The 115,383-nt window shown below is 35.1% G+C and overlaps 1 protein-coding gene across 1 annotated transcript; it reads left to right on the forward strand.

The window, feature by feature from the left end:
* Positions 1-4,988: 4,988 nt before the first annotated feature.
* Positions 4,989-102,380, forward strand: SCN2A (sodium voltage-gated channel alpha subunit 2). The gene is made up of 27 exons (XM_077154038.1): positions 4,989-5,082; positions 6,687-7,004; positions 7,909-8,027; positions 25,142-25,231; positions 25,933-26,061; positions 26,630-26,721; positions 27,607-27,879; positions 30,469-30,532; positions 32,173-32,314; positions 32,458-32,664; positions 34,121-34,408; positions 39,862-40,209; positions 43,499-43,631; positions 48,072-48,310; positions 63,414-63,587; positions 65,469-65,825; positions 67,477-67,956; positions 78,200-78,320; positions 83,845-83,999; positions 85,529-85,702; positions 88,968-89,090; positions 91,373-91,654; positions 93,464-93,517; positions 96,441-96,578; positions 96,926-97,030; positions 98,841-99,111; positions 100,647-102,380. Exons 2-27 carry the CDS (start codon positions 6,738-6,740, stop codon positions 101,834-101,836), a joined length of 6,015 nt encoding a protein of 2,004 aa, XP_077010153.1. The 5' UTR covers positions 4,989-5,082; positions 6,687-6,737; the 3' UTR covers positions 101,837-102,380.
* The last annotated feature ends 13,003 nt before the right edge of the window (positions 102,381-115,383 follow it).

Here is a 115,383-nt window from a genome sequence, read left to right on the forward strand (position 1 = left end):
AAATGTTTCCTCTTTTATAGGACTCCAGAAACTAATCAAGACCCACCCAAATGGATGAAGACACGCCTCTCCCTAATCCATTTTAACAACCACTCTTGATTAAATCACATCTTCAGGGAGATGATCTAATTACATTTTCAAATATGCAGTACTGAATAGGGATTAGAAGAAACGGCTGCCTTTACAAAATAGGATTAGGATTAAAACATGACTTTTCTAGGGTACATACATCATTTCAACTCAGCACAGAGAGGAAAGCAAATTAATATGTGATAAATTAGAGGTGGCCTTCCAGCTGATAAGCCACTTACAGAGAGTTTAATCCAAGTATGTATACTAACATCTATTTAATAATATGGAGATTAAGAAAGATTAAAATGATATTTTTAGTTAAGGTGTGTTCCAAATGAATTAGGTGGCCTTCATTGGTATTACCGGAGTCCTTTGTAAGCAGAAATTCAGACACAGAAGTCAAAGAAGGCTACAAAGGAAGAAGTTGGACGTTGGTGGAAACTAGAAGAGCAGATACAAGGAGAAAAACATCATCATGTGTCAGGAGGCAGAGATGAAAGCCAAGGAACACCAAGGATTGCAGCAAGCAATTACCAGAATGCTAAATTTGGGGGAGAAAGCATAGTCGTGCCAATGCCTTGATTCTGGACTTCTGGCCTCCAAAACCTTCAAACAATAAATTCCCATTGTGTGAGCCAAACCATTGTGTGGTATTTTTCATAATAGGCTGACAGACTAAGACAGTGATTATCTATAAATTGAATATTCCCCAGGAATTATCATGATAAAATTGGTATTTCTGCTTTAAACAACCTCAAAATTGATCCTAAAACATAGTCATTTAAAGGAATGCCTCTATTTTTATAAAGAATATTGCTCAAGTAATATAACATGAATATAAAGTACTGAAAATAAGTGTTTCATATTAGAACTAAGCCTAGCATTTAAGGAAAAATGACAATTTATCTGAACAGTACATACTGAACTGAAGTCTTTTATTTTCTACTATGCTTTATTCTTAATCTATAGCAAAAAAATCACATAAGAGTGGTTTTTCAGAACCTTCTTCCCCTTATGGAAATTGTTAGTTATAAAGATGAGTTAATAAGTCCAGACTGAAGAGGGAAGAATATACAAAAACATCAAGTAACAATAAAAAAGTCCATGAGAAAAGAGACAAACCTATGGATTAAGAGAACTAGAAAATCAGAAAAATAAATCTTAATATAGCATTGAACACATCTCTTCTCAGTTTATTGTTTCTGTTACTCTAATTTACTGTCATAAACTAAAAAATAACAATGTAAAGTGGGAGTAGAAGATCATTTGCGCAAAAAGATGTTTCTCAGTCTTTCTTAGCATCCTTAACTCTTGGTTAAAAATTCTCAAACTTTTTAAAGCACTTATCCACAACCACTAATTATAATATAAACTATTGAATTATTATTTCCTTATATATGATATTTAATAGGCTAATCATTTCCTTTGTATAAAGTATATTTATCTTTAGAGTACTTGTTATTATAAATGTGGATCCTCTGTAGAGCAATAATAGACTTGTATAATATTTGTACCTACATATCCTTGCTTTATTATTGTCCTATCTTTCATATAACTACCGTATTTTGAAAATGTTATCATGTGAAATAATATGGCATAATTTTTTTTACATATTCAGAAAATATATGAAGAAAGTTGATAATCCTATTTTATAAATGAGAAAATGAAAAGAAATAAGACATCGAAAGGGAAACATGATAGAACAGTGACCAGAACTAAGAAAACTAATGCCTACATTTTTCCTTTTTGGATACTTAAAATAATAGTTTGCCTTTCCTATTTATTCAATGTTCTTCAAAAAATAGTATCTGGCTTTAAAAGTTATCGTATAAACACTTCTATCTGAAAAGTAAGGCAACTCATTGAAATTTAGGAATCTTGAGGTAATTTATATCATATAGCATTCTCATGGAATGTCAGTGCAGTGTTCACAAGGGTCAGAGCAAATGGAAAAAAACTAATGTGCATAAACACAAAATCACAATGAGATACCATTTCACACTCACTAGAATGGTTACTGTTAAAACAAAATGGAAAATTACAAATGTGGAGAGGATGTGGAGTAGTAAGAACACTCATTCATTGCAGGTGTGAACGTAAAATGACGCAGCTGCTGTGGAAAGCAGATCGACAGTTCCTCAGAAAGTCAATTATGGAACTACCATATGATCTGGCAATCCCTCTTCTAGGAATATACCCCCAAATAATTGAAAGCAGTGCTCAAACAGATATTTGTGCACATGATGTTCACAGTGGTGTAATTCACAAGTGCCAAAAGATGGAAGCAACCCAAGTTTCCATCAATGGATTATGTATAAATAAAATGTAGTGTATTTATACAATGGATTATCATTAGGCTGTAACAAGGAATGAAGTTCTGATACATGTGACAACAAGGATGAACCCTGGAAACATCATGTTGAGTGAAATAAGCTAGACACAAAAGGACAAATATTGCTTGAACTCACTGATATGAAATTCATAGGGTCAGAAACTAGACTAGGCTACTAGGGGCTGGGATGGGGTTAGGGATTGGAGTGTTAATGCTTAAATTATATCAAGTTTCCACTTGGGGTGATGGAAAATTTTGGTAATGGGTGGTGGTTATGGTAACACGACATCGTGAACAAAATCAACAGCAGTGAATAATATATTTAAAAGTGGTTAAAAGAGGAAATTATAGTTTGTATGTATGTTACTAAAATAAAAAAACATGAAACTATATAACACAGTGTATCTTAATGTAAACCATGGACTACAGTTAATAGTACAATTATAAATATGTTCTTTCATTAATTGTAACAAACATATCATATGAATACTAGGTGTTAATAATAGTGTGGTATATGGAAATCTTGTATTTTATGCATGCTGTTTCTGCAAACCTACAACTTCTCTAATTAAAAGAAAACAAATTAAAGAAAACTAATGTGCATTATTTCTGAAAAATGCATATTGGAAAATTAGAAAAAAAGAGTGCAATTCTTATTTCAAATCTATAGTACACAAAACTCTCTTTGAGATTGAAAAAATATTCAGGTGTTTCTCATTATAAGGCTTAGATGTTTTGGTAAAACATTTTGTGTTCATCCTTTTAAATAGTCTAAGACAATAGTGGTTAGCATTTCACCATGCTCACTTGTTAGGATCAATGGGAAAGAAAGGGGTGACACTGCAACTAATATTAAAAAAAAAAAAAGCACATATTTTGCTGTGTGCCTAATGGTGAATAACTGGCAATAAGATTTGAGAAGCACTGCTTCATAATCAAGAACCTGTATGCTGTAGCAGATGAATTGGTAGTGGTGGTACAGAGACTATCTTCAAAAGCAAAGTTGTAGCAGGTGAGTTTGCCATCTGCTTCCAAGGGTCAAGTAAGTGACTTAGGAGAGGCCAATCAGAACATGATATTTTCCTGGACAGAGTGGTTACTTCAGGCATGAGCTGTGGCCTAACTAGAATCGGTGGGATGGAATAAAATTTTTTTCTGGGTGTTTGTTTCTTTTGAACTTATGTCTGGGAAACTGGGAGGCTGAGGCTGGAGTTACTATAGTATCCTACTGCAACAAATCAAGAATTCCTAGAAAAGCTATCACTGTGCAAATCAGACCCAAAGAATGAATGTAACTAGTGCTGGTAATATCAATTGAGTTCCTGAATCATCCTATCCCCAGAGCTGGCCCTAGACAAAATATTCAGTTACATGAAACAGTAAATCCTTCCCCAACCCCTCAACCCTATCCCACCCCACCCCCTCTTTTTTTGGCTTAAGTTAGTTTGACTCAATCTTTAGTCTATTATAGAACAAAAGAAACCTGCTAGAATGACTGAACACACATTTCTGGCTATGCCTTCCCTTTGTATTTTTTCTCAAAAAATGCATCTTCTAATGAAAGTAATGAGACTAAAAAATATGCAGAAATGTATTGGTTAAATAATTAAGATGGATTATGATTATTATTGGTGTCACTGCCTGATATTTATTTAATGTTTTCTTTGGGCTTACATGAGCAGTGTTTACTTTTTATGACTGTCTGAATATTGTTCACAGATTGGTATCAGGAAGACTTTGAGTTTGAATCCTGACTGTATGATCTCAGGCTACTTTTTCTAAGCCCAATGTACTTCATTTTTTCAGTTTTCAAATAGAGATTATGAGAGCATTGTTTAATAGGGTTTGGGGGAAGATGAAATGATACAGTGCATGCAAAGAACTTATCCTAGTGACTGGCACGTGTTAAGCCTCACATGTTATCTATATTTCAGCTGAAAGACTGCCTTTGCCGTTCTTCCTTTCTGGTTGCTTTTCTGTCACTTAAGTCAGAGGCATAATAAGATTGCTGTATCATCAGGTTAATTTTTTTCCTAGGGGACAAAGGCCATCTCTATTGAATTAGCAAAGAACTTTTTTGAATTGCAGATGCTCTGGAGCTGAGGCTAACATCAAATCTTACTCTATGTGGGAATTCCATTAGTATAACTGCTTTTATTTTTAACCTTTCACTATTTACTCTCTCTTTATTTTATATTAAATTATTTATATTAATTGAATGATTTTCTGGCATAGCAAATAAAAAGCATGAACAGAAGCATTATCCATTAAAAAATTAATCATTGAAATGAACTAAGTCTTTTAAGTCTTTTTTTCTTTTCTTTTCTTTTTTTTTTGAGAAGCCCATAGATCAGTGCTCCATTCCTGAAACCTTTGTTGGGCTGCTAACTACGTTCCGTTTGTGTATACACTGTGAAGGTGTTTCTCTTTTCATTTCCCCGCCCTCTAGTGGTAGTTAAAACAATGCCACTTTGTAGTCCCTGCACAGGAAATGCCTGTTCCTACTTCAGTTACCAGAATCCTTTTACAGGAAGTTAGGTGTGGTCTTTGAAGGAGAATTAAAAAAAAAAAAAAAGAAAGAAAGAAAAAAGAAAAAAAATCATGATGGAATTTTAGCTGCAGTCTTCATGGTACCAGTTTATCAATCCCAAACTCTGGGTGTAAAAGATTCTGCAGGGGTAATGTTTTACTATTCTTATTATGCTTGTTCTCTGTGATGCTCCTCTACCTTTACTGTAGAATCCATGGGAAATATTCAGAGGGGACCACTTTCGTTTTGAAGCTGCTAGCTGCATGTTTTAGCTTGCCTCTTCTATTAGAACATCCAGGCATGGCAGTTCCCTCCCCCGAGAGTACAGGGACCATCTTCATGCCTATGTCTGTAGCTAGGTATGAGAGGTCTCTGGGGATGGGTGAGGAAAATGAGAGATGTTGTGGAGACACTGTGATACTGAGAGGGCAGTTTGCTAATATGATCATTGCAGCTCTGCTGATGTCTAAAAGATCCTGGTCTATTTCAAAAGAAAATGTTCTAGAAATGGTACTGTGGCTTATGTCTTGTAGGTTTCCCTCTGTTTTCTCTGGCATATGCTGCAGAGATTAACTGGATATTAATGAATTTTACTCTTAGAAAATGTATTTCATATATTTAAGTGGCAGCCTAATTCTTGAATGGTGCAGGCATTAAAATGGATTGAAATTTTAAAGTAGGAATAAATAGACAAATGATTTTATACAGATGACATCAGAAGCCAAGATGTTTAGTTGTATTGTTTAAAATAAAATAGAAACTTGCTACAGGTTCTGAGATAACATTTGGAATGACTGATATCATACCAGTAAAATTCAATTTACGTTATAGCAAAGACCCATATGAGTTTTTTTAAAAGATAAACTATCTTAAACTTTTTTTGCAAGTCCAAATTCTGAAATGGATACTCTTAGTTTGTTGTGTTGTATTTTTGTGAAATGGGCACTATTTGAGGAAATGAACTATCCATACAATATTTCTTAGGTACTGAAATTTTGTTAATTTGAGAAGCAATTACACTAGTTAGCAGCAGCTTGCTAAGCCAGGGGGTCCAAATTACAGGACCTCTGACGTGGGTGATTTCCTGCCAGTTTGGCAGGAGCTGGGTCCCTTCCTGTGCAGCTTCCGAGCAATTCCATAAACAATCGGGCATCCCTTGCTTCTTGTCCCATCCCCTTGCTTTCAAGCAGTATCTACATATGTTTCTCTAGCCTAGGATTTCAGAATTTCCAGAACTCTTTACCAGGTGCATTGATTTTTGAATAAGCACTTAAAAGGTGGTAACGTGAGCCAAAGGGAACATGGAAAAGATGGAGAAATACTCGCAAGATCCTCACACAGCCCATTTTCTATAATTTCATGTCATTTTTCATCTCTTATTTTAGATGTCTGTTTTTTTCTTTTTCAGAAAGGACGCTGAAAAAGATGGCTGCTAAAATATTCACAAAAGTGAAATAGCAAGCATAAGCCAGTGTCCTCCATTTCTGAGCACTGAATTGGATATTTTGCCACAAGTAGAACATTTTGGGGGTGGGAGAATATACCATTTAATAGACACCTACTAAATGTGGAAGATACATCTCTATGCAAACAAGTGAATGAATGTAGTAGAATTCTCTGAATGCCAAATGCAGCTGCCTTTTAGAAATATTATAGGTATCGTGGTTTATGGATTTTATCTCAGTTTCATGTAATTGCCACAGTCGTCTTTTATCTTAATGGACATTGCTTTTTTCCCCCCTGTTTCTCTAGCACTTTCTTATGCAAGGAGCTAAACAGTGATTAAAGGAGCAGGATGAAAAGATGGCACAGTCAGTGCTGGTACCACCAGGACCTGACAGCTTCCGCTTCTTCACCAGGGAATCCCTTGCTGCTATTGAACAACGCATTGCAGAAGAGAAAGCTAAGAGACCCAAACAAGAGCGCAAGGATGAGGATGATGAAAATGGCCCAAAGCCAAATAGTGACTTGGAAGCAGGAAAATCCCTTCCATTTATCTATGGAGACATTCCTCCAGAGATGGTGTCAGAGCCCCTGGAGGACCTGGACCCATACTATATCAATAAGAAAGTGAGTTCTTAGTCAAGTTGCCTTTACTTTCCTTACTTACTGATTACTTCAGTGCTAATCCCAGGGTGTTTGGTAAAGAATTCTGGGCCCCCTCCCCCTCTATCTAAGACATCACTGACTATGTAATGAGCACATTATCCTGGAAATCTTTTGGAAGCATCCACCCAAACCTCAATTTTTGTGACACAACAGAGAACTGAGAAGGCATCTTGCAGTGGGGTATTGAGGAAATGCAAAAAGCTGTTTGCCTTCTTGAATACCTCTTATTCTTCAATACAGTGAAAATTGACCCCAATTCTTTTACAAGATAGAGAAGCAAAAAGTGAAAACTAGGAATCATTTATGAAAATCTGGCTTTATATTTCCATGAGCAGTATCTAAATACCTCTTTATGCTCTCTAATTCTATAAAAGGTACCTTGATCTTTAGCAGGTTTATGCCTTCATACTAGACTTTGCCCTCTCTATTACTCTTACAGAAGAAGTAATAGCAGATGTCTTACAAGTGCCAAAAAGTTCTAGCAAAGAACACCCCTGTAAAACCCTGAAATTCTCATGAGAAAATTTTTATCTCGTGGCAGAAATGAAGTTTCTTTTTGGTGCTTTATGTGAATTATAAATGCAGTTGACAGAGGCTGATATTAAAATTTGGTAAAGATCTTAAGAATTCCTTTGACATTAACCAAATTTTCTTTATTTTTTTCTTTGAGTCCTCATGTCACTCATCAAATTTAGTAAAGCTCAGAAAGAAATCACACCTATCATCATGTCATATGTTAGTAATTAGTATATCACCTTATTTTTTATGGGACAATGATTTATAAATGATGGTCTCACATTTGTGTTACAGAATCCTTTATATTTATCCTAAATTCTATTTTACTTGTTGTGTTTTTCTTTTTCAGACATTTATAGTATTGAATAAAGGGAAAGCAATCTCTCGATTCAGTGCCACCTCTGCCCTGTATATTTTAACTCCCTTCAACCCTATTAGAAAATTAGCTATTAAGATTTTGGTACATTCATATCCTTTTTGCAAATAGCCACTTAATATGATTTTCCTACTTGACAGAATTTTCAGATAGAGCATTTTTCCTAACTCTATGTGACTGGCAGTGTTATGAGTTCTTTTCTCTTTTCTTACTCAAAAGTTAGCATATTGCATAATAAAGTCATACGTAAGTGCGTTAGTTTTTCTAATCTAAGTATTTCTTTTATCTGACTTACTTCTTCTCTCTTTCTTTCTTTTTTCCTCTACTCTCTAATGAGTTGCTTGCTACATCTCAGTTTTTTCCATTAATTTGACTGTAATACAAGATTTCCTTTTATAGGTCTTAAAATTTTATGTTATATAATGGAGCAAAGTCCATGAGCAAATATTCTTTGCTGTTTTTCCATTTGGAAAATATAAACATAATTTGAATTATACACTTTTATATATTTTTGTCTTATTTTTTCTACTTTTTGCTTTTCATTTCAATGTTTGAAAGTGTTGTTAGTAAATGTATACAATTGTGAGTCTACAAAAACTAACCTTTCAAATATTTATCTAAATTATTTTCCCAATAGCATTCCCATTGATTTACTTTCCTGTTTCTTCCTTTCTCTCTTTCCCTCCCTCTTTTCCCTCCTCTCTCTTTTCTCTCTCTTTTGCCAGCGTGCCTATCTTTTATTCAAGTCACAGTTTCTGAACAATTATTGCTTTCCAAAGGCTTTATGTCTGTCTACCCATATTTTCCTCATTTTACTTTTCATTCTCCTTATTTGAGATTTCTAGTTCCTAGAATTGGATTTATGACACATTTGTAGGAGAAAGGAATTCAGTTTACTCCTGGAAGCTAGATGGTATAGCTGGGAATAAAAGGTTTTATTCCAGATAAAATAAAACCTGGTGGTCTGGCTGAGAGCCAGGCCTGGAAAAAGTCAAAGATTCAAAGGTTTGGAAGACTGGGGCTGTGCCAGGTAGGAGCATTTACAGGAAGAAAAGAGAAGACTTAGCAGGATGACTGATATGCATCAAGAAACAGTTGTAAGGAAGGAGAAACTGAAATTTAAGCAAATTGTCAGATAGGGCAACTTTTAATATTCTTTCTTCTGTAGAAAGGATCATTGCTTGGGATGCCATGAGATTGTGAGCCCAGGACTTGACTCTAACAAACTAACAAAATATTTGAATTAGATTAGCTAAGGAATTAGATAAAGTAGGGAATTCAGAAGACAGGATAAGTGTGGTCCAAGCGACTCTCCATAGTTCTCCAGGAGAAGGGTGCAAAGCGTGTTCCAGGCTTGCCTGGCATATGGTAAATACTGTTTTTAGAAGTATGGCATTCTGGAATTCAGTCCCCTTTCAATTTCCAGTTTATTTCCCCCCCTCAAGTTTTGCATAGACGTCAACATATTTTCATTTGCTACTCATGTTTTATGTATTAAAATTTCATAATTTTTTGTAAATTACCTTTAACCTATAATTTATTTCTTATATCTGATTTTAAAGTTAGAGAACTCAGTTGTACAGAGAGGAAAAAACATCTTTAAGTGAGCAGTAAAGTAGGGATTTACATTTGGGTCTCCGGGATTATAAATTATGATCTATTATTATTTTATGAGTATTTATAATCTGTGCACTGAATGAATCCTTTCATAAATTATTTATTATATTTTAAGGTAATTAATACCCCATAGGTAAATATAATTTATTTATGAAATTACATGGAAAACTCAGGACTTAGCCCAATAATTTGTTTGTAGTAGGCACTGAGAGTGTACAATTGAATAAATAAATGACTAATAATCAGAAGTTGGAGAATTAGATAAAGAAAAAGTGACACAGTTTCAGTTTATATGAGTGAAAAAAATCTATTCCCTATTCCCTATTCCTTCTCCATTCCCTGGTAGACTAGAATATTCTAGATTCTGACTGTTTTGCCTTAAAATTCTATATGGGCATTATGCATTTCTTTGAAAATCTCATGAAAGCTATACTTCCCCACCCTAAAATCCTGAAGTTCCAATTTATGACTCTCCAGGAAAAGAGAATGGAAAAGGCAAGAAAATGTCTGAGAGTGGAGGTCAGAGGCTGAAATTGTAAGTCATGGTAAGGGCACAGAATTTACTCTGAATGAGAAGGGGGAGATGACTGGAGAGTTTTCAGCAGAAAAGTGGCATGGCCTGACTCACATTTCTAAAGAATTACACAGGCATGTAGTGTAGACTTCCTGCCGGGGGGAAGGTGTGAAACAAGGAGGTGGATTGGGGTGATCATGAAGGCAAGAAATTGTGTCTGCTTGGACCATGTTCTATACAATGAGGGTGGTAAAATATTATCAAATTTAAATGTATTTTGCAGAGGAACTGACAGGACTTGCTAGGAATTGGATGTGGGTTATGAGGGAATGAGAGGAGCTAAGAATGACTCCAAGTGTTTTGTCTGATCAAGAAAGGATAATAGAGTTGTTATTTACTGAGCTTGGGAAGATTTCTGGTGGAGCAAAATTAAGAGCTTGGTTTTGAGTATTTTATGTTTGAAATGCCTATTAGACATCCAGTGAAGGTGCTGAGGTCTTAGGTGAACATATATGCCTGGTGTTCAGGAAAGGGCAGGAACTAGAGATAAAACTTTGGAAAAATGTCAGTGTAGGGAGGGCAATAGAAATCATGAGATTTGATTAGGCCACCAAAGACCTGGGACATTGCAAATTATGCAACTAGTGCTGAACTGCCTATCATTCACAGGGGGTAGGAAATTTTGGTTTCAAAAAAACCTATATTCAAACTCCACCTCTGAGATGTACTTATATGCTACGTGACCTTGGGCCAAGTTACAACAACTGTTGTCTCCATCTATAAGATTGTAGTCATTATTTATACATCAATAATAATAAGATGTAATATAAATATCTGGTATTATGTCTAGCACGTAGTAGGTATTTAATAAATGGTAGCTATGACTGCTATTATTGTTATTGGAAGTAGTAGGTATAATTCTAACTGATTGCTACAAGGTTATCAAAAAAAAATTCTCTCATATTGCTTAAGAAATTCCACAAATAATTCTATATAATTCACCACTATCTTCTAGCTCGAATTTGGAAACAAAATGTTTATATGGCACCAGAGTTTGGAAGTATGGTGTTGTTGGTCCCAAACTTATAATATTGCCAATGAGGTAATTGAGGCTCATGGATGTTTACTGTCTTTCTAAGGCTACACTTTTTATCAGTGGCAGAGCTAAGAATTCCAACCAGGTCTCCTGAATCCCAGCCCAAGGATTTTTGCATTATCCGTCCAACAGAAGAAAACTGATTCTTATCCTCCAGGTATAACACCCTGAAGGCACTGCCAAGGTCTCCATGCATTTTTTTTTTTTTTAACATAGGCAGGCACCAGAAATCAAACCTGAGTCTACAGTATGGCAGGCAAGAACTCTGCCAGTAAGCCATCATGGCCCGCCCAGTCTCCATGCATTTTAAAAACTTTTCAGTGGGTCAGATTTAACTTATTAAGAACTTGGCTTATTAGCTAATCCCAAATTTACATAGTACCCAATGTACAAATAAAAAACATGGTTTTCCATGCAAAGAACTATAAAGGTATGTAGAAAAGAGGGAAAACAGCTTATAATTTCCATTTCTTCTGCTTTCAGTGATCAAAAGATATCATGTAATTATCTATTGGCAAGTAGGAGTTTGTTAATGCCATTTTAAAACCCAAGAGTTGAACAATATATATTTGACATTTACACAATATTTCTCCTAAACTCAGAAATATGCATTGGTTAGAAAAAGATCTACCTATTCTGTTTTGAACTCTCCATTTTTTATGTTAAAAAACCTCTAACATAAAACTATTTTCTACTGTTAGCCATATATGTGTATATATATGTGTATATACACACACATATATATGTACACACACACACACACACACACACACACACACACACAACAGGTCAAAAACTTCCCTGCACCTTCTTTAATATTAGTTCTTAGTACAAAGTCCTTAAACAGAAATGCAAACAACATCCTTCCCTTTGTGTCAGAAAATTTTCACATTTTTCTATTCAATATACAGAAATTTATTGGCAATAAAAATACTGTATCTTCTAAGAAAGGTGTTAGTATTCTTATCCCCGTTTATATAAGAAAACAGAGACTTAAAGAATTAAACACATTACCCGAGGCCACATGGTTGGTAAAATATATATTTGGTCTATGGTTCCTTGAATTAAAGTACATACTACTTCATTCTACCTACATGGATACAGGCTAGCTAGACATGCCAGAAACTTAATTATCCAGGCTCTGGGTGAAAAGCTACCATTTTTGGTATAAACTTGAAGAAGTTTTGCTCATCATATATACATAGGAAATAGTTTACATTTGGCAACTGGGGCTAGTATCAATCAATAGGTTACACGTTTTTATTAATACTTGCTGTAAAAAAACTTGATAGATTAAGAGATATTTTTCTGAAAAAATATATCAAAGTGGTTAAGAAAATATTGTTCAGAAATACATTGTTGCTTTGAGAAATGCATTATAGTTTATGTCTTGGCCTGTGTATTTAGAGAATAATGTGAAGTATATTCAGTTTGCTACTAGTTCTAGCCTCTTGAAATCTCCTAAAGTGTGGAGTTTCTATACCTTTACAATGTATGGTATCACTGATGCAAAATCCATACCTACATTCTTTTTTTTACATTTGGATATTTCTTATGATTATTTGAAACTTTGCTATTTTAGTCATTCACAAAAATTCAGAAATATGAAGAGTATGTGGCAAAATAAATTCACAGTGATTTAATAAAGTTAATGAATTTTGAAACAGAGACACCTATTAAAACAAAGGCATAAAAACTTAACTCTGTTTTAAAAGCAAAATCATTTTATTTGTTTTCCTTTTTAGTGTCGGTCATGCAGTGCATGCAATGTGGAAAATATCGTTTTTAGCATAATGCTTATTAACCGACTTACTGAATAATAATCATTATTTTTGTTAATTCATATTAAAATTATATTTTACTTTATCTGATTAAATTCTACCATTAAAAAAGCGTGAATAATTTAAAAGGCATGAAACCATGCTTCAGTCCTTTATTTGAGATAGATATTATTAGGCTAAGTGAATTTCTATCTTACATTTATTCTATGACCTCCCCTTCAAAGATAATTATAGAAATCTGTATATTTGATATATGAGGAAACAAATTTTATCCTGTATTTTTGTATGACATCACCAAATTCATCAAGAATCATTAAAAAGTAAAACAAATCACTCCATTTAGGAATAAACAAATTGCAAATCAGCATCATTTAACAGTTAGCTGACTGTGTGAAATGGCAAGAATATCCTGGTGAACAATATAGACGTAATTCCTGACCTCATGAGACTGACATTCTACAGAAAAGACCATTAGTAAATTAATCTTAGAAGAAATAGTGTAAGGTGCTTCAGGTATTGTGCTGGTTTGAAGATGTTATGTACTCCAGAAAAGCCATATTCTTTTTCCTAATCCAATCTTGTGGGGCAGAGCTATTATTTAGGGTGAAACTTCTTGATTAGGTTTTTTCTATGGTGACGTGACATGCCCAAGTGGGCGTGGCCTTTTGATTAGATTACTTCCATGGAGATATGATGCACCCAACTATGAGTGTGAACTTTTGATTAGATAGAAAAGTAACTCCACCATTCAAGGTGGGTCTTAATTAGTTTACTGGAGTCTTTAAAAGAGCCAACATAGATGCAGACACTTGGAGATACTTGGAGTGCTGACAGAGAAAGCTTAGGCTCAAATGTTTTGACATGCAGAGGAAAACACCAGAAGGACCCACAGGATCTGGAAGAGCCATTTGAAACCAGAGAAGCCCAGCAGATGTTGAGAGATGCTAAGCAAGCCAGAACCAAGAATTTTGCCCTGGCAAAGCTAAGTAAAGGGCCCACACATACTTTGAGAGGAAGTCGCAGGAAAGTACAAAGCAATGAACTGGGAGCAAGGGCCTCAGATGCTAGCCATGTGCCTTCCCAGCCAACAGAAAAATCGAGGACATCATTTTGCCTTTCTTTGAAATCAAGGTATCTTTCTCTGGATGCCTTAGTTTGGACATATTTAAGGCCTTAGAACTGTAAACTTGTAACTTAACAAATCCCCTTTATGGAAACCATTCCAACTCAGTGATGCTGTGGGGCACACTGAAAGAGAGACCACATAATTCAAATCTGAAAGTCAATTTGGAGTCTTTGTTAGCGGGCCGGCGACTGCCTCAGAAACTTCCAAGAAGGAAGATTCAGACAACAGCCTCCAGAGGTTTTCAAGGTGTGCTTGTAAAGGCTAAAATCATGTTGTGGTTTTGCAGTTGCTAGCAAGCAAGCGTATCATAGAAGCAGAAAAATGCCATTAGCTGTTGCCAAAACACATCCCATTCTCTCAGTTTCCTAACATTGGTTATTGTTTAACTCTTGGGGACATTCCACCCCAGTGTTGTGGGGACTTTCCCTGCTCAGGCCTGATTGATTGCTCCTGGCCCTCCACAGTCCCCACTGGTTTTATGAGAGAATTAAATCATTGTTTCTTTACTTTGATTATAAACTTGCAGATATTGGGTTCCAAGGACTAATAATTTAACAGTTTGTATTGTTTTTTGTACGTATGAGTTTAGACAGTTGATTACACAGGGTACAAACATTAAGCTTAATTATATGAGACTTAGGGGCCCTGCTATGGCAGACAAGAGCATGGTCAGCCATGGGGACCAGGAAAATAAGTTTTCATATCACTGGCAGGGGTCCTGTCCACTGGGCCTCCAAGGTGGCTGGCTGAAACTTCTTTATCCAGACTAGGTCTCCAGGCTGCACCTGAAGTAGATCTTTTTTAGGGGCAGGATTTGTTGGTCCCAGATGGGCTGCCTTCACCAGTTCCTGAGTTTGCTGGGTGGCAGATTGCAGGGCCTGTAACGATTTTAGAAGAGAATGGTTATTTAATTTAGCTATTTTTTCTTCTCCCAATTTAGGGATTAGTAGGGGTTGTTGCCCGAACATGATTTTATATGGAGTAATTCCCTTAACATCGGGAGTACATTTAGTTTTTAGGAGGGCAATTGGAAGGAGACCCACCCAGTTTTCGCCAGTCTCGAGCTTTAGTTTATTTAAAGTTTCCTTTCTTGTTTTATTTATTCTTTTAATTTGCCCTGAACTCTGTGGCCTATAAATGCAATGTAATTTTCATTTGATATTTAATATTTTTGCTAAAAATTGTGTAACTTGGGTGATGAATGCCAGCCCATTGTCGGACCCCGTTGCAGTTGGGAGGCCAAATTGGGGGACAATTTCAGAAACTACTTTTTTTATTATTATTATTTGTGCTGTCTTGGTTCTGATAGGAAATGCGTCAGTCCATCCGAGAAGGTGTCAATGAAGACTAACAGGTATTTGTATCCGTATGGACCTGGTAATATTTCTGTGAGGTCTATTTCCCACTGTTCCCTTGGGGCTTGTCCCCTCAGCCTAGTTCCTTGGGGTATTTCTTTCTCTCGGCTAGAATTTACCTGGGCACAGATGTGGCATCTGGATGGTACCTGCCAGGCTTGTTGTTGTAATCGGGGAATGCAGTAATCTCTCTCTAAGAGTTCAGTTAGTTTTGTACTGCCCAGGTGTGTACTTTGGTGAACTGGGTAATCAAATTTTTCCCCAGGTGCTCTAGCACTAGGATTCTCCCATCCGGGAGAATTTTCCGACCATCTGGATCTGTTTTAGTGCCCAGAGTTTCGCCCAGTCTAATTTCTTCCCCGGCATATTTTGGAGGGCTCGGCAGCACTTGCCCCGGTAAAACAGGAAGTATCTGCAGCATCCCCACTGGTTTTTGGGCAACTCTTTTGCCGTTTTATCAGCCAAGGCATTTCCTTTGGCAATTTGAGTTTCGACAGTCTGATGTCCTTTGCAATGTATAACAGCTGCCCTTTTTGGCAACCACATAGCCTCTAGCAAGGCAAGTATTTTGAGTATATTTTTTATTTCCTTTCCTCCCAGTGTTAAAAGTCCCTGCTCCAGATATAGTGCCCCATGGATGTGTGCAGTTGCAAAGGCATATTTGCTGTCTGTACAGATGTTGACAACCTTCCCTTTTTCCCACCTTAGAGCCTGGGTCAGAGCTATTAGTTCGGCCCTTTTGGCTGAGACCCAATAGCCCAACTGGGTCTAGTTTTTGTAATAAGTTTTTGGTTGCCTTTTTGCAGTTTGACAGGTTATTAGCTGCCAGTAAGAAGTCATCCACATATTGTAGGAGGGTTATCTCTGGATGCTCTTGTCTAAAATGAGCCAGATCCTGGCTTAAGGTCTCATCAAACAGGGTAGAAGAATTTTTGAAACCCTGCGGCAACCGAGTCCAGGTTAGTTGTCCAGAGAACCCCCCTCTGGGTCAGTCCATTCAAAAGCAAAGATGGGTTGACTTACCGTGGCCAGGGAAAGCAAAAAGAAGGCATCCTTTAAGTCCAGAACAGTGTAGACCTGCTGGCTGGGAGGTAACAGGCTCAAGAGCGTATATGGGTTAGGCACAGTGGGGTGAATGGTTTCAATTCTTTTGTTTACCTTTCAGAGATCTTGTACTGGCTGGAAATTATCGGTCCCAGGTTTTCAGACAGGAGAAGTGGGGTGTTCCAGGCCAAATGGCAGGGGACTAGGATACCTGCCTCCAGGAGTCTTTTGATATGGACTGCAATGCCTTTTTTAGCCTTTAAGCTTATTGGGTATTGTCGGACTTTGATTGGGGTGGTGGTGCTAGTCAGCTGGACAACAATGGGGGGCTGGTGGGCAGCTAATCCTGGTAGGTTAGTTTCTGCCCATACGCCTGGTTTTTTTTTTTTTTTAATTCCCACAGATATGGGCCTGGGGCCAGCAACGCCACTTCTGCAGTAAGTAAATATTCTTCCGATAAGGGGCAAGTGAGGAGGATTGCCGAGGGGTTTGTATTGAAGGAGAGCTTGGCCGAATCATTTTTGAAAGAGATGGTGGCTTGTAATTTCTGGAAAAAGTCTATCCCCAAAAGGGGATACAGGCACTCTGGCATTACAAGAAATGAGTGGGTGACAGTTCCTTCCCCAAGGTTAGTGGTCCCAGTCTTAGTCCATGGGTAAGGCTTTGTCTTTCCTGTTGCTCCCTGTATGGGGATTTTTTCCTTAGATATGGGCCCTTCTGCCTGCTGGGGGATGGAGAAGGGTCCCCAGAATCCACAAGATATTTTATAGGCTTGCCCCCAATTTCTAAGGTGACCTTGGGCTCCCAGGGGCTCAATGGAATGGAGCCTTGGCCCTGTCAATTTGCCTTTTCAACTAGAATGGGGGCTGGTTTCAGTCCTTTAAGTCCTCTTTTAGGGCATTCATTTTTCCAATGTCCGTTTTCTTTGCAGTAGGTGCATTGGTTTGCACCTAGGCCCAATCTTTTTCCTTGGTTTCCTTTTCTTTTTTCAACAGTTTTCCGTTTACCTTTTTGTTTTTCCTGTTCAGCCATTGTGGATACTAAAATTTTGGTTATTTTTTGGACTGCATGGTCCTGGGGTCATCTCTGTTATTAAAAGTGTTTTGGGCAATTTCTATCAGTTCAGACAGCACTTTACCTTTAAATCCTTCTAGTTTCTGTAATTTTTTTCTTATATCTGGGGCCAACTGGGTGACAAATGCTGTATTTACAGCTCGCCTATTTTCGGGCGTCTCTAGATTTATAGGGGGGCACAAGCTGTATGCCTCAAGGAGGCGTTCAAGGAAAGCAGCCAGAGATTCATCCAGCTTTTGTATGGTTTCACTTACCTGAGACAAGTTGGTCGGCTTCTTGGCCACTGCTCGTATTCCCCGGAGTAGAGTCTAGTGATACTGTCTAGCCTCCTTACCTCTCTCAGTGTTGGGGTCCCATCCGGGATTGGTGGAGGGGAACACAGCCTCTAATAGGGTTGATTCAGAGGTCGGTTGTCCATCATGTTCAAGAATTAACTTCCTGGCCTCTCTTCTGACTCAGTCTCGTTCCTCGGAAGTGAAGAGGGCCTGGAGGAGCTGTTGGCAGTCATCCCAGATGGGCTGGTGGGTAAAAAAAGACAGTCTCCAAGAGGAAGATGAGCCCTTGGGGCTTTTCAGAGAAAGAGGGATTCTGGTTTTTCCAATTATATAGATTGCTAGAGGAAAAGGAGATATAGACCATGAAAGATGGGTGGTCATCCCCTGGGGCAGGGCCAACCTGCCTCAAGGGTAAAACTGGAGCTCCAGAAGAATTCAGTGATTGTGAACCAGAAGAAGGTTGGTAAGCAGAGCCACTTCTGGTATGGGGGGGACTGAAGGTCACCTCTTGGCTATTAGAGGGGCTGGTTGCCACCTCCTGGCCATTTCTCCCCTCTGGTCTTAGAGGGGGCGGACGGGCTGTTGGGTATGGGGGAGGGTCCATCAAGAGTGGATCCTCCAATGGTCCTGTCAATACTGGGATTCCATTAGCCCTTTCTTTTTGAGAGGTTTTTATAAAGAGGGCCGTTTTGGCTCTGGGGGATCTTTCTTTTGGGGACTCCAGGCAAGACTGTAACCACTTGGGTTTTCTGTTAAAATTTCAATCCAAATTAGTATATAGGGGATTTGGTCAGGGTGGCCTGGATTAGCAAAATTGTCCTTTGGACTTTATAAACCACAGATAGATCTGTGGTTCCCTCATGAGGCCAGCCAGAACCAAAAGTTGGCCACTCCCTTGAGCAGAATTTTTTTTAAGTTGAAAGCGTTGACAGGGGCTCTGTAGTCTCCAGCCTTCTACTGAAATTCCTGGAAATTTTTCAGAAAACATTGAAGGGGAGTACAGACAGATGAACTTGACTGACCCATGGCAATTATGACAAGAATGACACACAATGCGACAAGACCAACAGATGAGGGAAGGGACAAACTAAACCAAGACACACAAAAGCTTTGTCCTTAATTGATTCCTAACCAGAAGCCCCAGGCAATGTCTTGCTCCGGGACCTGACCTTGGAAGTAATGCTGCGTCCAGCCTTCCAGAGGTCCTCACTGGATCCAATAACAGACCCGTACTCACCGGTGAGGTTTCCAGAAACAGATGACTCCACCAGATTTTGTATAATTTCGGAAGGTCCTGTAGAACCAGCCCGGTTCCTGGTCCTTGCCTGGGGCAGAGGAATATCTCTCTGAGGACTTCCCCCAGGCTGGACCTCAGTTCCAGGGGCAATCCCCAGGACCTGTGGTCACCAGATGTCCCATTAGGGACAATCTCGCTGGGACCTCCAAATGTTGTTTGGCGCACCGAAAGAGAGACCACATAATTCAAAACTGCAAGCCAATTTGGAGTCTTTATTAGTCGGCCGGTGACTGCCTCAGAAACTTCCAAGAAGGAAGATTCAGAGAACAGCCCCCAGAGGTTTTCAAGGTATGCTTATAAAGGCTAAAATCATGTTGTGGTTTTGCAGTTGGTAGCAAGCAAGCATATCACAGAAGCAGAAAAATGCCTCTAGCTGTTGCCAAAACACATCCCATTTTCTCAGTTTCCTAACATTGGTTATTGTTTAACTCTTGGGGACCTTCTTCCCTGCTCAGGCCTGATTGATTGCTCCTGACCCTCCACAAGTGGCAGAATTTTCTTGCCTACCATGCTGGAGACCAAGGTTCAATTCCTGGTGCCTACCCATGCAAAAAAACAAAAACAGAAGCCATTCCATTTCTGGTATATTGCATTCGAGCAGCTTTAGCAAACTCAAACAGATTTGTATAACTAGTGGATGTATGCATGTCAGGAGGTGTTGTGAATGACTTTCTACTAAAAATGACTTTTAAACTAAGTACTAAAGAAAGAATACAAGTTTGCTAAGGTGAAGAAGAAAGCATTGAAGGAAGAATTAGTGGCATTTGCAGAGACCCTGATTTGGGAAAGAGAACATTACATTTGAAGACCTAACACAAATAGAATATTATTTGAATGGAGAGAGTGCAATGAAGGGTAATGAAGATGAAACTGGAAGAGAAAAAAGGTCACATTTCTTAGAATCCTGAATCAATATGAAGACATTTGATCATCATCTTAAGAGTAACTAAGGTTAAGCAAAAGCCACTGAAAGCATCATATTTACATTTGCAAAAGTCATTCAGGTGCAGTGTGTGGAATGGATTAGAGGAACCTAACACAGATTGAGAAATACCAGTTTGGAAGAAACTGCAACAATTGAGGTTAGATGTGATAATCACTTGAACCATACAGTAATGTGAGCATGGAGAAACATGGACAGAATCCAGAAAAGAGGTAAAATTGATAAGATTTGGTGCTACATCGGATGTGGAGTTTTAGGGAGAGGGAAATTCAGATTCGCTCCTAAATTCTCAATGTCATGGGCCATTCCCTAAGGTATGGAGATTTAAAATGAACAGTATTTGGGGAGAGGAAAGATGTGGGTGTAAAGGTCTTTAGTTCAGTTTTAGAACTCAAAATATTTTAAATGAGTTTGAAGTGCCAGTGAAATATGTAAATACACATGTCATATTAACAGCTGGATATATGTGGAGTGTGGAAAAGAAATCTAGCCTGGAGAGAGATATTTGAGAAAGATTCATCTTCTAAAGTTGAAGTTGTGTTTGCTGAAGAGCTCCTATGAGAAGAATATAGCAGGAGAGGAGGACACAGCCCCAGGAAAAGGCAACATTCAAAGGATTCTAAGTAATTATTGCCCATGAGGCAACAAGATAACCTGGGGATTGGGACCTCGTGAGAGCAAAAGCGACATAATTTAATGAAGGGGTAAGAATCAACCATGTCAATCCCAGGAGTATAAATCTCCCTGGCAACATGGGACAGGACTCCTGGGGATGAGCTGGGACCTGGCATTATGGGATTGAAAAAGTCTTCTTGACCAAAAGGGGAAAGAGAGAAATGAGACAAAACAAGTCAGTGGCTGAGAGATCTCACACAGGGTGGAGAGGTTATCCTGGAGGTTATTCTTATGAATTATATAGATATCCCTTTTTAGTTTATGGTGTATTGGAATGGCTAGATGAAAGTACCTGACATTATTGAACTACATTCCAGTAGCCTTGAATCTTGAAGATGATTGTATATATAACTTTTACAATGTGTCCGTGTGATTACAAAAACCTGTGGCTGACACTGCCTTTATCCAGAGTACAGACAGATTAGTAAAAAAAATAAAAATAAAAATAAAGACAAAAATAAATAAATAATGGGGGGATATGGGGTAAAAAAAAATTGGGTCCACTGAAATACTAGTGGTCAATGAGAGGGAGGTGTAAGGGGTATAGGATGTGTGAGAGTTTTCTTTTTTCTTTTTATTTCTTTTTCTGGAGTAATGCAAATGTTCTAAATATGATAATGATGATGAACTATGTGATGGTATGTTGAGCTATGGATTCTATACTTTGTACTCTTTGTGTGTGAAGATTACTTGATAAAATATATTTTTTAAAAATCCTTGGAAAGCCAAATTAACTCCCAGATTCCTTAGTAACTATGGAATTAGAGCAAAAGAAAGGGGGTAAGGTGAGGAATTCCATCCCATAGGGTCTTTGGAAAGCCTGACCAATTTCCTTACTTCACCATCTTGTATACCTATTTGGCACTCATCACAATTTGTATTTAATAATTTGAAATATTTTTATCTGATGTTAAAGTAAGTTTCATGAAAGCAGGGACTGCTTCTCTCTTGTGTATAAACATAATCCCAATGTGTATCACACTACCCTGCCTGGAGTAGATGCTCTGTATATTGAATAAATGAATTCCTATCCCACCAGAGAGGGGAGACTACTAGCTTTCCCTGGCATCCAGAGTCAGGCCTAGAGGCAAGCCCATTCTTGCAGTTTAGTTCCCTCCCTTTCTTGATTTTAAATGTATTGAAGACCATTTATGTGGAGTTGAACAAATCATATTTATGAATATGATAATACATTTTAATAAGCTGCAGCTTTTTTTCACTGTCAGTTTTGGCTAGGCTCCATATGTTCCTGTTATTAGTGAGAGCTACTATAACTTTATTATTTCTGCTAATAATATCATACATTATGCTGCATTTTACTAACACAAATAATACAAGATGATTCTATTTCTAAGTTATTGGAATGGGATAGAATAAGGTAGGAAAAATGGACTTCCTAGTTGCTTATTAATCTACATAGACCACTTTAACAATGAGAACAGGAACAGATACAAATTAGAGACACCTTCAGAAGAGATGTTTTATGGTTTCTAATCAAGATTATTTCAAAATAATTCTTAGAAAATTCAGGGTAATGGCAGATCCAATGAAGAAAACTTAATTAGTGGTATTTGTACATCTGATCTCAAGACAGGCACAAGGAATTATGCTGAACTGAAATTCTCCACCTTAATTCCTTTTATGCAAGTTACCTCCAAAGTTTATATATAGAAAGATAATATTGTACGACCTCATTTGAATTTTCAAAAAATTTTGTTGGCAATAATATAAGTGAAAAAGTTCCCATAAATTATGTGGGGCTATTTTGTCAATGTGCTTTGGCTGTGAGAAAAAGAATACAATACGCAACTATGAGTTTATCTTTAAAGGTCATGTAAGTAGAAATCCATAGTGAGATTATTTCAGGGTTGACTAATTAGGCAGTTTAACTTTCTCAGGGATCTGGGTCAACATCTCTGTTTCCCTTGCCTTTTCCTTCTTAGAGCAAGATGGCTGCTCCAGCTCCAATTATGTTGTTCTTCCTTAATGTGGCAGATTGAATTATGTACCCCACAAAGATATGTTCAACTCCTAATCCCTGGTCCTGTGGGTGGGAATTTATTTATAAATGTGTTCTTTAAAGATCCTATTTAGAAAAGTCCACCCTGAAATAGGCTGGGCCTTAATCTGGTATGACTGGAGTCACACAAGCAAAGGAAATTTGGACATAGAAGTACAAGCCGCAGGAGGAGGCAAAAAGAGATAGATAATGTGTAGGAGAAAAAGCTTGATTGCCAGCAAGCCATCAGAACACTACAGACTTTGGAGAAGGAATGGTCTGCCGATACCTTGATTTTGTACGTCTAGCCTCCATACTATGAGCCAATAAATTCTTGTTATTTATTGACTTAAGAAATCAAATCAATAAGAATTCAAATTGTCCTTTTGTTTTTAGTAACTTGGAGGTGTTTGTTGGCTTTAGAGAGAAAAGCTTCTGTGAGCTGGTAGGCTAAGAATGTGATTGATACACAAGGAAGGAAAAGATAAACAGCTCTCTTCCAAGAAATTTGACTGTTAAGTGGAGAAGAAAGATAGGGCTATAAGTAATTGAAGAGTATTATGAGTTAGTGGTGAATATCCTTTATTTTTTCCCAAGATTGCAGAACTTAAGAAAATATTGATGGGAAGAAGCTAATAGAGTGGGAGGCATTAAAGATAAGATAGAGAAGAGATGAGATTCCCGAAGGTTTCAGGAAAGGTGGAAAATATCCAAGATTGTAAAGGAAGGAGGAAAGATTAGGTGCCAATGCAGAGAGATTTGTCAGTCTGGGGCTCGGAAGTAGAGAATGGCAGTCTGATAATTTCTCCTCTCTTGAAAGTAGGGGATGAGGTCATCTGTTTGGGACTGAGAGGAAAGGAAGAATAGAGTTGGAGGTGGCAGAGGAATAAAGAATATTTAAAGTCTCTTTGCAGATAATTAGCAGCAGGAAGCAGGTGGAGAAATAAAGGATTATGTTGAGGACCATTAGGGTGGGTGGCCATGTATTTAGAATGGTGCCAATCTGCCAGGGGCATTATTTTCACCAGTAGAGGCCTAGCAGGCCGACAGCCACAGAGGATTCTGGAGTATAGCAAGTCACCTTTAACTTTACCTTGTTTTTTTCATTTGTTTTTAAAAATAAAGCAAAAATATGTGTTCTTTCTTCAAAATGGTATTTTCTGTGTTCTTCAGGTTGTAGTGCCCTCGTGTGGCTGATCCACATCATTTGTCTGTGACTGTGTACCTGGGGATGCAATTCAGCATGCTATGAGGGCTAAGCATGGGCTTTATGTGACTGCTAGTAAAAGTGAAAAATCAATTATTGCTTTGACTAAAGCTAGTTGCAGAGGCATATAAACTTTCTTTCTAGATGAATGCATCATGACTGCTTACTGTCCTGTTGTGCTGCATGTAAAATTGTGTTGACAATGGGTTATATGAAAATAATGTGATGATTTATAATAAAAACAGAATGAGAAGGATATGAATATCATTTATCCCCTCTCCAGTATTTTTATAATTGTGTCCAAATTTGCATTTATAAAACCGCTGTTTATATAATTGTAACTGAATCCTTACTTTGCTTTTTATTAAATATGAAGAAAAATTATTTCAAATCTCTGACTACTTGAATATTTTCTTGAAGAGTTGTTGCTGCTGTTGTTCAATATAGTGGAAAAGAAAGGACTTTGGCTATGTCTGAAAAGCCAAAACTGAAAAAAGTGAAACAAACTGGACATGTTATAAGCAGGAATGATTGAGGAAGTAAGGAAAGCAATTTATTGAGCATCTATTATACATGAGACACATTAAGCTGTGAATTCCTTTTTTTCTTTCTCTTTCTCTCTCACTTTTATAGCCTACTCAACTGAGGCTCAGGGAACTTGGTAAATAATTTGGCCAAAGTTACAAACCCAAGAAAAACCAGAACTAACACCAGCCACTTTCTCTTACAATTCAGAATTTTTTAGCAATAACAATAAATTATATACTCTACTTAGAAAAGGAACTTATATAAGGCAATCCTCCAGGTTGACTCTTCAAATGGATTATAATGCACTTGATTAATATTTAAATTTCCCTGATGAATTTTTGCTAGGATTTACATACATGCTGAGCTTACAGTTCAATTGTTCAGCTGAGTATGTCATTAAGAAAGCTGGAATTGATAAATTATTGACCAATGAACTGATTCCTTTGCATTTAATCATTTTCGTGATGAAAGTGCCTAAATAGCCTTAAAATATTTGATAGTTTGGTCTGAAGCCAGGGCCTATTAATGAGGTTGTTGAATAACAGAAATGGAAAAAGAATACAATGATAACAAAAATAAGCCCATAAAAGTTCTAAACGTGGTGTTGAATGGGATGATTGTGAGTGAAAATGAAATTTTCCTTTGACTGTTGTTTCCTTAACAATATTCTTCTACTCTATTCAATGTGCTCATTATGTGCACCATTCTGACCAACTGTGTATTTATGACTATGAGTAACCCTCCAGACTGGACAAAGAATGTGGAGTAAGTAAAAAATAGAAAAATATCCTTCCATATTGCTATCCCTATATATTTTAATGTCTTGAGACCTCTTTAGTTTCTCTAGTAAATCATACTAGCTACTCTAAGCCAGATGTTGATACAGGTTTTTCAAAACCACAAATTTACTCTAGAACAAAACCTGCAGTGGCTCATTTAGTTGCTTAAATTACTGTACTGTTTTGACTACCAGTATTTGTAGCTCTTTATCTTCCTTGCAAATCTCACACTATTTTGATGATTGTCAATAATTACTAATATCCACTAATAAAAATTATCCCTAGTTTGTATGTTCCATTTCTCATGGTTATCATAGTTCTTTATTTTACAAGTATGCATTTCATGGCTATTGGTGGTGCATATTTTAGGAAACACAATACTTCATTTTTGAATGATTATTTATTTGCTTAAATCAGAACTAAAAGCCACGTATTTCAGATAATACCATTATATAGAATCATATTATGAAGGTCTTTTAAATTAATGTGAATAACATAATATTCATTTGATTAAATCAATAAGACTATCTTTCAGAGCTTAATGTTTCCTTGCCCTAAGCCTTACTTAAGCTCAGTATCATAGAGAGACCCATATAGGAGACTCTTATTTTTTTAAGTCTCCTTTAAGATAGGTACATGTAAATTACCTACTAGATTTTTAATGCTGCCTTGGCTACTTTTTCTCAGGTATACATTTACAGGAATTTATACTTTTGAATCACTTATAAAAATACTTGCAAGGGGCTTTTGTTTGGAAGATTTTACATTTCTTCGGGATCCATGGAATTGGTTGGATTTCACAGTCATTACCTTTGCGTAAGTATCTCCACTTTCTCCATCCCAGAAAAGTAAATCCTTGACGGGAGCCTACAGTATATTTCTCCTTGGTGGCTTCCTTTGACAGAGCAAGCATTTTACTTAGTTGCCATGTGAATTTAGAATATTTTTCTTACAATCAAATCATTCCACTGGAGAAATTAGGAACTAGCATGGCAAATTATGTGGTTATGGCTTAATTTTAAAGTAATGGATTAAAGTTCCCAGATTAACAGAGTTTATAATTGATTACAATGTCATTTTTCTCTTAAATGGAAAATCTGATGGCAACACTCATTGAAGTTGAAAAGGTCTTCGCGAAAGACCAACATAGACTTAGATTTCCCTAAATTCTGAATAACTCTGATTTAATTCTACAGGTATGTAACAGAATTTGTAAACCTAGGCAATGTTTCAGCTCTTCGAACTTTCAGAGTACTGAGAGCTTTGAAAACTATTTCTGTAATTCCAGGTAAGAAGAAACTGGTATAAGGTGGTAGGCCCCTTATATCTCCAACTGTTTCTTGTGTTCTGTCATTGTGTTTGTGTGTGAACTCCCCTACTACAGATATGTGACAGAGTTTGTGGACCTGGGCAATGTCTCAGCGTTGAGAACATTCAGAGTTCTCCGAGCACTGAAAACAATTTCAGTCATTCCAGGTGAGAGCTAGGTTAAACACCAAGGCTGACTTTAGCTGCATTGGTGCTAAAATCACAGCTTTGGTGCATAAGCCTTGTTGCTTGTCACATATTGCAAATAATTATGTAAAAAAGCAAGAATCAGTACATCAGATTTGGGATGGATTTGATTCTTTGCTTTTTACTAATTGCTTTCTTTAAAACTGTCCTAAATCAGCCTTTGGGTTTAACAAGATCGTGCATGAGGCATTTGCAGTAACAGGCTACATGGTTTGCATCTTATAACATCAAGCTTTCTGCATAGAAGCTAAACTATGAGGCAAACAGATATAAATTTGGCCATTTAGGTCTAAAATTGGTAATTTATTTAACTGCAGATAAATAAAAAAAACAAGGGATAGCATGAGTGCTGCATGGGGCTTAGTTTTCAGATGTCTTCCTTCTTTAACTCATGCTGAGTTTGCAGAATTCACAGACATATGACCACATAATTCAGTGACTTTAAGTTTTTTTACTATGCTATTCATATAGACTTTTCTAAAATTAATAAGGGGTTAAGGTGTAAGACATCTGCAAAAAAAAAAAAAAAAAGCCAAATATTTATACAGGGTTGATGTTTAAGCATGAATAACAGAACCATTTCTTTTGCTATCAGGAGTGTTTGGAAATACACGTTTCGTTTATTTCCATTCATGGTTTTCTAATGAACATACAAATTTGCTCTTCATTCATTTTCACCAGCTAGCAGGCTTTTCATGAAAATGTAATTCAATCACAAACATTAAACTAATATTCTTGGCATTCTGCATGACATCTTTATTTTCCAGGACAACCTCATGATGTTTTTTTCCATAAACTAGCTGTTGATGAGTATATTTACATTTCTTTCTCTGATTTTATTTGTAGGCCTGAAGACCATCGTGGGGGCCCTGATCCAGTCGGTGAAGAAGCTGTCTGACGTCATGATCCTGACCGTGTTCTGCCTGAGCGTGTTTGCGCTAATCGGGCTGCAGCTGTTCATGGGCAACCTGAGGAATAAGTGTCTGCAGTGGCCCCCAGATAATTCTTCCTTTGAAATAAACATTACTTCCTTCTTTAATAATTCATCGGATGTGAACGGTACAGCTTTCAATAGGACAGTGAGCATGTTTAACTGGGATGAATATATTGAGGATAAAAGTAAGATATATTCTTTTAACCATTAAGTTGTTTAGTCCTTTAGATTTTTTTTAATGTGTATATTTCAGAAGGTATCTTAACTTTGATGTGAACCAGATGACTTAGACCAATTTAAGATAACTTAATGCATGTGATAGATAAATATTTTACTACTTTTTCCTTATCTGTCAATCAATATGATAAAAGTTACCATGTGAGAATGTGTGATGTTTTCCTAAACCACTGTTGAGAGCAATATCATAAAATGCCATATAGAAAAATTTATGTAGTAGGGAAGGATCAAGAGCTTCTAGTTATCTTAATAAATAGTATGAACTATTCAACATATTGTGCTGAAAATTGTTTTTAAGAAGACTGGGGGGAAATAATTTGGCTCATTTGGTTGACTCCATATCTGTATGGAGTGCATATGGTATCTGGAAATAGAGAAACCACTCACCAAGATGAATCTCACTTGGCATAGATCACAGAGAGTTAAGCAACCCTGATTCAACCATTGACTTATGATGATGCGAAAGTGTAAATTAAAAACCACGTCTACATTATTCCTGTTCTAATGTATCTCCTTAGTAATGGCCGTTGTTTTGCAGTTGTTTATCAGTATCATTTGATTTTATTTAGTGATGGGCATCAGAGTAAGTTAATGATGCCCTATATTTCAGTATACTTTCTTATCACTGAGGCCAACTCCTCTGTCTTATTGATAGCTATGCCCCTCCTCTCATGTTCAATTTGTTGGCCAATTTCCACTGGTCTCTTGATAATCACTTCTCCATGGCGTTACTTATTCTGAGGTATCCTTCATGATCTACATGTTTTTTACAACCATATGAAATTATATCACTTCTCATATTATATTATTTTTTTAAGAATTAGCATATTTTCTGGATATTTATACTGGGGAAATAAGATTCATTGAATGACTAAATAGTTAAATTATATTTATGGAATTTCTTATTTATTACAATTATAACAGTATGGCATTCTTTGTACATAAATATTTTCCCTATTTCTGAGTGTGTCCTCAAGTCGGATTCCTAATAGTAGTGTTTTTAGGGTCAAAGGGTATGAACAAATTAAGGCTATGGAGATACATTGCCAAATTGCTCTTCAGAGAGATTGTACCAATTATACACACACTACAACACTGGTTGTCATTCTGAACTCTCATTGACATTGACTATGACTATATTATTTTTAAATCTTTGCATAGAAGGAAGAGTGTATCCTATTGTTCTTTTCATTTGTTCCTTAATCATTAATGCCATAGAATTTTTAAGTTTCTTTATTAGTATCACTAGTATGTTATTTATTTCCTATAATGTGAAATATCTGTTGATATTTTTACCCATTCTTCTGTCAGGTATTAGTGTGTTTTGGGAAATTCATATGAACTTTAAAATTTATTCAGTATATTAACATTTGCCTTTCTAGTTTGTTGTTTTTCGTTTTATTTGTTTGTTTTGATGTGTAAATGAATTTCATTTTTATTGTCATTTCTTCTTTTATGTTTAGAAAATGTTTCATAATTCTGAGATAATAATACTTGTCACATAGCTTTCTTGTATATAAAACTAGTCACCTATATAATCGAGAAATAAAGAGTGCTATCTATATGCTCTATATATCAGTTTCATAGGTTTGTATTTTATCTTCACTCTAAAAACCTAATATTATTTTTTGATGTATTTGGTGAGGTGAAAATCTAATTTTTTTACAAAGTAATAGAGCATATATCTCTACATAATATATGAAGGCAATCCTTGGAATATAGGCTTTAAGTAACCTAATAAATTCTATAATTTGGGGGGGGTGGTATGTGCGTATTTGTTTATGTGTGTATTTGTGTATTTTTGTAAGTACAAAATACCTATATGTGTGTGTTTGTGTATGCATTGTCCCTTAAGCAGTGTTTTCACCTTATTAAATTTATGTATAAAGTATTGCCCCCAAATAGAAACTAGATGTACTTAGAAAATATATATTTCAAAAGAAGCAAGTTTATCTTGTGCATTTTAAAAAGAGTAATCAAACAAAAACCCCTAACAAAACACTTATTTACTGCATCATAAGAAAAGAAGGGACAGACATCTAAGCCCACTTCTCATAGGAAATTAAGTTAAATTGCCAGGGGAAAAATTAGTCAGAATCTATTCTGAGACCAAGCAAAAAGTATTTGTAAAGAAATATTTTACTTGTATAGATGAATTTAAAAGGAACAAGTCTTCCTTCTCTCTTACTTTTTGAGCCAATGAAACAGCCTCAAGTCAGGAGCTCTTTCTTGAAGTATCCCAAACAATTTGAATTTATATGTGCAAGAAGTCTATTATGAGACTAATTCTTCCCTCTGAAAAAAAATTCTTTTTAGAGCAGATTTTTCCAATATTTGATTAATCAAAAATCGTGTTTTTATAATTGTTTAGTATTTGATTATTATTAAAATGAATTACCTTTTCATTTAGTCATATATGTATTTTATCCATTTTGCTCTGATTGAAATAAATCTGTAAGCTTTATTACCTAGCTACTATGGCTGATGTGTTTTGAGAGCTTTTTAATGATTCTTTTTATCTCTTGCTCTTTAAATAGATCATTTTTACTTTTTGGAAGGGCAAAATGATGCTCTGCTTTGTGGCAACAGCTCAGATGCAGGGTAAGTGATGCTTGGTATGGCGTCTCAGTCTACACTGCTCCATCAGCCTAGAAAACCTGCCACCTCCCACCCACCCAGCCCCCACTTGCTCCTCATTCAAAGTCCTCCATAAATTCTACTTCATGCTGACACTCCCAGAATAGCAGGGATAAGTGTGGATTCTCACCTCCTTCACACACTCATATGCAGCAACTATTTTTTCATACTAGGTCACAGTTAATCTTCCAAGTAAATTCAATGGAAAATAGATAAAGAAGTAGTACATATACATAAGAAGTTTAAGTTAATGAAATTCATAAGTATGTACCCTTATAAATGTGATATTTGTATTTGCTAATGTGGTCCTTGTGGGCTTAAAATGTAAGATCTCTGGAGCTACTGTCATTATCTGAGGCATGGTGAGTGTAGTCTAGCATGTTTAGCAAATTGGAAAAGTGCAAACTGGAGAATCTGACTGAGCAGGTTCAAATTCTAACTCCACCCTACAAAATCAATTCCCCTTGCCTTGGTTCTCTCATTTGATAAATCTGTACAATAATTGGGTTGCCATGAGAGTTAAGTGAATTAATGAATGTATTGCTCCTAGAGTGCTCAATAAGTGCTTTTAATTTTTTATTGATATCATGTGAATCCTTATTATTGCGAAGCATTGGACCTGGAATTAAGCTTAGTAGAATTCAAAGAAATAGATTCCTTTCCTATTTGACAAGATTATAGCATTATAAACAGACGTCTAATACTCTTTCTAAGGAACATGACATTATGGACATTAGTAGCTAAATAATACCTGAAGCAAAATTCCCAATGCTAACAGGATTTGCATTTGATTAGTATGATAAAGTTTGTGCTGCCTTTTTTGCCAGATTCTAGTGATGAGAAAATCCATCTAGTTTTGTTTCCTTTATTTCACGTTACATACAATATCTTTCAATGCCTGCAAATGTGTGAGTCACATACGGTTATTTGCCCTTTCCTATATATGAGGTGCCCCAAGATTAATAAAGTTAGGATACTTGCCCGAGATCATGCACCCCAGAAGAGGCAGACAGAATGTAGAAAACAGATCTCCTTGACCTTTAAAGTCATGCTATCAACTCCCAATTGTGCAGAGCCATTTACTCCTCTCACCTTCCCTTTGCCCTCCCACTTCACCTCTCTGCCCTGACCTCACACTTACAACACTAATGCATCTAGATATCTTCACAGAAGAACAATTTTCCCTATAGACTTATTTATTTATTCAGGTTCATAAGTCCCAGAACGTATTAATCATGTTATCATTGCTTTTATGTACAGGCATGATAAATATGACAATTATAATCACAGAAAAATACAATATTAAACTCAATAGGTTCTATTGTTATATAAACCAGTTCACATAGTGTTGGGTTAAGTGGCAGGAAAGGTAAAAGAAATCTGTTTTCCCTAGTGTCATATAGAACAGACATTGGTATCTATGAAAACAGCAAAGCCAGGTGGGCCATGGTATCTTAGCAGGCAGAGTTCTTGCCTGCCATGCTGGAGACCCGGGTTCATTTCCCAGTGCTTTCCCACGTGAACAAAAGAAAAAAAAAAACAGCAAAGCCAATAAGCAGACTTGCAGTTACTGAGTTCCTCTCTTTTCTCTAACCTAATTACAGCCAGTGTCCAGAAGGATACATCTGTGTGAAGGCTGGTAGAAATCCCAACTATGGCTACACGAGTTTTGACACCTTTAGCTGGGCCTTCTTGTCCTTATTTCGACTCATGACTCAAGACTTCTGGGAAAACCTTTATCAACTGGTGAGGACAGAGGAAGGAATTCTTCTAGGAAGCATGAAATACTGAGATCAAAAGAATTGCTGTGAAATCCTTTATTACTGTAGATAGTGTGAACTTATAACATCCTATATCAAATTTAATAAAATATCTCTTCAACTTTGCAGACATTACGTGCTGCTGGGAAAACATACATGATATTTTTTGTGCTAGTCATTTTCTTGGGCTCATTCTACCTTATAAATTTAATCCTGGCTGTGGTGGCCATGGCCTACGAGGAACAGAACCAGGCCACCTTGGAAGAGGCAGAACAGAAAGAAGCTGAATTTCAGCAGATGCTTGAACAGTTAAAGAAGCAACAAGAAGAAGCTCAGGTATGGTTGACAAAGGTGACACATTTTTGTTTTTGTTGATCTCAAGTCTCTGATTTAAATATTAAGGCCAGTAGTCTTTAATAAGCAAAATCGGCAGTAGTTGGTGTTTGAAACCCCAGATATGTTTTGTAAGTGCTACAATACTTTTAGGTTATTAAAGAATATTGCTTTATTTTGATTATTACTGCCAATGTTAATGACACCATAGCAGAAGAATTGTTATTGTTTTATTGACATTTTTTCTTTCTTTTGACCTCTTGAGGAAATTAACTATTAACATCCTCATTTAATCAAAGTTACAAAGTAGTTTGACATATGTGCCTCAACTGAAATGCTTTCTGAATGATCTAGGGAAGAGGAATTTGGTTATAGTTGCTTCTTCATTACAGTGTCCCTAGTGATGGGAAAGGTCAGAAACCCAGAGTGAAACTGACACTGTTTCATAAAGTTTGGAAAGACAAAGATCTGTTCTATATTTATTATTTTCTATTTGAAGGGTACATGAGTGCAAGTTTGTGGGGTTGTATAAGAAAAATGCTAGTATGTAAACACACAAGATCACTACATTCTCTGCATTCTACCTTATAAGCCCTTTAATTTGGACTTTTGATGAGGATTCAAATTAAGGCAAGAGTTTCTCTAATTATATTTACTCAACAATGGCATAATTAGCACAGTTGCCTATTGGGCTTTTCTTAGCTATTGAGTACAGTTTCTGTTTAGCACTGAGTATTAAATATTTAGTAAAGGCTTGAGAAATAAATCATACTCTGGCAAATGACATTGAATCTATATTTTTGCAAAAAACATACTCTTATTTGGGATGGGGAGGGCATGCATAGTCTGGGACTCGAACTTGGGTCTCCCACATGGAAGGCAAGTATTCTACCACTGAGCTACAAAATTGTACTCTTTTAATTGACAAATTCATGCAGAGCCAAGGGTCTGGCATTCCGTAATAAATGATCAGTAAAATGCCTTTATTGTTCTCTCTTAGTGAAATACTCAATTTAAATCAGAGAAAAATTATTCATAAAAACAAAATTCATGACTGAATTAAATTCGATAATTAGGCTAGCACCAAAAGTAATTGTAAAGTGAATGTGATAAAAAGCAAGCTCCTGTCCAGTTCAAATAGGAAATAGTCCTTAAATTCTTAAGATATTGCTTAAATCATGGCAAAAATTGTTCTGATGATTGACTGTTTTCTTAGAAATAATTGGAAAGCATTGTGTGAGGCCAGAGCTTGAAGGTTTTCATCAGTGCCACACATCCACATTCCATTTTATTCTTTAATTGATCTGACTACATACAAGATACTATTTTCCAAGTATGGCACAGAATGGAGAATCATTTTTAATATCATATTTATGATACTAAGAATAAATTAAGCAATAACATGGATACTTTTTTTGAAGTGTATATGCAACTTACCATTTATTCTATGCCATTCTAGGCAGCAGCTGCAGCAGCATCCGCTGAATCAAGAGACTTCAGTGGTGCTGGAGGGATAGGAGTCTTCTCAGAGAGCTCTTCAGTAGCATCAAAGTTGAGCTCCAAGAGTGAGAAAGAGATGAAAAACAGAAGGAAGAAAAAGAAACAGAAAGAACAGTCTGGAGAAGAAGAGAAGGAAGAGGGATTCCGCAAATCAGAATCTGAAGACAGCATAAGAAGAAAAGGCTTCCGTTTTTCCTTAGAAGGAAGTAGGCTGACATATGAAAAAAGGTTTTCTTCTCCACACCAGGTAAAAATATTAGATTATATAAATTGCATTTTCATAACAAACAATGATTTTCTTTAGATTACGCCAGCTTTTGGTAGGGATAAAACTGCCTTCCCGCAGTATAGCACAACGCTTTCAGACTCGTGATGAGTAGCACAATGTTTAGTTATCACTCAGAGGATTTGTGAGTTTTACAACTTTCTGGAATCCCTGGAAAGAAATTTTAGAACATAGAGCCTACTGGCCTTGGGAAAGTTTGTGGTTTTGAGGTTTCATTCAATGCTAAAGCATCACGGAGCAATTTTCTACATGAAGATTATCAGCAAATGGTTTCCATCCCTTCAGTTAGTGCGCCTGGACCCAGTGAACTGTGAAGTTTCTGAGTGACAGGTTACCAGAAGTGAATTGTGGACTCTTAAAGACCATCTGTGAGTTGTTCCCATTCACTTGCAAATGTCACATGTAGAATGCATTCCTCATACCCTCGTTTGAAAGGGATTCAAAGTAAGCGTTTTCTAAAAGTATAGCCAAAATTTTGGGATATACATGCAGTTAGGAAGATTTATGACACTAAATAAGCTTTGGCATTTAATTATTTCATTATTTGTGTCTTAGGTCTAATGTGAGACTTGCCTTCAGTGTATATCCTGATTTATATAACACAACACAGAGAATGATTACCTGATGCCTCTGGCTTATTTACTCACACAAGCTATTGTAACTTTTAAATTTAATTTCCTTGGTTGTTTTTGAAATTACCAAGAGAATACTGGGAATGCACAGTTCCTCTCAAGACAGTTTTACCAAAAGTGAAACCTCAATGTCCATGTAATAATAAGAAGAAATACAACAACAACATTGTTCGCATTATGATGGCTTACCATTATACAGTGGATTGTTACTTGCAATGTAAACTAATTCAACCCTTCATTACTATCCTAGATAGGGACTATAATTATTCTTATCTACAGATATAAAGAGAAGAAGATGGTTATCCCCTTTGTCAAGTGTCTACTTAAAGTGTCCTTTTATGTATCATATTTAATGCTAACAAAAGCCTTGCATGTTATGATTTCTGCTATTACTTAAGTTCAGTAAAATTAAATAAATTGCCCAATGTCATATAGTTAATAAGGGCTGAGATGATGTTCAGAGCTAGCTTGACTCTGAAATCCTTCAACTTTCCTTGAATTTTTTTATCAGGACTGCTATAAAGAATATCTTTACAACTTGACAAGGATCTTGACATTGGATTTCAGCTAAAGATGCATATATTTAGGTTATACTTGCTCTTAGTATCCATTCTGGCATAGACAGTATCACATATCTTTATGTTAAATAAGTGTAAATTTTTTATAAGTCAGCCTGATTCACTTTAAATCCAAATAACATTGTTAGAGTAAGTTAAAGGATTAGTGGGTGTATTAGTTAAGCTGCTGGAATGTAATATAACAGAAATGGAACGGCTTTTATAAAGAAGATTTAATACGTTACACATTTACAGTTCTGAGGCCATGAAAATGTCCAAATTAAGGTACCAACAAGAGGTTACCTTCACTCCAGAAAGGTGGTTGCTGTCTAGAACACCTTTGTCAGTTGGGAAGGCACATAACTCAGATCTGCTGGTCCCTTGCTCCTGGGCTTCATTGCTTTCAGCCTCTGTTTCCTGTGTTTTTCTTCTAAGCATTGGTGGGCCTTCACTGAGCTTCTCCAGGACACAACTCTGCATTCTGGCTTATCATCTCATAGGAAGGCACATGGCAACATCTGCTGCGGCCTGCCTGTGTTTAGGCATCTGCTCTTTCTGTCAGCATGCCAAGCATCTCCAAGCATCCCTGTCTCTGTCAGCTCTGAAGCAAATGTTCTTCAAGTGTCTGCATTTGTTTCTTAAAAATGCCACCCCTTTTAAAGGACCCCAATAAACTAATCATGACCCACCTTGAATGCATGAAGTAACATCACTATCTAATCAAAAGGCCACATCAACAATTAGACAAACCACATCATCCTGGAGATAATCTTATCAAAAAGTCATGCCCACGACTGAGAGCATCAATCTCCAGTTGATAATTTAAATGAAAATTTCCACCTTATAATATTGAATCAGGATTAAAAGAAATAGTTGTCCCCACAAGATTGGATCTGAATTAAAACATGGCTTTTCTGGAGTAGATAATAGTTTCAAACTGCACAGTGGGTTTGAGTTCAAATTTAAAATAGAATAAGTTTTTAGCTGAATATCAGTATTTTTAGATTCTCATTCGTTTGTTGTTGCAATCATTATGATTCTTTTAGTAGAAACATTAGCTTAATAAATGTGAATCCCATAGAAATCAAACCCCCTTTATATAGCATTGATCATTTTGAGAAAAAAGGGAGGAAGGAAGAAGGCCAGGCATGGTTCATGAGACAAAACTGCCTAATCGTGAAACTACATATAACAAGGACCACAGAGACTTACTTCCATTTGTTTTCATTCATTTCAAATTCAGTAGTGTTATTTCTAGGCAAAAGAGTAAAGCCTGAAAAGGTTACATTGTCTCCTGCCTCTTTCTGCAAGTTATGCTCATAGATACAATATTTTCCCTTTATCTTTTTTATACTTCTATTTCCTAGTAAATCAGAGATTATAAGCAATCACCGACTTTATGCAACGTGGAATGTTTGGCCTAAAACTGATTTTGTTTCTTAAGAGGTGTCTGTATAAAAATAGAGATGAAGTCTTTTTTTTCTTTTTCTTTTCACTGTTAAAGAGTCAAAATAGGTAGGAAAATAGAGAAGGAGAGGGAAAGAGAGAGAGAGAATGAGAAAGAAAGTGAAAAGAGAGCCCTGAAATCACGCTAACTCCCTTTGCATGTCCTGGAAGTAATATTGGTAATACCAGACCAGACAGAGTTTCTTAACCTGGGTACAGTGGAAGGTCCATAGCTTTTGTCAGAATTTTCAAGAGTCTTTTACACAAAAGTATTAGGGACTACTGTTTGTAATGTCATGATGGAAAGGAAATTGTGTGAGTAACCATTCCTATCTTCATATTGAAAAAACATAATATAAGCTTTTGCTGTCAAGACTATAATTTTTTCAGAAGTGTAAGTGGATTGTATGTAATATTTCTTAGACTCCAATTTGACTTGTTAGTGGGATAGAGAGGAGAGAAGGATATCAAGAGTAAAATCTAATCAAATCTCAAGACAATCTGGATATTTTATTTTGAAACCTTTGTAAAATACTATTGACTTTCTTAAGTTGTTTCCCCATTATTTGTGATAAACCATGAGTTTGCTTTTTAGAAATTCCTGTGGTATGGTGAATTTTCCTTATTTGTGGCATTTAATTGCTATGGATTTTAAATTAATGTAAACAATAGAAGTTGATGCTAACAGATGGGAAAGTGATCATGTTTTATACCGTTGCCACATGTAAACTTTATTCTTATGTGGCATATAATTCACCTTTATACCCTAAGAATCATTGCAATTTTATAACTTATTTCCTTCCAACCCAACTGAGTCTAAGTACCTACAGTTAAAATATAAGCTCTTTAACCAAGAGTGACACATGCAAATAATTTCTACTTGATTTCATATTGCCAAGAACATGTTGTCTTCCTTTCTTTTTTAGCTAATGACAATCAGAAGGTCACAAATCCTACAATTATTATTCTTCATGGCTATTTCAATATCCTTTGTACAATGAGAGAAAGGAAGCATGAAAGAAATTGAGAATTTGTAGTCTAGGAAAAGCTTAAATAATAAACCAATTATCTGGAAAAGAAAAATAATGAATCTTACTGATGAAGTTGTTCTTAGGTTGAAAAAACATGGGAATAGAAAATAGAGAAATAGATTTCATTGGGAGAGAGGGAAGTCTTAGATGTGATATTTTCTGCAAATAATGCATAGGATCATATAACATAAGATAGTGCCTAACAGCCGTAGACATCTTGTTGAGAAAAAAATTCTTTAGCTAGATTGAAAATTAGAGGTATACTTATATATCAGGGGTATAAAAATAAATAGGCACAAAAATCATTATTTTAGTTCACTTTAAATCCATTGGAGAGAAAAATGTCATATCAATAATATTAACATGATAGCATTAGTATTTTTTCCATTAAAAATAATTGAAATCCAGTTCAAATCAGCTTAAGCAAAAAAAAACATTCATTAGCTCATGCAAATAATGTCCATGAGTAGCTTCAGGCATAGGTAGATCCAGAGGCTCAAAACACATTATAACAAACAAATTTTTGTCATATCTCAGTCCAAGTTCCTCCAATATGGTGGTAAGATGACCACTGCAGCATCAAGCTTACATCCAATATATTCATCCATCCCAACTGAATAAATACCTCTTTCCCAACAGTTGTATAAGAAGGGGTGTTTCTCAATGGACCATGCAGGTCTCATTCCCATCTCTAAACCATTTTCCAGGGCCAGAGGTATGGTACATACTGATTTGCTAAGCCACACTGCTGGAATTGAGGTCAAGGAATTGAGGTCAGTACTTCTCAAGATACCTGGTCTGAGAGTTGAGGAACCTTTCTCAAGGACAGTCAGGGTACTATCAACAGAAGAAGGAGAGATAGATATTAGACAAGAAAAAAATATATGTTCATTAATGCGAGGTTATAAAATAGGTGAATAACATTTTGGAAGTGACTCGTACACAATGCTGCTGTGGGAAAGAAATAAGGTAAATTGCATGAGGGCAATGACCATTGACCATTTAGAAAATTGTGAAATGAATGTGGCCAGATTCTTAATAAAAAACAGGTTTTTATAAATATGGTGCTCAGCATATTTCTTAAGACAGACAGAAGAATGAAAATCAGGGAATGAGTCATACTGTTATTTCAGTATGATTTTTTTAATTTATTCATGAAGAGCATTATAAAATATGCAAAGGGTAGGGGAGAAGCTGCTCGTTGTACTGTAATTAAACAAACTTACTAGCAAGACTGATTTTATTTTCCTTTGCGGTAAGATTGGCATCAGGGTGTGGTCACTTGCATCCTCTTAAAAGGAGTATTTTTGGCATCACAAAATCTAAATGTAGATGTGTTTTAATTGCTTTCTACTAGATTGTTAAGTGAGAGTCACTTTAAGAGAAGTAAACAGCAAAATTTTAATTCTAAGCACCAGGAAAGAGACAAAACATTGTACAGGGGTACTTTGCCTAACTTAAGACACGGGTAAAGTAAAAGAAAATGACAGAAAATGAGCGAGTGGAATATGAAAAATGAAGAGAGAAAAAGGGAAGAAAGGAAAAGCAACCTGAAAGAGGTGAGCCCAGTAGAGAGTGCCAGAACACCCCGGCATTATCAACAAAGCCCTCGATTCCATCTGTCCAAAGATGTAGCCTTAGGGGCACAACCATGAAACAAGTCAAGTTTCACATTTTTCAGGATCTCAGCTCTTAATTCTGTTCATCTGTTTTTGTTTGTTTTGTATTTGTTTTCTTATTATTCATAGTCTTTGTTGAGCATCCGTGGATCCCTTTTCTCTCCAAGACGCAACAGTAGGGCAAGCCTTTTCAGCTTCAGAGGCCGAGCAAAGGATATCGGCTCTGAGAATGACTTTGCCGATGATGAGCACAGCACCTTTGAAGACAACGACAGCCGAAGAGACTCTCTCTTTGTGCCGCACAGACATGGCGAACGGCGCCACAGTAACGTCAGCCAGGTCAGCCGCGCCTCCAGGGGGCTCCCCATTCTGCCCATGAACGGCAAGATGCACAGTGCTGTGGACTGCAACGGTGTAGTCTCCTTGGTCGGGGGCCCTTCTGCCCTCACGTCTCCTGCTGGGCAGCTGCTGCCAGAGGTGAGGAAGATCAATCCTGCCGCTCCTAGGGAAGGAACTCTAACTGGAGTAGGCATGAGGGTTTTTCTTAGATTGCTTCATCTAAGGATTTTGCTGAATGAATGGTTCAAAGACCAGGGGTCGTTTCAACCAAACTATGAAGTTGTCCTTAAACTGTTCTATTCAGACTTTTCTACAAATTAATTAAAAACATGGGTTGGGTCTCATAGATTGTAAAAAGAACTATTCCTTCATCATTATTACCACTGGTGTGGAGTTTACCAATAAGCAACAATTTGTCAAGCATAATATTTAATATACTCGAATTAAATGCAACAAAATTAATGTTCACAAATAAGATTAATATTCATCTTCACCATGTTGCTATTGCTGTTTCTTTAAAATGGGAATTTGTTACTCCCATTTGAAGTAGCTATTATTATAAAATCCTATAGTGCAACATTCTCTCTCTTTGCAGATCAGACAGAGTGTTGTAATGTTTTCAGCAGTCACTTGAATGACCTAGCTATTGTACATTTAGGAGTAAAAGAAGCTACTCTAAGTACCTAGTGTAGAGCCATGTGTTATCATTTTTAGAGCAGATATCAATTTCTTTAATTACTGTTATGAATTATTTTTATAAACAAAGTGACCACGAAGCAAGCATATGCAAGGGGTTTCAAGTAAATACAAAATATTTCTAGGGAAATAGTACTAATCTTATAACACCTTAAAACACCTTAAAATTCTTAGAACATCTTAAAATTCTTTTAGCATTTGGTATTAAATAAAGCTTCACTTGCCAGTATAAACATCATCCAGCAATGTCATTTGGTTGTACTTGATAGTTGTCTGAATCATATTAATTTCCTTTGCATGAATTTAAAAAGACATAATTCCACTTGTTAGAAAAATTCTTTAAGATGCATCAAAATCAGATAGAGTTAGCTTTTACTCACCTAATAGAGGAGCATCTTACGTGGATTATAGAAATAAGCATTGATCTTTCCTTTTTTCGTGTGGTCTTTCTCTGCCCTTTGCTCCCAGACAAGTGTCCAGGTATCTGAGAATTAGATGAAAGCATGAGAAAAGTAGAACTTTGAGGTTTATGAACCAGGAAGAAAGTAATGGAATATCAACTTCTCTTAAACAATAATATTAGCTATGTGCTAAATGCTGTCCAGAACACTTTACTTGTGTTGATTCATTTAATCCTTACAGTAATCCTTTGAGATACTTATGTTGTTCCATTTTACAGAAGAAAAACTGAGGCCTGTGCACAGTACAACTGTGACCCCAGGTTTGCTGCCTACTGAATCCATATCCTATTCACTTTCCAATATTGCCACCATTGAATTTTTTTATCTTTCTCAAATGGGAAAGAAAAAATGGCTAAGGAAACAAACACTTTGTTTTGACCTATGTTTCTCAAGATGTGCTTTGCCTCTAGACGTCTGAATCCCTGGGATGTTTATTTTAAAATGGAGATTCTCAGGGCCCACTTAGACCTACTCAGAAACGATGAGAACAAAGTCTGGGAATCTTCCTTCTTGAAAATCATCCTACATGATTCTTATACATAATTTAAAAATCAACATCATTGATCTCAATAAATGTTAATTGAGCAAACCAAGCAAATCTAAAACTTCTTTACATAAGTGTAATAAGGAATATGTCAGATCTAGAAAGTACTTAGCATTTATCAATAGTTACTCTGAATCTCATGTCTTATCAGAGAAGATGAGATGAAACTTTGAAGGCAAAATTGGGAACAGTTTAAAACAAAACCTCAGAGTGATCCCTTAAATTCCTCATCTGCATTTTTCAACCTTGCAGTCAGGTACACTGAGGCAAGATGCTTCAGTTCGGAATGAGGTAGGCTTTAAGAGACTGCAAAGGTGAAATAAGAATAGAAAATACACAGGTGTGGGCAAAGACACCCTCTAAGTATACAAGTTTCTGTACTTTACATGTAAATGTAATTGAGGTGATTAAACTCAAGAATTTCCTTAGAGTAAAAAGGACCCTATTTTTTTTTTTTTTCTTAAAACTTGTGCCTTGGATGGGCCACGGTAGCTCAACAGGCATGCCTGTCATGCCAGAGATCCGGGTTTGATTCCTGGTGCCTGCCCATGTAAAAAAAAAAAAAAAATTATGCCTCTGTGCGACCAGTCAAAATATTCTAAAATCTGAAAGGCACCATTTTAAAGAGTTTTAATTTCAGAGAGAGAGTATTTCTTTGTTCTTTAATCTTAATTCTGTTTTACCTTAAAATTAGTTTCAGGTGACCTATATGGATGTTTACCAGCATTAGTTGTATTCATATTAAATAAGCAGACACTGCCTTTGAAGTGTGTACGTTGGAGATATGCAGTTTAATTAAGATAAACATAATGTTAATTATTCTCATTCTAATAAGATCAAAATAATAACGGGACACATGTTGCTGCTTTAAAAATAGTGAAAATCTTCAGAGAACTGAAAATGACATATATTATTAACACTCAAATATCCCTTTAAAATACTTGAGTTTTGACCCTTTTTCCTGCGATAATTCATTTCATTAGTTGATCACTTGCTGTAGAAATAGAATTCAGTTGATGAAATTTGTTTTGTTTCCACTACCAAAAGTTTATTTGGTAATAGAAAAATATTAAATCATTATATCATTGTTAAAAATCAAAGCCCCCCAAATTGGTGTCATTTCCTTAAATTAGAGTTTTTAAGACCAAGGATAGGTAATTTCGTGGAGTTGTTTTGTAGGTACAAGACAGTTATACATTAGCTCTAAAATTTAGTTTAATTGCTATGAATGTTTGAAAAGTTATCTACCGCTAATGAATGAACACATTTTACAAGTGGCATTCACATTTTAGGAGGGCTATTACTAATGCATTTTAGGGGGGAAACTTTTAAAATTCCCCTTCATACATTAGAACACATGAATATATTTCTATAAAGATCTAATAACTCAATCTGACAGCAAATCAAGGAGCACTATGTCCCTGTAGGAAGTCCTAGGTCGGATTTTAGAAAAAGGTTATCTATCCAATAGTAGGCATGGTCCCTCCAGTCCGGAGCTCTGGGATGGAGGACTAAAAAATGTCCATCTTGGTGGCAAAGCCAGACATCCCAGAAGCCAAGAATGTGATGGCTTGCAAAAAGTTCCAAGAATAATTCCAGCAGCATTTTAATGAGCTATTTAAACCTAAGAAAGCATGGTGAACACTTAGTAATGTCAATTATAGGAAAGCTTTGGGTTTTGCTACCATCAAGAATAATGATTCTTTCATCTGGAATTTTATTTTAGGGCACTACTACTGAAACAGAAATAAGAAAGAGACGATCCAGTTCTTATCATGTTTCCATGGATTTGTTGGAAGACCCTACAATAAAGCAAAGAGCAATGAGTATGGCCAGTATTTTAACCAACACCATGGAAGGTATGTCAAATGTGTTATACCATAGCTACTTGGTGGTGCTCTGGAAATGATAAAAAAAATAAAAAAAAGATTCTATAAATTTCAAGAAAATACTTCCTAACTTGTACCACAATATCATTTATGTATTTTACTAAGTAACAGTAAAATCCATATACTGCACATGGATTCTACTATGCATTATAGATTTTTATATTTAGCTTCCCAGAAGCAGAAGCAAATTTGAATTACTACTTTTGTAAATGAAACCTCAAATTGATGAAGCTTGTTGCATGCTATTGAAAGGAGTATAATGATGTGCTTATTATTACTTTTATTATTATTATGCTAATCCATTTGAATTGTATGAAGTTCTTGAGACGCAAGTTATGGAATCCCTTGATTTAACCAGAAATATAAATGAAAAATGTGAGTTAGGGTTTCATATTAATCTCTTTGAAGCAAAGTTTTCAAGATTTGGTAGTTGTACTTTTGCCTCTCTGACCAGAGTGTTACAATATATGTTTCCTCTTTAGGTGCAGATTATGTTTGAGTAGTTAAGCTATTGTTTAGAATGCTGGATCATAGAATGGCAACTATAAAGACTTTGGGGACACCTTGAACTGCGATCAATTCCTGGCTCTGCCACATGTTAAATGCGCTAATTTATGACTCTGAACTTCAATTTGCTCATCAGTAAAATGTGGATACTAATGTTTAGACATAAGGTTTTTGTAAGGATTAAATGTGGTATCATATATAAAGCACCTATGTACCTGGCATTTAGAAGGCACTCAATAAATATTGTCATCATTAGTTGTTTTATTGTTTTTTGTTAATTCACATCCATGTGCCTTTCCATACTGCAAGTGAATTCAAACATCAGCTTCAACTACTTGGAAAATACTTTTGTGTAAAATGTATTCTACCCTCCCCCTTTTCCTATACTCCCTTCTCCTGCCTTTCTCTTTTGTCTTACCCTTCCCTTGCCCCTCCACCTAGATGTGTGTGTGGATGTATGGATATGTTAAATGAGAAGGGAGAAAAGAAGGAGGAAGAATGAGAGGTAAGAGAGAGATAGAGAAAGCATAGCTTTCTTGTTAATTATCATTTATCTTAGGATTGGATAGATTCTTTGAATAATTCTTTTCCAGGCTGAATGCAAAGGCCCCATGACATGAATACCAGCAGCCTAGAGTCATAGCCAGAAAAAACTCCCAGTGTAGATGACCGTATATCACAGTCATATCAGTGTACAAGACCCAATTTTCATAATGTCCTAACACAGTATCAGAAATCTTTTCACTGATTTCTTTGGAATATTAAACTCTAGTACGTTCTTCCCCAACCTCGCCTGCGTTAGCTTGCACTCCCTCTTCCCCCCCAGCTGCCAGTAGCTTGCTCCTCCCTGTCCCTCCAGGTAAATCTTTTGAAGATTCTCTGGTCTGCTCCTTGCCATAGCAAAACCACTGAGAGGAAGCTGCCAGTGGTTCTGCTACCGATGTCAGCAGCATGTCTGCTCCCTAAAGCAGGAAGTAGAGAAGGAGACAGGGTAAGTCTAAATCAACAGTCATACTTTGCACTTCTGGGAGTATTAAGTGTGAGCTAACATAAGAAATTACTTAAAAAAAAAAAAAAACCCAAAACCCCATCACCACTACAAGAGTAGACTTATCCAATAATTAAGATAGAATATTCAAAATGAATGTACCCACATCTCCCACTAAGGAAATACGTCTCATGGAGTTGCATTAGAATGAAAAGATGTACCAGAAATAAGTGTAATTAAGGAAGCAGGAGACCAACAGTTTGGGTTTTAATACCTGTTTTCCAGTTATGTAGAATGGAAAGCTGATTTTTCTCTATTCAATAATATCTAAACATTTAGAATGTGTCATCGAACAAGGTGGGTTGTAAGCAGTTCTTAGCACACTCATGCATATTAGGGCTAACTTTAATATGGTCTTTTTTTGTTCCTGATATTGGAAAGGTTTCTTAGGTTACATAATCTGTTTATTTCGGGACCCTTTCTTCTAATTGTGGTTTTGTTCACCTTTCCTTTTTGTAAATCAGTCTTGTTAATCTGACTGGCAACTTTTGTTTTCCTTCTTTTTAGCTACAATCAAGTCTCTCCATTGTCCAGGGTAGTGAATCATCTCGGGCTTAACAAAGCTTGATTTTCAGATATATTTCACGCAATTGCTTGATTTTCAGGTGTATTTCATGCAAAAACATATATAAATGTTTCCTGGTCATATACTTATGAAGGCTGGTGGGAGGGTGAATTAAATACCTGAGGAATCAAGGTGAGCCAGAACAATATGTAATCTTAGCTATAAATAATGCTTAGTATGGATAATCCGTGCAGGAATTATGGAGAGGTGGCTGTAGTTCTCTCCTCAGTGTGCTTTGTTTCAAAATGCAAATTCTTTTTTTTGGCCTGGGTGATTGAGCAATTTTATTTTAGAATTTAAACAACTTTGCTGCATTGTTCTTGGTGTCAGGATAAACTACACCTACTGATTTTCCCCATTTTAAACTTTGCTTGGTTTATTTTTTCAACACAATTTCTGTTTGTGTCTCTTTATCTACTAAGTAACAGGTAACATTTATATATGTTTTTAATGTGTATATATATTCTGATGGTACACAAAGAGATTTTGTACTTTCTCTGGTATTCTGTAAATTATAATATCCTCTTTTATCTTCAGTGTAATTGTGAAGTTATTTGGGGAGTCTTAAAGACATCTACAAAATTTTATTTATATTATTCTCTAATTTACAACTCAAAAATCTTTATTGTTTACAAAATTACATAGTAGGGGAAATGGAAATAAGCTGTGCACTTTAAGAATTTCAGTATCTAAGGAGACATTTAAAGAATCTGCCTAGAATGAAATTATTTTAAAAATAAGCAGGGAATGGTGGGCAATGGCAGCTCAGTGGCAGAGTTCTCGCCTGCCATGCCAGAGACCTGGGTTCAATTACCGGTGCCTGCCTATGAAAAAAGGGAAAAAAGGAAAGAAAGAAAGAAAGCAGGAATTAATTTACTTCAGGGAAATTGTAAACTTTATAACATTAGCTATTGGAGTTTTATTGTAGAGCAAAAATAAGTATTTATCATTAGAGCATAAATACCCATGGTCTTGTTTATCTCTTTCATATGCTCATTCCTCCCTTACAAAATTTAGATTAATACCAGTTTTGGAGGATATTTCAGTTGTTACATTAATAGTACTAAGATGACTGATGCAGAGTCAATTATGCATTGCATGAAAAAAAGAGTCCTTCCATCTTTTTGAGTTCTGAGAAATCATGGTCCCATGTTTTACAAAGAAGTAATAGAGTGTGCAGCAGTAATATTGGTGGAAAACAATAACTTGTACAACTTTTGCCTGATGAAAAGTTGATTAAGGAGTGGGCCATGGTGGCTCAGCAAGCAAAGTTCTCACCTTCCATGCCAGGGACCAGGGATTGGTTCCCGGTGCCTGCCCATGTAAAAAAAAAAAAAAAAGAATTGATTAAGAAAGGATCTTGCCAAAGGAAAGTGGATAATTTTCCATTCCTGATTCTCAAAACTTCTTTGCCAATATTTACCAAGTTTCAGTACTTCAGTTATCACCTTCAAGATATGTGCATTTCTGTATTCTCTCTCTTCTTATTTAGTTGAAATTTTCCTTTAAGTCATTGCACATTTTGTTAATTAAAAGTATTTTTTAATATTTATATCATAGGTTTGGTGTGATATTTATATATTTTAATACAGTAAATATCCTATGAAAAGTTAAAACTTCCGCACATATAGTACCTAAAATCCCCTTGTATTTTACTAGTAATACATAAGTCCCTCTCTGTGAAACACTGATTTATGCTGACGATGAGGACCCTAGTTTCTTTAGGTGGGAATTTTCTCTTCTTTTGTGCCATCTAGTTGAGTTGAGAAGGAAAGTTGCTGAATTTAATATACAAGGGTATATTAAAAGGGGCTTAATTTGAGCCTTTTTTATTTAGACTGGCAACACTGACAAAACTCTCTCATTAAAACAACCAAAAGGTTTCTCTCATCCATGAAACTAAGATTCAGCATGAATGATGGAGGTTTATAAGACATCTCCTGAGAGAAGTCCTTGATAATATCTATACTCCTTGTCCTATGTGATATATGAATGAGCTTTACTTACACTAGAGGCCATTCCTATTCATCAATTTCTGACAGCCTTGAATATAAATAGTTTAACATCACAAATGTAATCTTGGAAACTACCTTGAGCCGAGTTAACATTAGAAAGTTTATCAGTCTTTCTGTATCTACCCTCTCTATGTCAGCAAATCTACTATGAACCTTAACTTGCTCCCCCATCAGATTAATGCAACAACGTCAGATTTTTTTATTTCTTTTTACTTAAACTGAAGGTTGCTGAATAGAGAGTGAGCAGTTTTCATGAATATTCTTTTTTCTTCCAGAACTTGAAGAATCCAGACAGAAATGCCCACCCTGCTGGTACAAATTTGCTAACATGTGTTTGATCTGGGACTGCTGTAAACCATGGTTAAAGGTGAAACACATTGTCAATCTGGTCGTGATGGACCCATTTGTTGACCTGGCCATCACCATCTGCATTGTTTTAAATACGCTGTTCATGGCCATGGAACACTATCCCATGACGGAGCAGTTCAGCAGTGTGCTGTCTGTTGGGAACCTGGTAAGGCTCACTCAGGACTTCTCTTGCCATTGAAAGAGTTCATGATTACCTTAAACAACTTTGCATATTACTCTCAAATTAAGTGTGAATAGTTGTCCATGTTACACCCAGACAGCAAAAGTTTAGCATCCTATTTCTTTATAACAAAATATATTGTCAGGTGGGCAATGGTGGTGCAGTGACAGAGTTCTTGCCTGCCATGCCGGAGACCCAGGTTTTATTCCCAGTGCCTGCCTATGCCCAAAAACATATGTACATATATATTGCCATAGTTAAACACAGTGCAGAAGATTCAAAGTTTTTATGTAGAATTTGATTTAGAATTTAAATTTAATTAAATGGAAAAAATTTTGATTTATAGAGGAAATAGGTATATGATAACAAAATGATGAATATTATTTAGATAGTTAGAACATAACCACATATACCAAGCAAATTATAAAATATTCCTAATCAGATAACTTTGAAATATCATTTGTAATTACCTGAGAATGGATTCTTTGGAGAAGAAACATCTTATACAGAGTTATTAGTTCTGTTTGAATTTCTCCTATAATTTTAGAATTTATAAATAATAAACTTTGAATATATTTTAATAAGATTTTGTATTAACATTCATTTGATACATAGTAGAGTTATAGAAGTTAAAGTAAAATGATCTAATAGAAAGAAACAAGATGAATAAAATCATATAACAAAATATATTGATACAAAAAACTATATATATTGATAATGACATAAAATGCTTATGAATTCTCATTCACCTACCAACTTGATAAATGAACATATAAACAAGTTGTATGTAAACTGTAAATAATATATTCTAAAATATAGTACACAATATTTTTAGGCACTGATGTGATGATTATGTTTTTTATTATAGTGCAGTATGTACCAAGCACAGCAGTTCTAAAGTAGATATTATGATTATTTATATTTTATAATTGGGAAAACTGAACCCATGAGAAATTGATAGAGCAACAAAAGATCTGAAAGCCATGAAACTGTTGTTAGCTGTGGTCAAAAATCATAGGAGCTTAGAATAGAAGAGGACTATAATGGTTACTCAGTCCAAATTTTTACCTATACATGGATGCCATCAACATTATCACTAAAAAAATGGACAAGGAATTCAAGAAAGCTTTATAAAGGTAGATGTGAGAACACAACTTGAATGAGCTAAAATAAAAGTGAAGAAACTTGTTGCCTCATATAATTAAAGTCCACGGATATTTTGAACTAGCTCCAGATTCTGACCCGACTAGATGCAGGTTCTCAATCAATGTTAATGGGAGTCCATTTCTTGGCATATTGCTTCCTGATGCATTTTCTTCATTCTTTGGCTAAGTATTCTATTGATCTCAGTTACTCTACCAACTATTATTATACCAACTTAGCTTCCTGTGCAAAGAGATTATACTTCCTATCTAGTAGCTTCATTAAAGCATAAGAACTTATTCTCAATGACTTGACTGAAGTTACATAACCATTCCTAAGCTGGTTAGCCAACACTGGTTTTTTAGGGTTGGAATGTTCTGTTTGATCAAACAAAAGAATCATATTTTATTGTTACAGATGGAGAAAATAAGGGAAATTTTGATCAAATATGTTATGGTGCCATTATTAGAAAAAGGAGAGTTGATGTTGGGAAAACAAACAACACATGGAAAATTCAAGATGAGATTTGTATTATGTATTAAGGAAGATAAAATTTGTATTTGAGGTAAAGCATTGAATAGTAGAAAATGTGTAGGCAGAATGCACATTCTTCTCAAGAGCAAATATCTTCAGAATAGACCATATGTTACACCACAAAATAAGCCTCAATAAATTTTAAAATATTGAAATCATGCAAAGTATGTTCTCTTCACCATAAAGCTAGAAATCAACAGCAGAAAAATGGTGGTGAAATCCAAAAAATGTATAAATTAAATACACTTCTAAATAACCAATGAGTCAAGGAAGAAATCAAAACAGAAATTAGAAAATACTTTGAGATGAAATGGAAAGAAAAACATACCATACTAAACTTTTGGGACAGTAACTAAAACAGTGCCTAGGGTAATTCTTTAGCTATAAATGCCTATATTTAAAAAGAAGAACTATCTAGAATCAATAACCTGAACTTAAGAAACTAGAAAAATAAGAGCAAACTAAACCCCAAACAAGCAGAAAGGAGTACATAATAATGAAGTAAGGAAAACAAAATCAGTAAAATCAACAAACCAAAAATTGATTTTTTGAAAATATCAACAAAATTGACAAACCTTTAGCTGGACAAATCAAGAAAAAAAGAGAAAATACTCAATACTAAAAGCAGAGTGAAAGAGGGAATATCACTATCAATCTTACAGAAATAAAAAGGAGTATAAGGAAATATTATGGATTCTTATATGTCAACATATTAGATAACTTAGATGAAATGGACAAATTCCTAATAAAAGAAACAAACTACTGAAACTGATTAAAAAAGAAATAGACGAAAAAGGAAATAAACAATCTAAATAGACTATAACAAGTACAAATTGAACTAATAATAAAAAATCTTCCCACAATGGAAAGCCCAGGGCCAGATAACTTCACTGATGAATTCTGCCAAATGTTTAAAGAGTTAATACCAATCCTTGAGAACTCTTTCAAAAAGGGAAGAGCGAACACTTCCCAACTCATTGCCAAAATTACCTTGATATCAAAACCAGACAAAGACTTTGCGAGAAAAGAAAACTACAGACCGATATCCTATATAGCAATTTTCATAGTTTTCCTGGACTTCTACAACAGAGTATCATACACCAGTTGGCCTAAACAACAAGAATTCATTGTCTCACACTTTTGGAAGTAAGAAGTCCAAAATCAATGTGTTGGCAGTATCAAGCTTTCTCCCAACCTGTAGCATTCTGGCAGTACATAACTCAATCTCTGCCTCCATCATACAGTCATGCTTCTTCCTATCTGTGTCCTCCTCCACTGCTCAAATTTCCTCTGATTATACAGACACCAGTCATACCGAATTAAGACAAACTGATTCATTTATTTATTCATTCATTTATTCATTCATATTATTATCTTGCTAATAATATCTTCAAAAATCCTATTTACAAATGGGTTCACATCCACACAACTGCGGTTTAGGACTTGAACACGACTTTGTGAGGGACATAAAATTCAATCTATAACAAAAATGGATGCAAAAATTCTCAACAATATACTACCAAACCAAAGCAAACAACATGGAAAAAGATTATATGCAGGACCAAGTGGAATTTATCCCAGGAATGCGTGGTTCGATTAAGTTGTGAACATCAGTAATGCAATACAGTCCACTAAGCTGATGGAATAAAGGATGACAAAAGGAATGATGATCTGATACATGTGACCATATGGAGGCAACTTGAAGACATCATGTTGAGTGAAATAAGCCAGAAACAAAAAGACAAATATTTATTATCGCAACTGATTTGAAATAATTAGAATAAGGAAACGTGTAGAATCTAGAATATAGGTTGCCAGGGAATAGGGTGGGGACTGGTAAAGGGACGTTAAGGCTTAAAATGTACAGGGTTCCTATTTGGAGTGACAGAAGTGATGGTAGCACAACATTACAGACACAATTAATAACACTGAAATATATATATCTGAATGTGATTAAAAGAAGAAATGTTTATGTGATAACATAATAATTTTTTTTTTAATCCATGGAACTACACTTCACAAAGAGTGAGCCCTAAGTTAAACCATGGACTATCATTAATAATACGACTATAAAATTGTACTATCATCAGTTTTAACACATGTTCCACATCAGTGCAAGATGTTAATAATAGGAGGGTATATGGGACTCCTAAATTTTATGCATGATTGTTCTGTAAACCCACAACTTCTCTAATAAAGGAAAAAAATTTGAAACACGTGATCATCTCAATAGAAGCAGAAATACCATTTGACAAAATTGGACACAGAGGAATAGAAGGGAACTCTGTCAAAATGATAAAAACCATTAAAAAAAAAAACACAGCTAACATCATACTGAATGGTAAAAGATTCAGTGCTTTTCCTTTATTATCAGAAACAAGATAGGGATGTTCATAACTCTTCTACTCCAATTGCACTGGAGGTTCTAGCCAGGGCAATTAGACATGAAAAAGAAATAAATGGAATCTAGATTGGAATGGAAGAAGTAAAACTATCTCTATTCAGAGATGGCATGATCTCATACATAAAAAATCCTAATAAATGCACACAGCCACGTGCAACTATTAAAATTAATGAATGAGTTCAGCAAGGTTGCAGTATAAGATCAATCTACAAGAATCAGTGATATTTCTATATATTGGCAATGAACAACCTGAAAATGAAATAAATTCCACTTACAATAGCATCAAAAGAACAAAATACTTATGAATAAATTTAACGAAAGAAGTACAAGACCTATGTTGAAAACTACAAAATATTGTGAAAAATTTTAAAAAGATCTAAATAAACTGAAAGTCATCCCATGTGTGTGGACCAGAAGACTCAGTATGGATAGGATGACAGTACCCTCCAAATTAATCTATAGATTTAACGCAATCCCTATTAAAATCCCAGCTGCCCTTTTTTACAGATATTGACAAGCTAATTCTAATATTTATGTGGAAATACAAGAGACTTAGTGTGTCCAAAACAACCCTGTAAAAGAAGGGTAAAGCTGGAGAACTCATGTTTCCTGATTTCAAAACTTATGAAAAGCTACAGTAATCAAGAGAGAGCAGAGAATTGACATAAGGATAGGCATATAGATGAATAGAATAGAAATAAGTTTCAGAATGAAGCTGTTACATTAAGGGTCAGATGCATTTTGACAAAGTTACCAAGACAACACAGTGAGTGAAAGAATAGTCTTTTCAACAAATGGTGCTGGTAAAAAGGGATATCCAAATGCAGAAGAAAGAAGTTGGGTCCCTATTGATCACCATAAAGAGCAGGAAATGGGGAGTTATTGCTAATGGATATAGAATTTTTTGAGGGGGGAGTGAAAAAAAATGCTGTGCAATTAGAAGTGGTGGTTGCACAATTTTGTGAATATTCTAAAAATTACTGAGCTATATCCTGCCCATTACTCCACTTTTCTTTTTTCACATGGGCAGGCACCAGGAATCGAGCCCAGGTCCTCTGGCATGGCAGGTAATCATTCTTGCCTGCTGAGCCACTGTGGCCCACACCCATTACTCCATATTTTGAAGGCATCACAATTGTTCATCCAGTCACGTGTTTATGGGCATTAAAGTTAGTTCTGTTTACTGCCATGAATAATGCTGTAGTAAACATCCTCATGTATATCACCTTTTATAATGCAGCTTCAATTTCTATAGGATAGGTTCTCAGTATGAGGTCATTGTGTTAAGTATATAAAAATCTTTAGTTTTGAGGAATATTGTCAGACTACTTTACCAGAAATTTTGAGGTAAGTCACATTACCACCAACAGTTATAAGGGTGGGCATGTCCCTTCATTCAGCATTAGACGTCATCACTCCTTTGACATTTTGCAAATTTATTGCGGAAGGAATATAGCATTTCTGTTTTGCATTTTCCTCATTACTAAAGAGGTTGAGTATTGTCTTTTGTGTTTAGACTGCCGAAATTTTTTCTGTATATCTTTTGCACATTTTGTCCTATTGGAATTTTTGTCTTTCTTATCAATTGCAGAAGTACTTCAAATATCAGGAATTTTAACAAATAGCCTTTAATATGTGTTGCAGATAAATTTCTCAACCATTTGTATTTGTTATGTATTGTTTGTTTTGTGTATGACTTTTAATGTAATCAAATCTATCTTCTTTTTGTAAGGCTATTGTTTGTGTATCTGTGTTGCTTAGGAAATGCTCCCCCCAAAATTTTATAAATTAAAAACATTTACATTGTTTTTCTTAATATTTAAATCTTTAAACCATTTGAAATCTATTTTTTTTGTGAATAATACAACCTAATCAATTACATTTTGTCTGATTTATGGTACATTGTATCTTCCTGATACTGTATCAGTGACTGATTCATCCTCTCAAAACATTGACATAAATCATTGCAGTCTTTGTTTAGCTGCATAAGCTCATTAAAAGGTCACAATATTGGATTCTTTTGAAAAGTTGGAAGATATTACACCACTGAACCATCAGTCTTTCCTGAATATATTTGGTTGGAATTAAGTAGACATGTTCATTTGTATTAACCAGGCTCCTGTAGGCTCTGGAGTTTGTGACTCCAAATATATACTAAAAGATGAAAGCTTGAACCCTACTGGAATTGCAATTCCAGAAATAGCCATTCAGAGTCAAGTGGTATCTAAACATTTGTAGCCTCTCTTTTTAAATGTATGTGCTTATAAATACATTCCTATGTTTCATCTTTGTTTGCATAAGTGACTTGATTATTTTTTATTAGAAGAGAGTTTGGATATCTTTTCATGTCAGCACATAGATATCATAAAGCTCATATTCCATAGTATGAGTATATCATAATTTACTTAACCAACAACCTACAGATAGAAATTTAAATAAGTTTCTCACTTCAAATAATGGTTTGATAAACATCATTTTACATATATATTTATGCACATAAACAAATTTTTGTTCAGTACATTCCTTACAATGAAATTAACGAGTCCAAGTGTGTAAGCATGGTTTTTGATGGATAGTAGCAAATTACTCCAACCAAATATGATTCAGATAGTAGGCCCTGATCAAACATATAATAGGCAGGTGATATTTCATCTTATATAGGTATTCAAATCTTATAGTTGAGAGAATATTTCCCTAATTACTGTTTATGTGTATTTCCATAATTAATAGTATGGCTTTTGACTGTTTTTTGTATTTCTTCTATGAATTACCTGTTCATCTCTTTTGTCTATCTTTTTAAATTGTGTCATTTGCCCTTATAAGATTTTTGAAATGTAGGAATTCTTTATATAGTCTGGATAATAATCCTTTTTATTTACTGCAAAATATTTGTCATAATCAGTCCATATAATTTGTATGTGGAAATAGTTAGGGATTAGACTATTTTATTTCCTCAATTACCATAGCCTTGTGTCATTTTTTTATTCTTGGTCATTCTAATTCCAATTCATTACTTTCAAAATTATTTTGCTAATTCTTTTACATTTACTGCTACAGATAAACCTCAAAATCAATTTGTTGAGTTATATGCAATTCCTATTAGAATTTTTATTGCATATCTTGCATTTTTAAAAGTTCTTGTCATATTAGAGTCTTAGTAATGGTTTAAAATAACTCAGAGACACTCATAATATATATCTATGTCAATGTATGCAATGTACAGTATATATCCCTATTCAGCAGAGTGGTTGGGATATGACTGAGAGAAGCAGATATGGGGAGAAATGGTTTCTGTTAATTGGTAATTTTTATAAAATACTTCCAAGATGATTCAGGGCACTTAGGATAGGCAAAGAATCTTTAAAAATACACAAAGAACACTAACAATACAAGGAAAAAACAAATCAGATTTGTTTAGTATTAGGAATTTCTGTTCTTCAAAAGGCATCATATCATTAAGAAAATGAAATGCAAATTCCAAAGTAGAGGAGCTATTTGAAACACATGTGATTTTTTTTAAAAGAAATCCCATTTAGAGACCCATGTTAGATTCCTGGCTCAAGCACTTCCCAAAAAAACAAACACTCAAGCACACAAAGAAACAAAACAAACAAACACAAATTTAACAAATGGTGCTGCAGTAATGGGATACTCACATGGAGAAAGAATGAAATGTGACCCTGGCCATACAGCGTACAAAAAAAAAAAGAAAGAAAGAAAGAAATCCCATTTAATATCCAGAATATGTAAAGAAATCCATCAACTTAACCACAAAAAAGGCAGACACCAAATTTAAACATAGGCAAAAGACTTGAATGGACATCTCTCCAAAGAAGATATACAAATGGCCAGAAAACATACGAAAAGATGCTCAGAATCATTAGCCATCAGGGAAATGCAAATCAAAACTACAATGAGGTTCCATTTCACACCTATTACAATGACTGATATTAAAAAAAAATAAACAACAACAGAAAATAACAAGTGCTGGAAAGTATACAGAGAAATATGAATATTCATTCATTGCTGGTGCAGTGCAAAATAATGCAGCCACTGTGGAAGAAATTTCGGCAGTTCTTCTGAAAGCTAACTATTGTACTACCATATGGCTTGGCAATCCCAAAGCTAGGTATACACCCAAAATAATGAAAGCAGGGACCCTAACAAATATTTGCACACTTTAGTTCAGAGCAGCATTATTCACCATTGCCACAAGATGGAAGCAACCCAAGTGTCACTTACCAATTGTTCTAGTTTGCTAGCTGCCGGAATGCAACACACCAGAGACGGATTGGCTTTTAATAAAAGGGGATTTTGTTGGTTCTTCAGAGGAAGGGCAGCTAACTTTCCACCGACGTTCTTTCTTACGTGGAAGGCACAAGATGGTCTCTGCTGGTCTTCTCTCCAGGCCCCTGGGTTCCAACAACTTTCCCCAGGGTGACTTCTTCCTGCACCTCCAAAGGCCTGGGCTGAGCTGCTAGTGCTGAGATGAGGAATGCTGAGCTGCTTAGGCTGTGATACATTGCATTCTCTCATTTAAGCACCAGCCAATTAAGTCAAGCGTCACTCATTGCAGCAGACACACCTCCTAGTTGACTGCAGATGTAATTAGCAACAGATGAGGTTCACGTACCATTGGCTTGTGTCCGCAGCAACAGAACTAGGTATGCTCACCTGGCCAAGTTGACAACTGAATCTAACTAACACACCAATGAATGGTTAATAAATGTGGTATATACATACAATGGAATATTATTCAGCTGTAACTAGGAATGAAGTCCTCACACATGTTACAACCTGAATGAACCTCGGCGTTAACCGATATTAAGTGAAATAAGCTAGACACAAAAAGACAAATATTGTATGATCTTACAGATATGGAATAATTAGAATGAGCAAACTCATAGAATCAAAATCTAGAATATAAGTTAGCAAGAGACAGGTTGGGTCTTGCTAAAGAGAATGGGAAGATAAGGCTTAAAATGTAGAGAGCTTTTAATTGGAATGATGGAAATGTTTTAGAAATGGATGGTTGTGATGGTAGCATAAAATTGTGAATATAATTAACAGCACTGAAATTTATATCTGATTATAATTAAAAGGGAAATATTAGAGTGTATATATGGCAACAGAATAAGTTTTTTTAAATGGAAATAGAAAAAAAAAAAAGCAGAAGCCCTATCCAGTATTTATGAAGAACTCCTACAAATTTTTTTTAAATCAATGAGTAAGTCTTGAACTAGCATTTTGTCAGGGAAAATATTCAAATGGAAAATAAGCATATAAAAAGGTGCTTAACACCAGTACAATCAAATAAAAAGTATAGTGAGATACCGCTGCACACCCACCAAAATGACTAAAATGAAAAAGCCTGACAACCAAGAGTTGTCAGAGTCGGTAAAGAATATAGGATGGGTCTCAAACCAAACAGTCTGACTCAATAAGAATGAAAGAGAACTATAACTGATGTAAAAACACTCATCTGTTTCAGTCTGGACTGTGGGTGAAATAAATATGTTTCCCTTTAGACCTTTGTATCCATAGGCCTGCCCTTCCAGAATTATTCCAGATGGGAATAAAATAGAACTTTCATGCACCGCTGATATAAATTCGTATAGCCACTTTGAATAACTATAGAATTTTTTAAAAGTTGAACATACACGTACTATGTGACCCTCCAGTTCTATTCTTATGTCTACCCCCCCAAAATGAATACGTGTTCCTCAAAAGAAATGTACAAGAATGTTATTAATAGCATCATCTGTAAAAGGAAAACATTATAAACTACTCAGATGTCCACCTATGGTTGAATAGATACATACATTATTTTATATTTATATAATGGAATACCATACCACAGTAATTTTAACAAATAAACTGTTTTGTACAATATAGATAATATCATAGACATAGCACTGAATGAAAGAAATCAGGCACAAAAGAATACATATTGTATAATTCTATTTCAAAGAAGACTAAGAACAAGCAAAACTAATCTCTGTTAATTAGGTATTATAAATTAGAAGAATACTAACTTTGAGGACAGAAATGTGGTAATGATTGGAGAGAAGCATAGGGAGTTTTCTGGGTGCTAGGAACATTCTGTTTTTTTTAACTTACGTGGTGAATATATGAATGTGTTCCATTTGGTATAATCCTTTGAACTTTATTCTTATGCTGTGTGTAGTTTTTCTATATCTGTTATTCTTCATTAAATACTTACTAAGGTAAGTACTGAACAGTCAAGTGATAGTTCCTTCCTCTCATATAATCAAAAGAAAAGAACATAATTTCGTTCACTTTTCTACACAGTCAGCACAGATTTTTCTTTGTTGACTTTAAACTTTTCAGCAATGCTCTTGATGTTTGCATAAACCTGATCTCATCTGTAGAAAATCTTAGTTGTATAAAATGTAAAATAAGGAATATGTTGAACTTAGCCCTACAACAATGTACAGATTATTTATTAAGTGGTAAAAATATAGATAAGATATAACAATAGCAGAAATTTGTTTCTAACAATGTGATGCCTCCCATGTGGAGCATTTAGAAATGCTGGATGACATATAATGTGCCTTAATAATATATAACTGAGTTTGCTAGAAAGTGGGGGAAATCCTAGAGCTCCAAAAATAAAGAGGGAAGAAAGAAGAAAAGGCAGTGATATGGAGGTACTGAAAATTTAGCTTCCATAGGAGGAAGTCTCAGAAACAAAAAGGTATGGGTTTTAGCAGTCATGTGGGATTAAGAAGAGGTCCTATGCCTCTGTGGGGCAATTTGGAACTTAAATGCCCTCAAAAAGAAACTTCAAAGGGAAGCACTGAAAATGTCAGAGTAAAAGTTACTTTCCACTGCTGTAACTTTAACTGATCTAAAGAAACTCTTCTATTTCAGTCTTGACTGTGGGTGAAATAAATACATTTCCCTCTAGACCTTCATATCCACAGGCCTGCCCTTCGAGAAATGGAATTTGATAGGTACCATCCGTTTGGTTTGGGAACACCCTGTCCATTAACTTCACATAAAACATGATCCCAATCTGGTTTTACTTTTGGTGAACCTTGCCAAAGCTTATGCTCAGAAAAACCCAAGGGTTGACCCAAGCTACACAGCTTTCCCACAGATAAAAATCTATCCAGACAGGAGTTCACCATCCAAAATTACAAAACACTTCACCATAAGAGAGTTATCAGAAAGAGCAACACTGGAATTAGATCACCCAAGAACTTCAGAAAAAATAATTATTAAAAACAGATTTTTAAAAAATATTTTCAAATTAGTAAAGATATACAATCATAAAGTATTTCAGACAAAGAAACTGTGAAAAAGACCACATTAATTTTTTAAAAGAACTAAAAAGTACTTAGAGGGTTTAAAAAGTGAATTGACAGATTAGGCACCACTGAAGAGAGGTTAAGTGAATTGGAAATGAGACTGAAAGAAAATACTCAGAATGTATTTTAAATATACCTTAAAGAATAATGCAATAAAGAAATAGAAATTACAACAGAAAAATCAATGTTGTGAAGGAAAAAATGAGAAGTTCCTATCTAAAACTAACAGAACACAGTAGTCACAATAATAAAAAAAAATCTCTAATTATTTCAATTGTGTGGAGCAAGATAGTACACTTGATTAGTAGAGTGCTAATCAGTCCAGTGCCTTAGATTGTGTGTCAGGGTTGAAGTATGTGAAAGCAAATTCTGGGGACCCAATTAAAGAAAGACAAGCATAGACTCTATGGAGGCTGAGGCTCATGGCAGGAATATAGTACCTGAAGAACAAAAACACATTTCAGTTTTAGAAATCAGAGTCACAAGACAGACATTTAAAAGAATGAAAGGGAATGCAATAAAGATTTTAAAAAAGAAAAAATAGAATGGAAAAATAAGACAACAATAATAATAAGGAATGAAAAGAGCCAACAAAGACTAGCTTAATGTTAAATCAATGAATTATGGGTCTATGTCTGCTTATATTGGACCACCTTGGAAATTTGGGAAGGGGCTTTATCTATAGATGGAGGTTAAGTTGAGCAGTGGTATATTTAATATGGACTTTTGACTTAGACTGTTTTGTTTGAGACCCTTCCCATATCCCTTACTGACTCTGTTACCTTAAGGATATTACTTACCCACCTTAGCCTGGGTTTCCTGAACACAACACAATACAATACAACACAAGACTCATGAGAAAAACTTGTGAGGATTAAATGCGATAAAATGTAAAATACAGGGGACAAGGTAAACAACAATACATGGCAGCTATTATTTTTATCAGTATTGATCTGAGAGATGGTGCTGGCATGTAAAGAACAGGAAACTCATCTTCCCATAGCATGACTTTGGATTCAACCTGGATCCAGTTGCAAGCAGCTTTTACACATCCAATGAATAGTTTTAGATTTTATGCTAAGAGGCTTTTTAAAGGGGAATGACAAAATAAGATTTTTACCTTTAAAATATGACATTCTGAAGGATTCAGTTTCAAATTATGGTAGTATCTCATAAGTAACAATTATGGACTCAGACATATGTATGTGTCTATATATGCATGTGTGTACATGTATGTGTGTGTGTGTATGTGTATACTGGCAGAAATGCAGGGAATTTGACCCTTAAAGAATTGAAAGAAGGAAACAACCATAATGAATGAGAGTCACATTTTGTTAATGTTTTTTCCCTTGAAAACATTCCTATGTCCATGTATTGCAAGCATCTTGAACTCAAATATAAATCCACTGTCCTTTGATTTAAGGTATGAGAAAATGGCATTTATGTCTTCAAAAATGCTTAGAAATTAAATTTGAAAATCTCCAGAAGGAGGAAAACTTGTGAGGAGGGAAAGAGTCCTAAATTCTATGTATAAGCCAAATTCTGTGTACAAACTCTCAAATCCTTGGCTGAACCTCAAACCATGAATGATGGAGACTCTAAAAAAGCATGGCATTTGTTTAAATAAGATATTGAATAGGCAGTTAGGCATGAAGTTCAGGAACTCAGGAGATTTGCTGGAATGAAGACATACATTTCAAAATATAAACTTATTGTAAGATAAAAATTAGGGTAAGCAGACCCACAATATATAGAACTCTGAAGAAATCCAATATTGACTGATTTGTGAGAGGAAGAAAAGCAGCTGAGAAATATCCTGGGAGGTGTAGGTCACAGAAGCCCAGGAAAGAAAGCGTTTGTAGGAACAGGGAATAAAAAGCTGTGTCAATCCCAGGGTTGTAAATCTACTTGGTAATATGGGACAGAAATTCCGGGTTGAGCCGGGACCTGGCATCAAGAGATTGAGAAAGGCTTCTTGACCCAAAGAGAGAGAAATGAGATAAAATAAAGTTTCAATGGCTGAGAGATTTCAAATAGAGTTCAGAGATTATTCTGGAGGTTATACATTATATATAGATATCCCTTTTTAAGTTTATGGTGTAGTGGAGTGGCTGGAAACTGTTGAGCTGTATTCCAATAGCCTTGGTTCTTGAAGACAATTGTATAAAGACATAATTTTACAATGTGATTGTGTGATTGTGAAAACCTTGTGTCTGATGCTCCTTTTATCCAGGATATGGACAGATGGGTAAAAAAAAATATGGATAAAAAATAAATAAATAATAGGGGGGAAAGGGTAAAGGAAATTGGGTAGCTGGAAATACTAGTGGTCAATGAGAGGTAGGAATAAGGGGTATGATATGTATGAGTTTTTCTTTTTCCTTTAAATTTCTTTTTCTGGAGGGATGCAAGTTTTCTAAAAAATGATCATGGTGATAGGCACACAACTATGTGATGATATTGTGAGCCATTGTATACCATGTATGGAATGTATTGTGTGAAGATTTATCAACAAAAATATTTTTAAAATAAACAATGTCAAAAATTTCTGAAATGGCAAGCAAGATCAGGACTAAAATTTCTATTGGATTTAGGAATGTGGACGTCATTGTTGCTATTGAATGTTGGTTAAAGTCGTTTGGGTCGGTTGGTAGGTTAACAAGTAAGTTGAGGAAATGGAGCTAGTGAATATAAATAAGTACACAATCTTTTAAAGAAAATTGACTCTAAGGAGACGATAGAATGGTGGTAGTTGAAGTGGAAGTAGAGTACACAGGTTTCTTGGATATATTGGTAATGTTTTTAAGATGGGGAAGGACTGAGTATCTATCTGTTCATTCCTGTAAAATCCCAATGGAATACAGGCAGTAACAAAAAGAGATTGAAATGTGAATTCTTTGAAAAGTCCAAAGGAGACATAGAATAGAGTTGAGAGATTAGCATAAAGCAGGGACAGAAATACCTCTTTTATTTTAACAAGAAGCAAAATCAAATAATGGGCATGGATATAATAGTTTGATCAGGAGAAACTAAGAATATGCAGGTTTGTTGACTGCCATGATCTCTGAGAAGCAGAAGTATGGAGAATATAGGATAAGGGGGAAGGATTAAAGATATGTGGATGAGAGACAAAGTTTGAAAGAGTTGTAGAGAATGGAAATGGAGAATGTTGCTTCTCTTTGGCCAGCAAAAGGAACTGTTTTTTTTAAAAAAAAAGCATTCTTCCCATCTCTAGGGCTGGTGGTGACTATGTTTACCATGACGTACCTGAAGCTTCTTAGTACCACCTTTGTCTTCAGGATCACAGGCAGGGATCAGTCCATTCTACTTGGTGGCTGAAGCCTACATTCCTAGGTGATCATCTGGTGAACTTTTTGAGGAATAGTGATGTCAAGAACAGATCCAAGAAGCTATCCATGTTGAGCCAGATGAACTTCTCATATGAAAATTAGAATATTAATTTTATTGTCACAATCCATGTACTTTTATCATATGATAAACCTTAAATATTATAAACAATTAAATATTGATTTGAATCCAAAGCAATTGTACATGCCAATTAACTGTACCTAAGCCGAGTTTTAAAACTTGTTGGGAATAAATTAAATTTCTTGGTAATTACTTATGTTTTCAAGAATATTTATGCATTTAATAAACTACATTTCTCATTTAGGTATTCACTGGGATCTTCACAGCAGAAATGTTTCTGAAGATAATTGCCATGGATCCATATTATTACTTTCAAGAAGGCTGGAATATTTTTGATGGTTTTATTGTGAGCCTTAGTTTGATGGAACTTGGTTTGGCAAACGTGGAAGGATTGTCAGTTCTGCGATCATTCCGGCTGGTAAATTAACTGGGAGTATCCATAATACTCGTTTTTATAGTTAATTTATATCTTCAATTTTACTTCATAGTACTTATATGATTACCAATAATTATAATATTCTTTGAATATACTTCTAAAACACACTAGACTGATGATAATATCTTCTTCATCATACCTTTAATAGATAGGTAAAGTTTATTCAAATGAATCAAAAGTTATTTTATTAGTAATTGAATAGCCAGGCTAATGGTGAGAGAAAGGAATCACAGGTAAAACCACCAAAACAATCCAATGCCATAATCAACTTTCAGTTATCTGATGTTTACTTAACCATGGGTAGGGCTTGCTGGGGGCCTACGATGGGCTCTCCTTTCTGTCAGGGGCTCAAGAATTATGAAGTTGCTCATTGCCCACCTTGCCTTCATTGAAACCAAGGCTTGGGATTGGAAACAGTGGGTAAAGAAAGGACAGGATAAGCAGACAGAGCTTCCCATACATCTGCTCCTTCAGCCAGAGCAACAAGTCAGTGTATATATTCTCCGAGATGATTGGCCAGTGTTATATTTTGTTAGCTTTAAAGTCTTTCATTTATTCTTTACACTTCATAAGTTCATCAATCTTTTGAAATCAAGAAACAAAATATCATTTGATACATTTCCATTTAGTTTTACATTTTTGGTGCTGTTACTTTGAGTTGGCACCAACATTTTATGACTTATTTGTAAATAGCAGAGATTGTGAATAGTTATCAAAGGCAGGTTCCTATTGGTGACTTATCTTAGTGGTGATTAGTTTCAAAACTTTGCTGTGAAATCTGTTTAGAATTTTCGTAACCACTTTCAGAGTCCAAATTTGTGATGTGACCCTTAGAGCTCTAGTCCTCAAGAATAGCTATGGATCTAATTTGGAATCAGAAGATGCAAAAAAAAAAAAAACCACACAAAAATTAGAAATGGTTATATGATAAATAATATGGGATAATACCTTTTAAAATATTTAGTAAAACTTCATGCTAATGTGATGCAGTTTGGGGAAACAGGAAGCAAAATAAATGACTTGCTTAGCATGTAAAGCTCTTTTGCATTAATTATTTTCTAGGAATAAACTAAACACTCTGGTTCTTATGTTTATTCTTTTCGGTCACTTCAGTGCCATTTAATAATCCACAACTCTAGGCCTGACATTTACTGAAACATCAGATAAAACACTGGTGTGATTTAACTGTAAATGGTACTCTAAAGGACTCTGAGTTAATACTACCTATGTGTCAAGCACAGTGACCAAGTCATTTCCATAATATATTATGAGTTGTCATCAGAGTCATAAAGATTGACAAAATGCCGTTTCTTACTTAAGTCTAAGTATTTCCTCTTTGAATGTAATAAATCTGCTTTTAAAACAGCCTAATATTACATCAAACTAAAGTTATAACCAGATTAAAATATCTAAAGATTTAAGAAAGTAGTTGTTTTTTCTTTTTTGCTTGCATAACTTGGGTTAATATGTTTGCATTTGTGGACTTTGGTGTGATATCTCATGTTGGGTTTTCACATAATGACATTCTACTCTGAAAAAGACTCTGCTAATTAGATTAAATAATCTTAGATATATTGGCTCCTTACAGAAAATTAGTGGTAGGATTCTATAAAACTTGGCATATCTTATTATTATAGTGCCAATAAAAGACTGTGTTATGTAACTGTCGTATTTACAATGTAGCCCATTTCGGAATTAAAAACAAATATCCAATGGTGTCAAATAACTTCTTCATTTTCTGGATAACAGTTTGGCACTCAAGTAATCCATCACCCTGCAATTGAGGCAGTTATGCTGTAGAATTCCCCTGTAAATAAAATTTCAGTAGGCAAGCTAGTAACAGTCTTCATGCTTTCATTCCAGCTCCGAGTTTTCAAGCTGGCAAAATCTTGGCCAACTCTGAATATGCTGATAAAGATCATCGGCAATTCCGTGGGGGCTCTGGGTAACCTCACCTTGGTGTTGGCCATCATCGTCTTCATTTTTGCCGTGGTTGGCATGCAGCTCTTTGGGAAGAGCTACAAAGAATGTGTCTGCAAAATATCCAATGATTGTGAACTCCCCCGCTGGCACATGCATGACTTCTTCCACTCCTTCCTGATTGTGTTCCGTGTGCTGTGTGGCGAGTGGATAGAGACCATGTGGGACTGTATGGAGGTTGCTGGTCAAACCATGTGCCTTACTGTCTTCATGATGGTCATGGTCATCGGAAACCTGGTGGTATGTAGTAAAAACATTTTCCTGACTTTCTATAAAACGTCATATAACCATAAGGGCGGGCCGCGGTGGCTCAGCGGGCAAAGTGTTTGCCTGCTATGCCGGAGGACCTCGGTTCGATTCCCGGCCCCAGCCCATGTAACAAAAACGGAGAAACAGAATACAATAAAACAAGAAAATGTTTAAAAATGTTTCCCTTTCTTCCTTCCTTCCTTCCTTCTATCCTTCCTTCCTTCTCTCTGTCTTTCCTTTAAAAAAAAAAAAAAAAAAAAAAAAAAAAAAAAAAAAAAAAAAAGTATGTTGTACTGATAAATGTTTTATATGATTGTTTAGTATGAAGGCCATTTCCATTTCTATTTTATTCAAGTATAGTTTAGACTATTGAAATCCATATAAACCCTTAAAATGCCTTTTAGACTAAAATCTTCCTCACTAATTTTCTTACTGTTCCATGAAGAGAGACATTTCTAGCTTTTATCTTTTAGTTCCTGTGTTAAATCATACAGTCACTCATTTTATTTATAAGTACTAACAATAGGATCGCTTGAAATTTTTCAAATGTGGGTTTCCTACAAATGGAAGTTTTTTAAAAAAGTGAATTCCTCATCATCTCAGTCTGTATTTCACTGCTAAAAGCACACGGATATTTAGTACCTAGAAACTACAAATAACATTTACTCAAAAAATGTATTTTCAATTCTATTTAAAATGAACTATTATCCAGTACCACTATATTGAGTTCTGGAGGATATTAGGCCCCCCTCACTGTTATATCCTTTTGTTCTGTATGCTTGAATAATCAAGGAATCATGGACATTGTGATTTAAATCCTAAAAAAAAAAATATATGATTCAGTTTTTTGTCCATGGGAATGCCTGATTCTTTGAAATTTACTTCTTTTTGAGTGCACAGAGTGTATTTAGAGTTACTAAACTTTTCACTCATGCCTAACTATAGAACTTATTTTTAGAGACTCAATTTACAGATTAGTTAGTGGCCTCATTTATGGCAATACTTCCACTTTGCAATCTTTCAACTCAATATTAATATCATTATTTCAGTAAAATAACCGTTTCTTTACAGTATCTTCAACCATTGTATAAATACGGTGACCATGACTTTCTAAACCAAAAATTGGGACTTTTTGATCTAGCAATAGATATATTTTTTCCTAATCACTAAGTTATCTAGATGCAGAAGTTGGTATAAAGGCATAAAAATTAAAAAAATTTAAATACTTAAAATCATCTTTGGTTTTAGTAATAAAATTACAATAAAATATCAGTGTCCCAGAAAATCCACATCACATGGTCAAAATACTTAGCATCCCAAACAACATTTTTTTTCTTTTTCACATTATCAATCTATGTAACTAAGATTTTTCTTTTAGTACTCAATTTAATATAGAAATTTTGTACAACAGCCTTCAGTAGTTTTGTAATGACTAAAAAGAAAAAATGGTGTAATATTACTTGATATTGATAAGGCATTTTTTAAATTTCATTCAACCTTTTTAGGCTAGTTTATCATCACCTAGAAGAAATACCTTTAGCAAAAAAATTATGAAGTGTAAGAACTAAGTGAGAAAACTTACAGTCAATATCAATTGCAACAACAGAATGTTTTGATCACGTATATTTCAATTGCATTTTAGGTTTTGAATCTTTTCCTGGCTTTGCTCTTGAGTTCTTTTAGTTCCGACAATCTTGCTGCCACTGATGATGATAATGAAATGAACAATCTCCAAATTGCTGTGGGGAGGATGCAGAAAGGAATTGATTATGTTAAAAGAAAAATACGTGAATTTATTCAGAAAGCCTTTGTTAGAAAGCAGAAAGCTTTAGATGAAATTAAACCTCTTGAAGATCTAAATAACAAAAAAGACAGCTGTATTTCCAACCATACCACTGCAGAAATAGTCAAAGACCTCAATTATCTCAAAGATGGAAATGGAACTACCAGCGGCATAGGCAGCAGTGTAGAAAAATATGTTGTGGATGAAAGTGATTACATGTCATTTATAAACAACCCCAGCCTCACTGTGACCGTACCAATTGCTGTGGGAGAATCTGACTTTGAAAATTTAAATACTGAAGAATTCAGCAGCGAGTCAGATATGGAGGAAAGCAAAGAGGTACGAATTTTTAAATAAGATATTTCAATATTATGTATTTCTGTTACTTTAAAACTATTGAACTATTTTTAAATTATATGTTTCCTTTCTGTGAGGAAATAGGAAATATCTATTGATACATTTTCTATGGCAGAGGATATGTTAAATAAAATATAAATATACAAATGATGTACTGATTCATTTATTTCAAATATTCATTTTTTATCTTAATATTAATATACAAATTAATCTGAACTTTTTAAAATGTATTTTTTTATTTAGATTTGTGAATATGCCTCAATTTACTCACTTTCTTCCTTATAATTCTCCCAGAATGATGGTTTTTGTATATACTAAAAAATTACTTGTTGGGAGGGTAATTCTACCTCTCAGCTTATTAAATTCTTGACTCTTATGAAATAATTCATAAAAGGTAATCTTAGTTTACAGAAGCATATTTATTCACAGAGAATCTGATTGGGATCTTGGCTTCATATTTACATATAGTTTCATGTTTTCAAGGAAAAGAAAATATTGATGAGAAATTACCTTGAAAAATATTTGCAACCCTACTGATCCCTATGCATGCTGTTTAAACAAACAAAATTGTCTTACATTATAGTATGTAAAATTCTGAATTTACCAACTACACAGTATGTCTTGATAATTTAAATTATTCTTTGATTTAACAAGAGCAGTATGTATGTAAGAGTGACTATGATTTTAGTTTATTTATAGGTTAATAAGTGCAGAGTTAGGAGTTGGAAAAGAAGGAATTTAGAACTTGATGTTTAAGTTTTTAACTGATCATAAATGAAGAGAGGAATCCCAATGATTAAAGTTTCCATAAACAAACAAAAATAACAATCAAAAACAAAGATTCACCCTTTCCCACCACTTGAATTGTTTTTCAGGAAAGAATAAGGCCCCTATTACCGTTTCATTCTAAAAAAAAAAAATAGATAATTTGGTAAGTTTGGGTAGTGAATGATAAAACTTAAGTAGCATGACAAAATAATGATTAAATGATTAAGAATCATTTGACAAAATTCTGAGGTAAGATATATTTCTAAGTAGAAAATTTTACATTTTTTTAATTCCATAAAATTAGGAAAAAACATGTTATTTTCCATTCTGCTAATTCACTTTTGATCAGGTGAAAGTAGATGTTAAGCATGATCTTCAATAAAACTTTAATTATAGATAATAATATAAATTGATATAAATAATATGGCCATAGCTACTAGTTTCACAAAATAACTGATGAGATTCAAAGGGAAAGTACTAAAACCTTATAGCCTGAAACAAAGAACTATTGAAATTAATTGAAAAATTTTTGGTAACTAGACTGTATTTTTAAATGGAATATGTCAAGAAGGGGTTACTAAATTTTGTATGGGCACAGTTGGCTTGGCTATGCTGAATTGGTGGGGCCTGATTTCTGGTATATATTTCTAGAAGCAAGTCAGCCCTTAGAAAATAAAATTGAGCCATTAGAATTTAAATATATATTCTCCTCTGATTATTTTGACATCTCTAATAGTGGTTATTTTACCTTATAGTAAGGAAAGTCAATTTTCGTTTTTGGTATGTTTAGTTTTAGAGTGTCATATAAACTAAGGGTAAATTATGAAAAATAAAGTGTCGGAACCATCGGTCAGTTTATGAGTACCTTTTGAAATGTAGTTAACTTGATAGCCAGTCTTTTTAATTTTCAGAAATATTAAAGCCCGAGTAAGAATACAGATAGATTTTAATTTGGGAGTATTTTACATGGTAGCTCTACATGAGAAAACAAAAGAGGATTGAGACAATTATCCTAGAATTTCAAACATTCCCATCTGAGATATCTTTTTAGTGTTCATTCTTCCGATCTTTTTTGTCTGATCATTTTCTTATCTGGTCAAACCGTGTAATTCTGTTAAATATCACATGCAGAGAAGTCAGAAATTATGTGAGACTTGTTGTTAGGCCTTTCTAATTTTTTTTTAATTAAAAGAAAAAAATTAGATACTTTTTCACTTTTGAAATGCCTAAATGTTTTTTTATAGGACAGTTAACTGAATGGACCCAGAGGTTGTATAATTCTTATCTATGTCTTTGCCAAAACTGTGTGATTCTTTGATAATTTTCTGTATATTCTCCAGAGTATATTATTTAAATTCATGCCCTAGTCATATATGCTTTGACTCTTAATGTTACAATTGATTATATTTAACATAATTCCTTTCATACTTTTTTGTTTTGAGTGACTGACTTTTTTTTAGAGTTTTTAATATTGTTGAAGCCATGCTTGAATGATTATTTTTCAGAGTGAAATTTAGTAGTGCAATATGGTATCCTTCACTGCTTACCATTTTACTTCTCACAGGGGTAAAATCCAGCTGGAGCCATCAAGAATGCAGCTCTGGTGTTTTTTAACCAGCCAGAGACTCGTGCCACTACTTTTGTCCAGGTTACCCAAGCAAGTTATACAAATAAAACTATAATCCATTTCTAAATAAATTTTGACTGGCCTGCATGTTACTCAGCTATGTCCTTTGCCCATCCATTGGCAGTAAAATAGAAACATGCGCAGCTGCTCTTATGCTGAGTCATATAAAGCATGGACAGGAAAGTCTGACAACCCTAACTTTTTTTTTAATTAGCTGCTAATTTTCTTATATGGATTTTAATAGAAGTTGTATTCTATGGGGAAAAAGTGCATGCCTTTATGAATTATTTAATTTCTATTCAGTGTTACAGAGTTTTAACATGCTAAGGGCCTAAAGGAAAAATAGAGGTGCTCTTTGAAAAACTAGTGAGATGCTTTATCTGCCCCGCCTTTTTTTTAAATATAGTTCCAGTGAATGGAATGTGTGGTGGTAATATTTTATTTACTGTCATTATTAAGTTTTCTAAAGGGTAATCTGCAAATTAAAGCAACCCCTTATTCATATCCAAGCTTCCTAAAGGATGTTTTAATCTGATAATAACACAAATGAATTGGAATGTTTATATTTGTGCTATCAGCATGGGTACAATTTTTATCTGCCTCATTTTAGAAAAAATAGCATAGCCTTATTTAGCAATCAACCAAACAAATTTTGCATTTAGAATATGATTCCCTTAGAGATTCTGTTGCTATTTACCCCCAAACTGCTAAGACTGAAAGAAAAAGAAACAAATGTCTTTGTGCACCCAAAAAAAAAAAAAAAAGTGAAAGATAGTCTTTTAGATGGTAGTTTCATTCTAAAAAGAAATCCAATTCCACCTTATTCATCCTTTGAGCCCCACTGCCCTTTGTGCTTTTTTTCCTCCTCTATTTTCATTTCATCCAGACCTGCTGGGAAACTTTCCCCTAAAGAATATTATTTAAATATTCCATGTACTGCAAACTCCTGTATAGGAAGGGAATCATTGTCAGCACTTGCTCCTTCAATGTTTTTAAAATGAAGGGGCCTCCCTTATTATATGACCATGACAATGAGTATAGCACTGTTCTATGGGCTTCCATCTGGTGGACCATCCTTGTCCTAATGTTGAAACCACAGTTTTGTGCACAAATATGTTAATCAAATTAGTCAATCAGAAGTAATTATTTTTAAAGAAACATTAATTAATACTTTATCATATAATACAGTTTTTTCTCCATCTTTTAATAAAAATATAAAAGAACCCTCCATATAGTCATATTTGGCTCTTTGAAAGGAGCAACAATCTTACCATCCCTGGAACATTCTTTTATACATTGAAACAAAATATTTAATCACTACTGATTCATGAAAGATAAAGTTTTATATGTTGGGGGAATGGTGTCATATAAAATGGGATCCAAGACATATAATTGCTCACACATAAATACATATGCACATTTACACAGGGGCTAGAAAGAATTATTTTTCCCTTGGGTGTATTAATTTTTCAGGAAAGCGTGAGATTTGGGGTCTTTAAGATCATGACTTTATTCTCCATCTTCTTGGAAAGAAGCAAGTTTATTTTATTCTCTGAACATCCAAGTTGTCACATAGAAATGTTTATGTGGGAGAGTGACAATCAGACATATTATCTAACAGTTTATCTAAGATATTTGACTGGAGTAAGTGTGATGGAGCACAGATGAAGCAGGAACGAGTTTAAATTGATTTTCTTAGTCTGAGTTTCCCTGACTACATCTCTGATCTGCCTCCCAAAACATTGTCCACTCCCTGAAAGAGGATACCATGTTCCAATATAGGGGGACAAGGCAGAGAAAGATGTATAGGGTCAGTTTGGGTGAGTAATGTGGGATGGGTTCAATAGAAACCCATCTATTAGGGTTCTTCAGAGAACCAGAAACAACAGGATATATTTTATTATAGGAATTTTGTGGGGATTGGCAAGTCCGAATTCCATAAGGCAGGCCACTAGTTAGAAACTCGAAAGTGTGAAAGTGACAATGAATAACCCTGGAGAAGCTGGCTTACTGTACAGATTTTAAAAATTCTTTGTGACTTTTGAAATACTTAGTTCTCCTTTTAAAACCTCCAACTGATTGGATGAGGAGACTTCTTTCATTATTGAAGGCATACTCCTGTTGATTGTAGATGTAATTAGCCATAGAAGCAATCAACTGACTAATGATTTAAATCCATCTGTAAAATACCCTCATAGTAAAAATCAGGCCAGTGCTTACTTGACCCAACAACTGGACACCATAACCAAGCCAAGTTGACACATGAGATTAACCATCCCACCACCTATGATTTTATCCTGGATAATGTGTGGTTCTCATGGGAAAGTTTTCCAGTGGAATAGTAATTAATGGAGAACAGGGCTCTAAATATCCTAATGAAAGAACAAAATGGGCCAAATATGTGTCTTTGGGGCACTAGTAATCTGCCGAGGAGTAGACGATATGACTTAAAGTTTTCTTTTATTAGCCACAGAAAGAGATTTTAAATTCCTGTGATTTAAGGTTTAGAAAATTTTAGAATTTATTCACTATAAAGACCGAAATGATTTTCTAATTGATATATTATAATTACAGTGGTACTTTTGATTTTGCCATCTTCCTTATTAAGAAGATAACACCAACAGTTCCATTTTAGTATTAATGTGTCACTTTGGTCTTAAAGCCTATTTCAAAGCAAGCAAGAACATCATTTCCATTGTCTCCATGTTAGCATTTGTGATGAAAAATGACCTAGCGCTTCTTAAGTACAGATTAGCAATAGGATCTGTGTAGAACTAATGATTGCCATTCTTGGAGACCAAAATAGTTAGATATGGAATATTTTATTCAGTTTGTTTTGAAATAATCCCTTTTTTATCCCAGTTTGTTTAATAAATCAGATTATGCTCTACCCCTTTTATCTGAGGTTATATACAGTCTTTACAAATTACATTTTCTTAAAAATGTATCTTAACTTCATAATGGGAAACAAGTGTGCCTATAAAAAGTATGGAAACTCATAACAGGGAATTATTTTTCTCTCCCTTTTTCTGTTGTGATTTTTTTAGAAATGTTTATTTTCTGAAAGGGCTATTACTTTTGTGCACTGTTGTTTAATAGCAATTTATCAATGATCTACAAACTTAAGGTTGAAAATATGGTGTATAAAAATTGTTTAAAAATCCAAAATGAAATATTGTATGCTTTGCTATTTATTTGTTAGCTTGTTGGACAAAATATGATTCTGCCTGCTTGACCCATTGACTATAATTACCCAACACTTGAGAAGAATACCAGCAGATTTCCTATGGGAAAATCTCTGTAATATGAAGTTTCCATAAAAAAAAAAATTGTTCAACTAATATTTCTACCTGAATGTAAATGATTGCCAAAGCTATTCATAGCAAATAGCAATTGGCCATTCCTGTTTGATGTTTTTAGTATCCTGACGTTGGAGCACATCCATATTTTGTTAAAGTTTAACTTGACATGGTCTGCTCTAATGATATTATTCAATCCACGTATTTCCTGGTAAATAAATGCATATAATAAGAACCTCAGCTTTCAAATTTACTAAGGGAAGTGTAGAAATTGTCAAACTGATTCTATTTCTAATAAATATTTTGGTCTCTTACTCATGTGGCATTTTGCAGTGAATGATTCCCTGATTGGAGGATTTACAAGTAACTTTTATTTGAAAATTCTTCTTTAATTGCATTAGTTTGAATACTTCCATATAATGATGTATATTTGGCAGTTCTAATTGGTGAATTTGCCCTAAGTTGGGATTGATTATAATTATTACCATATCTGAAGCTGAAGTTGTTTATATTGTTAATTTGATTCATTTGATTTTTTTATGGGCCTTCATACATTCTAACATTTTTAGTCATTATTTTTTATAGTTCTATGTTATTTGCCTCTTATGTGATTTTAAGAAAGTCAAATTGATGTTATCAGGAAAGGTTTTATAGATCAAAATTTCTTGCCTAAGTCTCAAGATTATTGTTAAAAGTAAACTTTTTTGTTCATGAAATATCACAATGTGTATTTAACCCTACCCTACATTAATATTTATAAGGATTATTAATAGAACTTGAACTAATCCTGATGCTCATGATCATGAAAGATGGAGCTCAGCAATGTCACAAGCACTATTTTGAACTCACAATATTTAATTACATATCCACTCTATTAAATGTTTTAAAAATGGTAAAGGTTGGGTTTGCTTCTGAATCATACCTGGTAGAATGTGGTACAGAAGACTTTGATTCTAGCTACTGACTCACTGACTTTTGACAAGATGCTTAAACCCACATATCCCTCTCTAAAGTAGATCTGTATCAGTAGATGTTTGAGGATTAATGTGCAGCTTGAATTCTTCATTTGTAAACCAAGACCCTGAAGTGTAATATTTAAGTAATATCTTAAACACAGGTAGATCCTGTACTTTCTACTTCATGGGAAAGAATGAAGAAAGATGAAATTGTTTCTCCTTAAAAACATCCCATTTCCACTGGGTTTATAGAATCATATAGATAGAACGGAAGGAGGGAAAACATTGTCAAAATTATTCAGTAATAATTGCCCTTCCTCCAGTGTTAAACTGTTTACTTTCTAGTCTCATCCCAGCTCAGAATAATTAGAAGCCTGGTTTTTGAAGCAAAATGCTCCTGATTTTAAGAGTTGCTGGCCATTCCTTATATAACAAGTATCTTGAAGGATTTGTGCTTCAGGATTCTTTGTGTCTGCTCCTAATAGAGAATATTTTTTTTATTCCCTTGAATGTAAAAGTAAATAGCAGATAGGAGGTATTAGAAGTAGTTAATGGTGAAATTAAGAATCCATGCATTGGTCATCCATCATTTACTCAATATGCATTTATTAAACATGAACATTGGTGATAGATGCTAGGAATACATGATCTTTCCTTCAAAAAATTAAGTCTAGTGAGATACATCTTCTAAATACACAAAAACTTTTGTGCTGCGCTTTTGAAAAGGCAATAATGTGACCTTTAAATGGATAAATATCTAGCTCCAAGAAAAAGGCAGCTATTAATTCTATGCTGTTACTAAGACACTGTACTAAATAAAAAGCAACAATGCTCTTTCTCATATTTTTAATATAATTTAAATAAGAGACAATACAAGAATACCTTTTGTAATTAGAATTTCCAAATTCTAATTATAAATTAAAAAAAAAAAACCTATATGATTCTCATTTTTAGCCAAGAATGACAAACTCTCATTACGCTAATTGACATTCTCTATTTTACCTTGGGGCAAATTATTTGGTGACTTGTTACATTTGAATAATCCATTAAAAACAGACCATTTGCATATTCATTCATTCGATATTTACTGTTACATGAAAATGTTCATGTTGAAGATTTAAATTCTGCTCCTAGTATTGATCTAGGTTTGTTGTATTACCCATGGAGCCTAGAATTCATGGTTTTTGCCTTCAAAGAATTTACAGACATATTAAGGAGATCAGAATTAATATATCTGAAACAATTTGACCATACAAACCCATATTTTATCAATTTATCAATAAAACCCATATTTTATCAAAGGTCAAAATGTATAATAAATCACAGTTAAGAATTACGTACAGCCTGAAGGAGAGAGTGCTTTATGAAAGAGAAGAAGCTCAATTTTTGCAAAAGATAAACAGTGAGGAAGGAAATGGTCATGGTGACTCAGGTGTTCTCAAATTCATTCAGTCTTAGCAACCCAACCATCTGGCACTAGGAGTAATAGACATTACAGGGATCATCTAGGACATCAAGTGTTCAGAATTAAGAGTTTCTGGAATGTATTGTCTGATGACTTCTCTCAATCACTGTCGAGGGCTGACCTTCATTCTGTTATGAAGATATTTATTCACTCATTCATTTTTTTTAAGCACTATTTATGGAGTATTTATCAGCACTGATCTACACAGTGAAACAGGCCTTCTCCTATACCAGCCTGAGCATGTGGAGCACACTGACTGTGGGAACCTCATTTGTCCCTTGGACTCACCCTCAGTTTCCCCTACTCTGTGTTTACAGTGTGATCCTTTTTCCTACAAGTTCTATTTTCCGTTTCTTCATGTGGGCTGTCTGTAGTTCATCAAATGTGGCTAAACTTCAGTTTTTCTGATTACCGATATCATTTTCAACATTCTTCAAATGACAAGATCAGTATTTTCAGGTCCCTACTATATAACAGCACCATGTGAATTAGATAGATTGAAATGATAGGAACTTTTAGTCATTTCTTAGTCAATTGGATGCATATAAATTACAGCTGTATTTATCTAAGAAAGTCTAACCCAAAGACAAAGGATAAGAAATTAGAAAATATCTGAAAAAACAATATTGTAATAAATCATCTTACTTTGCTATTTCATCCTAAAACAAAATATATTCAAACTTTGATGACAGTATTATGATTGAGTGTCTGTCTAGGATTGTAGTATACCTGATGAATAGAAAAAGAAATCAACAATCTTTAAGCACCTTATAATATATGACCCTTGATTTAACCGTTTTGGACAAATTAAGAAATAATCCTGAAACTGGTTTGAAGAAGGCAAAAGTATCTCATATTGATACTTTATCACTCATATTGTTAAATTACATAAGACACAAACATTTTCGATCTCATAGATATATTTTTATTTCATCAGCACCAGTATGCCAAGTAAACATTTTATATGAAGAAAACCATTTTCACAAAATAGACCACCTTCCTGGGGAAAGTTCATCTAATCCTTTGCTTAATTATGAGTAGAAAGTTTCCAGTTCTGACTATAGCATCCATTTTATAGTTCAACATACTTTAGTGTTCATTTTAATCATGTGCTTATCTCATCCTCTTTATAAAGTAGCTCTTGTCAGCTCAGCCATTTCCTAATGTTATGCATCAATGGTAATAACATTGTACCAGGTCTGAGAATGCTGTGGCCCAAACTACTCTGATTCCATGTGGCACTCACACCTGGCCCTGCATCACTTCTGCAGAATTTTAAGATGAGATTAAAGACTGGAATCCCTTTATTTATTCCTCTCCCAAGAACGACCTGGCCTGGCTAAAGTTTGTTACATTTCAAGATTTAAGGCAATTTTTTTCTATTATATTTTTCTTTTGGTGATACTTGATTTCACCTAAAGGAAAACAAACAACAACCAAAGATTCATTTCTACCTGTACCAACAGGGCAGGTAAGAGTGCCAGAGTAACAAGTAGTTTCCAAATGCACAATGAAACAAAGGAGTGCATTGGCCAAAGAGAATGCGAAATATCAGCTCTTGCTATAAAGCTAACAATGTGCTGCTCTTTCCAGAATTAGAAAACTTTAGATGATATTTAATAACAACCAGCAGTATGTTTTCATGTCAATGAAAAGTGGATAAATTTAGATTGTAGCTGTTTATGTGCATTTGATCAAATCTTTTCTGCATTTGACATGAAAATACACTTGTGCAGCTTTCGTTGGTTGGGTCACAATTTTAGAATAAAGCACTCTAGTTTGCAAACTAATTTATAAAAACAAGATCACAAAGGAATTGCATGATTCTGAAAGCTTATTTAAACTTTCTGCAGGATTTGATTTCAGAATCACTATTCATGGGCTTAAAAACAATTTAACACCATTTTTTAAAGGAAAAAAAATATGTGACACTGTATCTAATTTTGTGACCCCCCACCTCTACCAAAGCAGATTACCATTACGTGTAAGTTATTCTTAAATTACAGATCAAGGCAATGCATACACAGGACTTGGGAGCATGCCTTATGAATTTTTAGATTTTGTAATAAGGAAAATATTTTAAATGCTTTTCTGTGGGATTGATTTTCAGAAGCTAAATGCAACTAGTTCATCTGAAGGCAGCACGGTTGATATAGGCGCTCCTGCTGAGGGAGAACAACCTGAGGTCGAACCTGAAGAATCTCTTGAACCTGAAGCCTGCTTTACAGAAGGTGAATGAAACATTGTATATGTAACCGTTAGGCTTCTCTTTTCTTCTCTTCTCTCTTCTCCTGGCCTCTCCTCTCCTCTCATTTGTTCTCTTCACTCCTCTCTTTTCCTCTCTTCTCTCTCTTTTTCTCTCTCACCTATACCTATCGAACAACTGTTTGCTTTGTATTTGCTCTTGTATATCAAAATGAAAGCAGTTTTTAAAGAAATAGGTTTAGTTTAAGTAATTAAAATTTCTTATTTTTGCAGCTCCTATTCAGCCTGAAAAAAGTGCTAATATTTCTGTGGCCTTCTAGGATACTTAGCAGGAAAGAAAACCAAATCATACATATCTCTCTTTAACTTTACAAAGAAAACAAGTCATGGAAGTAATTTATCATTTACCATTTTGTTAAATCATAATGTGTATTAATTGATAAATGTACCTTCAAAACTGTTTAGAAATACAGTTACCTGTATCTTAAAGGTTAAATATTTTTGATTAGTTTTGAATGAGCATAATAATTAATGCAATTACAAAATATATTAGGAGTTGTGAAATATTGGAAAACATGTTATTGGATTAACCTCAAAGGATTTTCTGAAAATAAAATTATATTATTTGAGGGTTAGATCTATTGTAAGAATAATGCTGCCTATCAAACCACCCCAAACCTCTTAGTGTAATAAAAAACAGATGTTTGTTCACAAATTCATGGCCAGCTAGATGTTTTCACTGATCTTAGGGGGACTCTATTGCATGTCTGAGGCCTCAATGGGACAATTGGGCTGGTGCAGCTCCACTCAAAACTTGTCTCCTGCAAGCTAGTCCAGGCTTGTTCTCAAGGAAAGTCAGAGGAGCAAGAGCGAAAGTCTAAACACTAAGGACTTCTCAAGACTCCACTTGTGTCGTTTGCTCCTATTCTGTTTGCCAAATCAAAGTCCGCTGGCCTTTCCAGATTCAGTGTGAGAGGGTTACTGATGATACAAAGAGGCATTAAAAAAAAAACAAACAGAAATTAATTTCTTTTTAAAAATTTTTTAATGAAGAGCTATATAATAATTCATACTTCTTCTTAGCCCCAAATTCAATGCCAATAGCAATTGCTTAAATAAAAGTTTATTTTTAATAATAGTAACTGCCTCAAATTGTTGCTATTGTTATTTGATTACAAATAATTATGAAAGTGATTTATTTGGGTGATATGTGTTTACACTAAGACCATTAAGGCGATCTTAATTTAAAGCATAAGCTAGTTTCTAAAAATATAATTTTACAGATGTTAGAAAACACAATTGAGGTTCATAGATTCTTTCAAGTTTATTTAAGGAAGATTACATTGAATACACCTATTAATTTTTGACTTAATACATTGGTGAAAATAAATATTTTCATATTAATTGTCAATTATTAAATAATTTTGGAGGGAGAGTTATTTGTTCAGCAAAAGTAAAGAGGGAAGTTACTTTATATTTCCTTCAGTTATTCTGCATGCATATCAATATGGTTATAAAAAAAACTTATAACTCCACAAAACATTCAAGGAGTATATCACAAAAGTGAATTTCTGTGGTATTAGTTATTATTTCTTTCCAGAAACATATATTTAGGATCAAAATATATATGCATAATAATAATTATAGTATTATCAAATTTTGATTTGTCTTTTAAAGTTTTTAAAAAATTTATTATGCAATATCACCAACATAATATTATAGAAAATAATAACAAATAGTACACAGTTCCTCACAGACCAGCTTAACAATTTGAATATTTTTGCCATATTTGGTTCAGAATTTTTATTTAAGAATAAAACAGTGTTTTAGTTTGTTAATGCTGCCAGAATGCAATATACCAGAAATGGAACAGCTTTTATAAAGGGGATTTATTATTTTAAGTTGCAAGTTTACAGTTCTAAGGCCTTAAAAATGTCCAAACTAAGACATCCAGAGAAAAATTCCTTGACTCCAAGAAAAAGGCCAATGTTTTGTCACATGGAAAGGCGGCATATGACTGGCATCCTGGTCCTTGTTCCTGGTTCCATTGCTTCCAGCTCCTGATTCAGTGGCTTCCCCTCTAAGCATCTGTGGGCCTTTGCTTAGCTTCTCCAGAGCAAAACTTTGGGTTCTGTCTTGCTTAGCACTCTTGGGAGGGCACATGGCAACTTCTGCTGGGCTGCATCTCTAAACATCCTTGTCTAGGCATCTGCTCTCTCTGTCAGCACACTCCAAGCATTTCCAAATGTCTGTGTTTATGTCACTCTGAAGCAACTGTGCTATTCCAAAATGTTTCCCTTTTTAGAGTTATTAGTTTATTCAGTAAACTAATCAAGACCCACCTTGATAGGTAGAGAGTCACATCTTCATCTAATCAAAAGTTCGCACCCGGGTGGTGCGATGTGGCTCAGGGGCAGAATTCTTATCTGCCATGCCGGAGACCCAGGTTCATTTCCCGGTACCTGCCCAAGCAAAAAAAAAAAAAAAAAAAAGTCACACCCATGATTGATTGGGCCATTCTCCATGGAAACAATCTAATCAAGGGTTCCACCCTAAACAATAGGTCTAGCCCCACATGATTGGATCAAGATGAAAAGAACATGACTTTTCCAGGGTACATAACTGCTTCAAACTAGCACAGATATAGATTAGGTACTTTTAAATCCTGTCTTTTCTATTCCCTTCCCCTTCTTCCCAATTACTAAACCATTACCTTGAATAGGGCATTCATCATTCCCATTAGCATTTGTCTTTTTTTATGTTAAACAATATCTTATCTCATATACTCATTGGGGAAAAAAAACTAAATTCAGTTCCATTTAATTCATTACAATGAATATTTTCAGGACATGTAATTCCTCTTGATCCTTTTAGAGAACAGAAATGTGAAAAAGATCCTGTCCTCAAAGAAGCAACAAATATAATGCTAATTTTTTCTTAAATGATAAATTCATAACATTTAATAGTGTTTTGTTAAATGTTAGGAAACAAAAGGATGTGCTCTGGCTGTTTGACATTATAGAGAAGCATCTGAATAAAATATTATCCTCTTTCAGAATGAGGTTTCCATTTTTCTATACAATGAAGAACCTCTATGATGGTTAAAACTCTGAACCTCATTGACTTCTCTTTCTCCCATGCCTCTGTTCCCTCATATGCTATTGCTGCTAGGTCCTGTCAACTACCCTTCAGCAGTATCATTTAACTTCTAGCCACCGCCATTACTCTTGCTCTCACTTTCTTTAATGCTCAGTTAATTGAATCTCAGTGACTCAACTCCTTTTCCATATTCTTTTCCTGTCCATTCATTACCTTGTAGCATCACAAATATTTCTATATCAGTGTTCTTGTCAGGTATACTTTCTCCATAATTCCCAAATAAATCCTTTAATGTTTCCTCCATTAGACAGCAAATAAAACTCAAATTTCCTAACTGATTCATTCAGGTCCTTTATTTTTTATTTGTTTATTTTTCTTTCAACCCTGTTTTTTTGGTTGTTGTTGTTTTTTTTTACTTTTTATTTTGAAATCATTTCAAACTTACAGGACTATTGCAAAAAAATAATACAAACCTGATACAAAGAACATCAACATACCTGTGCCCCCCCTCCCCCAGATACCAAGATCCACCAGTTTTAACATTTTGGCATCTTTCCTTATCATTCTATCTCTCATTTATCTATCTACCTATCTATCATCTATCTATCATCATCTAACTGTTTATTTTCTGAACATCTGAGAGCAGATTGTGCATGTTACTACTCCTTGAATGCTTATGCTTCATGTACATTTCCAATGATTAAGCGTATTCACTTATGTAGTCACCTTATGTGCAATGATCATGTTCAAGAACTTTTGTATTGATATAAAGGTTATGTTCTATAATCCAACTTTTTCTTATGTCTCATAATGTTCTTTTGAGGTTTTTCTCTTCCATTTCTAAATCTCATCTGGTATTATGTACTGCATTTAATTGACATCATCTCTTAAGTTTATCTTTCTCTTCTTTTCTTCTATTTTTTTAACATGGGAAGTCACCGGGAATGGAACCCAAGTCTCCAGCATGGCAGGCAAGAACGCTGCCAGTGATCCACCGTTGCCCACCCTCTTTTCTTTTTTTAATTGTGGGAATATATATACAACATAAATCTTCCCATCCCAAATCTTCCTTAGCATAGCAGTAGGATTAGTTGCATTCACAACGTTGCTATATCCTTACCTCCCTCCATTACTAGAGCTTTCCCTTCACCCCAAAAAGAAACCCTACACTCATGTTTGCATTAACTACCCATTGACCCCGTATACCCACCCCCAGTATCCTGCACTCTACTTTCTGCCTCTATGAATTTGCATATTCACTGATATTTTCTTTGTGGTTGCTAAGGGGCTTAAATTTAACATTGTAAATCAATAATAATCTCATTTACTTTGATACCAATTTAAACTATGCTCCTACATCCCTTTGTCACCCCACCTTTAACTAGTTCTTGTCACAAATTGCATATTTATACAGATCCTTTTTTTTAGATTGGCTCCAACCTATTTTTCTAGTCTTGACTTTTAGTTCTCTCCTTCGTGCAATTTCTACCTTCCTGTCACTAAGTTTTGCTTGCATCATTGCTTCTCCATGCCTTTAAGCTCTATGTCCTAGATCTCATTCTTACATGTCCCTCAAAATCTAGCCTAACATCCACTTCCTTTGCAAGCTCAATAGCATGAACGAATCTCTATGATGAGCTCTCACAATACTTTATTTCTCTTGCGATAATTGTTGCTTTAACTATAGAATTTGTGAAGAAATCTCCCCTATTAAAATGCACACTCTTTGAGGGTGAACTCATATTTTATGCATTATAGTATTACACTTTACTTAGTACAAATCCTTGAGTGTGGCAGGTATTCAATAAATATTTGTTGAAGAACATTTGATGTAATAGTCCACAAATTATGTAAAGGTATTTATTACATTATTGACAATGGCCAAGATAAAAGCAAGCTAAATATCCAATAATAGAAGAATAGTCATATAAATTCTGGTTAATCCTAGTTAAAGAAATACTATGAAGCCTTTCAAAATTCTATTTATTTGTAATAATATGGCAAATGTTTGTATCATTAAGTGAGCTCATCAGAATTTGCATATTATATAATGTCCTTGTATGAGTGGATTCACACTCATAGAGTAAGGGCAGAATAGAAATAGCAACTTTTAGTGATAATTTTGTATTTTATTTTTCTTTCTGATTTTCTATTTTTTCTATAATATATCTTCATAGTGTAACATAAGCCATTATTCTAGTACATAAAATTCAAAATAAATATTTATTGAATGAATGATTTTGAAACATTTATGGCCTGAGACCCGGATTCGATTCCCGGTGCCTGCCCATGTTAAAAAATATAAATGTATTATTTTCATTTCCATAATCAGAAATCATCTTTAAAAATAAAACTATTTACAAGTATTTTGGGGAATAATATAGGTGACTCTCCTACCAACACAAATAATAGAGTGATTATTTTTTCTTCATTTACTCTCACATATTTTAGACTGTGTACGGAAGTTCAAGTGTTGTCAGATAAGTATAGAAGAAGGCAAAGGGAAACTCTGGTGGAACCTCAGAAAGACTTGCTATAAGATAGTGGAGCATAATTGGTTTGAAACCTTCATTGTCTTCATGATTCTTCTCAGTAGTGGGGCACTGGTAAGTGGTGTATGATCCACTTCTTTACATTTTGTCTGAAACCCTTAGCATTTTCCTTCAATGAACCCCGTGTAACTGCTTTGTAAAACGTGTTCGTGAGAATGAGAGACAATGTGCAAGACAGGTTTAGCACACTGTGAAAGGCTCAGTATATAGCAACATTTATCAATCTGTGTCAAATTGAATAAAACTCATATCTGTATGATTTCTTGTACTATTTCTGACTTCTAGTCATCAGAAACAGTTTTAATTAAGAATAATTATGTAAATGCAATGTGAGATTATCACCTAAATATCAAACTGCTTTACATAAACTCCATGCTGTAAGGAACCCATCTCTCTTGTTTATACTGATTTGCTAGTGCCACCACAGAAAATGGCAAATAGTAGGCACTTAATATGTGTCTGTTAACTTAATACCTCACTGGAAACAAACTAAAGGCATTACAGACTTCATTTATGTCTGATTTAATTCAAATGTGAATCGTCAATTCAATCAAAATATTGATTAATATAAATGAAAATAGTGTGATCCGTTTCCCCATTTGGTGATACAAATGTGGTTGCATTTCTGTTATTTTTTCAGTTAGTTGCCCTAGCATTGGTGAGTCAATTTCATTAGGAGGATTATGGAATTGTATATATATGGAGGATTCTGAGCATACTTCTGATTTGACTAAGAACCCAGCATGCTGCCATGTACTTAGTCCAAAGAGGGTCAACCAGACAAATGTTTTAATGCCAAGTAGTGAGGGAACCATGAAACCTCATCCTTGTTATCGGTTCTCAATTATATACACAGACAAAACTCACCAAAGCGCACCACCATGCTGGCATGTCTGCTGGCTCCTGAGGGGCTTCTGACTTCAGGTACAAGCTGAGCTAAACAGCCTTAGTATTGAGCTCTGATCCCAAGCCCAGATCCCCCTTTTCTCTGGAAAGAATATTTACCTTTGTCTTTTCCTAAGAGTTCTATAAAATACGGGCAGAGGGAGTTTCCAGATACACATCCAGAGAGAGAGAGGGAGAAGGGAGAAGGGAGAGAGAGAGAGAGAGAGAGAGAGAGAGAGAGAGAGAGAGAGAGAGAGAGAGAGAGAGAGAGAAGAGGAAGGGAGGGAGGAAGGAAAAACTGATAATCCTTTCCCCAGGCTAAGGGCCTTATTTACCTTATATTTGTATTACTAAGAGGGTACATTGTATTGATCCTACACTGAACCAAGAAAATTTGCTTCCAGATGACTTTCTAACTCCTGTCCTGAAGAGAAGCAACTGCAGTCTCTCAAGAATTTTTAGGCTCTTCTGGGGTACCCTGATACTACAGTTCAGAGATTATTCAGATCCACTGGTTCACTGAAATACCCAGTCAAAACTCACTTATGTACAGATAACTATAATGTAAAATGCGGCTATAAGAAATACTAAGCCTTCCAGCCTTAGGCACATAATAAGCAAATTGCATCATATTGTTTAACATAAGATGTTAAAGATTGTTTATGGCAATAACATTCCATAGAATTTTTTCATTACAGGCCTTTGAAGATATATATATTGAGCAGCGAAAAACCATTAAGACCATGTTGGAATATGCTGACAAGGTTTTCACTTACATATTCATTCTGGAAATGCTTCTAAAATGGGTTGCATATGGTTTTCAAATGTATTTTACCAATGCTTGGTGCTGGCTAGACTTCTTGATTGTTGATGTGAGTATTCTGCAGTTTCTTGTTTAACCCCAGTGGCATTCATGATGATATGTGCTAGGCCTAGCACTGTGCCTGGCAGATAGTGGGTACCCAGGAAATACTGAATGCACCCAAATATAAATGGGAAGAGTGCCCAAAACATTTTTTGCTAATTTAAGTGTATAAACTTTCATGAATGGAACAGTCAAGTGCCACCTTATCATATTTATTAATTTAGTTTCAAATTAATATTCAAAATCCTTCCCAAGTTATACAAAATGATACATTAATTTAGAAGCTTTGTTTCCTTAAACTCTCACATTTCATAAAATAACTATATATATTCCTTATAGGCATCTTTGACAGTATTTTTGCCATTCCAAGAGTCTTTTGAGAAGTGTTTGTAAATCGGATTATTAATTACAAGGATATTTCAAAATTCAAAAACCAGTTGCCTATGGACCAATTATTTAAAGGTTTCATGAAACTGCATTAGTTTTAAAAATATAGTAAGATGGAATGCCAGAATAAAAGAGCCTTTTAAAACCATCAAATAAGAGTTTACTCCCTATTTTCTGAGGGAAAATTTTTGAGGGAGATTTCCCTTTATAGTCACTATAGAAAATACTCAGTCCAAAATCTTTTTTATTTACTTTATTTCACTTTATTTTATTTACTTTATTACTTTATTTCATTACTTCTTAAATGAATTTTAAATTAATATTCCATTCAGAATGGACACTAAGGAACTTAAAAACCTTTTGTCTAGAAAAAACTTGGAGAGCCAGAGCAATGGGGGGGCGGCTCATCCCACAGAAAACACAGTGGGAGATGGGGCTCTGGAATCTGTAGGGAAGCACAACCATTAAATACTGCAGTTTAGAAATAATGTTTTATTGGTTATGTTGGTTATAGTAATTCCTTAGCAATTAATGATATTTTTAACTTGAAATATTTTGATACATGAATTTCACATATCATGCTAGCAAAAATCATAGACTGCTCTCAATGAAAAAATTATTTTTTATAGTTTCAGGTGACCAAAAAAATAGCAACTCAATTTTAAGTCAATATGACTGTCCATCTAATCACCAAATGGAGATCAGAAATCTGTAAGCAATAGAGGAGGTCCTCTACAAGCTTAATATTTAGGAGAGAAAAAAATAATTATTTTTACTGATTTAACTAAAGCAAATAGAGTGAATTACTATTAAATGTAACATATAAATTCTACATTCAGAATTGCATTAAAATTCTCTGACAATAAAATGAGAGAAATAATATTTTAGAATGCTTATGTTTAGACATTACAAACAATGAAAAAATAGACCAAAATTATAACCATTCTTTTATTTTATAATGACATCTCTTCTTTTCTCTGTTTTCTCTATGTAGTTATAAGACTTTGGTAAATTTATAATTAAAATGTCTGACATTTAATATATCTGCATCAGAATAAAGGCATTTAAGTAAACACAATATACTGAAATATAAAGAAATACTTAAGAGAAAATTAGTAACTCAACTCATATTACTTAATTGTATCATGATATTCAACTTCTTACATTTAGAGAAACTATTATGACCTGTATTAAACTTATCAATACTTTGTTTTAAAGCAAAGATATTTTACTGATAATTTTGTTAAGGAAGATACAAATATGAATAAGTCATATGTCACTCCGTAAGTGGAGTGAAGTTTGGTGGCCATATGAATGCTGAAACAGAAAGGGATTTTAGAGACCATAAGGCCAATTAGGAGACTGCTACAGAGTACTAGGAAATGAAGAGGCCTAAATGTACCTCCATTTCACACTTAGCTACCCAAACCCATGACATTGGCTATTTTACTATATCTTTTGATTAGCCGGTAAATTCTGCCCCCATTCAGAGGTTTTTCTTATGTCTAACTTCTGTCTTTCATCCTTTAAAAATGCCTATCTCTTTTTGATTCTGTCTTAGGAAAAGGTAAAGTACTATAGGCCCTTATATCTTATATACAGGAAATCTATAGAATTCATGGTTAATTCTGATTATCTGTGAAGTGGGGATTTACAATGCCTAAGAGTTTAGTTTTTAGGGAAAATATATAAACCACTTAAGACGAATGCTTATAGCGCAATATTTTTCCAAACAATTTCTTCACCAAATAAAGAAATTTACTTACTGGCTTTGAGTCATTCTTAAATTCTATGGTTGGTTTCATACACTTCTCTTATAGTTATCATCTGGATTATTTCTACATACTGGAAAACTATAAAACTACATTTAAAAAGTAATTTAGAGGTTTTAACGTCATATTGCATGTGCATTATTAGTTTGAATAAGTCAAGTATTGTTTTTAACAATTTCTATGAGCTTTACTTATTTTTCCTTAAAAAAATACAATTTTCAAAGTAGCCAATAACCCCACTCTTAAATGCTATACTATACATCTATTTTTGTCTGATTTTGAAATTTGGCTGAAGGTTAGAAGAAAATACCTTTTCTTAGCTTATATAGTTTTAATGAGTTTCCTATATATTTTCAAAGGAAATCAGACATTTCTGTGCTGTCTGTAACAATTTTTCTTTTCCTTTTTAGCTGAGACTTGAGAAGTTTTATCAACTATATTAGTCATCTGCTGAATGACTAAGGAAAACATCGTTCTGGCAATTTCTAATTAGTTATACTGTATCTCAACTTTTATTTTTATTTACTTTTTAATTTGTCCTAATTGGTGATGTTATGTCTTTTACACTGAACTTTGCACAAAGGCAAAACCTCCAGAGAGTCCTGAACCTCTCAACGTGCTCATGTTCGGGGTCACCAGTTGTTTTCATAGTTTGCCTACGTACCAAGTTCTAATTTCTCTGTCAGGTGCTAAATAATGTGAGAAATCATAAAGTTTTATAGATCTATAGCAGAAGATTGCATTTTGTCAATTTTCTTGCTTTACTTTTCATTAAAAAAATTTTTTTCCTAAATTTCTAGAATCTTGTAAAGAGAATACATATTGCTTCTTCTTTTTCATAAATTTATATGCATGGTTCTCAAAGTGTGGTCCTTGAATCAACAACATTGACTTCACCTGGGAACTTGTTAGAAATGCAGATTTTCAGTGCCAGCCCCAAACCTGTTGAATCAGATTCTGCCAGCTATTTATGGTCTTAGGAAGACCTCCAGGTGATTCCAATGTTCACTAAAGTTTGAGAACTACTACTAGTTTATTGCATGGAGCAAGGTGGAAATGTATAAACCTTTTTTGCCTGTAAATTAAGAAAATTGTATTGCTTTTTCTGTATAGGTCTCATTGGTTAGCTTAACTGCAAATGCCTTGGGTTACTCAGAACTTGGTGCCATCAAATCTCTCAGGACACTAAGAGCTCTGAGGCCGCTGAGAGCCTTATCCAGATTTGAAGGAATGCGGGTGAGACTGCATATATTAGAATTTGTTGAAACTATAGTTGAGAACAGATCTGTACTCTGACCTTTTGTACCTCAGAAATGACAAACCCATGGGAAATTTATGTCTTCTACTTTCATATTGTGGCCAATCAAGCAATAATAATGTTTATCACATGTCCGTAATTCTTGGCACTGTTAGAGAGACAGAATATAATGCTTGAGTGATTGTTTCTAATTAACTGGATTTCACTTGATGGGAAATCTCTTTCATGTTGTGTGGGCTGTGGCTCTCAGTCAAGATTAGTTATGTTCATTCCATTGATAAATAGTCAGGATATCTCACTCATTGTAATTTAAAATCTCCAAACCGTTCTTCACCATTTCTTTACTACTCCATACAGTGTGTTTTGAGGCTTTTTCAAGTCTCAGTCAAAAGAATTTCAGCTTTCAAAGTCAGGCCGACATGTCTGGAAAATATGTCAACTGTAGAAAACTAACAACCATTTTTAAAGATGGCACAAAGAAACAGGGAAGAATTTATACTGATATCTGTTAGCCTTTGGGAACAAAACCTGAGATCACGCTCTCTTACCACTAAGGAAATTATGATGTCCTGTAAGGCTTTAACTGTTCAAAAAAGGAGCTTTTAGTATATGATTTTTTGTGGTATTTGAAAATACTTATGACTTTTTCTGGATGTTGCAAAAAAACAGTGAATATGGTGTGTGTGTGTGTGTGTGTGTGTGTGTGTGTGTGTGTACATACGGTTACATAGAAAGGAATTGTTAGCTGTAAGTTCTTTTCATTTCACCAGTTTGAAACAATGATCCTTTGCTATGGTAGATTTATTAAATGAAGAAGATCAAACTTTCAGACTAGAATAATTTTCACATTTTCTGTATAGAATCTGCATATATAAGAACCTTAATCCCTAGTTCTTCCACAGATCTGACTTTGGAAAACATACGAATTCTTTCTTTATTGTCCAACATTTTTTTTTTAGAACTATACTAACCAGTAGCTCCTCACCTTTATATAGTCTAGCATTCATTTGAGGAACTTAAAAATGAAGTGTCAGATCTAGAAGTACCTCTGAATTGTCAAGGAGAGCTGAAATTCTAGTAGTTACTTAACACTGTTATAAGCCCTTTATAACTTACCTTCATTAAAATATATGGTTATTAAAGTATTCTCCTTTATTGATTAGGCTCAGTGTGTTAATTTGCGGTTAAATTTTGCCTTTGGTAAAGTACCCATTCAGTATTTTTCCTGTAAGATATCTGTACTCATAAGTTTGTATGTATGTATGTATTTTTACAGATCTTTGATCTTATAAAGGAATTGAGGAAAGTTTATGTACATATTTCTTACATTTTACATGTCTATTCCTTTATGGTTATTTCTGTTGTGGTATATGTATACTTGGGCAGAATAAGACATTTAGCTAAATATTTACTTTGGGGATAATTTAAGAAATGTGCTAAAAAGGGTTCACTAAAATGCACTGGTTAATTGAGAAAGCTGCAAATAACAAAGCCATAGGTGAAACCCTCAGACTCAGATTGCAATGTTTCATGGAAATATAGCCAATCATAACCAGTCCTTCATTCTGATTTGTGGTCTCTCATCTTGGAATACAATTTTAATCTGAAAGGGATGCCACAGATGAGGACCCTTAAAGCTGGAAGAGACAATAACTTACTCAAAGGCACATAGCTAATTTGTGACAAAAAAAATTGACTAGAAAACAGATCTTCTGATTTCCATACCCATTTACCTCACCTCGTGTTCAAGCCGGAAGCCTCTGTTGCTCCAGAGTGACTGTGTATAGGGCAACGATACTGGCTTAAGCTTGCTCTTACACTTTTTGTTTAACTTGGAAAATCATCCCCAATGTGTTCTCTTTTACTGTCAAAGTTTTGATAGTAAATTGTATGGTTTGCACAGTTAAAAAAAGTGATGTTCTCATAATGAAATTACTTCTTTGCATATATAACTAGCTCCATTCTTTGATGAAAAATTGCTACATGTACGTGCTTTTCTCTTGAGAAAACATTCCACAAGAGTAAAATTTTATTTTACATTTTTCTGAATTATAATTTAAAAATTCTTATTTAAAGCTACAAGGATTTAGCCTATACCCAATATTCAACTTAAAGAAAAACGCATATTTTATCATTTGAATGTTCTTTTTATAGTGTTTAAAAATAGGTTATGCATACATATACTGATATATATATGTAGATCTATATATGTATTTGTTATTGGCTTTTCACTTATTTTTCCTTCTCATTTCTGTACCAGGTTGTTGTAAATGCTCTGTTAGGAGCCATTCCATCCATAATGAATGTACTTCTGGTTTGTCTAATATTTTGGCTGATATTCAGTATCATGGGAGTGAATCTCTTTGCTGGCAAATTTTACCATTGCATTAACTTTACCACTGGAGAAATGTTTGATGTAAGTGTGGTCAACAACTACAGCGAATGTAAAGCCCTCATAGAGAGCAATCAAACTGCCAGATGGAAAAATGTGAAAGTCAATTTTGATAATGTGGGACTTGGATATCTTTCTTTGCTTCAAGTTGTAAGTAACCAGTTTTTTATTCTCTGTGATGTATTATTAAAATGAGTCTCAAATTCTCCTTGCTCAGTATTTAAAAAGATTTACCTTTCCTTGTCTATGACTGAACTCATCGTAGTGGGAAAACCCCATTTCTGCCCACGTACAAAAAAAATTAAATTTGCTAAATCATAATAATTCATTTACTTTGGGACTGTGCTTAAGTCTGTTTTTGGTAACTTTAGCCAAATTCAGATGACCCCTACCCAATTCTCCTTTCCTTCCCCTGAGGTGACTTATGTTCCCTGGAATATTGTCCTGAAATCAGGGGAGGCATATCTAGGCCCTGTGTGGGTTCTGCTTTTTTCAGCCACCACTGTGCAGCAGCATGTCCCACCTAGCCTTTGGATGTCTTGCAGTGGTAGCTCATGATATCCAAAGACTCTGTCAAAACCTCCAGAATTAAAGTCTACATTCTCATTGATACAACCCCAACATCTCAAATCTTCTGCTCTTCTATCCCATCCCCCTCAAGTGCTTTAAGAACTATTAGCTGTTTTCTAATGCAGGCTCAGATTCTTAGGACCCTGTGAGGTCTTCCTCAGGACCGTGTACCTAGATGTTTCCTCAGCCATTGCTCAACTATCTTTTCCCTACTACCTTGGAAACAGGACTGCACTACAAAGCTTATATTTTCACAGACTATGTATTAGGTAGCCTAGCACAACTCTCTGGTTATTGGGATTTCTATTGAGGTTCCCTTTCTTTTCCTCCATCTTTTCTCTGCACAAAATAGAGGCAATGCCCCAGGATGGGGTTGGGGAAGTGGTGGATTTCTATACACCTTCACAAGTACCAAATAGTATCTAAATCATAGTCATGACTCCACCCCCCAACCTTCACCGCCACCATTATCAAAACCCCCTACCTTCACAGCCCAACACTATTTGAATAATAGGCAGAAGAACTGAGTCTGTGGTGCTAAGGAACTGAGAAAATATACAAGACTATCATTTTCAGGATTACTATGCCTACACAACAGAAAAAAAATACTGAAAAGTGTAAATTGCAGTTGAATATTGTGTTTATTTTTGGATAAGAAAACTGTTTCTATGTATGGAATAATTGCCTCAAAATAGCATGTCCAGGAATATTGAGGAGGTTTTCAAGAACAAACCATCATGATTAGTGTTGGTGTTAACACCATTTAGTTCTAGTCTTTTAGAGAAGAGTAAATGAGATATTAAACCATTAAGAACAATGCAGCAGGAGGGTTCAAGGTGGTCCAGTGTAGAATTCTCGCCTGCCATGCAGGAGACCCGGGTTTAATTCCCAGCCGATGGACTTTCCAAACAAATAAACCAACAAAAACAAACAAAAGAATTCAACAAATGGTGCTTCAATAATGGGATACTCACATGGAAAAAGAATGAAATGTGACCCCATCATACAACATGCGAAAAAAAAATATGCACCATGATTTTCAACTTGCTTTTTGCTCATAACACATACATGAAATTACTTAATCAAATTTCATATTATATTCTTATACACACATTTGAGTCAAACGTTTATAATTGCTTTTATGATAGCATATTATTATCATAGATAATTATTTAAAGACATGTATAAAGATGTTACAAATAATGTAATGTTGAAGTCTTTTCAGTGCTCATATTATGAAATGTTACCCAAAGAATTTTAACATTTAGCCCTAGCTTTTTAATATAATTTAATTGAATGAATATCGGTGAATTAATCTGATACTTAATTTCTTTTATAAAATCATAATTTGGGGGGAAAAAGAAGTTAAATAACCTTACTTTTTTACAGGCCACTTTTAAGGGATGGATGGATATCATGTATGCAGCTGTTGACTCACGAAATGTAAGTCAACTTGGAGGGAAAATTTGTTTAATTTGATCATGTGAATATGTCCACAATATTGAAATTAAATTATATTTGCAATAAAACAAAACCATAGACACTTACAGAGCACCTGTCCATTACCAAAAATAAAATAATTCAATCTTACATTATTTCTTCCAGAATTTGATCAGAATGTTTTCTTCTACTCATTGTGCATCTTTTTACCTGTCTTTTCTGGCATCTAGCATAGTATCTGGCACTTAACCAATTTATTAAATATATTTGCAAAAGTGGCACATTTTATATTTAGCTTTCCTCATTTGGCTATTTGTGCATTTGAAGTCCCCTTAGAAACTTTCTTCATCTGTCACAGATTTCCATCAACTTTTGATCTTCTTTGTAATAGGAAGGAACTGACTAAATACTGGGGAAAAAAATAAACACACACACACACAAAAGCTTTAGCAGGATTCCTTCTGGGAATTTAGATTATGTGGTTTAGAAAGGAGAGGCATTCCAGGCTTACCTTGTACACATCAGTACTGTTGAGATTTTTTCTATAATTTCTACTAATTTCTCATTTTCAACAATGAAGGAGGAAACCACATTTTGAGGGGAAAAGATTGATTTTTGGCATATTCCTAGAGAATAGGCATTTGGCTCAAAAAGTTATTTCCCTAGCACCAAAGACTAACTTTCTGAGTGAAGAATTCCTGACTTTTTTTTTCAGCTTATGATAAAATAAAAGCTAAGAGCCCTGTATGGTATCCCTCTGTAAGTGCTACCTGTTATGGATGTTTTTGAATAATAATAGCAATTTATTATTTATTGCTGCTCACTTGCTAAAGGCTTTCTTACATGATGTCATTTAAGCCTAAATAACAACCTTATAATGTAGGTATTAATTCCATTTTACCATTGAAGACAAGCTTAGTGCATTAAGTGGTAAAATGTGTTTTTGAACTTTGACACAAATACCGGGCTTATTATCATTTTCAACAGTAATTTCTTAACTATTTGTTTATTTGTTTAATGTCTCCACCTTCATTACCAATAGCCTAGCAGCATGAGTATAACATGCAACTTACTTTCCATTTCTTCCTTAGCAACATAGCAGACACTATCTGCCATAAAACTCCTCAGCATTCAAGCACTTTTCAATAGATGCAATCCAATTAGCTACTAAAATTATGAAAAATTTTCTCACTCTTACTCTCATCAGCCATCAAGGAAATGTAAATTTAAACTGGAGTGAGATGTCATCTACAAAACTTGATATTGTCAATATCAAGAAGTCTGACAACACCAAGTGCTGCCAATTATAAAAACAATAAGAGCTCTCATACAGTGCAGGTGGGGAAAAAAATGGGTAAACGTTTCTTTATAAAAGCAGTTTGGCATTATTATATTATTCAATAAAGTTCAAGATTATCTATAACCCTATAATTCCACTCTTAGCACTCAGAGTCTTATATAGTAGAACCTATGTACAGGAATGCACTTATCATTTTTTGACAGTAGCCAAAAACTGGAAAAACTCAAAAGTAGTAGAAGTAGATAACAATGGAATATTACACACTATTGAAAATGAATGAATACAGTATACAATATGGATGAATCTTAAAAATATAATATTGAATGAAGAAAATAGACCTATACAATAATTTTATTTAAATGAAGTTCAAAATAGACAAAACTAACCTATCATTCAGGAATGTATGCTTAGATATTAACTATAAAGAAAAGCAAGAAAATAATTAGTCTAAAAGTCAAGGATGGAGAGTTTATGTTTGGAAACTTTGTACTAGTGTTTCTGAGGTCCTTGCAGTGTTCTGGATTATAGGTTTCACTTTATAACAATTTATTGCAAATAGCATTCATAAACTATGCACTTTTCTGTATGTGAACTATGTGTAATTTTTTTAACAGAAAGTTTTAAAGACATGCATACATATATATGAAGTATGTTTCATACAGGAATAGGTACCCTTAGAATATTTCTGATATTTTTTATTCTATTCTATTACATTAGGGGGGAAAATGTCTTGGTCATGACCCTATACATTGATTTTACAACACAATACAATGCATCCATTATCATCTGTGACTGAGTTGATTAGAACAATGTCTGTGAGATCTGAACCATATTTTTGAGCCAATGGTCAAACCCACTGTCCCACCATTTTATCTAATCAAAAGTGAGCTGAACGAGAGTTTGATTACGAGAGAAACAGTGCCTAAGGCCACTTGAATTAGGATAAAATTAATACACTCATTTTCATATAAATTATCTATACCTATACCATATGAAAATGAGTTTCATATGAAATATCTCATGATATCTCATATGAAAACGAGTCTATACCTATATCTATATGATACAATAATGATTCTAGCCTATCTTAAGAAATCTATTATTTATATATACTCTTACATCTAGCAATTATTATTGGCCAGGAATTGTAAGAATTTTCCTATATTAATATATTTAACCTAATAACTACCTATGAGGTATATGCTCTATTATTTCCATTTTACAGATGAGGAAACCAAAGTAGAGAGGGTAAATCATAAAGGTTTTAACTTACAACAGTGCAACCTTAGAATCTCTTCTAGGGAAAGAGAATTCCTCAATTTGCATGCCTTATTGGGGGCTCTGTTTAAATGCAAACTGTGTTTGTAATCTAGGTATTTACTGGTTGAAATTATTTTTAGTTATTAAGCTTTCTTATGAGTTGTTTCATTTTCTCAAGTCAGTGTACAGTTTTGCAGGGTTCTTTAACGAAACATTTTAGATTTGATATTTCATAATATCTGCTTTATACTTGGTTTATTTTCATTCCCAACAACTTAAACATGCTTTAAGGATTAGACATTCACTGATGTTCTTTTTATGAAACAAGTATTAGATGTAATGTTTATCATTCTTCATATTTTGTAGGTAGAGTTGCAACCCAAGTATGAAGACAATCTGTACATGTATCTTTATTTTGTCATATTTATTATTTTTGGTTCATTCTTTACTCTGAATCTCTTCATTGGTGTCATCATAGATAACTTCAACCAACAGAAAAAGAAGATAAGTACAACAAAGCACTGTCTTTGCTCAGAAATGTGAACTAAACGTGGCACCCTATTTCCTTTAGGCACCAGTATGTAGTAATAAAAAAGCAAAATATATAAAGCACAGAAATTTAATCAGCTATAAGTTTTTAAGTGATTGGTAATTCAGATAGCATATTTTGATATTTTCAGTCTAGAAATATGGCTAATAGGGTATAATTCATATATCGTTATGCATCTCCATAAATAGAGAGATCAGAGCAGCATTAGAATAGAATGTGAGTCAATTTTCATAGTTACTAAGTTGGGTATTATAGGTAGCAAATAACATGGTTTTCACAAGTTTTGCTTTCATTTCTTTACTTTGGAGGTCAAGACATTTTTATGACAGAAGAACAGAAGAAATACTATAATGCAATGAAAAAACTGGGCTCAAAGAAACCACAAAAACCCATACCTCGTCCTGCTGTAAGAATAACATGTTTTTATTACCAGTAAAAACTGTGTTATCTATCACTTTCACAACTAAAAATTTTTAGAAAATAGTATTTCTGTGAACTTGCAGCACAAAGGTTTTTCCTTAGCAATGTGAATAACTATCCTGGATAGGCTGAATATACATATATTATTATATACACAATAACTATAAAATATAGTAAACAACAATATATATTTACTCATAATGATAATAAATATAAAAGTATGCTTTTGCAGATTTATATGTCAGTAATAACATACATGATGGTTGTCACTATGGAGTTTATAATACTGAAAAAAAGGAAATGAATAGATAATGTGAAAATATACAGTGGCGGCATAATTGGGACATCTCAGATGTGCTCCATTTTCTGACCAACTCAGCAGACTGAATAGAATCACTAATGAATGTGATTTTTTTCTGGTTTAAAAAATAGATATATTCACAAATAGGATAATATCATGCTTTTATTCGTCTGTCCCAATTGTATATTTGCCAATGGCTGCTAGCTCTGTTTGACAGTTATAGGAAATTGTTATTAGGAGGATCCCTGAATTCTTCCATCACTCTTGAAGGAACAACTCAAAAATTACATCTAAGAACTCATCCTCCAAGTTATACGTGGTACAAGGCAATCCAGTGATCCTCAGAACTCAACTCTATTAATCCATCAGTTACAATATAAAATTATTTACAATCAAGTGCTCAGTTTTTAAGTCTGCCAATAGCTCAAAGAAAATTCACATTTATATTCGGAGAAATATAAGGAATGTACAATTTGAGCCTAATCTTTTAGAAATAATACAATTTAAATAGATGGTGTAAAAAATAGATAATATTCCCTATATGAGAAATGTATACTCAAAAGCCATGAAAATAAATATTTTTTGTGGGAAATAGTGAAATATTTGAATTAGTAAGTACTGTGACCAGAGATTTTCTGGGTTAATTGAGTCAAGATTACAACTATGAATCTGAAGGAACTGGTTTTAATTAGTAATACAAATACAATGTAGTTAAGAGAACACCACAGTAATGTAAAGAAAAAGAGATTTTAGCGAGGTAAATCAAGGACTACTATGGGAGCTGTTAGAGGTAGAGGTAACCTACCTGGGCTGTAGAAAAGACATACACTCATACACAGAAAGATGAGTCCATAATCTGGGGTTATGTCCACAGGGTTGGAGCACAGGAGCTAAATTAGCAATAAGAATAAAAACAACGGAAGGAGGCAGGTATACAATTTAGGCAAAAGGGAAAAGATGAAGATAATGGAAAATCTAAAACAGTTGATGTTTCAGGAAATGATTGATTCCACTAACATAAATAGAAGTCTTGTAAAGACATTTGGAAATACAGACTTACATATTGATTTGAGAATTGTCAGAGGAGTATTCAATTGATCTCTGAGGCACAGATTAACTTTTGAAAGATAATAAGAACAAAGGAAAAAACAAACAAACAACAGTGATGAACATGAAGGCTTGAGTACCTTCCCAAGTTACAGGGAGTGGGAAATCAATGAAGGAATGAAATCGATCAATAAGGAAGCAGAACCAGTATGTGTGGTATCATAAAATACATATTCAAGAAAATTTCAAGAAGACAAGTGTTTATACTAGATGACATATGGTGCTAACTGAGGGAGAATAGGGATGTATGGGGAAAGATCAAGAATAGAACAAATATAATGTGTTTATATAAGTGCCACATTTTGATATCACCATGTTAAAATCAGAGAAGTCGAGTTGTATATAAATATTAAGTTTCTAAATGAACTTTGGTATATTCTTATTCTAGAACAAATTCCAAGGCATGGTCTTTGATTTTGTAACCAAACAAGTCTTTGATATCAGCATCATGATCCTCATCTGCCTCAACATGGTCACCATGATGGTGGAAACTGATGACCAGAGTCAAGAAATGACAAACATTCTGTACTGGATTAATCTGGTGTTTATTGTTCTGTTCACTGGAGAATGTGTGCTGAAGCTGATCTCTCTTCGTTATTACTATTTCACCATTGGATGGAATATTTTTGACTTTGTTGTGGTCATTCTCTCCATTGTAGGTAAGAAGTGGCGCTCTTACTCAAATAACAATGTTGCGACTGTTTAGACTTTGGAGATGTCATTTCATTCATCTTGGAGTTTCAAATAAAGTCCAATAATCCATTCTTCAATTTGTTCTCTGATTGTATGCTGTGCATGAAATGATGTGTAAAAAGTGACATTTTTCAGCTTTCATTTATCATCTTATCTCATTTCAGAAGACAATGCAGTTTTGCCATAATACTCCTCACTTAATCATATTCCTGTGGTATATGCAAGTATCATTTTGAATAAACAGTTCTCACACTCACACACACGGACACACATAAATTATTAAAAATAGTTAAATAACCCATAAATATGTTCTCTTTGATAACTGGAATAGTGTGTATGTGGGTGTTTTTAATACATAATCATATACATTTAAGCTTCATGTATCTTTGGGATTACATAATTTTCTATGGTTTATCATAATCCCTTTCAGAAATAGACATTTTATTCAAAACTTTGAAGTAGATTATTATCATCAGTACATATTGTACTAGGTGCTAAAAGTAACTATAAGAAGATTTGAGACCGGGTTCTGCCTATTTGAGGAAAGAGAACATATACCTAGAAAGAAAAATTGTAGGTCACTATTTATACCTGAAAATTAATTTCTCTGGGATAAAAAGAATATTTTAATAATGTGCTGTTCCATTTGATCCTCACAATACTACTGTGTCATATAGTGATTAAGAGGTGAGACTCAGAAAAACTTGGCCCGGGGCTTCCCTAATTCCACTACTTACCAGTTTAGTGACCTAAGGCAAGTTATAACTGTTCTCAAATCCCTGGTTTTCCAAGTAAAATTTTTGCAAAGTGGTGCTGTGAGGATTAAATGAGATTATATAAATGTACTTAGCACTGTGCCAAGTACAAAGTAATGGCTCAATACATGTTACACTTAACAACAACAACAAAAATGTAGGTTTCATCATTATTTAGTAATGCATAAAAGCAAGAGTTGGGATTCAATCCCAAATATATCTGTCTCCAAAGCCTGTATTTTCTCCTGTAATTGGATTACTACAACCTCAAATGAATAAGAAATGTCATATTCCTTATCCAAAATGATCTGTTTTATCCATTTATCCATTAGTTTTTATACAAATACTAGGACTAGTATTTTGGAAATATAAATCCATTTCTGTGCTTAGCTGTCATATATTTTGTGAATGAAAGAATCTTCATTCTACTGCTGACATCCTTAGACCTTCAGTGTTTGGGTCTTTCTTTGGAGAGATAATGCTTTTCTTGAACTAGGAATGATGAGCATTAATATCTACAGTTAGTTTCAAGGTGTTGATGTTATAACAGCTAATATATAAGTTTCATTTTGCTGAACAAATATTGTAATTTGTGTGTGTGTGTATATACGTATGTAGCTATATACCCATGCAACTAATTCCTATGTTTATATGTTGTAAAACTGGTTAGTACTATTCTTAATTCAATTTTTCTTTTGCTGCTATTGAATATAACGTGATCTTTGTTGTTTATTGGTTTTCCACAGGCATGTTTCTGGCTGAGCTAATAGAAAAATACTTTGTGTCCCCTACTCTGTTCCGAGTCATCCGTCTTGCCAGGATTGGCCGAATCTTGCGTCTAATCAAAGGAGCAAAAGGAATCCGCACATTGCTGTTTGCTTTGATGATGTCCCTTCCTGCGTTGTTTAACATCGGTCTCCTGCTCTTCCTGGTCATGTTCATCTATGCCATCTTTGGAATGTCCAACTTTGCCTATGTTAAGAGGGAAGTTGGAATTGATGACATGTTCAATTTTGAGACCTTTGGCAACAGCATGATCTGCCTGTTCCAAATCACCACCTCTGCTGGCTGGGATGGATTGCTAGCACCTATTCTTAATAGTGGACCTCCAGACTGTGACCCAGAAAAAGATCACCCTGGTAGTTCAGTTAAGGGAGACTGTGGTAACCCATCCGTCGGGATCTTCTTTTTTGTCAGTTACATCATCATATCATTTCTGGTTGTGGTGAACATGTACATTGCTGTCATCCTGGAGAACTTCAGCGTTGCTACTGAAGAAAGTGCAGAGCCCCTGAGTGAGGATGACTTTGAGATGTTCTATGAGGTTTGGGAAAAGTTTGATCCTGATGCCACCCAGTTTATAGAGTTTTCCAAACTCTCTGATTTTGCAGCTGCCCTGGATCCTCCTCTTCTCATAGCAAAACCAAACAAAGTCCAGCTCATTGCCATGGATCTGCCCATGGTCAGTGGTGACCGGATCCACTGCCTCGACATTTTATTTGCCTTTACAAAGCGTGTTTTGGGTGAGAGTGGAGAGATGGATGCCCTTCGAATACAGATGGAAGAGCGATTCATGGCATCCAATCCCTCCAAAGTCTCTTATGAGCCCATTACAACCACTTTGAAACGCAAACAAGAGGAGGTGTCTGCTATCGTTATCCAGAGGGCTTATAGACGCTACCTCTTGAAGCAAAAAGTTAAAAAGGTTTCAAGTATATATAAGAAAGACAAAGGCAAAGAAGGTGATGGGACACCTATCAAAGAAGATATCCTCATTGATAAACTAAATGAGAATTCAACTCCAGAGAAAACCGATGTGACACCTTCCACCACTTCTCCACCTTCATATGATAGTGTCACAAAGCCAGAAAAAGAAAAATTTGAAAAAGACAAATCAGAAAAAGAAGACAAAGGGAAAGATATCAGGGAAAAGTAAAAAGAAACAAAGAATATTCCACTTTTTTGATCAATTGTTTACAGCCTGTGATGGTGATGTATTTGTGTCAACAGGACTCCCATAGGAAGTCTATGCCAAACTGACTGTTTTTACAAATGTATACATAAGGTCAGTGCCTATAACAAGACAGGGACCTCTGGTCAGCAAACTAGGACTCAATAAATACAAGAAACAGCATCAACAGGAGGTTTCTGTTTTTTCAACCAGCTGACACTGCTGAAGAGCAGAGATGAAATGGCTACTCAGACTATAGGAACCAATTTAAAGGGGGGAGGGAAGTTAAATTTTTATGTAAATTGACATGTGACACAATAATAGTAAATGTAACCACTGTTTATGTTTTAATTGCTACATCTACCATATTTTTACAAATTGTGTGCTGTGAATTTATCACTTTTTTTTTAATCCACAGGTTGTTTACTATTATACGTGACTATTTTTGTAAATGGGTTTATGTTTGGGGTGAGGGATTAAAGGGAGGGAATTCTACATTTCTCTATTGTATAACTGGATATATTTTAAATGAAGGCATGCTGCACTTCTTGTTCACACATGAAAAACAATCACGTCACAAAAGGAAAGAGTTTACTTCTTGTTTCAGGATGTTTTTAGATTTTTGAGGTGCTTAAATAGCTATTCATATTTTTAAGGTGTCTCATCCAGAAAAATTTTAATGTGCCTGTAAATGTTCCATAAAATTCACAAGCATTAAAGAGTTGTTTTATTTTTACATAATCCATTCTATGTACATGTATATATGTATATAGATAGATGTGCGTGTATATACATATATATGTATATGCACACATGCACACACACAGATACACAAATACCATTACATAATCATTCAGAGTCCCGGCAGCATGAATTTAACATTTTTGATAAGTGTCCTTTGGCATAAAATTAAAATATCCTACCAGTCCTTTCTAAGAAACTGAATTGACCAAAAAGCATCCCCACCATCACTTTATAAAGTTGAATCTGCTTTTTCCTGCAGTATTGTTTAGCCATTTTCTGCTCTTGGTAAGGTTGACATGGTGTATGTCAATTAAAAAAAAAAAAATGTCTGCTTTGTAAATAGTAATTTTACCCAGTGGTGCATGTTTGAGCAAACGAAAATGATGACTTAAGCACAGTATTTATTGCATCAAATATGTACCACAGTAAGTATAGTTTGCAAGCTTTCAACAGGTAATATGATGTAATTGGTTCCATTATAGTTTGAAGCTGTCACTGCTGCATGTTTATCTTGCCTATGCTGCTGTATCTTGTTCCTTCCACTGTTCAGAAGTCTAATATGGGAAGCCATATGTCAGTGGTAAAGTGAAGCAAATTGTTCAACCAAGACCTCATTCTTTATGTTATTAAGCAATAGGTTGCAGCAATCAATGAAGAGCTTCTTGCTTTTGATTCTTCCAATGTTAATTGAACACTATGGTGAAAAGCCCGACTGTACAAACATGTTGCAAGCTGCTTAAATCTGTTGAAAATGAATGGTTAGAGTTTTCTAAGAAAATATAAATACTGTAAAAAGTTCATTTTATTTTATTTTTCAGCCTTTTGTACATAAAATGAGAATTTAAAAGTATCTTCAGGTTGATGTCACAGTCACTATTGTTAGTTTCTGTTCCTAGCACTTTTAAATTAAAGCACTTCGCAAAATAAGAAACCGAGACAAAGATGCAGTGTAAGTTTCTGCTTTTTTGATTAGTACTGTAAACTCTTGCACACATTGCAATGTGAAACAAATCTCAGACTTGAGTCCAACATTTATTTGCTTTCAAATAGTAATACCTTACCATCAAGAGAGGCTTAGGGAAAGATAAGTTGATATTCTTGGCATTGCTTGAATCAGATGTTTCTGCCTAGTCTTTTTATTTGGTAAATCATCAGTCTCTTCCAGTGTTTGTTTACACAGATAGATTTTTTTCTTACTAGCCCAAGTGGCATGGGATCCACACCATTTTTTTCTCTTTCAGAAAACCAGATAGCAAAATTATATTACCAGTTATAGCAAAACATTTTGTGTTTCTTTTCACAAGCAACATTAAATGTAGCTTCTTTATATTAAAGCTATTGACTTGTAGTGTGTTGGTGAAATGCATGCAGGAAAATGCTATTACCATAAAGAATGGTAAACCACATTACAATCAAGCCAAAAGAATAAAGATTTTGCTTTTGATTTTGTATTTAATTGTTCTGTCTTTGTTTCTATCTTTGCAATGCCATTTAAAGGTAAATTTTTATCATGTAAAAATGATCTATCAGAAACAATAAATGTAAAGACTGTACATTAAATATAACAATTCATCTTTAAATTTTTTCATGGAATGGAAATTAATTAAGAAGAGTGTATTAGATATTTAGTTTTAATATTGGCCAAACAAACTAGATATGATATTGGATAGAGTAGTGGAAGGTTACATAAATTAATAAAAAATTGACTCACATTTTAAGTTGTGCATCTTTTCTCCTTCCCGTCTACCTGTTGTCCCTCCCTCTGTGCCCTCATTCCTTTTCAGTGTTTTCCCCATGGATTTTTGATCTTTTTTTCTATGTACTCTTTCATCCTTTCCTTGGGTTCTTAAAGTATTTTTCATTCAAAATAATCTTCTTGCTTATTTTCTGTTCGACAGATGTGTTTATTACAGTATTAGACAAAGTCTCTGTGTGCTTAGGCCTCTAATAATTTGATGTCATTCTGTGAAGTCGATAAATGTCTCTGTATTTCATTCCTGCTATTTCTGTGGCAAAAATTCAAAATGAGCTTAAATCTCAGCTCTTCATAATATTTAAACCTAAATCCCAAAATGACACAGATTTATCACATTTAATTATTACTAACTAGGGAAATAGTCTCAATCTTAGTTGCATTATCTGAGAAAATTTTAAAAACATATCATTGTAAAAAAAAAAGATATATATCTCATTGTGTGGACCAAGATCAGACCAATTGAATCATATCTCTAGGCATGGAACCCAAGCTTCTGATTTTTTAAGGCTCCCTATTAATGCTGATCCATAGCGGCAAATGAGTTAGGGTTCAACAAGAAGGATACTCTACAGAAAATACACCCGTCCCTTTCAAAGCTTCCTTACATAACTTCCCTCCTAATATATTGGCCCTTGGAGTGTTTATCTTGTAGTGAAAGGAACTGACATAAAGCTGTTCATTTACAACAGTTCACTTCTAGGACTGTAGTTGGTAGAAAGGAAATATTATCAGAATTTCAGAATAGGTAAGGGAGCCTTTTCAACTTACTTATTTCCCCTACTCACACATACGATATGGCACCCCAACCAGTCCCAGGGCATGTTGAGTGAGATGAATATGGGGGTGCTTGGGAAACAGTACAAGTTCATAAAATAACTCCCCAGGTGAATCCCACATTGCCTGCTTGGTGAAAGTCATTAATCTTGACCTATGGGAGGCCTCACAGTGGCCAGCCAAGACAAATACATTCAATTTGTAATTATCGAGCCACAAATCTAGACAGGAGAGACTCACATATTCAACTTCTCCATTCTTGGGTCACCTCATTTAATTACTTGTTTTCCTGAGTTCTGTATAATACATGAACATTTACAAAAGGAAGGGAGGAGAGGACTGGGAGAGGAAGAAATGGGAGAACAGAGGAGAGGAGATGGAAAAACAGCAAGGGAAATAGAAGAAAGAAAGGGTGTGTAAGATATGAGAGGAAATACTTCATAAATTATAGTACAAAAAGTCTTTGCTGGAGATACAAACCCCAGCAACGATGGGGGAGGTAGAGGTGTGAGAGAAAGAAATTTTGCATAGTTGTCAAAGTGTTAGATCTGTAATGTAAATATATATTTCCCCTCTCATTTTTTCAAAGAAAAATATGCATAAAATACAGAGGATATTATACAAGTCAATATTACAATGATTCTAGACCCATGGATAGTGCTTTTTTTTTCAATTTTCATCTGAACTAAATAAATATTTGAGTGCCTACCATATATCAGCTTTGTGAAAGATCAAAGATGAATATAACTTTCCAAAGAATGGTTGTATACAGAGGTGAAGAATCTTGAAAATTATGCTAAGGTGTATAGAATTTATTTCTGTTTGCAACAAGGAGTGATTACCCGTGCTCAGTGGAATGAGCAGTGAAATCAGATCATTTATACCAATTTAATTTGTACCTGTAATTACACTGCTCATTTTTTTGTTAGTAGTTTACTGATACCTCATTTTCCCATATCTTTATTTTAAACCTTTCCACATCCTTTTATTTTAGCATATACTTTTAACAGAATAGAACTAAATTTTAAAAATCCAATCTGACATCTTCTATTAATAGCCTATCTTAATCTATTTATATTTATTGTGACACAGATATATTTAATTATATACCTATCATATTTTTTGTACTTTCTGTTTTTCAAATTCCTCACCCCCTTCCATTATTGCCCCCTCTTGCATTGTTTTTCCTATATTTTCTTTTGAGGTTTGAGAGTTATCCTTCTTTCCTATGTCACTTCCTTCCTGCTTCCATTGCTTCCTTCCTTCCTTCTTCCTCTCCCTCTTTCCTTCCTTTCTTCTTTCTCCCTTTTCTTCTTTTTCTCCTTCGTTTTTTTCTCTGTCTTTTTCATAAGTGATTGTGCTTCCATTTGGACACATATCCTTAATTAAAACACAATCAATATCTTTATCCTGGTCTGGAACAACTAATTTCCTTAAACTAATTTATTATCATTGCCCACCTCTTAGATGTTGACCAAAATCCGACAAATTAAAAAGTATTATTACTGTGGATTTGTACAGTTAGTTCTTATTTAGACTTATGTGTTAATGAATTTATTACCACAAATTAGCTTCTTCTGCTGATTTCATCATTTTGTGTTCTAGTTTCTTAAAATACATCCTTTAGAGATTCTTTCGGTAAGGGTCTGTGAGTAGCATGCTAACTCAGTTTCATTTTTTCTGAAAATGGCTTTATTTCAGCCACGTTGTCAAATAGACTGGATTAGATTATAATTGTTTTGATGTTTGTCAGTTTTCATAATGTGTCTAAGCAGAAAATTATTTTTTATTAATCTGAATTCATACTTAAGCTACTATAAACTAGGGGCCTACATATTTAGTCATATCTTTAATTCACAAAATTTCAGGAAAATTCTCAGTTTTTAGTACTATGAACATCTTTTCAACCATGTTTTTCTAATTTCACCATTTGGAATTCCCAAGAGTTATGAACTGAAACTTCTAATTCTTTCTTCTGTGTTTATTAATATCTCTATCTTATTTTTCAGTGCTCTGCGTAAGTAATTTGTCATGTTTTGGTATCAGGATGAGACTGACTTCATAAAACAAGTTAGAAATTATTTATTCCTGAGAGAGTTTCTGTAAAAAGTGCGATCATTTCTTCCTTAAATATATTAATAATTCATTAGCAAAGCCATCTGATAAGTCAGATTTAAGAATTTTTTAAATTAAATATGCTTTAATTAAAAAGAAATATTTTTTAAAGATATGGAGCTATTCATTTTATTTTGTTACTTTTCACAATTTGTATTTTTCCAAAAATTTGTTCATTTCACCTAAATTATTAAATGCATTGCACAAATTGTTCATATTATTCCCTTATTATACCTTTGAAGTCTGGTATCTCTAGTCATCTTCCCTCTTTCATTTCTGTTATTGAAAATTTGTAACCTATCTCTGTTTTTCTTGATTATTTTATTTAGGGATTTTCAATTTTATTAATGTTTTCAAAGAACCAACTTTTGGTTTGCCAGTGTTTTCCTATTGTTTTTCACTTTCCTATTTCCTTGATTTCTGCCATTTCCAACCCTACTATCAACTTTTTTCATTTTCTTTCCTTACTCCACCAACTGGGTATCCATTATAACACTGAAGAGGTATGGTGATAGTAGTCTTTTCTTTCTTACCTGAATGGGGGAAGTTGTCAATAATTCACTATTGTATGCTGATTGCTGTAGGATTTTGTTTTCTTTTAAATACCTTTTATAAGATTAAAGAGGATCCCTTGAGTTCCTAATTTTTCTAAGAGGTTTTTATCATGAATATATGCTTAATTTTATTACATTTTTTTCTGCATTTTAGATAATCAGATTATCTTATTCTTTTTTTCTGATATTGTTATAAATACAATGATTTATTTCTAGAATGCTAATCCTAATTATACTACTGAAATTGAATCTTGTTACTGAAATTGGTCTTTTGCATTACCCATTTCATATACTGCTGTATTTGGTTTCCTAACACTTTGTTTCATATGCTTTCATCGATGTTTGTGAAAGAATTTGACTTTTGTTTTTCTTTGTTGTCATATTCTTATTAGGTTTTGATGTGAAGGTTATGCTAACCTCTAAAAACAAATTCAGAAAGATTTTCCATTTTTCTGTTCTCTGGTATATATTAAATGAGATTAGTGTTAACTTTTCCTTAATTATTTGGAATAGTGAACTAGTGGAGGCATCTGGGTATGAATTATTCTTGTGGACAAGTTTTAATTGTGTATTTCTTTATTTTCTTTAAAATAGAGGAATATTTACATTTGCTGTTTCTACTTGGTTCAGTTTTGGTAATAGGCACTTTTCTAGTAATTTGCCCAGTCCAAATAAATTTTCAATTTTATTGGCATAAAATTTAGGATAACTGTATTATCTTTAAAACTGTAAGCTATCTAGTAATGTCCCTTTTTGAGTCCTAATATTGGTATTTTGTTCCTTCTCTCTTTTCAGGGTTTCAAAGATCTAACTTAAAAAAGAAAACTTCTGTACTGTAATTCCTTTTTTATTTCATTAATCTTTTTCATTTTTATATATATCATTTCCTTACTTCTACATATTTTGGCTTTAATTTACTATTATTTTATAATTTCTTGAAATGTGTGTTCAACTCACTGATTTTCAGTCTCTAGTCTACTTTTTAATAAATGCAGTTAAGGCTATATATTCCTCTCGAAGTATGGCTTTAATCACATCCCACAAACATTGATATATTTTATTTTAATTACCATTCAGTTAAAAATATTTTCTAATCCTTATTGTGATTTCTCTTTGTCCTATTAGTTGTTTAGAAGAATATTGCTTGATTTCTAAATACTTGGGGGATTTTCTGGTATATTTGTTTTTATTTCTAATTAAATTTCCCAGCATTCAGAAAATATACTTTGCATAATTGTGACCACTTAACATTTTAAGGAAATTGCTTTGTACTTCGGCATATATCAAACTTTATATATGTCGTTGAAAAGAAGGTATATGATTTAGCTGTTAGATGTAGTGTTCTATATATGCTAAAAAGGACAAATTTGTTAATAATGTCATTCAAATTGTTTATATCTTTATTGATTTTTTTGGTTGCCTTTTCTATCATTTACCAAGAGAAGTGTGTTAAAAATTTCCCAATATGTTTGTGAATGCATTTTCTTCTCAGTCTCTTGGCTTTCACTATGGATTGTCAAATGCCTTGAGGGGAAATGAGGCATCAGATATCTGTTTTACCTCTCTATATCCCCTTCTCTTAAGATTTTGACTCTCGGTCTAGCTCAGGTAAATCTTCTGTGCTTTCAAAATTTTTTCAGCGTTTTCCATTTGCATATGGAGAAAAGTTTGCCTTATACACACTAATCTTCCACAGTAACTTTCCAGCACTAACAAAGATGCTCTTGCAAAATATAGCAATATTTTAGGAAACCATATTCTGATATCTCTTCATTGGCCTTTTTTGTTGTTAGTTAAATAAATGCATCTAAAAATACATGGGAAAATTTATTGACAAAACCAAAACAACATACATACTTGGTGTATAAAATTTTTGGAAGCTCTGCTTTAGGTTTTTGCAGAGCTAGAAAAAAAAAAAATTCATGGGAAAAAAATCAGTTAACGTTGTTACAAACTTGTCCACCAGGGAGCACTGCTTTCATTAAGGAAAAAAGTATATATATACTATATATATACTTTACTATATATACATATGTCGTCCTTCCTACAAAGGGAATGTCTATGTTACTACACAGCAAAACCCCAACTGTGGCAGAGAACATTTAGCCAAAGGAAATAAGTTCCCAAAGTAAATCTGACTGATTAGAAGCATGTGATTATAGCATTGTACAGTCATTCTTGGGGAAACATCTATAGTAAGCAGTAACGTTTTCCAGGGTCTACTAGTAGGGAGCAAAACCTTCCTTAGGAATGTGCTGACGACGACTATAAAGATCATACTCTGAGCAGAACCAGAATGGTATCACTGCTAAGTCCTCCATGAAACAATCAGGCATTCCAGAATAGGTGGCTTGGAACAAGACCCAAAGTGGGGTCTGGAAATAGAATCCAAAAAGATCCAGGAAAATGAACTGAAACCTAGGCCTTTTTTGAGGAAAATCTGGAAATATATTAGAATTTACTCCATAGTCAGCATGGTAAATCATATATAGATCTTCCTTAAGTGTTTCACTTCAGTCATCAAAAAATACACAAATGAAATATACTTTTGTCATCTCCACAAAATAACCTTCAGATAATCTTATATAGGTCAGAGGGAAGCGACACGTGCTACCATCTGCAGAGGCCGGGTCCTCACCACAGGAAGGGTAATAAAGAGCTTAACAATGCCAGCCACGAGGAATAGCACCCCCCACCCCACCCCCACCCCCGTTCTTAACAACGCCTGCCATCTGTTGCAGGTGCCAGGGTCTCTAACAAAAGCACAATTTGCACAGGCACTGGGTGGAATAACATTTACTCACATGGAGAAGAGACAAAGCAAGGTCAGCGTCACTAACGAGCACTGGTTCCCTATGGCCAGCGGGTCTCAGTGTGCAGCAATCCAGGAATATGGTCTGTGCACATGCTTCTTGTGCCACAGGTGAAGGACCTCATTCACTCCCCACCAGAAACAGATATAACAGTGAGGTTGACTGAGTGCCATATGACACACATGCTTAGCTTAGCAGGTCCTGAGAATGTTTACATGTGCTTAGGGCAAAAAGGAAAGGAATATGTGGGCAGGACACTATCTACTGTAGATGTGTTTCATGTCAAGAGGTTCCAAGAAGGGTGTCAGCCCACATTTCCATCCAGTTCTAGAAGTGAAGACACACATCCGACCACATGCATGGGTTCATTTGTGGGTCACAGGGAAATGCAGGCTGTGCTCATGTATTCAGATTGCCCCTTCTACGTATAGCATATTAGTTTTCTAATTGCTGCATAACAAGTTGCCACAAATTTTGCTGCTTAATACATCTAGTTTTATCTCAATTTGTTTAGGTCATAAGTTCAGGCACCCCATACCTTGGTTCTCTGCTCAGGGCCTCACAAAACTGCGATCAAATGTTGAACAGAACTGGGGTCTCACCTGAGCTTCAAGGTCCTCTTCTAAGTTCACATGGTTGTTGGCAGAATTCAGTTAATTGCAACTATAGAACCCATGGTGGCTTATTTCTTCACAGCTAGCAGAAATAGACTTTGCTGCTTCAAGACTCCCAGTTTTGGGGAAACCTAAATCTTCTTTTAAAGGATTCACTGTTTAGATCAGGCTACTCAGGGTAATCTCCTTTTTTGATTCATGTTTAGGGACCTTCATTACATCTGCAAAATCCTTGCACCTTTCATTATTGGTTAGAAGCAAGTCACTAGTTCTGGCCACATTCAAGTGGAGGGGATTACACAAGGGTGGCATGACTCATCAGATGTGACCCTAAGGTGTGCCCACCACATAGAAAGAGCTCTGGAGTAGCTAAATTCTGACTATCCTGAACAAAATTATACTGCCCAGAGAGGACGATCCAGGTAGAAAGCACCTTCTACTGACAATTATAAAATATGAATGCTTATTTCCATCAGGGTGGCTACATATATCACACAAGCAAACAAGTATAACCAGAGTCAGAATACTTCTTTCTTCTCCCCTGCATATTTATCCATTTAAATTCCAAATAAACATATCTTTCCCTGTCAAACAATGCTCAAAGCATCAACAATTGTTTACTTGTGTACAAAGGAAATTTCTATTAGAAAACTGCAGTCAGAATTTTAAAACTTGAAGTTATTTTTTTTTTATCAGTAACCAAGTAGAAAATCAAGTAGTGTTCATCCATCTTCATAGTCTTAACTTGGCTCTCGTTTGGGACGTGAGCAATCACTGGGGCAAAGGTTTTTGTTTGTTTGTACAGTTTTCCCTATCTTTTTAAAATGCACAATTAACTCATGCTCATATCACTTAAATTTTTACATCACTGTTTCCTCAAAGTAGTACTGAAATGAGTAGGCAGTCAGATATCGCATTAGTGAAGAGAGGTGCCTAATCCACTTAACCACAAGCCTGAAAAATTAGAACCACGGGGAGAAACAAACAAACAAAAGATCCCTAAAATCTCCTCCAACTTCCACACCAAGGACCATTAGCAGCTATTCTCCCACTGTGTGACCTTCCCCTGCTAGCCATAGCTGACTGGACCAGGGGCCTAACCCAAGCTGGGCCAATCTAATTCTCAATCTTAAAATTCCAATTTTAAGGGAAAGATCAGGAATCGGAGGTTGAACTATGTTCTGCCGCTGATAGCTTCAGCCGGGCCGCGCGACCGGTACACTGGGTGGGTTTGGGGCGAGCTCGCAGGAATTAACCTGGGTAAGCTGGAGCCGGCGCTTTCCCCAGCCGGCGGTTGCGAGAAGTCTTCACTGAGGCCAGATTCGGGTTTTAAGCTTTTATTGTTACACTCCGGGATGGGCCACCCGGGAACCCGAGGAGTGAGACGTCTGAGGTCCGAAGACCCCGGGGCTCGGACGACCCAGAGCGGGGTAAGCGTGGGGCTTAAGTACTCTCAGGGAGGGGTGGAGTCTTGGGCACACACGTCAGGAAGGGACAGCCAATCACACAAGGCAGGAGGCAGTTGCTAGGCTGAGGGCTTAGGTTAGGTATAGAGGAGTGAAGAGAATAACAGGAAGGCTTGCGGTTTAGTGGTGAGCTACGGAAATGTGCGGTCTACAACAAGAGGGGGAAGGGGGGAACACAGAGGGGGGTTACAGGTATGGAGGGCAGAGAGTGAATGTAGAGAGGGAGAGAAGGATTAAAACATTTTAAGCATGGCTAGGCTCCAGTCCCTGAGAAATATGCCACAATTCCTCTCCTTTTTCTTTTAAAGGCTCACCTGTGTGACAGGTGGTGGGCATTAACCTTTGCTGGGAGGGGTAGGGATGAGATTCCCCTTGCACTTGAGGCTCAGAATTTCAGGGGAAGGGTATGTGCTGAGCCGACCCTTATGCAAATCTCATGTGCCCCAGAAGAGCCAGAGGAGGTCTGTTAGAGAGACCCTCTTCTGCGACTACTTTGTGTCGCACCCAGCGGTACCCATCTGGTAGCCGTGCCGCGGCCCCAGATGCACGTACTCTGGTGACGTGCAGCCCCCGTAGGGGAATGGAGAGAGGCAGGGAGTGGCGCAGGCATAGGCAGGCAAGGCTAGAGCCGCAGTAGCGCAGTGCCGACTGCACAAGATGGCCAGTCTTGAGAGCAACACCAACCTCAGGGTGATCAGTCCTGGGGGTGAGCAACACTAGCGAGCCATACCTGAGCCTGCCGACGGTTGTCCGCGTTGGCGAAGGGATTTTGGAGCTTTAGCGCGGCAAGAGCTAAGAGTTTTGTATTTCGTTTGTGACGAGAGATTTTTGAAAAGAGGCACTTAAGTAAGAAAAGGATAACAATTAAAATTAGTAGGAGGACACCATAGAAGATAAGGCTGGAAGGTTGGAAAAGGGAAGAGAATTTATGGAGGAGGTCCGAAAGGAGAGAGCTAGAGAGTTTAGGTACAGATAAATTTTTTATAGCTAGGATTTGAGTTTGAAGGCTATGAGTATAGTTTTAGAATGAGTTATTATAAGCAGAAAACATCCAATCGTGCAGGGTGAGGTGAGGACGAGAGGTGTTGACAAGTACAGGGGTGACACAGAGATGAGAGAAAGGGTAGCGCCCATCACAAGTGGCGGTGGCTACTTCATATAGGGCTTCGATATCTAAGGCTAGCAGGTCAATTTGCTGCTGTAGGTTAAACAGGGCTTGGTGGGTTAGGGAATTGAGTCTTGCCTGTAAGGACAGGGCCGAGGCGGTGGAACTGGTAAGGTTATTTATGACAGAAGCGGAGGTGGAGGTTTGGGTGAGCGCGACGGCTGCCGTGACCGAAGCTGCAACAGAGGCGATGATGGCTGCAGAGATGGCGGTGGTGATCCCGAAGTCTCGCTTCGCGCGTGAGCTGAGCTGAGTGACGGAGCTGTCCATGGGTAGTGCAGGAGCGACCCACCTGGTCGCGTTGAGCGGGATCCACAGGAGTCTAGGTTGAAGTACTATGAAAACTACTGAGAAAGAGGTATTAAGGTAGTTAAACAGGTGACATGTGTCCGGGTGACTATAGTTTGAGCAGGAAAGGAAGTAGAACGGAGGGCTTAAGAAGACCGTGGAGGTGAGGTTTTCGGTGCCTAGAATATTAAACGCGTAAGAGTTCGTACCGATACTGAAAATAATAAGCAGGTTAGCACCTAGAGGAAGAAAATGAGCAGGTTAAAACACGCGATGATGCACAGGAAAATTATGGCAAGTAGGATTCTTTCGAAGAGGCTCCAATCCTTTGGAGCAACTGTTGTTGGGTAACGTAGGGACCGGTAAGCCCATAGCCGCTTTATATCTTCCTCACTGTGGGGAACCCACGGGAATGGACGCTGCGGGGATGGGGTGAGATTAATGGGGAAGAGCGCTGCCTGTGTCGGCGGCAGCGGCCGGACCGGGGGCCAGAGCTGCCCTGGACCCGAGGGGGGGTTGCCGCCTGTGGGATTGCAACAGGGCGGCCGGGGTGAACGAGATGGCGATAGCTCTGTGCACGGCCCTGCATAAGATGGTGGCGGGGGTGTGTAAAATGGTGGCTGCGCTTCCGGGAAGAAGGGGTTGGTGTTGCTAAGGGAAGGAGGACAGGCAGCCAGGGGAGGGGCAGAGGGTAGGGAGGGGGGGGCAGGACGTCCCGCCTCCGCGTCCTCAGGGAGGGTGGGGTAAAGGCTGCGGCCCTTTTCCGGTCTGGATGATGGGGAAGAAGGCGGAAGGGTGGAGTTAGTTTTTCCGCCCTGAGGCTCTCCGCCATAGTCCTGTAGGGGCAGGTGCCTCTCGAGTAATTCGAGGGAGAGGCTTCCCCAGCGGCCGCATTTACAGACTTGGATCCAAGAGTGCGGCTAGGGCGCACACCTGGGGGACCTGGCTTTTAGAGAGAGATTGACCCATAACAGAATTTAGAGGGGACTACTCACTGCTTGTAGAACCTAGGACTGCGTTTATTTAGCAGGAGAGTCTAGTAGGCTTACCTTGGTTCAGAAGAGAGGTCCTAGGATCTCCAGTGTCCAGTCAGCGACGGAAGTGTAGAGGGTCCCTGTTCGGGCGCCACTTGCCGCTGATAGCTTCAGCCGGGCCGCGCGACCGGTACACTGGGTGGGTTTGGGGTGAGCTCGCGGGAATTAACCTGGGTAAGCTGGAGCCGGCGCTTTCCCCAGCCGGCGGT

This window comes from Tamandua tetradactyla, chromosome 3, assembly GCF_023851605.1.
Source record: "Tamandua tetradactyla isolate mTamTet1 chromosome 3, mTamTet1.pri, whole genome shotgun sequence".
NCBI classification, from domain to species: domain Eukaryota; kingdom Metazoa; phylum Chordata; class Mammalia; order Pilosa; family Myrmecophagidae; genus Tamandua; species Tamandua tetradactyla.

What these genes read in the sequence shown, in the direction of transcription:
- SCN2A (XM_077154038.1), top strand. Translation starts at nt 6,738, where the DNA reads ATGGCACAGTCAGTGCTGGTACCACCAGGACCTGACAGCTTCCGCTTC. An exon ending in TGAATATATTGAGGATAAAA is followed by an intron (nt 27,880 to 30,468) that starts GTAAGATATATT and finishes CTCTTTAAATAG; the next exon opens with ATCATTTTTACTTTTTGGAA. An exon ending in TGAAGCCTGCTTTACAGAAG is followed by an intron (nt 78,321 to 83,844) that starts GTGAATGAAACA and finishes CACATATTTTAG; the next exon opens with ACTGTGTACGGAAGTTCAAG.